At 34.1% G+C, this 144,179-nt stretch overlaps 4 protein-coding genes and 1 pseudogene across 8 annotated transcripts; 2 read left to right on the top strand and 3 right to left on the bottom strand.

The window, feature by feature from the left end:
• Window positions 1-4,897: 4,897 nt before the first annotated feature.
• LOC114399085 (LOB domain-containing protein 41-like) lies at window positions 4,898-6,880 on the top strand. The gene is made up of 2 exons (XM_028361189.1): window positions 4,898-5,271; window positions 5,943-6,880. Exons 1-2 carry the CDS (start codon window positions 5,082-5,084, stop codon window positions 6,632-6,634), a joined length of 882 nt encoding a protein of 293 aa, XP_028216990.1. The 5' UTR covers window positions 4,898-5,081; the 3' UTR covers window positions 6,635-6,880.
• Window positions 6,881-33,672: 26,792 nt separating this feature from the next.
• LOC114398545 lies at window positions 33,673-34,926 on the top strand. Its single transcript, XM_028360728.1, has one exon. It carries the CDS (start codon window positions 33,673-33,675, stop codon window positions 34,924-34,926), a length of 1,254 nt encoding a protein of 417 aa, XP_028216529.1.
• Window positions 34,927-38,597: 3,671 nt separating this feature from the next.
• Window positions 38,598-99,581, bottom strand: LOC114398544 (annotated as a pseudogene).
• Window positions 39,711-42,213, bottom strand: LOC114400271 (structural maintenance of chromosomes protein 2-1-like). 4 transcript variants are annotated; one of them, XR_003663927.1, is made up of 3 exons: window positions 41,101-42,213; window positions 40,240-40,818; window positions 39,711-40,105 (listed from the first exon to the last, which is right to left on the bottom strand). XR_003663927.1 is itself a non-coding variant. In XM_028362636.1 (3 exons), exons 1-3 carry the CDS (start codon window positions 42,152-42,154, stop codon window positions 39,950-39,952), a joined length of 294 nt encoding a protein of 97 aa, XP_028218437.1. In that variant the 5' UTR covers window positions 42,155-42,208; the 3' UTR covers window positions 39,711-39,949. The 4 variants fall into 4 exon arrangements, 1 of the variants encoding a protein (XP_028218437.1); XR_003663926.1 differs by having other exon boundaries at window positions 40,240-41,195; window positions 42,112-42,210; XM_028362636.1 differs by lacking the exon at window positions 40,240-40,818 and having other exon boundaries at window positions 41,101-41,195; window positions 42,112-42,208.
• Window positions 99,582-114,084: 14,503 nt separating the features above from the next.
• Window positions 114,085-118,108, bottom strand: LOC114399401 (uncharacterized protein DDB_G0275933). Of its 2 annotated transcripts, XM_028361584.1 has the most exons (4): window positions 117,955-118,108; window positions 117,564-117,711; window positions 114,576-114,651; window positions 114,085-114,360 (listed from the first exon to the last, which is right to left on the bottom strand). In XM_028361584.1, the coding sequence occupies exons 1-4, from the start codon at window positions 118,007-118,009 to the stop codon at window positions 114,352-114,354; spliced, it is 288 nt and encodes a 95-aa protein (XP_028217385.1). In that variant the 5' UTR covers window positions 118,010-118,108; the 3' UTR covers window positions 114,085-114,351. The 2 variants fall into 2 exon arrangements, with proteins under 2 accessions (XP_028217385.1, XP_028217384.1); XM_028361583.1 differs by lacking the exon at window positions 114,576-114,651.
• Between the last annotated feature and the right edge of the window lie 26,071 nt (window positions 118,109-144,179).

Raw genomic sequence — 144,179 nt, 5'->3', positions numbered from 1 at the left:
TACCATTTTGCTCGGGCTTTGTTGGGTTTTGATGTTGCATGTGCATTATTTACTACCTTTGTGTGTACCCCTTCACTTACCTCCCTCATTTTTTCGTTTCCACCAACGCTACACTTATTGTTTTGTCTTTTCGAGTTGGGCTTGGCTCTGCAGTGTTGATGCCTTTGCATTTTTCTGATTTTCATTTTCATTGTGACCTCTGAATTCTCTCCCGTTTGGATTTCCTCTCCATGGTTTCCATTTTTCATTGTCTTTCTTCCTAATTTAATTGCAGGAGATGAAGTCATGTTCTTCTTTAGGTTTGACAAACATGTATGGGAGGTCATATTTAGGAAACAAGTTATGTGGGATGAAGACCTCCCGGTTTGAATCACCATGCCTAAAGTTCATGACTTTTTTTGTTTTAATATTATTTTATTATATTTTCATTAATGTTGTTAATCCAATACCTTAGGGTATTAAACAATTTCTTTAATTTTCTGCGGCACAATTAATTTCTATCAATTTATTATGTTGAATGTATATATCATTATCTTTGTTTTTTCTTCATTAATTATCTTTGTTTTTTCTTCAGCAATTATCTTTGTTTTTTCATTTACGTTGTGAATAGAATTATCATTATGTTTGTTGCTCATTCTGACTGCAACTGCCACGTTTTTTTATTTTTATTTTTATCATGGACCAATGCAGCTTAATCATGTCAGTTGTATCATGAGGTTTCAATATTGGTGTATGTGTTTTTGTTATGATATCTATGTTTTCGCAGTCCAACAAGACAAAAGGTTGGACCTTTCTTCATTTTATCATTAGTTTATCTTTTTCTATACCTTACTTTTCGATGGTTGGTGGGTTCATTTTGTCTGTTACCCATTTTTGCCGTTGTATGTGCATCCTTTATAAATTCCATTTTCCAGTTTGAATAAAAAATTTAGTTTTATGAATCAAAAATTTAGTAATGATCGCCAAAATTAGAGTATGAACTCGTGCATCGGCACGGACTTCTCGCTAGTGTAGTTAAAAATTAAGTCTCTTCCATTTTACTCCAACATATATAGGTGCTTAGTTACGAATTTTGCTATGTATGCAAAATCTTTTGTTTTCACCATATATTTTCAAATTATTAAATAACTTTTACTCAATTTTTCACAATATAAATATTTGGGAAAAATGTGATTTCGATATCTAAACTTTTAATTCAGTCAAACTTGATTTTGATCTCATTTTTTAAATTGATAAATTTAGTCCTCTAACTTTTAAAAATATATAAATTTAGTCTTATTACATTTAAACTTAATATTAACGGGTGCCAATTTTTTATCATCCCACATTTGGATGAGATTAAATTTGCATATTTTAAAAAGTTTGAGTACTAAATTTATTAATCCAAAAATATAGAAACTAAAATCTAAGTTTGATTGAAAGTTTAGGATAAAAACACATTTTCCTTATATATTTAATATTTTATTTATTCAATCATAGTTTAAATATTTTTTTTATTTAAAATGTAGTTTTTTTATTTTATCCCTTATTTAATTTTTTATACATTTATCTGTGAATTTAAATTGTTATGGATTGAGTGAAATATAGAAAAAAAATAGGAAGAATAAAAATAGCAAAAGAAAGTGAAAAACATGTGTTATTCGAATGAATAAAAATAGTAAGAAAAACGTGTTAAAGGAGTGCTTCGGTTCAGGTCATTGGATACCCAGCCAAAAAATAAAATAAAAAATCAATTTTTAAAGTTTTAAAAAATAACAATTTTATTCTAAATTTGACAAATAATGTTTTCATAAAATAATTAAGCAACACGTAATTAACTTATACCAATTAAATAATAACATAAATTAAAAAAAATAACACATAATTAATTGATTAATCATAAAACTTCATCTGTGTATAATAATATAAACAAAATGAATCAAAATATCCAACACAAACCTGGATTTTAAATACAAACTAAAGTGAAAACCAAAACATAATAAAAAGATTCAAAAGACACACAATATGTAAGTTAAACATTAGAAAAATAATAAATATTTAATTGATTTGGTCCGAGCTGATTTAAGTTTGAAAAAATGTGAATTTGATACCCAAATTAATCAACATCAGTTTTTAACTTTTAACTGTTTGGTTAGGATCAACTCAAATAAAAAAAAAATCCAAACCAATTAGATTAGTTCAATTTAAATTATCATGTTCATTGAATTGATATGAAATGATGAACGTTCCTTTAACTTTTTTGATATAGTTGTTATGTTAATGTATTTCAATAAAATTTAAGAATTAACATAAAGAATTAATTTAATATTTAAAATATTATTTAAAATGATTTTAATACTTTTAAGATTATAAGTTTGAACATAGATTAGATTAGTAACTTTATTTTTACTTTCATAAACATTTAAATGTTACTACTTTAGTTATGGGATGAAATAATATCATTTTATCTTTTTCCTATTTATAAGATACAAGTTTGTGATAATATTTATTTTTTTATAAGACTCAATCTATAATGTTGTCTGTGTTAAAGTTTAATTGCAAATTTTATCATTAATTTTTTATTATTTTGTAAATTTTATCACTCAAGTTTTATTTTCTTAAATCTTACCACCCATTTTTCATAATTTTATAGAATTTATCACTTAAGTTTTTTTTTTTTACAATTTTTATCATCTAACTTTCATCATTTTGCAAATTTTATCATCCAAAATTTTGATTTTTTTTCATTTTATTATCCGTTGGTAACAAAATAAAGTGAAAAACCATTTTTCATATTTCTTTACATTAGTTGTAAATATAATTGATGTAGAAAAATAGCTTTTTACATCAATTGTGATTATAACTAATGTAAAAAATTACTTTTATATATTTGTTATAATTACACCATGTCAAAATTCAAAATTATTTATATTTTTTTACATGATGGTGAAATGCACAAAAATGAAGACTTAGGAGGTAAAAATTTGTGAAAATAAAAATTAAATGATAAAATTTACAGAAAATAAAAATTAAGTAATAAAATTTATAATAAAACATTTTATAAATACTCTTTATTAAAAGAAAATAAAATATATTAAAAAATCATTAAAAGATATTAATAATAAGAATAATTTTAAAAAATAATAATAAATTTAAGATAAATTTATTATTATCAACTAAATTGATATTTTTTTTATTGTTAAAGAATGAAAGAATTGAGTCTTATATATAATAAAAAGAGAGGGAATAATAAATTTGAAAACAATAAAATAAGAGTAATTAATTTAAAGTTATCATACTTATTTTTTTAATCATTGTTGTAACTATTACTCCTACTACTTGATTAGATCAAGTTTTAAACCCAAAAAAGTGAAAAACCATTGGCTTTATCGCATTGGTCACTCTTCTTCGGTTCTTCTAGTTTCTTCAGCTGCGCCCACAGTCCCAACCCCAAACCCGGAAACCGGTCTTCGGTTTTTCTCCAAACCGCTTTTCATTCCAGAAAACCAGGAGCTTTTTTTTTTTTAACGTTCAAAAACCACCCTTATTACTCCCCAATATGTGGCGATTCGACCGCACTGTGACACCTGAGCGTGCGTGCCACGCGCCATGTTCTTCGCTCCTCAAAATTTGTGCCCTTTTGCATGCATCTGACACCATTTTTTTTCCACTTTTACCCTTCCGTGTTTTCTTTTTCTGCGGCATTTATGTGTCTGTCACTGCGCGTTTCGCACACAGAAAACAGAAAACAGTCACTTTGGCCCGAGAGTTCCGTATGTCTTCCAGTACTAGTCAATTTTTAGTACTGCTAAACTACATTTAAGTAACACACACCCTTCAATATTTTTTATTTTTTAATAGATTTTTATTAATAATTAGAATTTATAAAAGTGTGAATATAAGAAAGATAAATGACTGCTTTAAAAAATAAATAAATAATTATTTTAGTACCTAAATATGAATAGTAATTTAATGATAATTTATTTTTTGTTAAAATAAAAATTTTAATTTATTTACACAATTACATCCTTATATAAGTTGTTGAATTTTATAGAATTTTTATTCTTATTTATTTATTGTTTGTAAATTTTAACATCATATTAACTACACTTTTATCAATTATATTTTTATATATTTTATTATTTTTAATTAATTTAAATATGTATTTATCATGAAATAGAAAAAGGAAAGAGTGAAATAGAAAAATTCATAATTATTTTATTAAATAAAAAATATTTTATTTCTTGATTCTTGCAAAATAACTTTAAACGATAAATAAAATAATAAAGATATTAAAAAATTAATCTTTAAATTGTATAATAAATTAGATTTTAAATACCACAATTTAATAAATAAAATAATTTCACAAAACTTAATCACATAATATAATTATAAGATAATTATTATACTTTTTACATGTATCTAAATCCGAAAATATTTTTGTTCTTTTATAACTAAATTATCGTATGCATATATATTTAACAATTAAAATGGTCATTTTACAACAATCATAAAAAATTATAAATTTCAATATATTTAAATTAATACTAAAAAATTTGTATTTAAATATATATTTATTTATTTATTTTAAAAAAACACGAATATGTACATGAATTTTACATGTGTGCCGTCGATCGTCATAGTTGGAGTGTGGCATGTGCGGGTTGTTCGACGCCGGTGACGTGAGCTGCACCGATAGGGAGTGGAACACACGCGCGTGAGCCGAGAGTGGGCGTCGTCATCCCAACACAAATGGAATCATTATATTTCGCTTCAAACTAGAAAGTGGTTCGAAGTTCCAACCCCCTTGAACGTGGAAAAACCTCAAAACCATTGTTTCATGTTATAATAATAATAATACTAAAAAATAAATAAAAACAATTATTCTTAAGAAACCCACAACATGTGAAAAACCCAGCAGCGCCGGAACCCCCAACAACTATATAGCTCTCCCTCTTTCTCACACTTCCACAATTCTAATCACAATCTTCTTTCTCCAATTTCCTCTCTCACATCACGTCACATCACATATAACCATCTTCTTCTTTGAAACCTTAAATTGTGCTCAAAAATACTATATAGTTAATTAAGGTTGTGTGAAAATGCGAATGAGTTGTAACGGATGTCGTGTTCTGCGCAAAGGGTGTAGCGAAGATTGTAGTATAAGACCGTGTTTGCAATGGATCAAGAACCCGGAGTCACAAGCTAATGCAACTGTTTTTCTTGCCAAGTTCTATGGTCGTGCTGGCCTCATGAACCTCATCAACGCTGGTCCTGAAAACCTTCGTCCTGGTTCGTGTTTTTTTTTTCCTTCAATTTTTTTTATTTTATTTTCTCGGTTGCATGTTTAAGTTTTTGCGAACAAAACTTGAGTCTAATTCTTTAGGAATTTTTGGTTTTTTTTTTCTTCTTCTGAGAATTCGAGTTTTACTTTTCTGATTTGCATGACAATTTTTTAAATTTAATTTGTTGAAGTGAATTAAAATTCGATTTTAATTGAAAAACGAGCATGCAATTTGTCTTGGACTATAGCACTATCTCTTAGAATAAAAGAGTAAAAGAATTTTTTTATCAAGCTAAAATTCACTTGTTTTTTTTTATATTTTAATTTGGTTTTATAATTAAAAAAATGATCTTTTAAAGTGTTACTAATACAATGTAATATCTCTCATTAATATTGTCGTGTTTTGATATACAGTAATAAACTGATAAAGACCATTTATTTTAACAAAAATAATTTAAGAGATTAAGCTTTAAAATAATTAAGAAAAAAGCTGAAATTAACAAAAAAAGGAAGATAATTTTTCTAATTTTTAAAAAAAGTGCTAAATAAACAATATCTTGACTCAAAATTAACTTACATGCAGTTCTTGGACTATATATAGCATGATCTTTTAGAAAATTAGCAAATTTTCACTAAAGAAACGTTTAATTGATTATGCTTTGGACATTTTATTTTGCAGCCATTTTTCGATCCTTGTTATACGAAGCATGTGGTCGAATTGTGAACCCAATTTATGGTTCGGTGGGTTTGCTATGGTCCGGGAGCTGGCAGCTATGTCAAGCCGCCGTGGAAGCCATTTTGAAAGGCGAGCCGATCACGCCGATAACATCCGAAGCCGCGGCTAATGGGCGGGCCCCACCACTCAAGGCCTACGACATACGCCATGTGTCAAAAGACGAGAACTCGGCAAACGAAACTCCAAAGGCCAAGACCCGGTCCCGGTTCAACCGAACCGGTAGCACACTCATTAAACCAAAGGCTAGCAAGGGAACCCCAACTGGGTTCGTTCCGATTGAACCGGTTGAACCGGAGACGGCAAACCGGACCACAAGCCACGAGTCGGGGCTGAGCCACTTGTCGGAAGCCGCCGTGATGGTGGAGGGAGAAAGCAAAGAAAGCGAAAGCGATGTGTCAGTGGAAACTTCGAATCTATTTCACGAAGAACCGGAGTCGGTTGCGAAGACGAGTGATCGAACCGGTGAAAGTGGTAATGAAATCGGCTTGGAATTGACGCTCGGGTTTGAACCGGTCTCACGTGTGCATCACGTGGTTCCAATGAAGAAGAGAAAGATAATTGCGTCGAAGAGTTATGGTGACTCGGCTGAGAAAGACTCGTGTAAGATGGAGCTGGGGCTTGAGTACCCGGCTTGAATAATGGCTCGCTTGGATTTGGCTTAACCGGCTTTATTCTCTAGAAACTTGTAGGTGAGATGAGAAATTTAGAAGCAGTTGTTGTTATTATGCTTCTTTTTTTTTTTTTTAAATTTTTTTTTACAACTTGGGTTAATCTTTGTGAATGCGGTGTTGTACAAACATGGTTGATATCAAAATATGTAGAGATAAAAAGAAATTAGAGAATTACAAGTATTTATTGCAAATGAAATGATTCTGGCTGAATGTGCATGAAGTTTTACTATTCAATATTTCAATAGAAAAAAATGATATAATTATTTTCTTTTTTCAAATAAATAAAGAAACTATTAATTTTCTTGTGTCTTAGCTTGTGATATTAGTTCTTTATTTGGTTAGTAAAACGAATGAAATGAAGGAAAATTAGTTAGAAAGTGAGATGAATTTTAAGTATAGTAGGAAAAAATGAAAGGAAAAAAATTGACAAGATTTTGCATAATTTTAATTTTGGATATGTGAATTTGTAGAGTTTCAAGTTAAAAGATATGGTGCATATATATAGGGAATTGAATTTTTATCACTAAGATTTATGTGACTTAAATGCATAGTGGAAGATTATATTTTAGTAGATGAACTTCTAAGAGAGTTTATTTATTATAGTTGGTGACAATCTTCACTATAAATAGAGAATATAATTAGTGGAGAAACACAACACATGAAGAGAGAGTATGTGAGAAGAGAAATTGTGAAACAAAATCACTTTGTTGAGGGAAAAATGTCTTTATGTGAGTGTTATCATTTCTTGTAATCATTGAGTATGGTACTTAGGTTAGTAAAGTGATACACTATTTGGAATGAGTTACAATCTTGTAATCATTTTTGTGATAATGAAATACTTTTTGAGTCGGTTCTGTGGATGTAGCCAAGAGGTGTCAAATCACGTTAAATTCTTGTGTTTGTTATTATTTTCTCTACGGTACAATCTTTGTTGTGTTCTCACGATCATTTATGGGTGTGGATAATTTTATTTGTAGGAGCGTTGATTACCCAACAAAATTTGATCTCTTTATTTTTATTTTATTTTGATATAATATTTAAGAAGAAAAGTAAATTATAAAGACTTATTTTAACGTTGTCAATCTACCTTTATTTAATTTGATAAATCAACAAAGAAATGAATTTGAAAATCTAATTTTGCCCCTTTAAGTTAATTGTTTATTTTTTTCTTGATTGGTCCTTATTTTTTTCATTGAAGCATCAAGAGTTTTTTGTCAAAGCCAATCGTTTCGTGGACATATTTGTTATGACGACCACAAAGACTAACCCCAATGTCATCACATTGGCACCACCAACCTTCACTACCTCTACTATACCCAACAACAAAATCGCCCTGCAATGTTTTTAGATCCTTCTCCTATATTCATTTGAAACCTACAACCAAAAAACAATCAAACTAGTGCATTGCTTTTCTAGATCCTTTTATATGGATCAGACTAGTAGTAAACAGACTGAGTAAGTCCATTAAGCTATTAAGGAGAGGCCCAAGCGAGTCAGCATGAAGCCAAAGAATTGGACTAATTATATTCATTACAAATGATTATTATAGTGAAGTTTATTAGTGGATCATTCTAGAAGATAGTAGTAGAATTCTGTTAAGGGGAATTGGAGAAAATATGAGTTTGTTAGGATTGTTGTCCATTATATAATCTTTACTGTATTGGTGAAAAGTTGTCAATGAGAATATTGTCTATTTCTTCTCTCTAATATCTTCTTGGAGGTTCCTTTGTCCTCTAACTCAGAGAATCCCTTCTACATCATCGGTGCTTTCGTTGAGAGTTTCTCTCCTTTCCAATGGTTGACACTACTCGTTCTAAACACTCCACTTCCAATTCCAACAAGCTTCATGATGTTATGCAACGTTTGTCAAGCATCCAAACGACCTTTACCCTCGAAAGTCTCTCCCCCACCAATTCTACGACGCCAGTAAACTCCTACCATCCACCACATTACAACAACCCAAAACACTTCTTGAAATTGGATGTCCCACATTTTTCTGGTGATGACCTTCAGGGATGGGTTTTCAAGATTTCTCAGTTCTTTGAGTATCACACTACACCTGATGAAGAACGAATTACCACGGTGTCATTCTACCTCGATGAACCTACATTGTCTTGGTATCAATGGATGTACAAAAACACTCATATTTAGACCTGGTTCCAATTCCTTCAGGCACTTGAGACGCATTTCACCCCAACTACTTACAACGACCCCCATGGTAAGCTCTTCAAGCTAACCCAGACCTCCTCTGTTTCTGATTACCTTAGTGAGTTCGAGGCACTTGCTAATCACATTATTGGGTTACCCTCACTAGTTTTGTTGAGCTGTTTTGTTTTCGATCTTAAAACTGATATCAAATGAGAGGTTCTGGCACATCAATCCACTTCTCTCTCCCATGCATTGGGACTTGCTCGTCTACATGAGGACAAATTACTGGACTAATCTTGGTCCTTTTGGTCTTGACTGCCATTGTGGACTTCTACATAGTGACACAAATTTTCATTGTTCCTCCTCGACCTCAGTTAGACTCATCACTTCTGAAGTCCTTGCCACCTTTGTTGTCGACACTAGAACCAACCTTGCGTTACTGGAATCTCTCTGATGTTGAAATCATGAACGTCATGAGATGTGACAATGTTTTTACTGCGACTAGAAGTTCTCTCATAGTCATCATTGTCGGGGCAACTTTCTTGTTCTGGTTGTTGAGGAAGATGATGATCCACCCTTTTCTATTGTAAGTCCGTATGACATATTGATCTCTTACGAGGAAGAACCCCAATGTAAGGTGTGTAAGAATGTTTCTCTTTCTCTATAGGGTCACTTCTTTTCTATGAACCTTTTGTCCTTGAGATGAGTGGGTTTGATGTAGTCTAAGAAGCCCAATAGTTAAAACAACTTAGGACAATTTTGATGGACTATTAACTCTCAGAATGAAATTATTACATGGGCCCAATTTTATGGAATTGAAAGGAGAAACCACTATCAACCTTGCTCCTATTAGCTTCCATCAACTGTGCAAAATTGTTAAGGCGACCATGCAACCCAATTTTTTTTCCTTTGTGTTCTTTATCCTGAATTCGCCCAACCTTCTTCTCCTGCATTGCCTCCTCTTCACCTAGAGATGTAGCAACTCCTTTCTCTATACTCCTCCCTATTCGAGGAACCCACACAATCACCACTGCCCCGTACTTTCGACCATGCCATTCCCTTTTTTCCTGGCTTAGCTCCGATAAATATACAACCCTATTGGTACCTGCATGCTCAAAAGTTGGAGATTGAACATCAAGTTGCCAAGTGTTGGACAAGTGGCCTCAATAACTTAAGAGGGGGGTGAATTAAGTTTCAAAATTTTCCCACTAACAAACTTTAACCCCATTTTAAAAGATAGGCTCAGAAGAAGAAGAAGAAGAAGAAGAAGAAGAAGAAAAAGAAAAAGAAGAAGAAGCAATTAATTTACTAATGTTCTTTTAACTGTGCAAGATAAAATAATCTGCAATAAAATAAATAAGATAAGGGAAGAGAGAATTACAAACTTGATTTATACTGGTTCGGCCACTTCTTGTGCCTACGTCCAGTCTTTAAGCAACCCACTTGAGATTTTCCACTATATCTGTAAATCCTTTACAGACTTTGAACACACCTTGGGATCCCTCACCCTTGTGTTCAAGATTCTCCAAGAGAGAACCAATCTCTTGATTACAACCATTATCTCTTTATTACAATTCTCTCAATCCAAGAGACAACCAATCTCTTGATGACAACTAAGTTTCTGAGATGAAAAGAAAGACTTATCTCCTTTAGAGTAGAAGATACGAATTGAAGATCCTAAAGGAATTTCTCTCTTTTAGAGATGATAATACAAATTCAAGTTCCTAAATGAATTCACAATAGATTTGCAAGTGTTTGCCCAATAGTTATTGAGAGAGCATTTGACAATTAAGTTCTCTTAGAACATCTCTCTCTTTCTCTTTGAAGTCAGACACACACACATATATATAGGCCCATCGTGCCTTTTCAAAATGGTTTGAAGAGATGTGTCTTTTCAAAAGGCTTTTATGAAATTTTCAAATTTCAGATTTCAAATTTTCAAATTTCAAATTTCAAATTTCAAATTTTCTGAATTTTTTTTTAAAAATAATTTTACTTCTGATAATCGATTACAATGTCTGGTAATCGATTGCTAGTGGAAAAATGTCTTTTTCATAAAATGTTAAAAATATTTTAAAAATTTTTTATAATCAATTTAAAAATTATGTTGTGAGGCAAAACCTTTGCAATCACTAAGAGACTCTTTTAACAAAAATAGACTAAGACTTAGCTTTCTTCTTGATCTTTGTTTTCTTGGTCTTGATTTAATCTTGAAGCAATCTCTGTTTCCTTAACTTTGAATGTTTCTTGAAGCAATCTTGTTTGATTATACTTTGGCATCATCAAAAACCTGTATTCATACATTCACATTCTTCCCCTTTTTTTGATGATGACAACCATTATCTGGTAAATTCTTTTTGGCATCATCAAAACCTGCATGATTCACACTTTCCCCTTTTTTGATGATGACAACCATTATCAAGTAAATTCTTTTGGCATCATCAAAACCTGCATGATTCACATTCTCCCCCTTTTTGATGATGACAACTATCTGTAGGTTAGGAGTAAAAAGAATATCTATTTGTGTAGTTCACTCCCCCTTGATTTTGCAATGATTGCTTATATGAAACAGTTGAAGATTGCATAGATTTCATATATAAAAGACAACTGTCTCGATAAAAATAGACAATTCTCCTTACTATCTTATCTTTTATCTATCTCTCCCCTTTTGTCAACATAAAAAACAAATCATGAGCAGAGAGAAGAAAAACATTTAGGAAGTTATAATGAATTAAGAGAGTAGAGCATGCCATACCGTTCAAAGTATGATTTCTTGGCCTAATAGATTTAGTCTCATCAAAAGTAAGTATGAGAATCAAATGATACCAAAAGGCCTTTATCACATAATTGATAAATACTTAATAAATTATGCTTAAGACCATCAATAAGTAAAACATTTTTTATGGAGGTAGAGGGATTCATACCTATTTTTTCAACTCCAACAATTTTACCTTTGTTGTTGTCTTCATAGGTCACATGTTCACTATTTTTGGGAGAAATATGAATAAACTTTGATGCATTTCCCGCCATGTGTTTGGAGCAACCATTATCAATGTATCAACTTTGCTTCAAGGAGTCCACAATTCATATAATCATATTTTGATTTCAGTACCCAATTTTTCTTGGGTCCTTGAATGTTGGTTTTGACTAAAGATCCTTTTGGAACCCATACCATTTTTCCTATGCTACTATCATTCTTTCTAATATAACATGTTGATACACTATGACCTTTCTTACCACAGTAAAAGCATGTCAAGAAGGGAGAACTAGTCTTTTGAGTGGAGGCAAAATTTTTTTTATACATCTTTTGTTGATTTTTAAGATTACATCCTAATCCAGCCTTATCAAAAACACATCTTTGTTTACCTAATATAATATCTAAATTATTTTTACCAAGAGTAAATTTGGCAAGATCAATTTTTAAATCTACAATTTCTTCTTTGAATTTATCACAACATTCACATGAATAAGATGCTTTATTGGTTTCTTGTATTAAGCATTTTGTAGAAGATTGATTTTTATCTACTAATTTTAAAATTTTAACTTCATATTTAAGATTTTCTAACTCTACATTTAATTTCAAAATTTCCTTTTCTAAACTTGAAATAGTTTTCTTAGAATATGAAACTAATTTGGCAAGTTTGATAGATTCTTTATGCCAGTCATTGAATGCATCTTGAAGTTCATCAAAAGAAATAGATAAGTCATAGCTAGAAGACATTACCTCTTCTCCGCTTTCATAGTCTTTGGCCTGGAGGCCCAAATTTATGATTTCATTTTCTGAATCACTTGATGAATCCATGTCATTATCTTCCCAAGTGATGTATTTCTTTCTTTTCTTTGAAATTTCTCTTGTCGGATTTTTCATTCTTCTTTTAAAGATAGGACAATCAGATCTCAAGTGTCCTGGTTGATTACATTCATAGCACTTTGGAACAAAAGAGGAATATTCTCCTTTCTTCTTTGAATTGAAGTTTGTTCTTCTTTGATTTCCTTTGTTCCTTAGAAAATTATTGAATCTTTTTACAAAGAGCCTAAAATCATCATCTTCTTCTATTTCATTCAAGTCCTCTTTGTCACTTTCTTCTTGAATAAAAGATGAAGCTTTAAGTGCAATTTCTTTCTTTTTCTTGTCATTTTCTTCACGTTGGTTTAGTATCATAAGTTCCATTTCTTGTTTCTGAAGCTTCCCAAAAAGAGTTGCAAGAGACATGTTGGTGAGATCTCTTAATTCTGTAATTGCAGTTACTTTTGGTTGTCATTGCTTGCTTAAACATCTCAACACTTTGTTAATGAGATCTTCATTAGGAAATATTTTTCCTAATGATGCAAGATGATTAACTATATGTGTAAATCTCTTTTGTATATATTGTATGGTCTCATATTGATTCATTATAAACAGTTCATATTCATGTGTGAGAGTGTTTATTCTAGATCTCTTAACATCAGTTGTACCTTCATGTGTAACTAGTAATGTATCCCACATTTCTATTGCATTTTTACAATTTGAAACTCTGAAATACTCATCCATGTCTAATGTAGAAGTAATTATATTCTTGGCTTTTAAATTATATTGAACCCTTCTTCTTTTATCTTTATCTCATTGTTCTCTAGGTTTTTCTATAGTTTCATTTCCCACTATCATTGTAGGAATGAAGGGACCAATTTCAATGGCTTCCCATATGTTTAAATCTATGGCTTCTATAAAGATTTGCATACGGGTTTTTCAATAGTGATAACCCTCACCATTGAAAATAAGAGGTCTATTAATAGAATTTCCCTCAGGAAATGGAAAGTTAGATGAGGCCATAATTATTCTTGAAGTTTTTAAACTTTAAACAAGAATCCTTCTCTGATACCACTTGTTGGACAAGTGACCTCAATAACTTAAGAGGAGGGGTGGATTAAGTTTCAAAATTTTCCCACTAACAAACTTTAACCCTCTTTTAAATGATAGGCTTAGAATGCAGAAGAAGAAGAAGAAGAAGAAGAAGAAGAAGAAGAATAAATTAATTTAATAATGTTCTTTTCACTGCGCAAGACAAAATAATCTGCAATAAGATAAATAAGATAAGGGAATAGAGAATTGCAAACTCGATTTATACTGATTCGGCCACTTCCCGTGCCTACGTCCAGTCCTCAAGAAATCCACTTGAGATTTTCCACTATCTCTTTAAATCCTTTAAAGACTTTCAACACACCTTGGGATCCCTCACCCTTGTGTTCAAGATTCTCCAAGAGACAACCAGTCTCTTGATTACAACCATTATCTCTTGATTACAATTCTCTCAATCCAAGAGACAATCAATCTCTTGATTACAACTGAGTTTTTAAAAAGAAAGACTTCTTTCCTTTAGAGTAGATTATACAAATTGAAGATCCTAGAGGAATTTCTCTCTTTTAGAGATGATAATACAAATTGAAGTTCCTAGATGAATTCTCAATAGATTTGCAAGTGTTTGCCCTATAGTTGTTGAGAGAGCATTTAACAATTAAGTTCTCTTAGAACATCTCTCTCTTCTTTTTTTAAGTCAGACACACATATATATAGGCCCATTGTGCATTTTCAAAATGGTTTGAAGAAATGTCTTTTCAAAAAGCTTTTCTGAAATTTTCAAATTTAAAATTTCAATTTTCAATTTCCAAATTTCAAATTTAAAATTTCAATTTAAAATTTCAAACTTTTTGAAAAAGCTTTTAAAAATAATTTTGCTTCTGGTAATCGATTACAATGTCTGGTAATCGATTTCTAGTGGAAAAATGCCTTTTTCAGAAAATGTTAAAAATATTTTAAAAACTTTTATAATCGATTTAAAAACTATGTTGTGAGGCCAAACCTTTGCAATCCCTAAGAGACTCTTTTAACAAAGATAGACTAAGACTTAACTTTCTTCTTGATCTTTGTTTTCTTGGTCTTGATTTAATCTTGAAGCAATCTCTATTTCCTTAACCTTGAATGTTTCTTGAAGCAATCTTGTTTGATTATACTTTGGCATCATCAAAACCCTGTATTCATACATTCACATTCTTTCCCTTTTTTTATGATGACAACCATTATCAAGTCAATTCTTTTTGGCATCATCAAAACCTGCATGATTCACACCAAGCTCCTCTGCAATGGGTGGATTCAGCCCATCACTAGCCTTTTCGTGCTTCTCCTAAAAAAGAAAGACGATACATGGTGCATGTGTGTAAACTATCATGCCTTAAACGCTTTAATTACGTGGGATTGTTTCCCCCTTCCAATGGTTGACAAATTGCTGGATGAATTAGGTCATAAGTGTGTTTTCGCCAAGCTTGACCTTACCTTTGGCTTTCATCAAATTTGCCTTCAACCTCAAGATAATCCCAAACAACTTTTCACACTCATGGTGGACATTACAAGTATCATGTGATGTCGTTTGACCTCTGTAATGCTCCGACAACATTTCGAGCCACTATGAATGACATTTTTTGCCCTCTGTTGTGCAAAACGGTGATTGCATTTTCTGATGATATTTTGGTCTATAGTGCTGACCATGATCTTCACATATCCCATCTCTCTTAAGTTTTTGAAAGTTTGGCTCATCATTAGTTTTTTTTTATTAAACTTGAGAAATGTGTGTTCTATCAGCCTTAGTTGTCTACTTAGGCCATGTCATTTTTTGCGGGTTTAGTGGCCCTTATTCCTTCCAAGGTCCAGGCGATTCTTAAGTGGCCAATTCCTAAGAATATTAAAGGCTTGCACATCCTCTTATGTTTGTTGGGCTTTTATTGCAATTTTTTTTGCAATTATGCCGTAATTGCACTCCTTCTGACTACCTTGTTTAAGAAGGACAATTTTGGTTGGTCCTTAGAGGCTCAAACTTCCTTTGAGGCTTTAAAGTTTGCCTTGCCCAATGCTCTTATTTTAGCATCAGAGTTGTTCCATTTTTTGCCATGGGCCGAATACCATTACAATACATATGTACATTTTGTTATTGGCTTTTCTCCCTTTCAGGTCATATATGGAAAGCCACCTCCTTCCATTCTTGCCTACATTGCTGGTTCATCCTTTGTCGCAGCTTGTGATTCAACCCTTACCTCTCGCAATGAAAAAGTTTACACTCATTTGCATCAATTTTCTTAAAGCTCAAAATCACATGAAAAAAATAGGCTAATCGACATCGTCATGAGATTGACCTTCCAAAGGGATCATGAGCTTATGTCAAGTTACAACCTCATTGTCAAACTTCCTTTTCTATAGCAAAGTATCACAAACTAGCTAAGCGTTTTTATGATCCTTATTTGATCCTGGTCAATTTCGGGCCTTTAGCCTACAAAGTTAGATCTTCCTTCCACTTCAAAGATCCACAATGTTTTTATTTGTTCCCTTCTGAAACCTCATATAGGTCCACCCTCATTTGTCATTGATCACATCCCCCCCCCCCACTCATGCAAAAATTCTCCTATCATCACTCCTCTTACCGTGCTTTACTTTTTCACTATTGCAATGGATGGTATTCCCACTAGCTAGGCTTTAGTCCAATGGCTTGGATTATCTTCAGATGACACTTCTTGGGAGAACTAGTATAAATTGTGTGTTATCCATAACCTTGAGGACAAGCTTGTTTTCGATGGGGTGGGTATTGATATGGATAAGACTAGTATTCAATAGACTAAGGAAGCCCAACAAGCTATTAAGGAGAGGCCCAAGTGAGTTAGCATGAAGCCAAAGAATTGAATTGTTTATATTCATTACAGAGGATTATTATAGTGGGGTTTATTAACGGACCATTCTAAAAGTTAGTAGTGGAATTCTGTTAGAGGGGAATTGGGGAAAATATTTGAGTGTTAGGATTGTTGTCCTTTATATAATCCTTACTATATTGGTGAAAAGTTATCAATGAGAATATTGTCTATTTCTTCTCTCTAGTATCTTCTTAAAGGTTTCTCTATCCTTTAATTTAGAGAATTCCTTCTACATCATCATCCATTTGAAACCTACAACCAAACAACAATCAAACCAGTGTGACTCCTCAAAAATTCAAATTCAAAACTCAATCACTCCTAATAAAAAGAAAGACAAAACAAAATAAGAGCAGAAGTAATTTCATCACCCGCTCACATAGAACTTGAATTTCATCTACCCTTTCTTTAGCAACAAGGGCATGTCATCACCGATATCCAAGAGGCTGAACTATGCCACCCACGAAAGCTTCCACAAATGATCTCAACGGTGAAGGAGCACGAATGGTTTGGGGGTTTGAGTTGTGTTGGCATTTTTAGGGGGTTTGGGATCAAAGGCTCTAGGTGGGGTTCAAATTCTTTGTCATCCCAAAATTCAAATGTGGTGGTTGATGTGGCGGGAGGGAACTTGGGAAGATACAAAGTTGGAGGGTCAAAATTAGTAGAGGAAAAGGAAAAAAAATAAGATGAGGGTTAGTATAGTGTAAAAGGAAGGGGGTGAGGGCAATTTGGGAAAAAACATTAAAAGTCATGCGAGTTTCAACTTAATGGTTTTTTTTATGTTAAATAACATGAAGGGGCTCAGTGTAACAGGCTTGCTAAAATTAAGGGATTTTTTGTAAGGATAAAAAAGGTAGGGGTGTTGGGTGTAATTAAGACAAACCTCCTCAGGTGGTCATTGTAATTTAATTTTTTAGAAAATTTATAATTTTGGTCTAATATTTAATTTTGCATATGTTCATTTCTTTTACTTTTTATATTTTACTACATATGGTCCTTATTATTAGGTTAAATTGGGAATTATAATGTTGACTTGATGGTTGAAGGGAAAAGGGAGAGGAAGAACTCATGAGTTTAAATTTCTACCACTAACAAAAACTAACAAACTAACAACTAACAAATGTTGATAAAAAATTATAAGGTCCAATTAACTAATTCATCAAGATTAAGAAAGTATGTTAAGTTAGTTAAGTGTATTAATTTGTCCTAAACTAATATATATATATATATATATATATATATATATATATATATATATATATATATATATATATATATATTCAAACAAAACCAACAAGGTTATGTTTCTCACTTTATCATGTCATTATAGAACCAGCTTTAATTAAGAATATTTTTTCTGGAAAAATAGTTAATAAATGAGATATTTAGATTGAATCTTATAAAAAGGATCAAATCACATTTTCAATTTAGATTTTATAATAAGGATCAAAAGTAGTAATTAATTAAACTATTTTTTATGATATTTTAAGTTAATATGTTATAGATCTAGGGTTTGATTGGACCAAAATAAAAGAAATAAAGTATATACAAAATTGATGATTGAATTAAATTTGTGATTTTTCTAAAGGAATTAAAAGGGATAGAAATTATAATTTAGCAAAAATATATACACCTCCCTCGTGTCTTTCTCCTTCCCGTTCGCTCAACTCATTGCTAAGTCTATGAAATTGTGTGTTTTAGCATTCCTCTTTAAAGTATGTTGAAAAATGGATTTCCCTTAACGCAATGCAATAGAATTAAAAAAAACTGTGAGACCACTACTACAATAATTGTAATTTACGACACAATAACTACGATGATTAAAAAGAAAACATCGTTGAAGGATACGCGATGGCACTGTTGTAATTTTAATGAATGCATACGACGATGGTTATTGAATAACCGTCTTTAATAGTGACTTTAATGATTAAAATGATGGGTTGACAAAGACCTTCATAGTTGTATGATTGTACAAAGACATTTTTTTTTCTTTTGACCGTCTTTGAATAATATACTTATTATTAATCCCGAAATCACTAATTAACCTAGCTTTGTCCTCAATCGATATCAGTCACGCGTAACCTTTTTCTCTGCTTTCGTTCATCGTTGTCGAAGTTGTGGATCATTCCCTCGAAGGTTTGAATACATGCAATAACTCCCTCAAAGCCCCCTTAGTTCTATGTTTCTCTTCCACTTTGTGTGACCCTCATTTCTGCTTATGTTCACAGTTATGACCCTCGAAGTCACCCTTACTCTGTAACTCAAGCTTTGACTAGGCCGTCTCTCTCTTGAAGGTCTGCGAAGCAATGCCAAAGTAGTTCATCTATCAACTCTCCGTCAAAGGTGTCTGTGTAGGTAAGAACCCCTGTCCTTCAACTGTTGACACACCTTGATCTCAGTTGAAAGGGTGTCTGTATGTTGTTTTCTAATCGAGTGAGGAGACCGAGTTAAGCTTAATGAGAATGTGAGGTATCTTCCTTTCGTTAGGGCAACACCTGGTAAAGTTGATTATTCAATATGTTGAGGTATCTTTCTTAATTGGGTACACATACCTTTGGAGAATTCCTCACTATGATTTCATTTGGCTTTACATCCTTGAAAATGCTAGCCATGTTGTGAGATTTGTTTCATAATGTCTTTAATGGCTTAAAATCTTTAATGGAGTGAGTTGTGCTTGACTAACTAGGGAATATGGGAATGAGTTATTAATAAACTTTTTATACCAAGTCTGATGGTTGGTTATGCTTAAAATATATGAATTGTTATCATTGAGACTTGTGGGCGTAATTGTTTTAATTTATGCAATTTGTCCTTTTATTATTTAAATTTATGTAATTATTTCCAATTAAGAGAAATATGCTCAATGTAGTGCTGATTATATTGGTTGTGAGAGAACTCAATTGTATATTTAAATTATGAGTGGTGAGTTGTGAATGGTGTTTGAGAGATGATTACCTTGTGTATATGACTGCTCTAAGTGAATTGAATTGTGGTGCAAAACAGGATGTGTATCGAAGTGCGGTTAATTGGTGTGTGAGTGCTAGATTGAAATATGCTCAATCTAGTGATGATTATATTGGTTGTCAGAGAATTCAATTGTATAGTTAAATTGTGAGTGGTGAGTTGTGAATGGTGTTTGAGAGATGCTTACCTTGTGTATATGACTGCTCTAAGTGAATTGAATTGTGGTGCAAAACAAGATGTGTATCGAAGTGCGATTAATTGGTGTGTGAATGCTCCATTGAAATCTGCTCAATCTAGTGCTAATTATATTGGTTGTGAGAGAATTCAATTGTATGGTTAAATTGTAAGTGGTGAGTTGTGAATGGTGTTTGAGAGATGCTTACCTTGTGTATATGAATTCTCTAAGTGAATTGAATTGTGGTGCAAAACAGGATGTGTATCGAAGTGCAATTAATTGGTGTGTGAGTGCTAGATTGAAATATGCTTTAAGTGTATTTATTAAGTGACTTGTAGATTATGAGTTTCTGATTTTAAACAAGTAACTTGCTGGGTATTTGAACTAATAATTGTTTAATGAATTGGCCAAGCTATATGCTAATTACTGGTGTAAAATCTGAAAATTTAAATTTCTAGGCATAGACATGTGAGTTGTCTTGTGAGTACGTTGGCATGTGGAGGGTGTAGGAGATGTAACGATTGAATCTATGATTGTATTTTTGCCTTAGGTGTTATGGAAATCAAATAAACTACACTCTTGATCTATAAGTAGTTGGAAAGAATTTAGAAGTAAATGAATGACTTGAAACATTTAATGTTATATGTTGGAATTGTGAGATAGCATCACCCCGTGTTATGGTTTAAACAATATTTGCTACAAGTGTTTGTTTTTATACCCTTTGATAGTGTTGTACATTTGTTTGCCTTCTTTATATTGCTTTTGAATTTTGTATAATTTTTAGCGATTATTTTACACTGCATACTCCATGTTGATTTTGATTTTGTTTACCTATGAGATAAAAATAATAAACTTCATTTTTTGGCATGGATTGATGCTTGTTATGTATTTTTAGTGAAAAATAGTCTTTATAAGGATCTTGTAGCATTTGGAATAAGTGGATTTTCATTTTTAGAGAATTGATTATGAATTTTATAAAATGAGTGTGGGATGGAATAAAATTCTACAGTTTTTTCTTCTTGGAGATGTAATGAGACTTGATTTGAGGAAGTTGTGGTAGTTGAAAAATTATAGGAAATATTCTAGTTCTTTCTTAATACCTTGGGAGGTTCTCTGTAAATTCTTAGCCCTAATAATTTTTTGTTTTTGAGATTTTTCTCACCCGAGTGTCTTTTATTGGTCTAAATTGTTTTCAAGCTAATGTATGGTTCTTATGTGCAACTTTTGGTTTTAGAAAATCTTATACTTAGTTTCTTCAATAGTACCTATGAACATCTATATCTAGATTTATATAAACTTATAACCATATTATTTATTATAATTCAAATTCAAAATCATTTACTTTTAAGATTCATATATGATGTTTTGACTAGTCCTAAACACTTTTTCTTTTGAAGGCTTATGATTTTGTTTTATGGGTGAGAAAAAGGCTTGTCAAATGAAAAGCGGGCGAGTGTTTTTTGAAAAATTTATTCCATCCGTTTCATCTCTAATGTCAAGAGAAAGAAATTGAAATAAGCCCCCAGGACTTGGTTTCCACCGCTAGGCTTAGTGCCACCCAAATTTGGTGATATCTCTGGCTTAGTGTCATTCCAAGTTTTTGGGTTATTCCATGGCTTAGTGCCAAGGGTTCCTTATAAATACTATTTGGTACTCCATGCATGACATCATAAATGGAAGAGTAGTAATAACTAACATAGGAACATGCATCACACTCATATAGGATGATTAACTTTGTGGGTTAGGTGATTGTTTGGTATATGTGGATTGTAATGATTTCAAATTGTGTGATGACTAGTGTAATTACAAATACTTTGATTGAGATATGTGTTTATGCTTGATATTGACTGTTAGCATACTTGCCTGTTATATATAAAGTGTATTTTATTAGTCATAAAGTATGGTGTGCATGAATAAGAATTGGAATTTTTTGTGCTCTGTGCAAGTCATGAGCAGCTAAAGGCATCATTGATGATATCTTATAATGTTTTGAAAAACTAATGCTCAATGATCAAGACCTGCATAAGTAACATGATATAATGTTCCAAACTGTTTGGGGATGCAACAGTATTTTTATAGATGAATTATTTCATTGATTAATTACCTTTTCATAATCTGTAAAAAAAACAAGTTAAAATAAAACATGACAATGAGAAATTAATTATGTGATATTTACTTAATTATAAACAAAGATAAAAAAAAGCCCAATAAAAAGTGTACATCAAAATGAGATATCTTCACTCTAATACATAAACTTAACCGCCCCTTTAAATTTTTATCTCCAGCTTCGACACATACAACTAATACCATTGTCGTTTTCTTAGGTGAAGAAACCCTTCCTTAATGAGAGAAAAAAGTGTCTAAAATGCTATGTTTCCATCTCTGTTGTGCTCTCTTGATGCTCAACACTAGAGTTCATCCATAGGGTTGGTTCTAAATTGAAGCAATATATTTAATTAGCTCAAACAGTCAAGTAGATTTGGTCAAACCTAATAAAAATCGTCACCTTCACTGGGACTTTACTGTCCTTACTAGGTTTTTTCCACTTGTTTAAGTCACTAAGCTACACATTTTGAGTTTTTGAGATAACACCTTTTAGTAAGCCCTTATAAACTTTAGGACATCCTTTTGGTTATTCCTTCTTGATACCAAGTACCTAAGGCTCCCTAAATTTTCCCCACTTTCTTGTTTTGTTTTTTCTTTTTCTTTTATTGGCAAATGTTTCTTATGCCTTAACACCTAGCTTAATAATGAAAGTCCAAATTAATTGACTTCCTAAAAGGACGTTATTTTGTGCATGCAAGTAAAAAGACTCGAATTTGAGATAATTAATTCAAGTAAGAGGTCATTATGTTCTAAATCATGAAACAAATGTGCGAAACAATTTGGATTTAAACTCATAAACCAAAATGAGCAAACTCAACTTGATTTTGATTTTTCAGAGTTTACCAAACTAACCAATGAACACCTATGCCCCCTAACCAATGATTTCTTTTGCTACACTATCGTCAACATCAAAACAAATCACCTATATCATTATATCACCCTAAAAACAATTTAAAAGGTCTCAAATGACGCTCTACTTTTTATGCAGTGGTTGCACTTGCACCCTCAATGTAAGTTTTGGTTAGTATAAGCATTGTGTTTCTTCAAGTATTCTGTTCACTTCCTGTAATAGCTAATAGAACTCCCATATGAACAATCATTTCATTCAAGTTGTTGGCTGCCCACTTGCCATTCTTTCGCCTTGCCATCTTTAAAGTTTGCAGGTATTTTCTGAAAGACAAATTCAGCTAGGTAGGTTAGAAAACCTATTCATGCCAAAATGAAAGTAGAGAAGACATGAAAAATATATCTCATACTTTCAAAAGGCACTATAATTATAAGCTACACCATTTTCTACCAACTTAGATTTTTTTCTTTCTTTCTGGAATACAATTTCCTACTAAAGACTGTAGATAATATCTTACTCTCGCACTTCATTAGCCAACACCTATGACACATGCTAGCTCTTGTTCTTAAGAGTAACAGTTTAGAAAATTGTTCATACACATAAAGGAGACAACAAAATTAACATGCTAATTTGTTAATCAGCTTCATCTTTCTTTCCCAAGGAGGGGGTTTCAGTATTAAAACTCATTCAAGGCCACTGACAAGTGACTATTTCCAAATAAATTCAATTTATACATTCCACAATATAAGCAATTAGATCATATTCTTATTCCCAACTCATCATTTAACAATTATGTTAAACTAAACTCCAGCACAAACTCTATTTCACTTGGAAGCTAAATTCACTTCCAAGATTTCCATAATAATCCAGAAGTAGGAAACACATTCACATCCAGCTTAAGTGTTATCAATTGCGGATAGTGGACAATGGTGGAAAGCCAATACTCTGCTATATCATAATATAACAGATAATGACTTGGACAAATAGCAGAAGTCCCATAGCAAGTGTAATAGTGATTTTTCAAACCTTGTTTAGTATGCTTGTTGTGTAATTTGATTTTCATGTTCTTTGTTTTCTCAGGCCTCAAAGATCTAGCCAATTTTTCAAACCTTGTTTAGTATGCTTATTATGCCTTTCATAGCCTTATAATGTGTTTTATATGAGGAATACTTATTGTGCCTTTCATGGCCTTATATGTTGGTGTGGTAAATGATTTTCTGCTATTGAAAATGGAGAATTTAGCATCTTATTGGTGTGGTAAATGTTTCTTACGCCTGTTGTCAATCTACAAAGATATTGGACATGTGTCACTACAATGGAAATATATGGACTGTTTTCTTTTTTGTGGACATCTTGTCTTTCAATGCATGCATGTGTTTGTTTTGTTGTTTTCTTATGTTTTTTTGGGTTAATGATCAAATTATTGAGGGGATGCTTTGGTTCAAATGCATTGAGAAGGTCATGGCTAGTGTCAAAATCTACTGAATGCAACGAATTTCTAAGATGGTTGTTGCATAAGAATCATCTTAGAATGTACACTTTCTAAGACGTTTCTTACGCAAGACCCGTCTTTGAAAGCATACATTCTAAGACGGTTCTTACCTAACAACCGTCTTAGAAAATGTACATTCTAAGATGGTTCTTAGGCAACAACCGTCTTAAGATGGTTCTTACCTAAGAAGAGTCTTAGAATGTGTATTTTCTAAGATGTTTCTTTTGTAAGACCCATATTAGAAAGCATACATTCTAAGGCGCTTCTTAGGTAAGAACCATATTAGAATGTACACTTTCTAAGACGGTTGCTGCCTAAGAATCGTCTTAAAATGTACACTTTCTAAGACGTTTCTTATGTAAGACCCATATTAGAAAACATACATTCTAAGAACCGTCTTAGTATTCATGGTTGTTAGCATTGCTATCCATCAAATCTTAGCATTTGCTGTATATTACTATATTCATTGATATCCTGATTATTTTGGAAATAAGGTGGAGGTTTACATATAAATTTTGAATTTTCTTTATGTGAAAATTCTTTGTCATGATACAGATAACGCCACTGAACGAGACTATCTGCGGACTAAGGGAGATCCTAGTGCTGCTGGTTATACAATTAAAGAGGCAATGACAATCACTAGAAGTGTGGTATGTTATGTGTTGTAATTGATGTATATTTTTGTTGGATGCAACATTAGTCAGGCTTCACAATATATACTACAACGGAAATAACCCTTTGTTGTCATCTTTCTTTTAAACATTTTTATCATCAACTATTATATATAAATCATTACAATATCAATTACATCTTTCAAAAACAAGTCAGACCCCCAATTATATATATATATATATATATATATATATATATATATATATATATATATATATATATATAAATTCCAAGTGGTAAAGAGTGTCTTGTTTGTACCAGTTTAAAATAAAGAAAATTTATTATATTTCCTCTTTAGTAACACATCATCTACCAAATGTTTTGTTTTTTGAGATTCCAAGACAAAAAAGGGCCCTTGCATTGCATTATATTTGGAAAGACAGAACAAGGCATATGACAAAGAATGAAAAAGAAGTTAGCAAATCAATTGACTGGGAGGCTAATTGGTCAAAAACCTGAGCTTGTGTTGTCACTTAGGTAAATTTTATTTTAGGTCCAAGCTATTGGTACTTGGTATTATAAACTACCTGCTATGTCCACTATTAGAAAATACACTTTCAACATCGGTTATTTAGAACATTCTATATCGGTTCTAAAACCGATGTTGAAAGTGCCGATGTTGAATATATGAATGTTAACATCGATTTTGGAGAACTGATGTTAACATGTATATGACAACATCAGTTCTCTAAATACCCGATGTTAAACACAATGAACAACAGCAAAAAAAGTGTACGCATGATGAACGTTGACATCGGTTTTCCAGTAAAACCGATGTTAATGGAATATATTAACATCGGTTTTTTTAGAAAAATCGATGTTAATATATTCCATTAACATCGGTTTTGCTAGAAAACCGATGTCAACGTTGATGATGCATACACTTATTTAGTGTAGTTCTTTGTGTATAACATCGGTTATGTGTACATAACTGATGTTAATATTCAAATGTTCACATCGGTTATTTATAACTAACCGATGTTAATATACAAGAGTTGACATCGATTATCTACAAATAACCGATGTTAAAATACAAACGCTGACATCGGTTTTCTATTACAACTGATGTTAAGGTTCATATCGACATCGGATTTTGTAAATAACCGATGTTGTTTATGATATTAACATCGGTTTTTGTTAATAACCGATGTTGTTTTCAAGTATTTTTTTATATATACTTTCTGTTTTTACAGTAAACCCAAAATTGTACCTGTCAAATGCAATTTCAGGAGGCCCAATTCACAGCAAATAAACATTTTATTCTGCTTTCAAGCAGTTTTAATGATAATAAACATCAAATAATTGATTTATCATAAAGAACAATCATCAAATGAATTCAATGTTCATGTTACATAGAAGATGTAAAAAATGTTAAACCAAAGTAAACTAAAGCTAAAGATAATGTCCCTAAATCCTAGGCCTGATCTCTAACTTAGAGAAAAAACTGTGCCCACTGGATCCGCAATGCTTTTAATCTCTCTGGCTTCAATGGTCTAGGATCGTTAAAATACTGCATGATGAAATAAATCATAATAAGTTAATAACGTAATACAAATTATAAATAAATCGATTTTGTTTGAAATAAACTTACCGCTTCCCAATTATTTCTAAAAGTTCCTAAAATGATGGTGGACATCCAGTGCATCACATAGTAGCCGCACTCAGTACTTCCTTTTTGTCTATTACACTAAATACATAATGAAATTTGGATATTAATTAAACAACTAGTGTACAGACACATAAAGAAATATATATAAGTGGAAGTTTTATGTAAATGACGTACCTTGACGACAATCCACCTAGCAGAAGCCTTTGATTTAGGCTGTGGAGCATCATCAAGACCCTTGATAGCACTGTTCCATATGAGTAACAATTAAAAACTGGTGTTGTACGTTGAGGTATTACAATGCAAATGTATTGAAAAGAACACTAACCTATTAATAATCCCCTTAAGGTAGTTGTCTGGCCTGTTATGCAATGAACAAAACCAGACAACTAGGTGTTCTTTGGGTAGGATGACCACCATCTGCCAGTGTCCACTGCAGTGGAACCTAAAATGGGTTAGTACATTAGTAAACATTAATTAAATTTAGTTATTTTGTGACTTACCCATTTAGGTAGGCTCCAAGATAGACATCGTGTTGTGAACTCTGCATCCAACTCTTTATGTAACTTTCAGACTCAAACTGCGATTGCCCAGACCTTTGAATGGACTATGGCTCGAGGAATCAATAGATATCAGAATTCCCCACTCGCATACATGTTTCAGTGAGATGCCTGTTTATGTTAAGTCAAAGTTAAATATTTATGAATTGAAAGCCATAACTTAGGTAATTAAAAGCCTTTTATATAAAGACTTACAGAATCCACAACTGTAACACTGATATGCTGAGACATTGACCACCATGTGTGATTTCGGAGAGGTCTTCGTGCTTTATGTAGAGGGGGAAATCTGGATTAACGACCCCGAACACGGTGGCATCCCATCTAACCTAATAAGGCCTCAAGAAAAGCTCTGGGATGGTCAATGTCATCAGATAAAGCGGATCATCGACCTCCGGATCGGGCTTTGGAGGTGGTTTTGGCAAAGACACAGCTACCTGTTCATGAAACAAAGTTAAATAGTCTAATTTGAGGCACGCTTAATGAATTAATTTAAAAAGAAGAAACATATAGTAAGGACAATAAGTACCTGCTGTGATAAAGACTTGACCAGATGTGTCGGCCAAGCAAGGAAGGTGTGAAGTGCCTGCCCCACTAAGGAAACCTCATCAGTGGGTACAGGAACAGGAGCATCTACATCTGTAACCTCCTTTACACTCACCTTTACTTGGCCAGGCAACAAAGGAGTGTTATGAACAATAGTGAATCCCTCATAAACTCTCCCCATGGCAACCAGGCGGGCAAGATCTGCTTCTATGTACAAGCCGCACCTGTCAGAGTCACCTATCTCAGGATCATTTCCTGAGGGATCAACACAACTCCCCTTTGTGCTCACTCGAGGACCGGAGGGACCAACCAGAGGCTCAAGAGGCACTGCAAGTCCCTGAGATTGCATCTGCGACTGAAGTTGGCTGAAGGATGCCACGACCTGCCTCGTCACTTTCTCTGTGATGGACTCCTCTAGCTGGTCCCTGATCTGCTGGGTCAGTTGTTGTAATTCGTCAGGAGGCAGGGAGGAAGCGCTGCGGAACGTCGGTGGAGCCGATCCAAAGTATTGCTTGATGGTGACACCGGCTCCAACAGCATGGACACGTCCAGGGTGCTCTGGACGTCCAATAGCAGCGACGAGAACATCCTGATGTCCATGGGGGACGAATGATCCCTGTGTGGCCTGCTTCTCAAACGAATCCTACACAGAAAACACACAGTGGTACATGGCATTCTCAAAATATTGAAACATAATTGTAATGGTTAGTTGAAAATGACTTACAATCTTCTCAGCGATTTCCTTTGCGGCCTCAGTCGACATCTCCCATGTCTTCTTCGTGCGGGCCATCTTCCACTTCACGTGGCGTCTGACCGGGTATGGAGGGTCGATGACGCCATCAACGCTTCCTGACTGTGCAGCTTCATGCAGCTTCTTCTTCGTCTTCTCAGCCAGGAGCTTCTGCTCCAAATAATCATAACCCCCACGAGACAAAACGTGGGGGACAATATTCTGCTTCTGGATGGCCTGTTCCTTCATGCGCACATCCTGAAAAAATTAAACAATAATATTTGAAATGGGTAGAATGAAGTATAACAACATCGTGTTTAATATGAAAAACAACTTAAATGACATGGAACATACCTCCCAAGAAGGGTCTCTGCGAGTCTGGCAAAATTGGGCCCACTTTTCCTTGTTGATGCCGTATTTCTCACAGACAGTGTCCTCGACACCGTCCTGGTCAGCTGCAAGGGCCCATTTCCTTGTGAGGTCTGATTTAAACTGCCTCCATCTCTCCCCCACGGTCTGTAGTAACTTCCTTTTCGTCCTACTATCAGAAGCCTCTGGGATATCAAATTCTGCCTGACAACATCAAATAAAGTTTATTTGTTACAATAATGTATTTTTTGGCTATTAATTAAACAAAATCAAATAAGAAAAGAGGAATACTTGAATATCCTCCCAAATCAGGTCCTTCTGAGCAGTGTGGGTCTCTATGTGTGTTTGTGGCTACAGTGTGTTTGTGTGTTTGTCTGTCTCTTTATGTGTGTGTGTGTGTGTGTATCTTTATGTGTGTGTATGTGTTTGTGTCTGTGTGTGTTTGTCTGTATGCGTGTGTGTTTGTGTATCTATGTGTGTCTCATTGTAGGGTAGCAAAGGATCATTAAATTGTAAACATCATCAACCACATGATGAGGGAAGCAGTATCGAATCAATGCTTTACAAGCTTTTTGGTGGGGAGCAATAAGGTGCCTGTGGATGTTCTTCAATATGCTGACGATACGATATTCTTTGGAGAAGCATCTATGGCAAATGTCAAAACTGTGAAGGTTACTCTCAGGAGTTTTGAGCTGGTTTCTGGATTGAGAATTAATTTTGCTAAGAGCAAATTTGGAGCTGTTGGTCAATCTGAGGAGTGGTGTCTTCATGCTGCAAACTACCTCAATTGTGCTTTGCTCCAATTTCCTTTCTTTATTTAGGTATTCCGATTGGAGTCAATCCCAAAAGAAAGGTGGTGTGGGATCCTATAATTAGGAAAATTGAGGATAGGCTAAACAGGTGGAAGATGGGTAGGGCTGACCAAATCCTGTTCTCGGAAGATGCTTGGGCTGAGGATGGGATTCCCCTGAAAGACCAATTTCCAGAAAGGCAGAAATTGATGGTTTCTGGGTGGAAAATTCTAATTTGGTTAAGGCAGAAATTCTGCAGCATTTGCAGAGCAGATTCAAATTAATTGAAGTTATGTACAAGCACTGCAGCGTTTACAAAAATAAGCATTGCAGCTTATTTAAGGCAGAAATTCTGCTGCATCTGCAGTATGTGGGTGGAAAAATAAGCACTGCAACTTTTAAAATTAAATTAATTGAACTTATGTACAAGCACAAGTTCAAATTAATAAGGTTTGACAGAAGGTGTTTTCAACTGCAAATTTTTTTTGTGTATTTTCAACTTTTTGCTGTGTGTGTGTGTGTGTGTCACAGTCTGTGTGTGTGTGTGTCTGTTGTTATGTATGTGTATGTGTGTGTCGCTGTGTGTGTGTCGCAGTCTATGTGTGTGTGTGTGGCTGTGGTTATGTATGTGTATGTGTGTGTCGCCGTGCGTGTGTGTGTCGCTGTGTGTGTGTGTGTGTGGTTATGTATGTGTATGTGTGTGTGTGTGTAGCTGTGTGTGTGTGGTTATGTATGTGTATGTGTGTGTGGCTGTGTGTGTGTGGGGGGGGGGTCTGTGGGTGTGTGTGTGTGTGGGTCTGTGGGTGTGTGTGTGGCTGTGTATGCGTGTGTGGCTGTGTGTGTGTGTGTGTGTGTGGTTATGTATGTGTATGTGTGTGTGGCTGTGTGTGTGTGGGGGGGGGGGGCTGTGGGTGTGTGTGTGTGTGGGTCTGTGCGTCTGTGTGTGTGTATCTGTGGTTGTGTGTGTGTATGTGATGTTAGATAAGTTAGTCAAACAAATACAACAATTTATCCACCAAACAATGGTATTGGGCTTGCAAATTCATTATTTGTTATTTACTTTCCAAATTTTTAAATAAATACTACTTTCATGGCATTGCAATTTATGCTGTACAAGACTAACAACTGGTGATCCTATATCAAACAGTTCTAAAAGTATACTAGTAATGCATACAAACAATTTGACAATAGTTTTCGAATAAAACATATAAATACCTGAGTTCGAGGCTTCAGCACAATTCACTTTCCAGCAATGACCGCAAGACCAATTTTAATTAATTTCGAAACAACAATGACCTCTGCCTTCTCAACAATGCCTATCACCACAGGATAATTTCAAAGTCAACAGAAGCACAATAAATCTTATCATAATAATAATAGGAAGAATTTTATAGCGTTATATCAACTTAAGTGAACTCAAAAACATCAATGACTGTTCACCAATCAGACCAAAAAACAATAAGCGAAACCATTAAGAAGATTTAGAGGTCAATTATTTTTTCTATAAACAGTATTCATAATAAAATATTATGGTGCTATTTGATCTATGTAATTGACCCTCGTAGTGGGAAAAGGCTTGGATATGGCTTGTGTGATGCACTTGTAATAAAATGAATACATGTTAAATCAGGAAATTGGAATATTTATGTTGGTGGACACTTTTTCTTCTGTGAATCTTAATCAGACTAGATGTTGTTAGTGGTAACTGTGGAAGCTGCCTTTTTCTGTTTTTAACTTGCATGTTGAATCACGCATGAATAATTGTCAAGGGGTTGCCTCATTGAGCTTTGAAAACCCCTTATGTTTTGATGAAATAGAAACTATACTGGACAGTCCTTTGAATGGCAGAAAAAACAAGGAGATAGTATAAACACAAAAGAAATTAGCTCAAGAGAGCACCCAATGACTCAATACTTCCCATTCCTAATAACAAGTATAACATTTGCTCTGCAGGTATGAAGACATTCTTCTACCCTTGTGGAACATTTTCAAAGATTGCTTCTGTTGCAAGAAATAGGCCCATATGTAAGTTAGCTATAATGCACTGTGTTAGTATTAAAGTGATGAATTTCTGATTGCTGTTTGATTTTAAATGTTTCCTGCCAACAAAGCTTGAATTTAAGATCAAGTTGACATCAATCTTAAGTTCTTAACACTATATGGGTTCAAATTAGATTGTGCAGCTTATTCAAATCCGTTCCTTGTTTACTATGACATTTTTGGGAAGCTAGAATGATGAAATCTGGAATCTTTACTTCATCAGCTTAGCTGAAGATTAGATTAGGGTTTCCTACAGCCACCACACTACATTACAGAACAAGATCACTCGTTGATGCTTCTTCCAGAGAACCCTAATATCGTGTTCAGACTAAAATAAACTTTCTTATGCTGTGAAAACTGAAGATATCATGATAAGGACTCAGACCACCCACACCCATAGAGACCCACTATTTGGAAAGTATATTCTAGGAAAAATAGGACTTAAATTTTAATAAATGTAATGTTAGAACTCGATTTTTGAGAGAAAACCTGTGAGTTTTTGAACTTTAGGACAGCCAAGAAATTGCTGTAATTTTTGTGATCTGGTGTCATTTAATCCTATTTTTGATCTATTACAATTGGTGTTCTATCAGAAGCAGAGTGTTACATCTTGAATATTTTTACCTGCAATATTTATCCATAACTTACAAGTTAATGGTAAGGGTTCTCTTTGTTGCAAAAAGAAATTCATTACTTATAATGCTTACCTTCAATCTGGTTGGTTTGAAACATTTTAAGCATTATTGAGGTTCTGTAACTATGATTTCAGTTTTGTGTTTTCTCAGCCTCTGGAGAAGCATGTAATGACTTCATGGCATATTCTTTAATTTTGTCTTGTTGTTGCTATACTTTGCTGCAGGCCACTACTCAACAAAAAGTGGATATGAATTGTTATGGGGGGAATTGATGGAAGAAAGACAGGAACTTGAATTCGGGGAAATATGGAAACTCAAAATTCCCCTAAAGACAACAATGTTCAATTGGAGGCTAATTCGGGATAGATTACCAACAAAGACAAACCTTCGAAAGAGACAAATAGAAGTAGATGATATGCCATGTCCTTTTTGTAGAAATAAGGAGGAGGGGGCTGATCACTTGTTCTTCAATTGTAGCAAAACCCTCCCGTTATGGTGGGAATCAATGTCTTGGGTCAATCTCACCACTGCTTTACCACAAAATCCTAGGGACCATTTCTTACAACATGGAACTGAGCTAGCAGAGGGAGTCAAGTCTAAAAGATGGAAGTGTTGGTGGACTGCCTTAACCTGGACTATATGGCAACATAGAAATAAGGTGGTGTTCCAAAATGCAACTTTTCACGGTTCTAAGCTGCTGGACGATGCTTTACTCCTACTATGGTCATGGACCAAAGCAATGGACAAGGATTTCACTCTACACTTCAATCAATGGTCCTCCAATCTGAAGGAAGGATTCTGTAATTAGAGGGGCAGGTGTGGGTGGATTCTTGTAACTCATTTTTGTGTCTCCAACTCTTTCCCAATATTTTGGAATAGCTGGATTCACATTTATTCCTATGTATTTTCAGTACCACTGGTACTAGTCTATAAATATATTATATTTTTGCTGAGCAAAAAAAAAAAAAACGACCACTAATCACTCTCCACCACAGTTAAATTTTCAAACCCCCCAACCCCGATTTGGATTTGGCATACACTCCTATAGTCCTATCATACTTGACTCGAACTCTAGGTTTTTGGTTCAATTTAGTCCTGGACAAGCATTTTGTCATTTCCCCAAATGCTTCTGTTTTTATTGAATTCATTCAAGGACAAGCATTTCGTTAGAAGACAATCCCCAAACAAAAAATGGGTTCTTGTCCTTTTGTTTACTGCAATTACTAATTGGATTCTATATTGAGATTTATTCAACAACCATCCACTAACTGGGGGGAGGAGGGCATAACAAAAGGTACCACATAATCTAATTGTAGGTAAACAAGGGGTGCAGTGGGAGCTATGTAGACATGCAAATGGAAAAAGCTAGTCTGAGCCCAAGGGGTGCAGCGGAGGAGCAGAAAGAAGAAGTTATCGAGGTGGCAGAAATGGATCAGAAGCAAAAAGGCTTGGTGGTCTTGTCTGGTGCCAAAGCTGGTATTATGGAGGGAGAAAAGCAAATAACAGGTCCTTTTATCTTTTAATTCTAGAGGGCTGGGTGGTGGTGTCAAAAGGTCAGCCATTAGAAAGTTGACCTTGACCAACAATCTTGATGTTCTTTGCATCCAAGAAACAAAAATGGAGTCTATTAATAGAAGACTATGTCAGTATTTATGGGCTGACTGTAATGCTTCTTTGGAGTATGCACCTGCAAGTAATGCTGCTGGTGGCCTCCTATGTATATGGAATAATGATTCTTTTTTAGTTGACAGAAAGGTAGTGGGGAGAGGTTTTATTCTGTTGGAAGGGCTGTGGATTAAAGACAATAAGAGGGTTTCCATAATCAATGTTTATGCCCCCTGCGATTTACAAAGAAAGAGACAGCAATGGGATGAGATCCTTCAGTTGAAGACAGCTTCTCAAGCATGCCTCTGGTGTGTATTAGGTGACTTCAACTCTATAAGGCACCAAGATGAGAGAGTGAGCTCAGCTCAGTCAGTGGGTGTTGACCCTAGTATTTCTGAATTCAATTCTTGGATTTTAGACATGGCTTTAGAGGATGTTAGGTCTGTTGGGAGAAGATTCACTTGGTGTAGACCTAATGGCAGTGCTATGAGTAGATTGGATAGGTTCCTCTTATCAGATGATTGGCTGGTGCATTGGCCTGATTCTACTCAGTTCGTGCTTGACAGGGACTACTCTGATCACTGCCCCATCCTATTGAAGTTAAAGAACATAGATTGGGGGCCAAAACCTTTCAAGGTTATGGATTGGTGGTTGAAGGATAAGGGCTTTCAGCAACTAGTGCAGCAGCAATGGGGCAATTATCACCCTCCAGGATGGGGAGGATATGTTCTGAATCACAAAATAAAACTCCTTAAACAGTGTTTAAAGCAGTGGAGCTTATCAAATGGTGAAGCTAATGCTAGAAAAGTTAATAATATTAAAAACGAGTTGAATGCTTTGGAGAATGGATTAAATGACAGACCTCTATCCCAAGTGGAAGTGAATCTTAAGAAATCCCTTCAAGTCCAATTGTGGGAGGCAACTTATGCATATGAATCTATGTTGAGACAAAAGGCTAGAGTTAAGTGGTTAAAAGAAGGGGACAACAACTTTACCTATTTCCATCGATTGATCAATCATAGAAGAAGAAAAAATGCTATTCAAGGTATCTTCATGGATGGTGTGTGGGAGTTGGCTAATAATCACAATCAACCTATTATAAGGAAGTTTGAAGCCAAACTTGCAAAATGGAAGCCAAGAAGCCTATCTATGGGGGGCAGAATCACTCTCATTAATTCAGTTTTATCAGCCTTACCTATCTATTTACTATCTATGGGGGGCAAAATGGAAAGAAAGAAGCTTATCTATTGTGTGGCTGGGGGATAATTTAACTCTACAAGCAAAATATCCTACTTTGTATTTAATAAGCAATCAGCAGACCTTTCTATTTCTATTTTTTACACATTTAAAACTCAAACATATAAAATATATAACAAACTAACAAAGATAAAGACAAAAAAAAGGAAATATAAACTCACCTCACTTGCTGCTGCTGCCCATCATTTCACTCTCACAACAAATAGGAATCATGTACCTTCATGGACGGATCCACATAAAGCTCTAAGGAGATGATTGCTCCCATTAAGATATTTTTTGTACTTAAATATATTTAATAAAAAATTTACTTTCCAAATTGGGCCATATGTCTAATTCAATCACCCGCACACCTTTCTTCAGTGCATTTATGATGGGGACGTCACTGCAGTCGCTGCTCAGCTGATTCCCAGTTAAATAGGAATTATGGTCAGTATATATGAAATAATGTGACAAGGGTAAAGTCATATCATGGTGCACCTGAGATGGAAGAAATAATCACACAACAAACAATGATCAGAATAAGCAAATGCATATAATTAAGCACGATACAATATCAATATTGATGGAAGTAACAATGACTTGTCAAAAATTTGGATGAAATTCAATATGTAAATCAAAGCTTTGCCCCTGAAACCCTCTGTGTAATATCTCGGGGCCTGATTTTTACCAAATTAAGGCACTAGAGAAGAAGATCCTAATCTAAATGACTGATTCCCAAAAACACAATCAAAACCAATGTAAAAACTAAAAAGAAATGTCATATCCCAAAGACACCGTGACACTATATAGTGTATCCAACAATAAAGGGTATTTCCATGAGTGGAATATAAATCAAAAGGCTTCATATGCCTTGCAATGCCCTGTCCTTCCCAAAAGAAGAAACTTATAAGAGAAAGGCTTAACTGCATAAATGATGAATCCATTCTGAAAATTGAGGGGAGAAAAATGATAATCCTCAATCGTGTTATCATTTTGTATTAGGAACCTGAGTCACAAATCTTCATGGTCAACCAAAATGCAATAAAACTCAGACTTTTCTTTGGGGGGTGAGTCCAAAAGTACAAACTAGAAAACCAAGAAGAAGCTAAATCACTACAGATTCAGTTACGATTAACCCTTTGTGCATAACAATAAACGAGAACTAGCATGAGTAGACCAAGCTCTTGCAAAAATTGAAGTAAAATAAAACCAAACACCCCAATTGAAAAAGTACAACAAACAAATACAGTAAAAAAAATAGAATAAGGGAATGAATCGAGTAAAATCCAATCTAGGGAGAAAAGAAGAACACCCAATTGGAAAGTAAACAATGCCAAATCCAGATCTCGTAGATCATAGCACTTGTAAGCAACTATAATGACTTAGTATCGTCTTAGTCTAATTTAAATCTCCAAATTCACAGAAACATGAACGGGTAACAAAACATATTGTTTGGAAAAATAATCATATTGCCTAGTCTTAGCTTACTCAAATATCAATCATATTAGTTAGTCTAACTAGGGTTTCGAAACATCACAACAGAGACAGACCATTGAACAATGGATTTTCATCATTAACATACAACAGAGACATACCTTCGATGACTTCCCTGGGAGTCTTAAAGCCAAGCACAATGGACTTCCAAAATTGAGTCCCACCCTTTCCGGGACTCGATTTTTTGCTAGCTTTCTTCGACCTGCGAAAGTGACCAAATGTTCAAACGAGGAACACCTAATGTTAAAACCAAAGGACGTACCTCAAAAGATAAGTGCCAGACACGAACTCCACAAACACGAACTCGACAATGTGGTTGCAGTCACGGAAGCGCAGCCCAGTTTGTGACAAACACGAACTCAGGCAGAAGGAGAAATAACAAGAACGCCCTAAGAGTACCCTTTCCGAGACTCTTTCCTTTCCTAGTTTTCTTCGACCTGCGAAAGTGAGCAAATGTTAAAACGACGAACGCCTAATGTTAAAACGAAAGGACGTACCTTAATCGATAAGTGGCAGAGACGATATCCACAAACACGATCTCCACAATGTGGTTGCAGCCACAGAAGCGCAGGCCAGTTTGAGACAAAGACGAACTCAGGCAGAAGGAGAAAGAAGAAGAACGATAGGGTTCAAGTGCGCGGGTTGTGTAATTTCAGAAGTTTAATATATAATGATAACAACATCGGTTTTTTAAAAATAACCGATGTTAACATCAACTATGTAACATCGGTTTTCTTAAAACCGATGTTAACATCGGTTTTTACAAAACCGATGTTAACAACGGCATACTAACATCGGTTTTTCCAAAGATGTTAACTACTCCATAGTAACATCGGTTATTTTAATAACCGATGTTAATATCGACTAGTTAACATCGGTTTCGGAAAAACCGATGTTAACTAAGTCTACTTATTTACAAAAATGCCACCGCGCTTTTGTTAACATCGGTTTTGTGAATAACCGATGTTAACCGTCCGATGTTATATGTAAAAATTGTAGTAGTGGTCTAAGTGAAGATGCATGCTTTTCTTTTTCCTATTTTCAGAAAATGAATATTTTTTACATTGCAGTTAATCATTATGCACACAAGTTGATTGGTTTAGGTGTAACTAAAGTTCCATCCTGGTTATTTGTATAACTGTAATATCACTTCCATCTGGCATGTGACATGGACTAAATGAAGCAAGAGAAGGCATAACATATGTTGCATTGTTGCATCTTTGTTTACAGTTTTACATACATTATGGTGGTGTAGCCACACATTACTAATGGAGCTTCTGTTACAGGGAATGAATGCTATTGATCAAAAGCCACCACTATCTGAAAAGAGTTGGTTAGAGTCCAGATTAAAAGTATTAGTTGAGGCTTGTGAAGGAAATTCCTCTCTTTTGACAGTAGTAGAGAAGTTAAAGGCATATTTGTAGGAAAGAGTTAATGGTAAGGTAACCAATATATATAGAATGCATGTAAATATATTCAAGATATACAAAAAGTACAACAAAGGCTTATATGTAGATTTTTGCACTAGGGTCTAGAGTTAAATGTACTGATTGGAGCATATATGGCAACTGATATTGGTATTTTGTTTAGAATGGAGTCTGCTGGTTTTTTTTTTTTTTTATCAAGATTCTGGGAACCAAGTCCTAGTGCATGCAATATGTACATAATGGAATGATAGAAGTATTTAATGTAGTTGGGTTATTAACTTATACTTTCTTTTCCATCTTATTTTTACTCTATTTGTTTTCTCCATCTCTTTTCCTTTCTTATTATTATCTCACTTATTATATTTGTCACTTTTTCCCTTTTATTTTTCTTTCTATTGTCTTTTCACCACCTAAAATGAAATTTGGGTTGTTTAAATTTTGCCTTAAAAAAATTATCTAAATTATTGCATCACCTATAAGTTTATACTGAAATATTATCGAATTAATTAAAAACATCTAACATCAAATATCTTTTAACTTGCCAGTATCTTAATTTAATTTTTATCATCTATTCCATGTTGTATTATAAACTTTATAATAAAAAATAAAAGAATTTAATTAAAATCTATATACAATGTAATATATATATATATATATATATATATATATATATATATATATATATATATATATATATATAATTTTATGATGATACTATATTGAACTGATTTAACTAATAGTCTAAATTTTTATACTAAGATACATCAAAATTAAATTCAAACAAGGCCCTCTATTTTCTTTACTGATTCAGAATAAACTTTTAATGTGCATATCCTAATCCTTGCCATGCATCATTACTTGAGCTCTTTCTACACTGTAAAATTTGAAAAATAAAAGTCACCAAGATACTCAGCAAGATTATTACAACGTCCTAATTAGAACATGAAGGAACATGTCTCATGGATCTAAAGGCTTCAAGCAAACTTGAACACCATATTTGTGCTTAATTGTAAGGACAACCACTGGTGCATGCCTATAATTCTCAGAAATGGTGAAGCTAAACCTTGAGATCAACATGGCCAATATAATCTTTGCTTCCATAATAGTAAATGTTGGCCAGCACAGTTTCTAGGGCCAGAAGCAAATGGTATGAAACGGCCAGGCATTAATGATCTTGAAGCAAACCTCTCAGGGTTGAACTCATTTGCATCTTTACCCCATAGTTCTTCACTATGATGAATGGCCAACACTGGAATCCAAATTCAATGTCCTTAAAAGCCATTCTAGGAAGCAAGGTTGCCGTAGGATAGAGCCTCATTGACTCGTTAATTACCATTTGTACACTACTAGAAAAATTGGATTTTAAGTCGGTTCTTATGGCCATGTCACGACGGTTTTCAACCGTCGTTAATGCCAACGTCGTAAAATGTATAAGCTATTTTACGACGGTTATGGGAACCGTCTTAGTATGTGCTAAATATTACAACGTTTCTTCCATAACCGTCTTAAAGTCTACAGATAAATTTGCGATATGAAGACGGTTACCATGACCGTCTTAATAGGTGCCAATTTAAGACGGTTTTTATGACCGTCTTAGATAGCATGTCAAGACTGCATACTAAGACGTTTTATGGGAAACGTCTTTGTATGTTATGCAAATTTACGACGGTTATGGGAAGCGTCTTTGTAGGTCTATATTATGTTGTCATTTTATGACGTTTTCGGAAACCGTCTTTGTATGTCTAAGTTTTTTTTTTATTTTCTTCGTTTTATTGATGCATTTTTTTTACATTGATCTCTGGTACCTATAAATTAAATCAGACCATGCAAATTAAATAATAACATCAAATGAAATCTGAACAATAGCATCAAATGACATGCATCCTACATATGTAAGTCCATGCAAATTGAATATCCTTTTTTGAATTAATGATCCTCTAATGTATCCAACATACAAAGTTGTAGCCATAATTGTTCTAATTCTTTGATGAAACCACAGGAAAAATGCAACTGTACATAATACAAATCAAATTTAGCAACTGCTTTTCCTAAAAGATAAAAAGTAAGTTGCCAAAAACACCTCAATAGGCATAACAGAAATCCCACTGATAGGCATCACAAAGCCAGACAACTTAAGCCTTTACCTGGTATTCTTTATCATGCTCCTCTAGACTCTTTGTGAGCTCATCAACTTTCTTTTTCAGATCTGCTGCCCCCTCTTCAGCCTTTTTAACAGCAGAGGACTTCTCTTTTCCAGAATGCTTCAATTCTTCAATATTTTTAACAAGCTAAAAACACAAAGGTTCAAAACCCAAATATCAGCTTCACAAACTAGAAATATTTCAAAATATTAGAAGCATAAGGATTTGGTACATAATCTTAAAATTGAGCAAACAACAAATCTAGAACATCATTGACATACATTTGCTTTGTTGGCTTCTTCACTCCTCAAAGTGTCTTCTTTATTATTTAGTACAGACGTTTCCCTCACAAGATTCTGGGAAAGTGCATCTACCTTCTCTGACAGAGATTTCATTCCTCCATAATATTGATCTTCTATACTATAACTCTCATTCTTCCATATTAGTATGAACTAAAATGTAGTTCATACTATTATTTAAAGTTTTTTTATAATAATTTTCTAGAAGCACTTAGAATTAAAATTTACTAAAATCAAATAAAATTTATATTTCCTTCAAAAGGCCATAAAAAAAATTACTGTATATGTTACCAATAGTACAAAAAAATAATAGTTAAAAAAGAAGCACATTTTGAAGCATACGCAGAAATCATAGGCAAAAGATGGCAAACAAATAAGTAGTTTAGTGCTTTTTTATTTCTCATCCTTGTAAATTGTTTTTTTATTAATTAGGCATAACATTTTTTTTTACTGTCCAAAGTAATATATGAAACTCATACTTATCTGTAAATCAAATCTCTTGCTGCTGCCCGTATCTGTGACTTGACTGACTTCTATGCAGATCAGGACATCCTCCCAATCCTGAATAGAGTATAAAATCTTTGCTATACCAAAATATTTGTCTTGTAATAAAAAAACGTATACATTCAAACTTTTTTACTATTACATTCGAAGAAATTTTACTATTACATTCAAAAGTTGCAACTGCAAGGAAGAATGCTTAACAGCTTAAGTATCAAAAAAATTTTAAAGAGGTTTTGACTAAGGTATAACGATTGGAGATGCATCACCACTTAAGCAAAGCAAATTTAATTAAAAGCAACTTCTAATATATTGTTGGATATAAAAAAGAAAAGACTTCACCTTTGGATAGTACATGAGTACGGTTCGAGGTAGGTTGTCCCATCCCCATATGCAGTAATCGATGAAAGATTTTGACAGTGTCATCCAAGCCGAACCTAACAAGAGAAAATTTTTAGATAATCATTGATGATAATATTCACTTTTCATAGGCACACATAACCCAAACTTCAAGATATTTTCATTCTATGAACTGTATTATTTACTAATTACAATTTATTTTTAATAAATAAAAATCAGTTAAGCAATCACAATCCACATTTTGAAAACAAGTGCAGTTATTTCCAAATAAGAAGACCAATTAAACACATCTCGATAACAAAAGTCAAGCAGCACACAGTCCACTTGTCAAGTTCAAGAAAGAAGGCTGAGTCATGATGCATAACAGAATTACCATACAAGATCAGTTAAAATACAATCCACACATCAAGTTCATTATGGGAAGACGAGACACAACACATAGCAACATTATCACACAAAAGCAGTTCAAAGATAATCAACAAAAGAATCTCAAAGCACCACAATTGGATCTATGATGCAATGGACAACCAAAATGGATCAGTTGGATTAGGCTGCCGCTAGAGGATTTCAATCAACGTGGCTAAGAAAAGTGGAAAGGAGAGAAATTTATTCCAGAAGCTCAAACCAAGAATTCTAATTAAGAAATGCTAAACTCACAATTCAGAGCAATTGTTATCACACTAGCTTGAACAAATTTCAACACCATAAGAGTTTATCACAGACCAGTGGAAGTAATCATATCCCATACAAAATTGCTAAAGATTATACTATTTGGTACTTTTTTGTTTTGTCTCCTAAGTCCTACCAGCAATATGTTACCAAAAGAAGTAAGAAAATGTGCATAGTTTGAAGTATACTCACAACAGGAAGCAGATAGGATATTATTGATCCCAAGAAGTCTTGAGCCGTGTGGTAGCACAATTAATTTGTCTAAGGAAAAAATAAATAGAAATATGACCTGAATCTCCGGGAGCAAGCCACTGGTGTTGGTACCTTGATATTTGATGCATGCCGACATAAAGGAGTGATAGGACATGATTTAGGACATCTATAGACGCCACTGGTGTTGGTACCTTGATTAAGTAAAATCATATGATCAAAACTCTTAACAAATCACAAACCAAAAACACTTCTCATTCCAGGCAAGGATAAATAATTAATAAACACCAAAATTATATATATATATATATATATATATATATATATATATATATATATATATATATTAGACAAAGGCAAGGTTTTTTGTTAGTAAATTTTTTGTATTCTTTATATAAATTTTTTCTTAATTTAAATTTTTAATCATATGGTGTACATTTAAATTTTTAATTTAAATTTAAATTAAAAATCCCATGTCTGTGTTGTTAATTTAATTTTTTCTATTTATTAATTTCTCAACCAATATCTTAACAAAGCCTAAGCCTTAATTTGTTATATACTTTTCAAACGTACAAAACAAAAAAAAATCACTAATAATAAGTGTGCCAAATTAAAAATAACATGCATGGTGATATAAAAACTAGCACCTGTTTGTGTGATTTTGGAAAAAACTGTTGCATAACATTTTTTTTTCTAATATTAATAATCCCTGTCTAAGAAATATATATATATATATATATATATATATATATATATATATGTATATATATGTATATATATGTAGTATACAGGAAATGACGTGCAACAATCATTAGTTAGAATTAAACTTAAAGAATGATGCAAAATAACTCCCATTTATTTAGTGATCCAATATAAAAATCTTCCCATTATTATCGAGAAAAAAACTTCCCATTAATAATTAATAATATATAAAAATTAAACTAAAAATACAATCTAGTTAAGAAGAATTTCTCAGTAAAGGGAAAAATTCAAAAAGCTAGAGTATATCTAGAGATATTCCTACACATGGCAAACAACTAGAGTATATCTAGAGTCCTAAAGGGAAATTCAAAAACTACAGCAAGTGATTTCACGTTTTGTTGCAATATTTTATTTAGTGATTTCACGTTTTATTGTAATATTTTTTTATAAATTATATATATATATATATATATATATATATATATATATATATATATATATATCAATTGAAAGAAGACTTTGTTTAGATAGAAATTGACAAAAACCAGCATTGTACAATCACTTAAGGCTAAGAGTGTCACTTGGAAAAAAACATACTAACATACTGCAGCAAAGTTTCTACAATCAGAAATTATAATGAAAGCTTTGTATGTGTATATATATATGAGCACAAGGATAATAAATAGATTGCAAAATGAGGATGAGAAAGCATATATGGCAGAACTTTGAGAGATCCAAGCAAGTATAATATGAACAAAGACCAAATAAAATAATAAATATAAAGAGTTGCAGTATATGCTTGGCAACATTGTGTCATTATGACAATTGGCAATTAAATTAATTGATTATGTAAGACAAAAAAATAAGAAAAAGCAATTGATTCTTGGCTTTACTAATGTGCCATGTGCAGGGGTATTCATATGTAAAGGCAGATCTTGATTCTTCATGTAAGAAAGCCAAACCTCTAGCAATACTAAGGCAGATCTTGTGTCTTTTTGGCCAATCCAATTTTAATCGAAATTCTCCACTACCTTCGTAAAGTAAACAAAAATTAGCTAGATAACAATATCATTTAGTCATATATATGTTAAGATTGAAAACTAAGTCATATCAAAAGCAATCAAATTAATTGATTATGTAAGACAATTATTTACCAAATAAAGCTTGTGCAAGGCTATTGTTTTCCATATATTCGTATACTAACAACAATTGATCTCCTTCAACGCAACAACCATAGAGTTTAATAAGACAAGGGTGCTCCAACGCTGAAATCAAGCCTATCTCATTTATAAACTCACGATTTCCTTGCTTTGACCTAGATGAAAGCATCTTGACAGCTATTATCGTGCCATTTGATAAAATGCCCTGCATTTGCAAAATGTTATATAATTTTTATGAATTTCTAAATTATTTAATGATTCATCTACACAATTACCATAGATCATTCACAATAATTATAAGGTGTTATATGTAATATCTTGTAGGATACCTTATAAACAGGACCAAAGCCTCCTTCTCCAATCTTGTTGGAAATATCAAAGTTGTTAGTAAATAAACTCGTTTGCATATTTAAATCCTTTAACTCTGACAATAGAATAAAACCGAATGAGATGTCTTATGTATCTTGAGAAAATCTTTTGTCATTGATAGTCTTGAAAAAATATACATTATTTTAGTTACCAAAAAATATACTAAGTTGGAATAAAAAAATTATCCATATTTTTATAGTTGGTTACTTTATTCTAGATAATCATCACCTTTTGCTAATGAATTTCTTTTCCTAATATAAATTCTCCGACTACAACCCCTGCAGACGTGCTGCCACCTGTAGAGTCTGTTTCAGCATTGCACAAGAGCAATTAGTGTCATTTGATACTTCAAATGTAAAATTAGAAGAATAAACTCAAAGAGACAAATCAACTAACCACGAGTGACAGATATAGCTGATATAAGAGGACCATATATTGATTTATATGGGATAGCATTTGTCCCTTTCCCAGCCCAATAAAAGCGAATCTCTAAAGAGTTATTATTCACATAAGCAGGAAATGGTATTTTAATTTCCTTTCCAACTCCTCCTGCTTCATATGCAATATTGAAATCCTTCCATACCAGTTTTCTCTGCAATATTTCAAATCCAAACCCAAATGGCTTTTCACTTTTATAAATGGTAAAGAAAAGAAGACAAGCAAATATATTTCAAATCCAGTTTTCTCATTAATCAGCACGCACAAGCATAAGAAATCCAGATAATTAAGTTAATAAAAAAATGGTAAAGAAAAGAAGACAAGCAAATATATATATCTCAGCAAGAATAGTCTGGAAAGCATATATATTATTATATTGGTATGCTTACAAATACCACGAGAACCATACTTATGACTAGGCATAGGCAGAGGATAAGTAATTGCTATTGTTGTTGTGCACTGATGCATGTAATGCCATTGGTTACAATAATATGGCACCATTTGAAGAGGGTGTTTTCGAGAGGGACGAGGTTTCTGTTCTGCATGAAGACGTAGTAAGGGTAGAGGTTGAGCATTAAGGGGGAATTTGTTTGAGAGAGGAAATGGAGAAGAGGGAGAATGAAGGTTTCTAGGGTTTGGTTGAAGAAGCCTTGGGAGGGAGGGAAGGGGTTGAGGATGACGGAGGCGGAGTGAGGGGTGGAAACGAAGACGTCGTTATGGAGATTGGAATAGACGAGGGCGGCGTGGAGGGAGCAGAGGGCGAGGAGGAGGAGGGGGGCGACGGAGGGGAGGGTGGAGAGGACCTCGTCGCCGAGGGAGACGGCGGCGATGCGGGTGGAGGGGTGGTAGGCGGCGACGTTTCTGCGGATCCAAGAGGTGGCGGTGGTGTTGGAGGAGGCGATGGCGAGGAGCTGGTTGTTGGGGACGCTGATGGTGACGTGGATGTGGGTACCCGACAGGGCGCGGAGGATGTCGGGGTTGGGGTCGTAGAGGCCGATGTGGGTGATCTTCTGGTGCATGAGGAAGTTGACCAGGTGCGACATCGAAGCCATTGACCGCCATTGGCATGCTGTGGAGTTCTCTCGAAGCCAAGAGACTTTTGGTTTTTCCCTAAAACGAGAAACGCAATAGACGGAGCTTAGAAGCAAGGACGAAACAGTGTAGACCCGAAAAATAAAAATTTTATTTTATTATTTAATTTGAAATCAAAGACGGTCATGAGTAAAAAACGCCCTCGTAACTGTAAATACATTTATATCAACGACGTTTTTTATATAACCGTTTTTAAAAAATTTCATTTAATTTCAATAATGCCACTGCTTATTTTTCTACCTCGGTTTTTAAAAACCGCCTTAAATTTAATGACGTTGAAAGGTGTTTTTTTAGTAGTGGTAACTGCAACATCAAATAACACCTTAGGTTAGTTTTGTTGTTAGAATAATATTTCTTCATGCACAATTTCTTTTGGAATTTTAGTAGAATGTATTAACATACAATGTAAAGATTTTGTTTATCTTATACTATTTATATTAGTAATAAGTAGTATAAATAGTTTTTACACTATTATCTATACTTGTATATTTTTTTATCAGCCAAAGAAACACAATTCATTAATAGTGGAACAAGTAATACCAACGCCAGAGGCAGAAAATAAAAAAGTACAGATCATGGTTTTTATCTAGTACTGGTTACTTATATTTATGTGAAGGAATCTCACGTAAATATACCATAATCCAAGAGGGCTAACCGACTTAAGGCAAAGTAATTAAAACTCAAACTTTAGGTTAATTAATAAAAAATTAATTTTTATTCATTTTTATAAAATAAAAAAAGCTTCATATAAGCAGCAAAAATAATTGGATTTATGATAATTTCCTAAAAAAATGTCTAATATATTAACACAAAAACCTCAAATATATCTCTCACATTTAAATTTAAAAAAAATTAAAATTTATTTTAAGTCTTATTTATTATTCTACCGTACGTCCTAACTAAAATGGTAAAATATAAAAGGTACAACTGATCAAATAAAGCTATCCTAAGCATCGATCATATACAAAATAATATCCTAAGCATCAGAGTCACCCCTTTACATCCCAACTCACATACCTTCCTCCTATGTTGATTGGTTGCACCAACTTCAGCCACATATTTAACAATGAATATTCCATTCATAAAACGAGAAGTTGCAGGACTTTAACTTAGCACAACACCACTGCCATGACCGGATTCTAATGAGATCTAGCACCCTTTCAAGATAGGTTTGTCCATTATTAAAAACTAATTCGTTTGTATTCCTCACCCGCCACCAATGTTAACATTTTGGTTATGTTCGGCGACTCATTTTAGTTATAATTTTTAGTTTTTTATTTGCTGAAAAACTTATTTGATTGTTTAGTCATTAATTTTTTAAAGTAATTTTTAGTGTTTTTTTTAAAATGTTATCTTCTTATTTTTTAATTATTTTTATCTTTAAATATTTATTCAATTTCCTTATTACTTGTTTAAAATATGTTATTTTATATTTTAAAGCTATTTCAATAGTTAGTTTTATTGAACATTTATAATTTAATAAATAAAGTTAAAAGCTTTTAGCTTTCGATTAGTTTTTCAGTTTTCATCCAACTTTCAACTAACTTCTCAACTAATTTTATCAAACATAAATTTTATCTAACAAAGGTGTGAATCATGCAGGTTTTGATGATGTCAAAAAGAATATATTTGATAATGGTTGTCATCATAAAAAAGGGGGAGAATGTGAATAATGCAGGTTTTCATGATGCTGAAAAAGAATTCACTTGATAATAATTGTTATCATCAAAAAGGAGGGGAATGTGAATGTATGAATACATGATTTTGATGATGCCAAAGAATAATCAAACAAGGTTGCTTTCAAGATTACTTCAACAAACATTCAAAGGTTAAACATTGCTTTAAGATTAATACAAGGTTGCTTCAACAAACAAGCATTGCTTCAAGATTAATTCAAGATCAAGCTTTTGTCTCAAAGCACATTGTTTCCATCATCCAAGACTCTGGTAATCGATTATCAGGTAGTGTAATCGATTAACAGATAGAAGACAAGTTTGAAGCAAAGGGTTTAAAAAGGGTTTTGAATTTGAATTTTGAATCATGTAATCGATTACCAGCAACGACACTTCAGAAAACACTTTGAAAAGACATGACCTTTTAAAATATAACTATGTAATCGATTACCAGAAACCTGTAATCGATTACCAGTGAAGAATTTCAGAAAAAGTTTTTTGAAAAGACACATCTCTTCAAACCATTTTGAAAAGGCACGAAGGGTCTATATATATGTGTGTCTGACTTCGAAAAGCAAGAGAAAGATATTCTAAGAGAACTTAATTGTTAAATGCTCTCTCAACAACTCTTGGGCAAACACTTGCAAATCTATTGAGAATTCATCCAGGAACTTCAAATTGTATTATCATCTCTAAAAGAGAAAACTTCCTCTAGGAACTTTAATTTGTATCATCCACTCTAAAGGAGAAAAATCTTTTTGTTCATCTCATAAAGTCAGTTGTAATCAAGAGACTGGTTGTCTCTTGGATTGTGAGAATTGTAATCAAGAGACGGGTTGTCTCTTGGAGAATCTTTGAACACAAGGGTGAGGGATCCCAAGGTGTGTTCAAAGTCTGTAAAGGATTTAAAGAGATAATGGAAAATCTCAAGTGGGTTGCTTGAGGACTGGACGTAGGCACGGGAAGTGGCCAAACCAGTATAAATCGAGTTTGCATTTCTCTCTTCCCTTATCTCATTTATGTTATTGCAATCAATTTTATCTTGCATGTTTAAAGAACATTATTAAATTGATTGTTGTTTCTTCTTCTGCATTCTGAGTCTATCATTTAGAAGGGGGTTAAAAGTTTGCTAGTGAGAAATTTTGAAACTTAATTCACCCCCCTCTTAAGTTATTGAGGTCACTTGTCCAACAAGAGGTCATGTGCTTTTTATTCTCTCCTGCTTGTGCTATGCACAAGTACTTTCTAGTTTAATTATAAATTATTATATAATTAAATATTTGTATTTTTTATAATAATTATTTTAAAAATTATATCCAACATTGTTTTTAATTAATTGATTATACTAATATTATATCAAAATTAAATTCTTTATTTAAGATATAACTTAATATTTTAAAAGAAAAATCAAACACATAGGAGGAGAAAATCATTGTAGTTTGAGATATACTAACCAAAGTGAGCTTGGAGTGTTGATCAACTGATGGAGTTTCCCCCTTGAAGACCTCTTTGACTTCAGCTCTAACTTTGTCTTGCCAATGTGGATTGCTTGCTAGCAACATAGCTATCCAAGTGAGCAAGAGTGCAGTGGTTTCATGTCAAGCAAAGAAAAATGTTTTGCATTCATCCATATAACTAGTTGTAGATTCAAGGTACCACCCTCCTTCTTGATCTCATCCAAGAGTATACCCAACAAATCATTCCCATAAAAATTGCTTCTCCCCATTTCAACACAATATTTTCTACTCTCTATGATCTCCATCAAGAGTATCTCCACCTCCATCTTCACATACTTTATTTCTCTGTTATACTTGCTTGGAAAAACCTACAACATATAAATTTAAGATTAAATTTTGACTAATCACCTGAATAGAATTAAAATTGATCAAAATTAATTTTGAAAATTTTATTTATGGTTGTAAACGATTTGTAATGTGGAAGGACTAGGAATTCAAGAAAATAAACAAAATTTGTTTGGCTAGTTTTTGTAGAATTCAGGACAGGGAAGTAAAGGAATTTCTATATATGATGAATAGTTAATGGTAAAATTGTTGATCTAAATGGTATTTCTATAAAAGTTTGGAGGTGTGTGGAAGAATAAGTTATCATCCGGTTCACTAAGTCAATGAGATTTTAAAGTCTAGGAAATGGAAGAGGAACAGTTTGGTTCCTCTATTTAAGAACAAAATAGATATTCAAAATTGAGTGAACTATATATATAAAAGTGATTATACATAGATTAAAAAATGGTTAATCATAGATTAAAAGAAATGACTAAGGTTGCAAAGAATTAATTTGGTTTTGTGCCACAAAGGTTTACAAAAGAAGTCATTTATTTTTTATGGGAGTTGACGGAAAGGTACCAAAGAAGAAAAGCCATGGATGTGATTTTTATGAATGTTGAAAAAATATATGATCAAGTGTCAAGTAAAGTTTTGTAAAAGAGTTAAAAAAAGAAAGGTGTTTGTGTGACTTATATTCATGTTATACATGTCACATGTATGATGGAGCAACTATTAGTGTGAGAAAATATGAGAGTAAAGAATTTTTTTTATAAGGACAATATTACTATCCTTAATTTCATGTTTTTGAAGGATAATATAGTTTTGATCGAGAAATGAAAGGAAAGAAAGAGGTTAACTTTAAACTTGAGCTTTGGAGATAGATTTCGAAACCAAAGGATTTTTTTAACTTGAGTGTGAGTAACACAGAGTATATGCATTGTTATTTTGGTAGGAAATAAGAAAAAAAAATGACCTTTAAATAAAAGTGAGAACATACCACATGCTTTTAAATTTAAATATTTGATATCCATATTACAAAATGATGTAGGAAATTTATGAAGATGGATAACAAGAGAGAAGGATGAAGTAAAAAACTGAGAATGTTAAACTAGATGTGACAACACAAAAAATGATAATATACAAAATGATTATACGAAGAAATGAGATGTTGGTTATGGAAAAACTAATACAAAATCAATCAATGTTGTTTAGGCACGGGGCAAAGAAAATGACTAAAAATATTAGTGAATGAGAGTAAATTACATGATTTTTACTTATTTTAAAAAGGGAGAAAGAGACTAAGAAAAACATTATAGTAAATTGTTAAGAGAGATATCACATTACATTAAATAATATTCACGAGAATTTGATTATAATATCCTATGATTTATGTAATTGATTTCATCTTGGATAGGATTTTTGTTGTAATTTTCACTAGTTATTATTAGATTAATTAACAAATTTTAAACAAACAACTGTACATATAAGATTAAAATTTGACTGTAAAAAAACATGATTACAATTTTCTTTATTCACCTTTATTACTTGACATATTCATATCTATATCAAAATCACCAATTTCATCCCCTGTTCCATCCAATAAAAATTAGCCACGTCCATTGATCACAAATGTTTAACAATGTTATCCCTCTCTGTTCATGCTTCTCAGTTTTCCTTCTATGTTCTTTCTTCCTCTCCGTTAAAACACGTGAAAACCTCTGTAACCACTATGGCACATTTAGTTGACAGTGAAAAATCGCACCATTATTCAACGGCAAAGATATGCCACTCTGTGAGCTGCCTATGTCTCATCTAAATGCTCAATTCAATTTTCCTTTGCGGGATTCATGCTATAGTGCGGCGGTGCTGATTGTGCAGAAGTTTTAGATTACTACATTGTTAGATTTGATCAAGAAGTACAATGTGACAATTGCTTCGTTAGTTTCACCATCATTTTGGCGTTGGTTAACAAACAACAATGACGTTTCTCATGGAGACTGTTACGCTGTTAAAATTTATTATTTTTTACTGACTATGGTATTGCTACGAAATAGTTCACATTAGAAGGGATAACTAATCTTTGTCGAGGACTGTGAGCATGTGTATATTTCCCTTTCGGTCAGATTTATTTCATACTCAAGGATCTACCAAGATTCAAGCTGTGAACTATTTTAATTAAGGGACACAAGTGGTTACAACTTGTGTCAACCTTGTTGATGTTAGACTAAACTTTTTAATCTGTGATGTTACAAACTACAAAAGGAAACACATGTCATTAATAAAATAAGAAAACACAAAAATCAAATTATACCTCCAGCCATTGTCATGAAAGAGTTGCCTTGTTTTGGTTCTTTCAAGTTCTCTCTCTTTCTCTCTCTAGATGGTGTATCGGATGAATTGGAAGAGATAAGCTCAAGGATCAAATACATGTGCTATATATATGCATTTTACCATCAAAAATGCATTTAGTAGTCATTACCACTCATTATTGGTCATTACAACCCATTAGAAGTCATTCAATTTGGCTTCTCAATTCCAAAATTTATGAACCTTTCATTTTCCAAAATGTTAAGATCAAAATTATTACATTCTCCCACTTGGTCCAAACATTTTGACTCAATGCTCAATCTTCTTAAGAAATGAATATACGAATCATAGTGATAGTTCCTCTTATAACGAGTAATATCATCCATGTATTACAATATGCTCAATTTCTCAAGCAGTATACTCAAAGTGGTAATGAAACTTAATAAATAAACCCAATGTTTATTCTTGGTCCAAAACATAATTTTTCTCAAATAAATCAATGTGCACCTAAATATGAGAAAATAACACAACATAAAAGTTTCAATTTTAACATGTAAGTATACAATCATAAAGTGGAACCAAGTCCCATTCTTTCTACATGATCCTTAAATTTAAACGGTGGCACACCCTTAATTAAAGGATCAACGATCATCAACTTAGTGCTTATATGTTCAATGACCACTTTCTTGTCTTTTACTCTTTCTCTAATGGCTAAGTACTTAATGTCGATGTGCTTACTTCGACTTCCACTTGTATTATTCTTAGCCATAAAGACAGCAGCCAAGTTATCGCAAAAAATTCTCAAAGGCCTTGAAATAGTATCAATTATCTTCAGCCCAGAAATAAAACTCTTAAGCCATACACCATGTGATGTAGCTTCAAAACAAGAGACAAACTCAGCTTCCATGGTAGAAGTAGCAGTCCGAGTTTGCTTAACATTCCTCTATGAAATAGCTCCACCAGCCATCATGAAAATGTACCTAGATGTTGATTTATGAGAGTCAACACAACCAGCAAAGTCTGAGTCTGAATAACTAATCACATATAGATTGTCTGTCTGTTTATACATAAGCATGTAATCTTTGATCCCCTAAAGGTACCTCATCACTTTCTTAGCAGCTCTCCAGTGGTCAATACCTGGATTACTCTAATATCTTCCTAACATTCCAACAACAAAAGCAATGTCAGGTCTTGTGCATACTTGAGCATACATAAGGCTTCCAACAACTAAAGCATAAGGAATGTTTTTCATCTGTTCCCTCTCAAAGTCATTCTTTGGACATTAGTTCAAATTAAACCTATCACCCTTCACAATGGGAGCAACACTTGGTGAACAATCTTTCATCTGAAATCTCTCTAGAATTTTGTTAATATAGGTTTCATGTGATAGACCCAAAATACCTTGAGGTCTATCTTTATGAATCTTAATGCCGATGACATAAGATGCATCACCCATATCTTTCATGTCAAAATTCTTAGAGAGAAATTGTTTCATCTCATGTAGCAAACCCCGATCATTGGCTGCAAGTAACATATCATCTACATATAAAACAAGAAAACATATTTACTCCCACTGACCTTGTGGCATATGAATTGGTCCATGGGGTTTTCATCAAAATCAAATGAAGAAATTATCCCATGAAACTTAAGGTACCACTGATGGGAGGCTTGTTTTAAACCATATATAGATTTATTAAGCTTGCAAACCAAATGCTCACCACTACTAGAGGAGAAGCCTTCAGGTTGTTTCATATAAACCTTCTCCTCTAAATCACCATTAAGAAAAGTTGTTTTCACATCCATTTGTTGCAACTTAAGGTCAAAATAAGCAACTAATGCCAAGATAATACGAAGAGAATCTTTCTTAGATATTGGAGAAAAAGTCTTTGTGTAGTTGATTCCTTCTTTTTGAGTAAATCCCTTAGCAACAAGCCTTGCCTTGTATCTCTCAATGTTGCCTAATGAATCCCTTTTGGTCTTAAAGACCCATTTACATCCAATGGCCTTTGTCCCATTAGGCAACTCTACAAGATTCCAAACTGTGTTACTCTGCATGGAATTCATCTCATCCTTCATGGCATCATACCATAAATTTGACTCTTTACAACTCATGGCTTGATCAAAAGTTCCTGGATCATTTTCAGCTCAAATATTATAGTCAGATTCTTGCCAATATACAATATAATCACTAGGAATAGTTGATTTTCTTACTCTAGTAGACCTCCTTAATGTTTCATCAACATTTTCTTGGGGATCATGTTGTTCAACTGGTTGTTCATCATTTTCACGAATTTGATGATCAACTCGATCTACTGGATTATCAACAACAGTTTGTGGAATGTCAATCATGTGTTGTTCATCATCCCTTTGAACTTGAGGGGTATGAATTACAACCAATCTTTCACTTGATGTGGAAGGTTGAGACTCTATATAATCAATTTCAGAACCTAAGTCCCTCAATTGATCACTCCCACTGATCAAGTTATTTTCAAGAAAGTTGGCATTTCTTGATTTCACAATCCTAGTAATATGATATGGACAATAAAACCTATAACCTTTAGACCTTTCGGCATATCCAATGAAATACCCATTAATAGTCCTCGGGTCAAGTTTCTTCTCTTGTGGGTTATATATTCTCACCTTAGACGGACAACCTCAAACGCACATATGTTTCAAAATCGGTTTCCAACCTTTAAACAACTCAAAAGGTGTCTTTGGGACAACCTTGGTTGGAACACGATTTAATTTATACACTATCATCTTTAGTGCTTTAGCCCACAAGGATTTAGGAAGATTGGAGTTGCTAAGCATACTCTGCACCATGTCCAATAATATTTGGTTCCTTCTTTCTGCCACACCATTCTGATTTGGAGAACCAGGCATAGTGTATTGGGCAACAATCCCATGTTCTTGAAGAAACTAAGGGACCAGGTGCTTGTCCATTCTCGGTATATCTGCCATAGTATTCTCCACCTCTATCAGATCTCACTATTTTTATTTGCTTGCCATATTGGTTCTCAACTTCAGCCTTAAAGACTTTGAAGGCATCCAATGCTTCGTATTTGTTATGAAGCAAATAAACATTTATATATTGTGAATAATCATCTATAAAGGTGATAAAATATTTTTGACCACGTGCATCCATATCTAGACAACAAATATTAGTATGAATTATTTCTAATATGCTTGAACTCCTGTTAGCACCTTTCTTAGATATGTTGGTCTGCTTACCCTTAACGCAGTCCACACAAGTCTTAAAGTCAGCAAAATCTAGAGTATTAAGTACCTCATCTTTCACTAACCTTTTAATCCTCCCAATGGAGATATGTCCTAATCTCCGGTGCCATAACATAGAGGAATTCTCATTAATATTACACCTTTTAATATCAGTTTGAACATGCATTGAACTATAAGTGGCATAATTTTGTAAACCAAGAAGCTAAAGACCATTAAACAAGATACCATTCCCAACACATTCAGAATTATAAAATAACTCAAATGATGTGTCTTTAAAATTAAAGGAATATCCAAAAGGTACAAGTATAGAAATAGAAATCAAGTTTCGAAAAAAACTTGATACATAAAAGGTCCTTTCTAATTTTAAATTAAAGCCATTACTTAAAGATAAAATGCAAGTTCCAATGGCCTCCACATGTGAGCCTAGCTTATTGCCTGATAAAATGCTTGTTTCCTTAGGTTTTGCATACCCTGTAAAGAATTTGCAATATGAATAATAGATCCAAAATCAATCCACCAGGTGTTAATATTAACACTAACCATATTAGATTCATAGCATAGTAATGATATTGATTTACCTTTCTTCTCTAGCCATTTCTGGAATTCGAGGCAATTCTTCTTCATGTGTCCCTTCTTCTTGCAAAAGAAACACTTTGTCATTTTCTTAATATCAGATTGAGGTGGTATTTTACCATTCCCCTTCTGATTAGCTTGAGACTTAGTTGCTTTGTTCTTCCATAAGCAGTTGTCAGCAATGCACTCTCATCCATCTCCATTACAAGCCTTTCTTCTTCCTTAACACATATGGTCATTAATTCATTGATAGACCATTTATCCTTATGTGTGTTGTAGGAAATCTTAAACAGCCCATATTCATGTGGAAGGGTGTTCAAAATGAAGTGTACTAGAAAGGACTCAGACATATCAACCTCTAGTTTCTTAAGTTGAGCTGAAATATCTCGCATTTTCATTATGTACTCACGCACACCTTTAACACTAGTGAGTCGAAGAGAGGAGAACTTCATGATCAAGGTGCTTGCTAAAGTCTTATATGAAGTGATGAACTGATCATCAATGGCCTTAAGCAAGTCTCAGACCTTTTCATGCTGGTCAACAGAACCACGTATTCCAGCCGAGATTTTGATCTTAATGAACATCACGCTAAGCCGGATGGATCGCTCCCGCCGCTCATATAGCGCAACATCAGTTGGGCTACTTTCATCAGTGATTGCAGGTGGTTCATCTTTCCTTATAGCATAGTTTATGTCCATCCACCCCAATTGCAGAAGAATTCTCTCCTTCCATATCTTATAGTTATCTCCTTTGAGTTCGGAGACATCACATTGAATATTAGAAAAACTAATTAGTTTGAGAAACTGCAAAATTCAAAGGCTTATGTCAAAATTTGAGGCATACTAATCTTAATTGTATCTTTTACCAATGTAAACATACCATAAAATTGAATCTTGTGACATAAAAATTGTATGTGGGCTAAATTTTTAATTCAATAAGAAACAATTAAACCTTATGATAGAATAATCAAATTACATGCTCAAATTCATGCTCTACGGGTACAACATGAAAATAATTTAATTTCTATCGTAAATATTTACTTTATGATAAAATGGACAAATTATACATACCTTATGATGCCTGTGGGTAAACCATGAAAAATAATATGTCATTTTATCCCAATTAATTATACAAATATAATAAAAATTCCTGTGGGATAAAATTCATTATATAAGTACAATTAGAATTTCATAAATTGTAAAGCAGAACCAGTCATGGGTTCGACACCCAACTAGTGCAAAACGTATGATTTTTCGTGAAATTAAATCGGAAAAATACCGAAAACTGAAAATGGACAAGGCAGAGGCAACTGAGGCTCTGATACCAAATGTTAAACTAAACTTTTTAACTTGTGATGTTACAAACTACAAAAAGAAACACAGGTCATTAACAAAATACGGAAAAACAAAAATCAAATTATACCTCCAGCCATTGTCATGAAAGAGTTGCCTTGTTTTGGTTCTTTCAAGCTCTCTCTCTCTTTCTCTCTCTAGATGGTGTATCAGATGAATTGGAAGAGATAAGCTCAAGGTTCAAATACATGTGCTATATATAAGCATTTTACCATCAAGAATGCATTTAGTAGCCATTACCACTCATTATTGGTCATTCCAAGCCATTAGTAGCCATTCAATTTGGCTTCTCAATTCCAAAACTGATGAGCCTTTCATTTTCCAAAATGTTAAGACCAAAATTATTACAGTTGATTGTTAAAATCCATTATGAATGACTTGGTATCATTAACTGGCGTACTTAATTTTTATTGGATGAGACTCATGATTTTGATCCATTCATATCTATGGTAAAAAAATATTTCTCATTCTCCCTCAATATAATTTCTATATACAAAATCCTAATTAAAGTCACATACCAGCTTCCAGGAAAGAAAAGATGGCGAGTTGCTTGAGCAACTCTACTCTGTAGCTGTGTGAGGAGATGAAATATTTGCTTTCCCTTCTGATAGCTTGTGTGTAACACCCTGATATATATATCTATATATTATTAGTAATTATGTTTGATGTTTGATTATTTGTTGCGTTATTTTCATCCGTAATTATTTTTAAGGAAGTTAATTTAGTTAATAGAGGGGTGTGGATAGATAAGGATCTAGCTTCTCAAAGAAGCTTGTTGAGAAAGCTTCTCAAAGAAGCCACGAGGAAGCTTCTGGAGGAAGCCTCTTAATGAAGCTTCTAGAGAAAGCTACATGGAGTTGCCTCGGTAAAAACGATGCCCAGCGTTTGTTAACCGTTGGATCTTCTCGAAATTTGGTTTGCAACTTCACAAGAAACTTTACCATGATTTAACCGTTGGGATATTTGATAAAATATCTGGAGTGTGCTAGAAGCTTCCGTTTCCGAGAGCATCTCTTATTTAAGCATTTCAGCCTTTGCTTTCTTGTAGCTTAGGAAAAATGCCATTTATTCTTCTTTCTTTCTTCCAAATCCATTTCTAAAGTTCCAAGTACTTTCTCCATCACCCACATCCACCATTAGCCACCACAAACCATCATTGTTCTCCATTGAAAACCCACACCGAGAGGAACCCTTCAACCGAAGCAGAATTTCCAACTTGGCTTGCAGTTTCGGTAGAGAACGAAAACCCTAATCTGATCTTTCGTTTTCTTTCGAGGTAACCATGATTCTATGCTTGTTTCTTGTTAGTTCCATCTTGTCTTTGCATCTTTTCTAACTTTGCAACCGCCATTGCATGTCTTATGCTTCCTTTGAAAAACCTTAGAGAAAGAGACTTTGTAAACGTTATCCTTTCATGAAATGCATGTTATTTTCGTAACCTACACTGAACCCCGGTCACATTGGCGTGGTCGGAATTTCCAAATGATGTTCCTTTGTAAAACCCGAAATGCTCTCAGCTCTTTCAAGTAGTGATGTGGGTGTTTGACCCAGAGCACTGTTACTAGCTTTGTTTTCTGAAATCCATACTAAGTCTCCTTCGTTTTGGCATAGTAGAGGCTTACATGGAATCGACGAGCAAGGACGAAAAGGAATCTTCAAGTGACGCGACGAGGAATCCACGGGGTAGCTCACGATAGGTAATGGGAGTTTATTATAAAATTTACCGTTTTAACACCATAGTTAGGGTCAGGGAACCTAGCTATGAGGATATCTGCCTGTCCTTGTCGCATGCTGATTTTTCTTCAAAGAAAATTATGTTTTAACTAATGGGATGCGATATATATATGTATTGTGATGAATGATATTGTTTTGGTTGTTTGAAATGTGTTGTTTGAAGACCGTGCGTGTGGAAATGATATTGTTGTGTTTGTTTGAATTGTTGTTGATGTTGCTATTGAGGATTTTAATTGATATGTGATGATAATGATAATTATGATGATATTGATTTGAGATGACGTTGTTAATAAAAACCATGTCAACATGAATTGTTATTATTGATGAATATGTGAATATGAAATGAGGTTGTTGTTGTTGTTGTTGATAACGTCATTGAGATGAGATGATATTTATGTTGTGAATGACATGGAAATACGATTTGTTGATTGATGTTGGAAATGCATTGGCATGTGCATGTTGTGTATGTTCGTGGGGGGCACTGTGCACTGACCTTTCAGGGTCTTTGGCACTAGCTTTTGGCCACGTTCATACGTTGGATGTTGTGTATGATCGTGGGGGGCACTGTGCACTGACCTTCCAGGGTCTTTGGCACTAGCTTTTGGCCACGATCATACGTCGTATGAAGTGTATGTCATAGGGGGGTAGAGTGCACTGACCTTGTCGGATGGCCCAGACGTGGGTAACTAGCGTGGTTAGAGAATCTAAGCATTCTTGAGGGGATGCTTAGGTGCTTTAATTGGTCCATGGTCTTGGGCACTTACTTTTGGTCGTGATCATAGCTCATACGACACAGAAAATAGAGTAACTGTGGCCAAGTGTACTTTGTACTAGGGGGCTGTCACCTGGTAGGGAACACCTTTGGGCTCCCAGGCTGATCACCTATGGGAGGGGGGCTGTTACGTGCACAACCGGGTGGTCTCGACAAACTTAGCACAGTTCACTAAGTGAGAGTGTCGTGTGGACACGCTTAGGCTATTTCCTGAGATTTGGTTGTTGTTGGTACGTACCACATTGCATCTGAGTGTTGAGTTAGGTGCATGGATCATTCTGTGCAGTCTTGATTGGGTCCATGGATGGATGATGAGTAATCTTTGGATGTGAATGATGAATATTTGTTGGATATGAGTGTTGAATAATGATTGTTGTCTATGCTTATCATGTTTGCCTATGTCCCTTGCTAATTGTGGTTATTTGGAATTGGTATTGGTTCTTTTATAATAAACTCACCCTTGCAATTTTGTATCGTGTGGTTGATACCTGTGATCATCACGAACCTTGTTCGTGGGAGCAGAATAACAGTGGCAGGGTGTAGGGAGTAAGATTCTGGTGAGGAGCCGCCGAGCCGACGTGATGACGTTGGCGTTATTTTGGGAGAGAGTTGTGTTTTGTAATCAACTCCTCCGTAGTTGGCTTTTAAGTTTTATTTTGTTGAGTTAAAGATGTAAAACTGAAATTTTAATTTTATATATATATATATATATATATATATATATATATATATATATATATATATATATATATATATATATATATATATATATATGAACATATTTAATTTTCGTTATGTGTATGACATGTACCGAATTATTGTTTCTATGTAATTATGCATAATCACTTAAGTAATGGCGTGTTGTTGGATGAATTTATGTTGTGACAAAATCACTTCTATTTTCATAATAAAAAAATTAAGGGAGTTCTTTTTATAAAAATTGAAATTATCGAATATTAGAGTGTGGATACCGTAGCGACGAGGCGGGTCGTTACATTGTGCCAAACTCAAACTCACTCTTGAGATTCAATGAAGCACTCTCCAATCTCTACCTCAGTTTGGCCACCCTCTAATGCATCTTGTAGTGATTGAAACATATCTTTTGTGCATTCCACCATGTGCCCAACATAGTTCTATACATAAAACATTCATCAACATTTTAAGTCAAACCATTTATAATCAAGATGATGAGTGTTAGAAAAAAACCTTGCACACATAAGGATCATACAAGGATCAAATGCTAGAGCACTTGCAAGCAGCAACATCAATACAAAAGTGAAAGATATGAATTTAACATAGTTTGACACATCTTATTTATGTCTAGAAAAGTCTCTCAACAAATGTTTACTATCTCAAATAAGATCACTAAATTTTCTAGACAAACTTAAAAAAACTTATATACATTACAAATTTTTTGACACGCTTGAAAAAACTCAAGTTTTTTTAGACAAACTTGATAAAACTTTATCTTACAAGTTTTTGCAAAAAAATTAGAAGAAAAAAAGTCCTCCGCATATATTGTACTATCGTACAAACTGAAGTCTTGTACTACTTTTTATTTTTTGAAGGAACTTAAGTTTTCTACTTAAAAATTAAAAAATTACCGACATTCTCAATCACAAGAGACTCGCATGTTTTTAGACTCACATCTCTTCTGTTTAGACACATTCTTCTCATATCAAAAACCTCTTTACAATGATGGTGAGACAAGTTATAAAAATATCCTAAATAATCACAAATTGATTGTTTCTTAAAATTCTAAGGGATATTTCTCTTAAAAATTATCACCACTTCCAAACTAATAGTCACAATATTCCACTTAATCTCAAAAACACTCAATTGAACTAATTGTTGAAATTTTAGAATGGATATTCCCAATAACTTCAGCTAATAAAAAAAATTATTTAAAATAGTATGTTAAAAGTGTACTGCTAAAATTTCTCTCAACCAATCAGCAATTCAAAATAAAAGTGGGTCTAAGAAAAAACACAACCCAAAAATATTCATGTGTTACTAATTAAATAAGCATCAACACCTATATATGTACAAATACCTTAAGTCTGTCTCCCATGAATGCAGGGGCAACCATGTGACGTTGGTGGCGCCAATCTTCACCATTTGCCATCAACAAGCCTCTCCCAATGAAATGTTTGGTCCCTTGTTGTTGCTGCCACAATTTCCCAGATGTGGTACTGTACTTTGACAGAAACTCCTTGATCATTTCAGTGTCAGGCACAACCTTGGTTCTATACCATTCCACTATAGGAACCTCTTTCCTACATAATCCCATTAACGCCCATAAGAAAATAAGATTAATACACGTATACATATACATATATAATAAGGACGTATTTGATGAAACATGCACTACAGTTAGTTTTTATCATAAAAACATACATGAATCATAAACAATTAACTGCTAAAACTTAATACTAAATTAATTGTTCTCATTTCTCATGTAATATGTTCCATTAGATATTCTATTAATGTGAATATGAAAACACACACACACACACATATATATATATATATATATATATATATATATATATATATATATATATATATATATATATATATATATATTCTGATACAAAAAATATACTATATACATAAAGGGACATATATGATGATATACAAGAATAACTAATTTGAGAGAAATTTTATGGTATATTCTGAAATTTAAGAGTTTTAGTTTTGAGAAACTTTTTGTTTTCTCTTTCTCTTTCTTTTCTCTTTTCTTTGATGTGTTCAAACTCATTCAACAGTTTGCCCAAATAATAATTATACCAAAACTCTTAGATTTCTCGGGATATCATAATAGTCTCTAAATTTTTATCATACATTTAAACATGAATGATAGATACGATAAGAATTGATTTTGTGGAATTTTAATCTTAATTAATAATTTTATTTTTCATATTTTCGTATGATATGTGCTGTATATTATGCGTAACTTCATAGAGGCACACACATACATATGTAAATTTATCCAATAATTTAAAATTTAATTAAAAATAAAATCTATAATATGATTATTATCACAAATTTATATATAAACACTATTCTTCACAACTTAAAATTTTCAGATCCGTCACGCCATAAAATTAGATGTGGCAAAAGGCGACCAATAATGTCATGGTTGATGGTTTTCATTTCTCGTGAAACAAAGGAGGTCATGTCTATGATGTTGCCTGTAAGAAAGCGAGGTTTGGGACCATGCACTCCTTGTCTCTCCATGATTGTTCTTATGCGCATTGGATTGAGCCAGTAACATGTGACGGTGTCATATGAAACCTTCAATAGCAGTCGCAAAAATCACCAAAAGGGTTGTGAGAATCACCATCGCCATGGGAGAATGAGACCAACAAAGATGATTACAAAGAGAGAATATAATAATAATAATAATCTACAAGAGGATTGTGTATGAGACTTGAATTTGTTTCATGAATGAGTCACTTATATATGGTTCAATTTGACAGGGATCCCTTCATGACTTCATTTAATTATGTAAAACATATAATTAATATTGTGTATTTGATAATAATCCTGGGGTTGGTGGGGACGTAAAAAAAGTTACCAAGTGATGAAAAAATAATAATTAAAGGACATCCTCTATCTGCCGGACTGAAGAAATACACGTGTTTAAAAATTTAAATTTTAAAAAATAAAATTTCGTTAGTTAATAAAAAATACTTTTAATGGTGACTTATAAGTATGTATACCTTGTATCTTGTGTTGATGAAAGAAATTTTAGTATCGATTGAAGAAAATTAAAGGATAAAACTTAATTATTAAATTATTAATTTAATGATAAAAAGTAGGAATGTTTATGGGTCTGGTGACCTGCGAATTCAACCCAATGCAAATATATGTTGAGTTTTTGAAGTGTTTGAGTCAAATTTGACCCCATCCAATTAAATCCAATACTGGTTGGGTAACATATTTTATATTTTAGACCCGTGAACTAATTTGACCTAAACATATATATTATTTTAATAATAATATACACAAAATCAAAACTCAATTTTATTTTGTGGTCCAACAAAATGCATTATTACTTTCAATTTTATTTTGTACCAATTTTATTTTGTATCACTATTGTTGGGCGTGTGAAGTATTTCATATGAGAAACACTCTCAAAGTGTTGAGATATATTATGTTCTGGACAAATCGACTATGGACATGAAGGATATTGGTTATAAGTCACAAAACAATTCAAATTTTAAAAAAGTCCATTTGAGACTAGTACATACTTATTATTCAAATTTAAATTTTGTAAAATAAAATTATTTTTAAAATATTGTGACCCAATTGACCTAACTCATTCATGACTGTTGGGTTACAAGTGTGAGGTGAAATCCCACATCGGGTAGAAGTGGAAAGGTTGAGCACCATATAAGTGAGGAGAAGACCCATAAACCTGAGCTTTAAGGTTTTGGATTAGAGTGTGGTGTCAGACTTCCTTATGTGGTGGCTCGTGGTCCACAGGTGTACCCCTCGAATCTCCCCAACAATTGGTATCAGCAGGTGACCATACTCGTGGATGATAAAGACTTCCGCTCGAGGGGGAGACTACCATGTGGAAGAGACTCACACTTGAGGGGGAGATGTGTTGGGTGTCAGGCTTCCTTATGTGGCAAGTGTACCCCTCGAATCTTCCCAACAATGACCAGATTGGTTTGGGTTGAGTTTGGTAAAAAAATTTCAAAAACTAAATCCAATCCAATCCAAAAAAAATTTATTGGTTGGGTGACAGGTTTAGCCAAATCCAACCAACCCAACCCATATACACCTCTAATAAAAAGTGTGTTTGACATGTCAAATAATTGGGTGCGACTTGTATTGATAATAACATGATGAATGTCTCTATTTTCATACAAAAGTAAGGAATGTCTCATAATTAAGAAAAAATCATAATAAATTAAGAATATAAAAAAATTAATATATTTAAAAGTGAGTGTGTATTTTTTATAATTGGACCAAAACAATGTTCTTGTTTGTATAAAAGACTAGAGGTAGTATAATATAATATTTAATTGTGATTTTTTTTATCAATCATATACTATTTTAATAAATTTGATATTTAATAAAAAAAGTTATAAATATTCAAAGAAATGAATTTTATACATTTATTATATTTAATGAAAATTTAATGAATACATATGACTTAATGAATAAAACATTTAATCATATTTATTATTTTACTATATATTATATTTAATAAATATAGGCTTAAATATCAAATTGATCCCCGTAAATGATTTTTTTTTTTATTTTTATTGCTGTAACAACTTACCTTTGTTACATAACCAATTAATCTAAGGATTTGATTTTGTTTAATTGAAAAAAAAATTAATTAGTTTATTTAATAAAATACAATATAAACTTTCCACAAAATCCAAAAACAGCAATTAAAACTTAGAACTTAAGATATGTTGTTGCAAAACATAACTGAATGAAACTAGATGTCTCATGCACTTGGATCTTTTAAAAGAAGATAAATCTTTGATTACATAAAACTCTTGGAAAATGCAACTCCAATCATGTGCTTGCTCCATCTACCATGCCTCTGAGAGGAAGATTCCCCTTAAAAGTCAAATGCTCTCTTGAGCGTGCAATTCAAGGTCATCACAATGACAACTAACAACCACGTGTGTCAAACAAAGAGTAAGCTTACCAAAATTAAAACTCTATATATATACATATAAATGAATTCCTAATATAAGGGGGAAAAAAGGGAGAAAACTACACTTTGTATACTTCAAAAATACTATACATAATAGGTTTAAATATGTTTGTCATCCCTAATAAATACTCTCCTTTTGTGTTTGCTCCCTAATAAAAAAAAAAATTGTAATTGATCCTTGATATTTGAAAAAATTTGTGTTTACTCCCTGCTGTTAGTAATAGTCTGTTAAGTTTTGACATGTTCGTTAACATGACACGTCAACTAGACACATGTGATGCCATATCATAAAAAATGTTGAGTAGACAGTCCAACTAAGAAAAAAGGAAATTATTAATAAAAAATAATGTATAATTACAATTTAGCTTTAAAATAGAAACTATGTTAGAGAAATCAAGTAAAATGTCATCGTTTCGCTTCATTACAAAGCCCAACTAAGAACAGTCTGAGAACTGAAAAAAGAATATGGAACTCACAAACCAAGAGAGGGGTGAATTGGTTTCTAAATCAAATCAAACTTTAAAAAAACCATGAGTTAAAAAAACTTCTTTTCCAAGGATCATATCACTAATTTTTTATAAACCTTTAATCAATCACCCTTAACATAAAATCTTTTGTTAAAGTTCTTTCTCAAAAAGATATTTTCTTTGACTTTCAGTAAATTGATCGAGACTAGAATAAGAAAGAAAGATAAGATCAAGAGAAGATGTACACCAATTTTCATATCGGTTCACTCTCTATCTCTAGAGAAGCTAATCCAGTTATCTAATTTAACCCGAATTAAATTTTCATTATGCATATAAAATTCTTACAAGCAATCACAATCAATCTCAGTTTCTACCCCAGAAAAAGAGACTAAGGCACCCAACCCTAAGGTCCTTTGTGATTAAAAGCCTGAGAGAAACCTATCCTTAGCCCAAGCTAGAAAAACATATTCTAGCATGCCTTCAGAAATTCATGCATATGCTAACAACATGCAAAACACACGAAAAACAGAGTCAAGAAAAGACACAACCTGATCAATCAACCGCAAGAATCTTGCTTGAGTGAATGAGTGTCTTCTTGAACTCGAGAGAAATTCACAACTCACTTTTTACCATGAGATCTTCAAAAAAAAAAGTTTAAAAGTTGTGAGTCGCACACTTTTTCTAAGCACTTAATCTTCTCTTTTTCTTCTTCATAAAAGTTGTAAAAGTGAGAACCCAAGTTGGTTATTTATAGAGAAAACAGTTATAACCACCTATAGTCAATTAAATAGTTAATGTAATCGATTATATTATCATTTCAATCGATTAAAGTGTTCTTTCCAAATTCTAGAAAACTTCAAGAACAATGTAATAGATTAGATTCTTGATGTGATCGATTAAAGTATTCTTGATCCCTTCTAGGAACACTTTTACGAGCAAAGTAATCGATTACGATTATCTAGTAATCGCTTAAAGCAGAGACTCATGAAAAATCAATCATTGTCTCAACTGAATTATGTAATCGATTACAGTTAAATTGTAATCGATTAAACCGATACGAGAATCCCTCTTCAAGCTACAAACACTTGTGTAATCGATTACGATCAGCCTTATAATCGATTAAAATAGAGTTTTATGCACTAAAGAAGTTTCTAACTTTAGAAACAATATTCTTTCCTCTATATGATGATGCATGATGTACATATGAAAATATAAATGCAATAATAACAATCAATACAAATGTCACTCAAAGAAGTTGGGTATGTAAAAGACAAAACTTCTTCAAGCTTCTTTATGTTGCTCCCCCTATCTCTAACAAGAACCACTTCTGTCTAGTTCTCTCCAATCACGTTCAACAAAACAAATCAGCATTAACAAAAGAAACAATTTGATTCAAAAAACATTTTATCAAACACCTTCTAAGCAATGAACAAATCTACATTGGAATTTCCTTTACATGTTCAACAATGAATAGATCAGCATCAGAATTTTAGAATTTAAAAAAATCATAAGAATTAAAGCATTTCTATCACCAATAACAGATTGGGCGAGGTTCATGTTGATCATGCATGTGTAGACCTCAATTAGCTTGATGCACGTGCAAACTGAGTTAATGGCAAGGTTCACATTCTTCAAACGTCTGTATTGAGTCTAGCTATGCCCAAGTCACATTGGACTGTACCAAATAATTAAATCTCTAAGGTTTTGATGTTAAAAAAGTATAAATTTTATGTACTAACCTTTCATGCATAAGATATAGATTCATTTATCTCTATGAGATACAGGTAGAAAAGCACAAACAAAAAGGCTTTGGATGATAGACAAAGTATCAATCATTGGACGATATTGCATCTACATCTAATGCTAAGAAGACAAGTGCTTTAGCACTTGGCTCACAATACAAAAGCAATGGAATAGTTACTCAATCCTCAAGAATTGAAATCAATCACAAGAAAGTAACATCCATAAGATCAATAAGACACTTGTGCCATAGTGCACAAAAGGAAATATTCAAATTGTCTTGTCTTGACATTCTTAATTTTTTTTGTCTTTTGTTGTTAACGTTTCTTTCAATTATGAGATCCATTCCGCAGAAGACAACTCAGTCTTGGATTATGAGATCCATTCTCAATCAAAGAGTTCATATTAATAATATGCAGAGTGATTTGGGCCAGAAGGATAGGGGAAAATTCAGTATGAAGACACTGTATCTGAAGATGCGATGTGAAGGCTCGAATGAGGTTGTGTGGAATAGACTTTTTTGTGGTAACCCTGCTAGACCTCGCGCTTTGATGACTCTATGGCAAGCCTGCCACGGTAGGCTACCCACAAAAGATCGTTTGCTAAGATTTGGAATGCTAGGTGATAAGATTTGTTGCTTCTGTGAGGGACCAAAATCCCATGATCACCTTTTCTTTGGATGTAGTGTCTTTGGTGATGTGTGGAAACAAGTCCTTGAGTGGATTCAGGTAAAGCATCATCCTCAGGAATGGAATGAAGAGCTAAAATGGATTATTAGGCACGATAAAGGAAAGGGACATAAGGCCTCTATTCTGAAGTTGGCGGTGACTGAAACTGTCTAAGGCATCTAGAAATACCGCAATGCTAAGATTTTTGAAGAAACTGTAGATAATACGAACATAGTTGATTATATTATAGATAATATAGTTTATAGAGGGTGGTATAACAATAAACTGAAATCCCACTCTCTCTCCCTCCCTCTCTCTCTTTCTCTTCATAGTAGCAACCTCGTGTCAAGTGCCAAGCTATTAGACAACAACTAGTTGAGATTTCTCAACGAATCGAAGCTCTGAAGTCTATATAAAGCTTGAAGATGTTCATGTTAAGGTTGTCGAATCACAAGAGAATATTCTGAGACAAAACGAACAAGTGTCGTAACGCTGTTAGTCCATTGGACAAAGGAAACTTGAGCAAATTGAGGGAATCTTAGCTTTGCTAAGTTAACGATTTTAATTGTATTCAAGCCTACCGTGTAAACACTTTTGAGTGATTAGAATACATTTTCTATCCAACATATATTATTTATGAAAGCCAAGAGTGACTTAGTGACAAAGAATACTTGGTTATTAATCTCAGGGGGAGATTAATTGCAATGTCAGGAGTGGCCTAGAGAGTACTCGTTATAGCCAAAAGTGGCATAAAGAATACTTGATTGTAATAAAATATTTGATTAGTGAAACCCTTCAAGGTTTGAAGGAGAACTAGACGTAGCCCAAGAGTTGGGGTGAACTAGTATAAAACCTTTGTGTTTTCATTATTGCTTCTATATAACTAGTTCTTTTCTAAGTCACTTTTACACTATCATATCCAAGTTTTGTGAACTAATTTTCTAAGCACAACGTAATTTCAAACCCCTTGGATGAAACCTTTCGTCCATTGATATCTTTTTGAGAAAAAATTTTAATATTTTTCGAAATACTAATTTTTATCCTTAACGCTATTCAACCTCATTGCTAGTGTGTTTCATGTACTTCATTTTGAATCTCAATAAGTCAAGTGACAAGAGGAATAGGTGCACAATGTGCTGCAAACCCATCAAACCATATCTACCATCATTGGATGCCGCCACCCATAACTTCCTCGTTCTTGACCCTCCCTTGCTTTTGGCTTCTATACTCAGTTGTCACAGCATCAAAAACCTAAGGGGAGAAAATTGCTCTTGTTGCTGATGTGGAGTATAAGATGGTGAAGGTGAAGGCAAACATGGTTTCAAGTTTTGAAGAGCATAAGTCCTGCTGTCGTCGAAGCACAATGTCGTTTGACACGACTTCTAGATCTAAAATTCAAAGGAAAAAGGAGAAAGAAAGGAACAAGTGTCAGCCCTAAGCCCTTAACTAGCTTCTCAAAATGATAATGTTTTTTAACTTTCCTGGTATTATTTTTTCATATTTTTTGGTATTAAAATTGTGAAGATAGGTCACATGACAAGTCAGTTGTTGATGTGTCATATTAACAGAACGTCAGCACTTAACAGATTGCTACTAACGGTAAGGAGTAAACATAAAAGTTTTCAAATATCAGGGATCAAATACAAAGAAAATTTTTATCAAGGAGTAAGCACAAAAGATGAGTATTTATTAGGGGGTCACAAACATATTTAATAATAAGAAATTTTAACAAAACTTAGTTCATATAAAATTCTTCTTTTTGCTCATCCATCTCACATGATATATGCAACATAATTGTATCATAAATCCTCGACAACATAGTTCCATCACCACTCATCATTATGAGCCATGCACATCATAAATCACATTTAACATCAACTATCATATTCCTCAACATAATACAATCACCAACATCCATCATCATAATCAATGTACGTCATAAACCATTAGACAACCTTAATCATCAAACTGGCTCTATTCCATGGAGTTTTCAACATTATATGAGGTCCCCCATAAGTCACATCTCCTAACATAGTCTCACTCTTTGATCATTCAAGGAGTGTCTTGGGATAATCCTCTACAGGAGAAGTGTGGTTTTATCGGAAATAGATAAGTATGGGTAATGACTTACCTCTATAGTTTTTAAGACCTTACATCTATAGGTATACACCTATTTGCCTATTCTTTAAAGTCATGCTCATCAGCCAACAGAAAAACCCCCAGCACTAGGTTGAGCGCCAATCGAGCACCTTCATCTTACATGCTTACTCATATGGTTGTGAACCAATTGTGCATACACAACATATTAATCACATATTTCATTTAGAATCTCCTATGATCCTAGATGTAGTACCTCCGTACCCACCATGTCCAATGGTCTTACTTAAGGATCCAAATAAATCTCACCACACTTGGAATCCCCTGCAATCTAAGATACGATATCTCCGTACCTATCATCTCCAACAACCTAACTTAAGGGTTCGAGTCTCAACAATTAACAATCCATAACCACAACAATAATCATCTCCTATACGCTAAAATAGTCAATTGAACCTCTTAAGAAGTAGTTTTCATCACTCTGACATGTCATTTGAAATTAAAACATAGGGTAATGAACTCAAAGATTTCACAAGAAGAAAAAGCATGAGATCTTAAGCTCAAACAAAGGGCTTCCTAAAATCAATAACACTACTTCATCATACCGAGTTTTCACATCATTTACTCATTATGGGCTATCTCAAGGAAGAAGAAAGAGAAAAAGGAAAAACAAAGAGACCAAAAGGGAAAATAAATGTGTTTACCATCTAATATAAACCAAAGAGGCTATAGGAATAAGGAAAACAAGGTCTTTTATGTTGTAAAGCTCACCCTCTCAATCTCAAGGAAAAAGAAAAGTTGGGGAAGACGGAGGGAAGGAAGAAAATGAGAAGGTGGAGGCTTGGTTTTAGATCTTTAAGCTTTGGGGAAGGATTATGAGGTGTGTTGGTCTTGTCCCAAGTTACTACTTCTTTCTTCTAATCATACCCCCATCTGACATGTTCCTAACCCACTTTCATGGCCCATCATCATATAAACTCACTAAAGCACTTAAGGCTTATAGAAATTCATATTTTTTATTATAACTCATTAAATAACAAAAATATAAATTTAGTTCCTCTCGTATCTTAAATCAAACACTTAATTATACATTATGAAAAATCACAGTGCTACAATCACTGAAAGTTTATTTTTCTAATTATACGCCTTGTAAGTTGACATCTTTTCAATTTGTCCCTATCATCTACTTTCGTTAAAAACTAGTTTATTGGCATAACAATTAGAGGTTGATGTGGGGCTGCAACACTGGCCAACCATTGTCATGTAAGTAATGGCATTAAAGGGACTAAAAATGACCCCAAAAAAAAAGAAGCTATTTACAAGGACTAAAAATAAAAAATAAAACTCACAGGGGCTAAAAATGAAAAAAAATTACAGGGACTAAAAATAAAATAAAAATAGAACTTAAAGGGACAAAAACAAAAACAAAAATTATAGGACAAAAAATGAAAAAAAAATGCATGGACTAAACACATATTTAAGTCTTAAATATCATGTACAAATTTAATTTAAAACTAATATAAAATAAAATAAGAATGAATGAATTAATTAATTAAAAGATTTACATATGGCAGAATATCCTTAAAGTCGTACATGTTCTCCATAGTGGGTGTGAATGCTTGTAAAACTAAGACAGATAGTCAGAGGTGCAAGCCCAAAGGACCCCCAAGTGGCATAGCATTACCCAGAAGAATTATATGTTGTTGATACATACGACGGAGAGGGGGCTAGCAAGGAATCGTTTGTACATGGCAAAATTGCCTACGTACCCTCTTCAGGAGGTACGACCTCATGTCAATCCTGCATTTGAAGTAGCCAAACTAAAGGGTCTGCTCTACGAAAGGCCTCACAAGCTTGTTCTACTCATATGGACACTAGATGAAAACATTCATATGTATATTATTCATTCTCTCCTTGACTAAAAGGGCATGCCTGGTACCTCCCAATGGATTCCATCTAGTGTTTAGTGGGTCCCCATCACTATAATCCTCTGGATTCGAGTAGCCAACACTGGGAAGATGCTCAAATACCTATGCCTATAAAAATCAAAATTCATTTAATTACAATAATAAAGAAAATATTAATAAAAAAAATTACAATACTAAAATAACTTAATTACCATGAGTAATGTCATATAATCTCCACATTGCTTGTTGTCATCCAAACTCACATAGGATAGATGGTCGTAGAGGTACACCAATGCTGCTACTCCCTATACTTACTTATGGCAAGCAGTCAAGTTGCTAAGGTACTAGAGGTAGGCGACATGAACATGAGCCAAGCTCTTGTCTGCAAATATCATGCTGCTGATCAAGTGCAAGAGATAAGTCGTGGCAGCCCAAACATAGGAACCTGAATCAACATATTTCTCATATAGATCTGTCAGTCATGTCAACCTTACCCTGGCACCTACATTTGTTGTTGTCTTAGCCTCTATCTATGTCGGAATGTCGAGATGAATCATCAGCAAGAGATAGATGTTTACAATGGAGCACTCAATTCCTTATTGAATCTCACAAGTGTTTAGCCAAGGAAATTTTGAAGATAAGATGATTTGTATTTGAGAGGATAATAACTTTGAACTCAGTGAAAAACACCCCTATTAAAATTCGAGCTCAAGCCATTAATTTATAGTCATTTGATGGTCCTTCAAAGTTCAAATGAAAAGTTGTGACTGTTGACAGATTTTCTCGAAACTACTCCCTGGTAATCGATTACAATCTTGGTGTAATCGATTACACAGTTATTTTTCTTGAACAATTATGACTCTTAATTTAAAATTTGAATTTCCAACGTTTAGAGTATCTGGTAATCGATTACAAGATTTGTGTAATCGATTACATATTTTAAAAATTCTTTTAAAATCAACTGAAGGCAATCTGTAACAGTTTTAAACCTCTGATAATCGATTACAATGATTTGGTAATCGATTACATGTTTTAAAAACCTTTGAAAAATACTTAAAATGTTTTTCAGAAAGCTTTTGTACCACTGGTAATCGATTACAGCCTATGGTAATCGATTACCAGAGAGAAATCTTTAAAATAAAGTTTTGAAAGAAAATCCTCTTGGCCAAACCTTTGTGCTTTCAAATCTAACTTGTAAATCTAACTTGTAGATGTAACTTGTATTTCTTGAATTGCTTGAAGGTCAGTTGAATTATCCATGAAGAACACTTGATTGTTGGCATCATCAAAATCTCTTGTAGTCTTGCTTCTACAATCTCTCCCTTTTTGACGATGGCAACTCCTGAAATCAAGATAGTATATACAAGACTCCCATACTCCCCCTTTCTTTTGGAAATTATGCCTGATTTTATAAGAGTGAAAAAAAACTTAATGAAATTGATTTCTTGATTTCTAACCCTGTTCTCTCCCCCTTTGGCAACATCAAAAAGCCAAAAGGACGTGTGCAAAATCATCCAGAAACAACACAATTCAATCAGATGCAGAGACAAATCATAGAAAGATCATAAAAAGCATTCAAACACAATGTTTTAAAAGCAAACAAGAGCAGCGTCAAGCACAAAAAAAAAAACAAAGTACTGAGTTAGAATAGCCAAAAGACAAGGCTAAAAAATAACTACTGAGACTAAAGGAATAAAGTATAAAGGGAAATCTAGGAGTTTGTCGAAGGATCAAAGCATCGTCTGATGAAACTCATGTCATCCTCAAGACTAGCAATTCGGGTGTCCATGGTGTCGAGGCGATCAGTCACAAAGGCTCAAAAATCTCGGAGCTCGGTCTATTTTAAACTCAATGAATTTAAACTCACACAATAAGACAAATTGACCTAATGAGGTTAGTTTTACAAACTAATTCCCAAACTAAGTCTGTTTTAAAACATATTACCACGGGGGTCTCTTTTTTACGTAGAACCCAGCCATGCATGAAGTATATCGACACTAGAGCTGGTGATTTAGGGGCAATGTTTTTCGCCAGTTTGACTGGCGAATTACTTGTAATGGAGCGTAGGTGTAGAGGAGCAGGCTTGCAGAGCAGCGCGCAGAGGTGCAGATGCTTTTTCAAAGGCACATGCTTTTCAGGTGTCACCATTGGTAGTGGCGAAACATCTTTTGAGAAGGTATCGCCATTCGTGGTGGCGAAATAACATTGTTTCCCTTATAAAACCAGTCTTCCATTGGAATGGATGTTCACCTCTCTACTTCACTTGCGATATTATAATCTTGTGAGTGTTTCGCTTGTGCTGGTGGCGAAAAGCTTTGTTCCCTCGTGGTGCTTCCTCCTGGTACGTGGTTTTTTAGCTAGTACCTGTTAGGAATTTTATAATTCCTAATTAATTAAAATGGGCTACATATTATATTATAACATTTATATTAGTTATTTACATTTAAATGGATTTAATATAAAGTGAGTCCATTAGACTACCAACAGATAATTGATATGGGCTTAATGAGGGGAAACCAGTTTGGCCCATTAGGGGATAATGGGAACCCTAATAGGTTTAAAACATAAGGCATGGTTATGGTCCCCAAGAGACCAAATCAACAAACAGTTTCTCCTCTCCCCATCTGAAGAGAAAACGAAGGTCCCATAAGGAAGAAGGTGATTTGGTTGAGGAAGGTCATTAAACCAATTGTTTGTGACCACTGTCAGATTTGTTGCGTGTTAATCAAGCTCTATGGATCCAGGTATTCCTTAAAACCTCTTGATAATCTGACGTAATGTGTTTTGGTGCTCATTTGGTATTGTATATGGTTTATTGAAAATTCCCAACAAGTGGTATCAGAGCCACCATTACTGTTAGATTATTGGGATTTAAAGCTCTATTTGATATGTATTATATCTGGATCATTTTAATTATATGAACCCTAATTTTATTTTGGGGAGAAACTATTTTGATCAATAAAATTGTAAAACCCCTAAATTTATGTGTTATGACCATAAAGTTTTTCTCCTCTTTTAGAATTAATAAAAGGCCTCTGCATTTTATTTATGGGGTTATACAATATTTTTTTTGTGTCGCATTAGCTGACATATTATTCTATTTGGGATAAAGGTTCTACATATCTAGTGTTGGCATTTAGTACGTGGCACAATGTCATAAATATATATTTTTGTTTATATGAATCAGTAATAAGACAATGGTCTTTTGTCTTATATGAATATTTTTTTTTTGGGCCAACTGTTTTTTTTTTCATGAAACGGTGATAAGCTGATAATTTATGTTATTCATGTGGTTAGTATAAATTTGTGATGGTACCGTGGTATATTTGTTTCGGGTGCGTAATTAGTTTACCATGATGTTGTTTTTTAAACATGTACTGCTATCACAATTGGGTGCAAATTTAACCATTACGAATCCTTTTCATTTATTTGCATGTCCTCTAATTTTAATTAAATTGATTGAACCATTATGTTGCCAAAGTAGCCTCTATTGTGTAAATTAATTTAATTAAATTGCATGGACGTTAGTATGGAATTATTTATGCGAATTGTGTTCGGCCCAAAGGAAGACACAATTTGGCCAAATAATAACATACCTGCGATGATAAATATGTGACCATTGTTAAGTTTTTTTTTCATGAGAATAATAGTCGGTCCAAAGAAAGACTATTATTTGTCAGAACTAATTGTCAATCTTTGATCATTGCGTTGAGAGTACCAATTACAAATTAATTTCTCTATCCAAAGACTAGAATTAATGTTGTGCTAGGTATCTTGTGATGGATCTGTTATGGGAAATATTTGCATGTCTTGTTATATATACTTTATATGACTTGCTTGATTATCTATGAACATGTTATTTTTGTTCTCTGGTTAGTTAATATTACCAGTGTTGCAAATGCTACCCAAGTGAATTCTATCCCAATGTTGAATGGGACAAATTTTAAGGTCTGGAAGGAAGCCGTAGAAATTATTCTTGAATGTAAGGATTTGAACTTGGCAATGAGGACGGAACGACCCATTTCCACTCTGAAAACCTCTAATGAGGTAAAAAAAAATTGAGAAGTGGGATCGGTCAAACCGAATGTGCCTTATGATCATGAAGCGCTCTATTCCAGAGGCGTTTCGAGGCTCTATTTCTGAGGGTCAAAGTGCAAAGAAATTCCTTGAGGAAATTGAGCAATACTTTGCAAAAAATGAAAAGGCGGAGACGAGTAACCTTTTGGCTAAACTCATCTCCATGAAGTATAAAGGCAAAGGGAACATAAGGGAGTACATTATGGAGATGTCCAATCTCGCATCAAAACTCAAGTCACTTAAGTTAGAGCTTGGTGAAGACCTGCTCGTGCACTTGGTTTTAATCTCGCTTCCTGCACACTTTGGGCAATTCAAAGTGAGCTATAACACTCAGAAGGACAAATGGTCCCTCAATGAGCTTATATCTCATTGTGTGCAAGAGGAGGAGAGACTGTAAAGAGATAGGACTAAAAGTGCTCACTTGACTTCGACCTCTCAGAATAAGAGAAGGAAGAAGACTAAGGGTGCTGCAGAAGGGACTTCTCAGCAAAAGAAACAGAATAAAGATGAGGAATTTACCTGTTACTTTTGCAAGAAGTCGGGACACATGAAGAAAGAGTGTCTCAAGTATGCCGCATGGCGTGTGAAGAAATTCAAATTTCTTACTCTAGTTTGTTCAGAATTTAATTTGACTTTTGTATCTAAAGATACTTGGAGGGTAGATTCTAGTGCTACTACTCACATAAGTATGACTATGCAGGGTTGCCTGTGGAGCCGACCCCCAAGTGATGATGAAAGATTCATCTTTGTGGGTGATGGCAAGAAGGTTGTAGTGGAACCTATTGGAACTTTTAGATTACATTTAAAAACTGGATTTTATTTGGATTTGTTTGAGACTTTTGTTGTACCGTCTTTTAGATGGAATTTGATTTCTATTTCTAGTTTGGACAAATTTGGATTTTCTTGTTCATTTGAAAATAATATAGTTAGTCTCTACCAAAATTCAAATATGGTTGGTTCTGGTTCTTTAATTGATAATCTTTACATGTTCAGAATTTAATTTGACTTTTGTACCTAAAGATACTTGGTGGGTAGATTCTAGTGCTACTACTCACATAAGTATGACTATGCAGGGTTGCCTGTGGAGCCGACCACCAAGTGATGATGAAAGATTCATCTTTGTGGGTGATGGCAAGAAGGTTGCAGTGGAGCCTATTGGAACTTTTAGATTACATTTAAAAATTGAATTTTATTTGGATTTGTTTGAAACTTTTGTTGTACCGTCTTTTAGATGGAATTTGATTTCTATTTCTAGTTTGGACAAATTTGGATTTTCTTGTTCATTTGGAAATAATAAAGTTAGTCTCTACCAAAATTCAAATATGGTTGGTTCTGGTTCTTTAATTGATAATCTTTACATGTTTGATGTTGTTAGTTCCTATAATGAAATACTGCAAATAAGTTCACATTGTACAAAATGAAAAAATTGAATGAGAATTCAGCCACCTTATGGCATAAGCGTTTGGGCCATATCTCTAAACAAAGAATTCAGAGACTTGTGTTGGATGAAATTCTTGACCCTTTGTATTTATCAGACTTTGAGGTCTGTATTGAATGCATAAAGGGAAAACGAACAAACATAAGGAAATTAGGTGCCAAAAGAGCTAAAGACATCTTAAAACTAGTGCATACAGACATTTGTGGTCATTTTCCTCCAACTTCTTGGAAAGGTCAAACATTAAACATTTGCACATTTGGGGTTGTCCAGCTGAGGTATGGCCTTATAGGCCATATGAAAGAAAGTTGGACTCAAGAATAATTAGCTGTTATTTTGTTGGCTATGCTAAACGCTCTCAAGGCTATAAATTTTACAATCCCACCTTAAGATCTTTTTTCGAAATGGGAAATGCGATATTTCTTGAGGAAGTTGAGTTTGGGAAGGAAGAGAACATAAAGAATGTTGTCTTTGAGGAAGAACCTATTATTTACAGTAATCAAGTTCTCATACCTATTACTATTCAAGACACGACTCCAGTAATAGAAGACAATGTTCAAACTATTGACATTGTTCCAGAACAAGACAACAACGAGGTTCTCCCTCAAATACCTTTAGAGCAACCTCAACAACCTCAAGAAGTGTCATTAAGGAGATCCATTAGAGAAAGGAGTAATGAAATCTCAAATGATTATATTATATTTCTCCAAGAACATAAGGATGGTGTTGGTTTAACAGAGGATGATCCAATCAACTTCTGTCAAGCTATGCACAGTTCTAACTCTCAAAATTAGGTTGATGCCATGAAGGATGAGATGAAGTTTATGAATGACAATGAATTTTGAAATCTATTCGAATTGCCTGAAGGTGTGAAACCTATTGGTTGTAAATGGATATTTAAAATCAAGAAGGATCCAAAGGGTAATATCGAGAGATATAAGGCTCGTTTAGTTGCTAAAGGCTTTTCTCATAAGGAAGACATTGACTATAAAGAAACATTTTCTCTAGTATCTTTAAAGGATTCTTTTGGTTAAATTGTGTAATTTTAAGAAAATTTATGTAATTTTAAGACCTCCCATTTATTGTATTAAATTGTCTTATATTTTTGGTTAAATTGATTGAAACAACATGTTGCCAAAGTAACCTTTGTTGCATAAATTTATTTGATTGAATTTACATGGATGTTGCATGAAATTATTCATGTGAATTGTGCTTGGTCCAAAGAAAGACACAATTTGACAGAATAATTACATGCTTGCAATGGTAAACATGTGGTGATTATAAATAGTGTAATTTTCCATGTGAATAATGAAATGTTCATAGACAATCATTATTTGACCGGAATAATCATCATATAAGTTTTCCATGTGAGCAATGAAGTGTCCAAAGACAACCTTTGTTTGACAGGACTTATCACCAATGTTTGATCGATGCATTGAGAGTACCGCTTGCAGTTAGTCTTTTTCAATCCAAAGATTGAGGATTAATGGTGCACTAGGTATCTTGTTTGGGTCTTGAAATTTACCATAAAGATTATTTATGCATTGCATGTTTGTTGTTCTCTTCTTTAATTGTTGTTGTTGTTGTTACTACTATGGTTTAAATTACGCATATTATGTGAATCCCAAATCTTCATGTGTAAAATTTAGAGTTTGAAATTATTTTGTGGGAATCCTAGGGTGTGATATATGAGTAATCTTGGCATGTAACACTAGAAGTAGTAAAGCGCATTATGCGTTAATTAAAGAGAACAAGAAACTATGTGTTTTCATATCGAAAGTCTAGAAGTTTAAATATCATTGGGTATTCTGACTTTGATTATTTCAGAATGTTTTAATAGCAATCACTTCACATAAGGATTCACATTTGACCATGTTGGTGGAGTTAATATTTTGCTATGAGACATTATACTAGAATTTATGATTGCTAAATTATTGTAACTGGCTTGCTTGTTGTCGCCAACATTAAGTAGCCATCGGGTGTTTATTAAAACAATATCTTAGCAGTCTTATTAAGGATTCAACCAAATAAAAGTTTGTTGACATAAGATATTTGGTTGTTAAATAAAGAATCCAGAAAATATAAATTTGTATAGAACATATAGGAACTCATTCCATGCTAGTTGATCCACTTACTAAAGGTATGACACTAAAGGTTTTTTTTCACGAGCACACTACTCATATGGGTATAATTCCTGACAGTGCCTTAGTTTAGTAGGAGTCTTACTTATGTTCTATATCTTATGGTTTACAAACATATATGTTATTTGGATTTTCTGCAAAAATAAAGTTGAAGTTTATTATTTCATTATAAGTTTGTTTGTGTGCAATATTTGTATTGCATTTTGGATTGATCTCTATAAAGAATAAAGTTTGGACTAGTTGGAAATAGACATGATTAAGATCACATTATATGTAATTTCCATGTCGCTTATCCATATTTGATATATGTCATCGAGTATGAGTAATAGTGTTGATCATTGTGGCTTAGTCAAGCTAAATTATGATGAAAACTGCAATGGTTTCCTGTTGCTATATGAGATAGACCAGATTGTATAAAAGGAGTCTAAAAGTAAATAACATACGGTTGCGCGCCTAAAGAATTTTGTGATATAAATGTCTAAGGTTAATATGAAGCCCAAGTGGGAGATTGTTAGGAATTTTATAATTCCTAATTAATTAAAATGGGCTACGTATTATATTATAATATTTATATTAGTTATTTACATTTAAATGAGTTCAATATAAAGTGATCTATTTAAGTGAACCCATTAGACTGCCAACAGATAATTGATATGGGCTTAATAAGCGAAAACCAGTTTGGCCCATTAGGGGATAATGGGAACCCTAATAGGTTTAAAACATAAGGCATGGCTATGGTCCCCAAGATACCAAATCAACAAACAGTTTCTCCTCTCCCCATCTGAAGAGAAAACGAAGGTCCCATAAGGAAGAAGGTGATTTGGTTGAGGAAGGTCATTAAACCAATTGTTCGTGACCACTGTCAGATTCCGCTGCGTGTTAATCAAGTTCTATGGACCCAGGTATTCCTTAAAACCTCTTGATAATCTGACGTAATGTGTTTTGGTGCTCATTTGGTATTGTATATGGTTTATTGAAAATTCCCAACAAGTGGTATCAGAGCCACCATTACTGTTAGATTATTGGGATTTAAAGCTCTATTTGATATGTATTATATCTGGATCATTTTAATTATATGAACCCTAATTTTATTTTGGGGAGAAACTATTTTGATCATTTGGTATTGTATATGATTTATTGAAAATTCCCAACAGTACCTTGAAATATTATTGTTAATATTATTTGGTTTAGGTATTATTTGTGTTATATATATAATACGTTTGTTTGGTAATATTTTTTGTTTAGGTTTTTTAAGTTTGTATACTATTATTTGTGATATATATATGTTACGTTAGTTTTAATTGGTATGTTAATATTATTTAGTTTAAGTTTTTTAAGTTTGTATGTTATTATTTGTGTTATATATATAGTACGTTGGTTTTAGTTTGTTTGTTAATATTATTTGATTTAGATTTTCTAAATTTGTATGCTATTATCTGGGTTATATATATGGTACGTTAGTTTTAGTTGGTATGTTATTATTATTTGGTTTAGATTTTATAAGTTTGTATGTTATTATTTGTGTTATATATATGGTACATTAGTTTTAGTTGGTATGTTAATATTATTTGGTTTAGGTATTCTAAGTTATTATTTAAATATATGATACGTTATTAATTTTGTATATATATTGTTTAAATTTTTATTTGCATATTAATTTTTCTTTGTATTTTAATTTATTTATATAATATATTTTATTTAATTTAATTTTTGTTAATTGAAAAATATATTCTGTTATTTATTTAAATTTCTTTGTATGTATTTTATATTATTTGTAAAATATATTTAAATTTTGTTATTTGTATAATATATTTTATTATTTAAATATATATATATATATATATATTTTATTATTTATTTAAATTTGTGTTTGCATGTATTTTAATTTATTTGTAGAATATATTTAAATTTTATTATTAGTATAATATAGTTTGTTATTCAAATATATATATTTTGTTATTTATTCAAATTTTATATATTTTATATATATATTTAATTAAGTTTTTTTAAATGTACTTAATTTTTTTTATGTACAAATAATGTATAAATTTTTTTGCCAATTTATTGTATTATATTTTATTTTGCAGTATCAATGGCATCTTCCTCGTCATGCTCATCAAATATACAAATTAAGTCTGACCAATTGATGGTGACATTTTATGGATGCAAGATAAGCATGTTTCAGAACATATTTGAAATGGGAAAGAAGACAGAAAATTACACATTAGACGAGTTATCCCCACGTATCAAGATCAAGAAGAAATACCAGAGGAAATTTCTCTACTTCGATAACCTGGTTTTCACTGGATTATGAAGATGGGATACTTAAACATAAATGCAGTATTAATTAGTGCCTTGATTGAAAGATGGAGACCCGAAACACATACTTTTCACATGAGATGCGGAGAGTGTACTGTTACTCTTCAAGATGTATATGTTTTATTAGGTTTCCGTGTGGATGGGTCACCATTAATTGGTCCAACAAATCTTGATTGGACTGATTTATGTGAAGAATTGTTAGGAGTCAGACCACAAGGTGAACTTCAAGGTAGTACAATTAAATTAAGTTGGTTGACTCACCATTTTCCACAATTAAATAACCATGACATAATCTACAACAAGTAGAAAGGTTTACCCGTGCATGAATCCTTAGATTCATAGGAGGTGTCCTATTTGTTGACAAAAGTAATAGCAAAGTTTCCCTAAGGTACCTGCAATTTTTACGTGACTTTAGAGAATGCAGCACATATGCATGGGGACCTGCCATACTTGCTTACTTATATAGAGAGATATGCAACGCCACCGATTATAAAACTAAATCAATTGAAGATATTTGCATCTTAATACAAATGTGAGCATGGGAACGATGCACAAGTTTGGCTCCAAAGAGGACTCCTCCCCTAATAGAAAATAAATCACTCGGAGACAGGTTAGTCGTTTAAAAAATTAGATTTCATTTCAAAATAATTAATAATGTAATGTATCAACAATGATGATTTGATAATTTTTTTTAGGTGACTGCGACGTGGAAATCAACATATCGACAATGATGATTTGACAGTTTTTCGTCGCAAATTAGATATTATGAAATGACATGAGGTAAGAACATGTTAATGTATTAGTTAAATAATAAATATGTTATATTTCACTGAAAATAAACAATTGTGTTGTTATATGCAGTTTCTGTGGGAGCCTTACACAGCGAATGTTATGTCAGTGTTGCCTCCAATTTGTTTGGTTGAAAGTGTAGCGTGGTGCGTGGTGGTGTCACTAATTTATTTCCAAATTATTGAGTGGCACCAACACGATAGAGTATTGAGACAATTTGGAATGCAACAACCAATTCCAAGTGTCTTTCGCAATCCTTGAATATTCTTGGCATAACACTGAAAGACAAACATGATGAAAATTGGAGGCAAGTGTTCGCCCCAATGATCAGTCAATGGAACAATCGAGTTGATTTTAGGATCGACGTTTATCCTCGACAAGAGGGGTCTATTGAGCTTTAACTCCGACTACATGGTCTGGTATAGGCAAAAAATGAAGATGTTTGTTGACCCTAACTATCAAATACAGCTACAGTGTTTTTTTTTTTTTTTTTGAATATTTAACTTCAAATTATTTTTTAAATCATCAACATTAATTTGCTCACCCTAATAATTGCAGACTGAAGTTGCAGAGACATTACAATACATGGTGTCTCCAAAAGGGAGGAATACATGGACAGTTGATGATCTCGTGCCATATATGGATAAAATAACCATTTTATCCGAAGAACAAGAGAGAATCACTGAGCCTGTGTCACATGGTCCAGCAACAACATCAATTTGCGGCACAAGAGTTTCATATTCTCCCGTCAAGTGTTGAAACTCAAGGCATAGGTAGATGAAGGGGGGCTATTGAAGTGAACCTTATTTCTACCCACAGATTAAAAAGCGTGGTCATGGAATGTATTACACACCACCAACATTTTCTGAGTATCTGACACTGATGTATCAGTATCCTTTTGAAGGTTATCAAACTAATACTTCTGCAAGCGAACATTCTTTGGGTGGTGTTGTGGAAACACATCCTAATTTTTCATGTCCTACTATGATCCCTTCACAGTAACATGATGCCCCAATTCCAACACCTAATGTTCCATTAGGTACTCAATGGAATGTACCCGGAGCAATACCTAATATGGATGACTTATTAGGTGTTGATTTACATCACCAATTTTCTGCTGAGGCTGACCAAGTTGAAGCAGTGAGAAATCGGGGTAGAAAAAATCCTAATAGAGCAGCACAAAGAACAACTATGTGACACATCCTAACGTCATCACAGACATCATAACAAATGTTTTTCATGTCTCTGAAGAACACAAACCAAAATAACTAATGTTACTAACGATTTCATTGAAGAACACAAATTAAATACATTCAAGAGAACTTCAAGTAATACAAGTTACTTGTCTCAGATATCTGAGGTCACTTGTCTAACATACATAAATCAATTAAATGAACAACTCTCACGTTCAAATTGCATTGGACATCGACGTCTGTTGTGTCATTCTGCTCCACATCTACTACATTTTTGTCGGTGATCAAGATGGTTTGAGCCAATCCATCTCATTCCTTAAACTTGTTGATTTTGGTTGATCTTTCGCACGAATTGTAGTTGAATCAAGAATAAGTGTCCATGCGTCATCAAAATGAGGAATTGCCGCTTTATTCCCAAGAGGTCATCATTATGCGGAGTAAGCTTTCAAGATGTGCTCATTTGTGTAAACAACATCTACATATTGCAAGTAATTCAGGCTCACGTAACCACAAGCAGTGATAATGTGTGAACATAGATAGTGAAGTGCAGAATACTTTCCGCATTGACAATAATGGTCATTTAAGTTAACTGTCCACTTTTGTCCGCCACGTTGTGTCATAAGGATTGAAGGTCTCCTCTACTTCAAACTTTGTTGAGTGGATATCATAGACACAGATGATATGCGAACAAGCTTGTTCTTGATTTTTTCGAAGTTTTTTAACAACCTTAGAACAATATACGTGTCCTTCATTTAATTGTCTTTGGGCTTGTCGACCACGATCAACAAAGTACTTTCGACATGTCACTTTAGTAGGATTCTCAGATTCTGATTTTGTCGGTCGATTCTAAAACATATAGAAAGAGCACAAGTGGGACATGTCAATTTATTGGATCTGCTCTTGTATCATGGCATAGTAAGAAACAAAATAGTGTTGTTTTATCTACTGCTGAAGCAGAATATATTTCTGCTGGCATTTGTTGTGCCCAAATTTTATGGATGAAGCAACAACTATTAGGTGAAACAAAATAGTGTTTTACCATGGACCTAAGAGAAGATCCATCAATAAAAATTTCTATGATTCAAGAAAGGATAAACTCTGAATTTGCCTATAAGGTTTCGTACAAAAAAACATGGATAGCGAAACAAAAAACGATTGCAATTGAATATGGCAATTGGGAAGAGTCATATGCGAAACTTTCGTCGTGGCTAAAGCACATGCAAAATCATTCTCCTCGATCCTATTTCCAAATACTGCATAACGATTTTGTTGTTGGGAATAGGGTGAGTCACGAACACCGTCAGTTTCATAGAGTATTTTGGACTTTCGGTCAATGTAAAAAGGCTTTTAATTATTGTAAGTCAATCATACAAGTTGACGACACACATTTATACGGGAAATACCGTGGGACCCTGTTAATGACCACATCACAAGATGGAAATAATTGTGTTCTTCTTCTAGCATTCGCCGTGATCATGATTTTTGGCACACTTGCGTGAACACGTCACAGATAAAAATGGTATTTGTTTCATATCTGATCATCACGCGAGTATAAAGTCTGATGTTGCTAACGAAACACTTGGCTGGCAACCTCCCCACGGTTATCATGTTTACTGCGTCCGACACATAGCAAGCAATTTCAATCGTAAATTCAACAATGTCAAACAAAAAGAAATGTTGAAGAAATTGGGTAAGATTTAATTTATAATATGAAGTTAATTTAAGTTTCGTATATACTTAAAATTGATGTTACTAACTAATTTTATACAGGCTACACTCCTTGCAAGCATATATTTGATCAAAATTTGGAAAAATTTCGTCAATTGAGTTCATCCATAGCAACATGGATATATCGCATTTCAAAGGAAAAATGGACTATGGCTTATGACAAAGAAGGACGTAGATATGGTTAAATGACAACCAACCTGTTTAAATGTGTAAATAAGATATTGAAGGATTATCGCAACATATCAATAACAACATTGGTGAAATCAACATATAGTAGGTGTCAAAAGTACTTTGTTGATCGTGGTCGACAAGCCCAAAGACAATTAAAGGAAAGACAAGTATATTGTTCTAAGGTTGCTAAAGAACTTTGGAAAAATCAAGAACAAACTTGTTCGCAGATCGTCCGCGTCTATGATATTCACTCGACAAGGTTTGAAGTAAAGGAAACCTTCAATCCTATAACTCAACGTGACGGACAAAAGTAGAAAGTTAACTTGAATGATCATTATTGTCAATGCAGAAAATATTCTACATTTTACTATCCATGTTCATACATTATTGTTGTTTGTGATTACGTGAGCATGAACTACGTGCAATATGTAGATGTTTACACAAATGAGCACATCTTAAAAGCTTACTCCGCATAATGGTGGCCTCTTGGGAATGAAGTGACAATTCCTCCTTCTGATGACGCATGAACACTTATTCCTGATCCAACTACAATTCGCACGAAAGATCGGCCAAAATCAATAAGTTTAAGGAATGAGATTGATTAGCTCAAACCATCTGAGCACCGACAAAAATATAATAGATGTGAAGCAGAAGAGCACAACCGGCGTCAATGTCCAATGAAATCTGAACGTGGAAGTTATTCATTTAATTGATTTATGAATGTTAGACAAGTGACCTCAGATATATAAGACAAGTAACTTGTATTGCTTGAAGCTCTCTTAAATGTAGTTAGTTTGTGTTCTTCAATGAAATCGTTAGTAACATTAGTTATTTTGGTTTGTGTCCTTCAATTTGTTTTTAACATTATTTATTATTATATTTTGATGCGCAACATAAATTGTATCTATTAGTAAGCTTTCATAAAATAAATGATAGATTAAGTCTCAAATTAAAATGACAAACATACAACAACATATTTAAACAGACACGAAAATTATTCGTTATGATGTCCGTGATGACGTGAGGATGTCACATGGTCGTTCCCATCTTCGTGCTGCTCTATCAGGATTTCTTCTGCCCCGATGTCTCTCTGCTTCAACTTGGTCAGCCTCAACAGAAAATTGGTGACGTAAATCAACACCTAATAAGTCATTCATATCATATATTGCTAAGGGTACATTCCATTGAGTACCTAATGGAGCACTAGGTGTTGGAATTGGAATATCATGTTGTTGTGAAGGAGTCATAGTAGGCCATGAAAAATTAGGATGTGTTTCCGCAACACCACCAAACGAATGTTCGCTTGCAGAAGTATTAGTTTGATGACCTTCAAAAGGATACTGATACATTTGTGTCAGATACTGAGAAAATGTTGATGGTGTATAATACATTCCATGGCCACGCTTTTTAATCTGTGGGTAGAAATATGATTTCACTTCAACAGCCTCCCTTCATCTACCTATGCCTTGAGTTTCAACACTTGACGGGAGAATATGAAACTCTTGTGCCGCAAATTGATGCTTTGTTGCTAGACCATGTGACACAAGGTCAGTGATTCTCTCTTGCTCTTCGGATAAAATGATTATTTTATCCACATACGGCACATGATCATCAACTGTCCATTTATTCTTCCCTTGTGGAGACACCATGTACTGTAATGTCTCTGCAACTTCAGCCTGTAATTATTAGGGTGAGCAAATTAATGACGATGATTTAAAAAATAATTTGAAGTTAAATATTTAAAAACAAAAAAAAAATATCACTATAGTTGTGTTTGCATTTTTAGGATCAACAAACATCTTCGTTTTTCGCCTATACCAGACCATGTAGTCGGAGTTAAAGCTCAATAGGCCTTCTTGTCGAGGATAAACGTCGACCCTAAAATCAGTTCGATTGTTCCATTGACTGATTATTGAGGCAAACAATTACCCCCTTTCAGTGTTATGTCATGAATATTCAAAGGTTGCAAAGGACATGCTAGAATTAGTTGTTGCATTTCAAATTGTCTCAATACTCTATCGGATTGGTGTCACTCAATAATTTGAAAACAAATTAGTGATACCACCGAACACCACGCTACACTTCCAACTAAACAAATTGGAGGCAACATTGACATAACATTTGTTTTGTAAAGCTCCCACAGAAACTGCATATAACAATTCAGTTGTTTATTTTCAGTGAAATATGACATATTATTTATTATTTAACCAATACATTAACATGTTATTACCTCATGTCGTTTCATAATATCTAATTTGCGACGAAAAATTATCAAATCATCATTATGTTGATTTCCACGTCGTAGACACCTGAAAAAATTATCAAATCATCATTGTCAATACATTACATTATTAATTAATTTGAAATGAAATCTAATTTTTTAAATGACTAACCTGTGTCCGAGTGGTTTATTCTCTATTAAGGGGAGAGTCCTCTTTGGAGCCAAACTTGTACATCCTTCTCATATCTACATTTGTATTAAAATGCACATATCTCCAATTGATTTAGTTTTATAATCAATGACGCTGCACATCTCTCTATATAAATAAGCAAGTACAACAGGTCCACATGCATACGTGTTGCACTCTCTAAAGTCACGTAAAAAAAAAATTACAGGTACCTTAGAGAAACTTTGCTACTGCTTTTGTCAACAAATAAGACACCTCCTATGAATCTCAGGATGCATACATGGGTAAACCTTTCTACTTGTTGTAGGTTACCGCCATGGTTATTTAATTGTGGAAAATGATAAGTAAACCAACTTAATTTAATCGTAATACCTTGAAGTTCATCTTCTTGTGGTCTGAGTCCTAACAATTCTTCACATAAATCAGTTCAATCAAGGTTTGTTAGACCAATTAATGGTGACTCATCCACACAAATACCTAATAAAATAGAGACATCTTGAAGAGTAATAGTACACTCCGCATCTCTTGTGAAAAGTATATGTTTCGGGCCTCCATCTTTCAATCAAGGCACTAATTAATGCCGCATTTATTTTTAAGTATCTCATCTTCATAATCCATCCAGTAAAAACCAGATTGCCGAAGTAGAGAAATAATTTCCTCTGGTATTTCTTCTTAACCTTAATACGTGGGGACAGCTCGTCTAATGTGTAATTTTCTGTCTTCTTCCTCATTTCAAATATGTTCTGAAACATGTTTATCTTACATCCACAAAACGTCACCATCAATTAGATCAGACTTAATTTATATATTTGATCAACATGACAAGAAAGATATCATTGATACTACAAAATAAAATATAATACAATAAGTTGACAAAAAAATTTATACATTATTTGTACATAAAAAAAATTAAGTACGTTTAGAAAAACTTAATTAAATATATATACCAAATATATAAAATTTGAATAAATAACAAAATATATATATTTGAATTTATATATTTGAATAACAAAATATATTATACAAATAATAAAATTTAAATATATTCTACAAATAAATTAAAATACATGCAAACACAAATTTAAATAAATAACAAAATATATATTTGAATAACAAAATATATTATACAAATAACAAAACTTAAATATATTTTACAAATAATTTAAAATACATACAAAGATAAATTCAAATAAATAATCAAATATATTTTTCAATTAACAAAAATTAAATTAAATTAAATATATTATACAAATAAATTAAAATGCAAAGAAAAATTAATATACAAAGAAAAATTTAAACAATATATATACAAAATTAATAACATACCATATATTTGAATAATAACATAAAATACCTAAACCGAATAATATTAACATACCGACTAAAACTAACGTACCATATATATAACACAAATAATAACATATAAATTTAGAAAATCTAAACCAAATAATAATAACATACCAACTAAAACTAACGTACCATATATATAACACAAATAATAGCATACAAATTTAGAAAACATAAACCAAATAATATTAACAAATCAACTAAAACTAACGTACCATATATATAACACAAATAATAACATACAAACTTAAAAAACTTAAACTAAATAATATTAACATATCAATTAAAACTAATGTAACATATATATATATATCTATATATATATATATATATATATATATATATATATATATATATATATATATATATATATATCATAAATAATAGTATAAAAACTTAAAAAACCTAAACCAAAAAATATTATCATACAAACGTACTATATATATAACACAAATAATACCTAAACCAAATAATATTAACACCAATATTTTAAGGTACCAGCTAAAAAACCACGTAGCAGGAGGAAGCACCACGAGGGAACAAAGCTTTTCTCCACCAGCACAAGCGAAACACTTACAAGATTATAATATCGCAAGTGAAGTAGAGAGGTGAACATGCATTCCAATGGAAGACTAGTTTTATAAGGGAAACAACCTTATTTCGCCACCACGAATGGTGATACCTTCTCAAAAGGTGTTTCGCCACTACCAATGGCGACACCTGAAAAGTCTGTGCCTCTGAAAAAGCGTCTGCACCTTTGCGCGCTGCTCTGCAAGCCTCCCCTTCTGCACCTATGTCCCACTGCAAGTAATTCGCCAATCAAACTGACGAAAAGCATTGCCCCTAAGTCGCCAGCTCCAGTGGCAAAAACCACTGGCTATTTTGCGAGTGGCAGTTGCAGAAAAGCCACGTGTCCGTCCTAGGGTGGTATCGCCAGCTCTAGTGGTGATATACTTCATGCATGACTGGGTTCTACGTAAAAAAGAAACTCCCTTGGTAATATGTTTTAAAACGGACCTAGTTTGAGAATTAGTTTGTAAAACTAACCCCATTAGGTCAATTTGCCTTATTGTGTGAGTTTAAATTGGTTGTGTTTTTTATCAACTGTGTTATTGTGCTTGATTACTATTAAATACTTGTTAGTATGATTGATTGATAAAGTTTGATGATGTTTTTAGACATAGACTTAGGAAATTTTAAAAGAAAAGGCTCATAGAGTGATCTGGCAATCGATTACCAACCTGTGTAATCGATTACAGTAAAACATCAGCCTTGTAATTGATTACAATAGCTTGTAATCGATTACCAGTGGACTGACTCAATGTGTAATCGATTACAATCTCCTGTAATCGATCACAGACTGACCCTCTCTTTAAAAACAACGCGAACCAACAGCACTATGCAGCCACGCCTTTCCTCGTCGCGCCTCTACTTCCCCAAACTTTCAAACACCATATCTCACTCGTTTCTTCACCAAATCGACTCACACAACTTCCAATCTTCTTCTTTTTCGATTCTCTATTTGATTCCACCGATCAAAATTTTCAAAAACACAACAGAATGGTCGAATCGTCCAAGAAACGAAAGGGATCTTCCTCCTCCGCTGCGGCAACTAGAACACCATGTCCCGGAGCCACCGAAGCATCCCCGACACCAATTCTACCCTCCTTGTCATCTTTAACACTGTTCTCATCAGATGAACAGCGTGTCCGGTACTCCTCTCTCTTTTCATCTCGACAAATTCTTGATCCTAAATATCTCGACCTAGAATTTTTTAATGAAGAAACATTTGATTGCTATAAGTGTTTTAAAACTCTGGTCTGATTGAATTTATGTCTTTAAAATTACCTTACTATCCTGAGCTTGTCTGAGTCTTTTACTCAAATTTGAAAATTCAGGATAGTACATTAGTTTCTGAGGTGCATGGCATTCCTATGGTTATTGATTAGTCTGTTTTCTTTTCATTAACACATCTACCCAGTCAAGGTGCACCTTTTGAGGGCACCATTGTTGACGACTGGAAGTTTGATTTCTCAAGTCATGATGTCTGTCGTATGGTCTGCAATGATCAGGCGGATATGATCGACAAATTGCTTGACGGATCATTGATGTTTGACTGTCGCATCATGCACTACATAATTGTTCGCATTTTGCTTCCAAGGTCATCCAACTTAGCTCAGGCCTCTGAGGAGGATTTAATCATTATGTGGACTTTTCTCACCGGTCGTCAGATCGACTGGGCCAATCTAGTTCGTCATCGCATGCATAAGGCATTGTGATCCAGTGCATCTCTGCGGCTCTGCCTTATCCTCAGCTTGTCACTTTGTTTCTTCGCCATTTTCAAATTCCCTTGGATAATGAGCCCTTTGTACAAGTCAAACGTTCTTTTGCCATTGGTGTCGGTGCGGTCACCTCCATCAGCTACCGTAAGGACATGGACGAATAGTGGGTAAAGATAGATGCACAACAACAAGCCCCGGATGAACGCACTCTTTCTCCTCCACCATAGCGGGTTGATACGGCATCTCTCCTGCAAGAAGTCCTCACCGAGCTCCGAGATTTTTGAGCCTTTGTGACTGATCACCTCGACACCATGGACACCTAAATCACTGGTCTTGAGGATGACATGAGTTTCATCAGACAATGCTTTGATCCTCCGATAGACTCCTAGATTTCCCTTTATGCTTTATTTCCTTAGTTTCAGTAGTTATTTTTCAGCCTTGCCTTTTGGCTATTCTAACTCAGTACTTTGGTTTTTTTTATGCTTGACTCTGCTCTTGTTTGCTTTTAAAACATTGTGTTTGAATGCTTTTTATTATTTTCCTATAATTTGTCTATGCATCTGATTGAATTGTGTTGTTTCTGGATGATTTTGCACACGTCCTTTTGGCTTTTTGATGTTGCCAAAGGGGGAGAGAACAGGGTTAGAAATCAAGAAATCAATTTTATTAAGTTTTTTTCATACTTATAAAATCAAGCATAATTTCCAAAAGAAAAGGAGAGTATGGGATGAGTGAACATTCTATCAAACTTGTATATACTATCTTGATTTCAGAGTTGTCATCATCAAAAAAGGAGAGATTGTAGAAGCAAGACTCCAAGAGATTTTGATGATGCCAACAGTCAAGTGTTCTTCATGGATAATTCAAGACCTTCAAGCAATCCAAGAAATACAAGTTAGATTTGAAAGCACAAAGGTTTGGCTAAGAGGATTTTCTTTCAAAACTTTTTATTTTAAAGATTTCACTCTGGTAATCGATTACCATAGACTGTAATCGATTACCAGTGGTACAAAAGCTTTCTGAAAAACATTTTAAGTATTTTTCAAAGATTTTTAAAACATGTAATCGATTACCAAATCATTATAATCAATTACCAGAGGTTTAAAACAGTTACAAATTGCCTTCAGTTGATTTTAAAAGAATTTTTAAAATATGTAATCGATTACACAAATTTTGTAATCGATTACCAAATACTCTAAACGTTGGAAATTCAAATTTTAAATTAAGAGTCACAATTGTTCAAGTAAAATAACTGTGTAATCGATTACCAGTGAGTAGTTTCGAGAAAATCTGTCAACAGTCACAACTTTTCATTTTAACTTTGAAGGGTCATCAAATGGCTATAAATTAATGACTTGGGCACAAATTTTAATAGGAGAGTTTTTCACTGAGTTCAAAGTTTTTATCCTCTCAAATACAAATCATCTTATCTTCAAAATTTCCTTGGTCAAACACTTGTGAGGTTCAATAAGAAATTGAGTGCTCCATTGTAAACATCTATCTCTTTCACGAGAGATCATTTTCTTCTTCCTCTCTTTCTAATCAAAGGGCTAAGAGACTGTGAGTCTTTTGTTGTAAAGCATCTGAACACAAAGGGTTGTCCTTGTGTGTTTCAGAAATTGTAAAGGATTTGCGAGATAGTGAAACTCCCAAGAGGATTTCTTGAGGACTGGACGTAGGCAATGGACTTTGTCGAACCAATATAAAACTGTGTTTGCATTTTCTCTTTCCTCAAACTCTTTTATTTTTTTGTTGCTTATTATTTCTATTTAGTAAGTTTAATTCGAATTATTATTTAAAAATTTATTTTAAAAGAAATGTTGGGACTTGGGTTAAAATCTGTATAGAAATTTTAATTGGGAAATAGTTTGTAAAATCTAAATTCAACCTCTCCCCCTTCTTAAGATTTCTGAGGTCACTTATTCAACAAGTGGTATCAGAGCTTCATTCTTGTACAAAGTTTAAAAGCTTCAAGAATTATGGTCTCATCAAACTACTTGTTCCCCGAAGACAATTCAATTAATAAGTCTCTCATTTTTAATGGAGTGGATTACCACTATTAGAAAACCCGCATGCAAATCTTTATAGAGACTATAGATTTAAACATTTGGAAAGCCATTGAAATATGGCATTATGTTCCCACCATGGTGACTGGAAATACAACAATAGAAAAGCCTAGGGAAAATTGGAGTGAAGAAGAAAGAAGACAAGTACAATATAACTTAAAAGTCAAAAACATAATTACATCTGCCTTAGGAATGGATGAATATTTTAGGGTATCAAATTGTAAAAATGCAAAATATATGTGGAATACCCTACAAGTAACACATGAGGGCACAACAGATGTAAAAAGATCTAGCATAAATACATTAATTCATGAATATAAACTGTTTAGAATGAATACAAATGAAAGTATACAAGACATGCAAAAGAGGTTTACTCATATAATAAATCACCTTGCATCTTTAGGAAAAACTTTTCCAAATGAAGATCTCATAAATAAAGTATTGAGATGTTTAAGCAGGGAATGACAACCTAAGATAACAGCCATTACTGAATCACGAGATTTAACTAACATGTCTCTTGCTACATTATTTGGAAAGTTACAAGAACATGAAATGGAACTGTTGAGATTAAATCAACACGAAGAAAATGATAAGAAGAATTATCTCTTTAAGAGAATGATATTACAATTGAAATTTCATGAACTCTTAATAGATTTGCAAGTGTTTGCCTAAGAGTTGTTGAGAGAGCATTTGACAATGAAGTTCTCTTGGAATATTTCTTCCTTGCTTTTTGAAATCAGACACATATATATAGGTCATTCGTGCCTTTTCAAAATGATTTAAAGAGATGTGTCTTTTCAAAAAGTCTTTTCTGAATTTTTTTTCACTGGTAATCGATTACAAGTTTCTGGTAATCAATTATACAGTTATATTTTAAAGGGTCATAACTTTTGAATTTGAATTTCAAAAGTTTCATTGCTGGTAATCGATTACAAACATCTAGTAATCAATTACATGTTCAAAATTCAAATTTAAAACCCTTTTTAACAATTATTTTTCAAACTTGTCTTCTGATAATCGATTACACTGCCTGGTAATCGATTACCAGAGTCTTGCATGTCTTGGAAACACTTTGTTTTGAGGCAAGACTTGATTTTAAAGAAATCTTGAACCAAGACTTTGTTTGTTGAAACAATCTTGTATTAATCTTGAAGCAATGTTTATCCTTTGAAGCAGCCTTATTTGATTCTTCTTTAACATCATCAAAATCATGTATACATATATTCACAATTGGCCCTCCCATTTGTCTCATCTTGTTGAGGTATTATCCCTTCTGTCCCTGCATCAGTTCGTGGCCAACCAGAACAAGTGCACTTTCGGCTTGCCATCCATTAACTATTCGAGGCATGTAATATCTACCCAGGGAGTGACGATGGATCCGGATAAGGTGAAGACAATGTTGGACTAGCCGATTCCAATAAATGCCAAGGAGGTTCGTGGTTTTCTTGGCCTAACTGGTTACTATCGTCGATTTATCAAAGACTATAGTAAGTTGGCCCAACCCTTTACTATGCTTACAAAAAAAAGGGTTTCATTTGGGGATAAGATCAAGAAAAGGCTTTTGAATGTCTCAACAATGTTTTTCCTCCTTTCTTGTTCTCACTCTTCTTGATTTCAATAAAGATTTTTTCATAGTGTGATGCTTCTGGTCGGGGAATTGGAGCGGTATTGATGGAGGACCGCCAACCTATTGCCTATTTCAACAAGGCCCTATCTGCAAGAACTTTGTCCAAATTTGTGTATGAGAAGGAGATCATGGCCTTGGCTTTGTCCATTCAACACTGGCAACACTACCTTTTGGGTAGAAGTTTCAAGGTATATACAGATCATAGGAGTTCGAAGCATCTCCTTCAACAACGTCTCACCACCACAGATCAGCAATGCTGGTTGGCAAAACTCATGGGGTTCCAATATGAGGTTGTCTACAAGCCTGGTACAGAGAATAAGGTTGTTGATGCCCTATCCCGTCAGCTTCCTTCCACTGAGTTCAACACCATCTCCATTAGTCCTTATTGGGTGGATTTCCCTGCTATCAAGAACGAAGTGCAAAATGACCTTGAGTTGGTCAAGTTGAGCTCCCAATTGCAATCTGATTCTGATTCTCTGCCACACTATACTCTGCACGATGGTTTCCTATTCTTCAAAGGCTGTTTGATGTTGCCTAACCTACTTTGATGGCCGAATTTCACGACACGGTTACAGGTGGCCATTCGGGATTCACGAAGACGTATAAGCGGTTGTCTTCCAGCTTCTTTTGGAAGAGAATGAAAGCTATTATAATGGAGTACATCCGCCAATGTGACGTTTATCAACATAACAAGTACCAGGTGTTGTCTCCAGCGGGGTTGCTGCAACCTATTCCGATCCTAGAAGTCGTATAGGATGATATCTCTCTAGATTTTATCACAAGCTTGCCACGTTCTTAGGGATATAACATAATTCTGGTGGTGGTCGACCACTTGTCCAAGTACGCACATTTTTATCCCTCAAGCACCCTTACACAGCGCATACAGTAGCAGAGGTATTCATCAATGAGGTCGCCAAGTTACACGATTTTCCCAAGTCTATTATCAGTGACCGTGAACCCTTGTTCCTTAGCAAATTTTGGAGCGAACTATTTCGCCTTCAAGGAACTGTGCTACGGATGAGTACTAATTACCATCCCCAAACCAACGACCAAACGGAGGTGGTAAATCGTTGCTTAGAAGCTTTCCTTTGCTGCTTCGCTTTTGAGCAACCTACCAAATGGCATCTATGGTTGTCTAGAGCAGAGTTTTGATACAATACTTCATCCCATTCTGCAACAGGTAAGTCCCCCTTTGAGATTGTCTACGGTCAGAATCTACCTTTTGTGCTTCGTTATCTGATTGGGGGAACCCAAGTTGATTCAGTCGCATCAGTGTTGATTGATCGCGACGAAGCCTTACGTCAATTGAAGTACCACCTGCACTGTGCTCAGTAAACGATGAAGTAAGGGATGCTCATTGTCGTCATGTCACTTATGAAGTTGGCGATTGGGTATATGTTAAGCTACGTCTGTATAGACAACAATCTGTGGCTCATAAGATTAATCCCAAGCTATCTCCAAGATATTTTGGGCCGTTTCAGGTGCTTTTCCATGTCAGTGAGGTGGCGTACATGTTGCAGTTACCAGACGCTGCTAGTATTCATCCAATCTTTCATGTTTCTCAACTCAAACGCTCTGCAAAGAGTGGTTCTTTTTTTACCATTTTGCCTCCCTAATTGGCAGTGGACACCTGGGAAATTCTATCGAAGAGTGGCTTATCCTCGGGAAATCTGAACCTGTGGAAGAAGCAACATGGGAGAAGGCAGCATCAATCAAGGACAGATTTTCCAATTTCTGCCTTGAGGACAAGGCAGCTGTTTTAGAGGGTTGTATTGATAGGAAATTAGCTTCTCAATGGGATAAGCCCTTTAAGGTATACTCTAGAAGGCCCAAACATAGTAAGGCCTGAGAGTTGTAGTGAGCACTGTGGGTTAGTGGGAGTTAGTAAGAGAAGGTGAGGAATATCTCTGTTATAATTGGGATTGTGGTTTTGGTTGTGGGGTATGATGGATTTGGAATAGAAAGTGGAGCTCAGAGAACCTTTCTCTGACTTGGGGGAGCATTGCTCTCATTTCATTCGTGCCTTTCTCTTTTCTAAATACTCATTCTGATATTTTTTTGTTTCCATTGATAACTAAAACATATCAGAAGCACAACAGTAAAGGTAATATAAACAGCTTCCACATAAGAATAATACTATAAAACAAATGAGAAGTTAAGAATAAAAATGCACTATGTAGCAGGCAATGACAACATTGTACCTCCAAAATGGATTGTGTTGAATAAAGATAAGGCCACCACACAGCTGCAAATGTTCCTAAAACCAACAACCCCAGTCTTGACACCTCAAGGATTGGATATTTATGTCTCAGGCATTGCCAAGAAGATGGCTGAAAAAAGCAGGTGCAAAATATGCACTCATCTGGAAAAATATTCATATAGCTACCATTCCCTGAAGGAGAGTAAAGCAAAAAATAAAAAAAAAAATGAGAGTGCATGTAATTATGACTTCAGATATAGTACATTATGTTCTTAGCTTATCAACTGGCACAACTACCTAATCCATTACTTTCATTTATTATTTCCTTGGCAACTATATGGTTCTATCAACTAAAGATCATATTCAACTACACAACCAAAAAATATTGTCACTTATTCACTCTAATCTACACAACATAATAGCAAAGTCATTAAATTGTCCCTGTAAAATATTTGGAAATTTCATTTGATTCAACTAGTGTGTATATAGGCCAATAAGTAAATTCAGGATAAAATTTAGGATATACAAATTAATAAATAAGTTACAAGAATCAACCAAGACAAGGGAAAAATAATGTACAAGATCCAACCAATTGACATCCCAATTTAACACCAACACCAACAATAATACAAGTAAATGAATGATGCACCTACCAGATAAAATTGTCTATAAGAGGGAAAACCTTGCTATAACAAATTTAACAATATAACCAAGTATGCAAAATTTGAATGATGTCTCCTCTTGGGTAAGGTTGAGTAATCATATATGTATGACTACATAGACCATGTAAAAATAGCTCGAAGTAATAAAACAAATGAAAAATAGACCTATGCAGTGATGAAGGAGACTAACCTGTTTATGATTTAGAGCTAGACAATAAAGAACAGAAGCCATAAAGATCATTCCCGGAGAGGATAGCAGCAACAGCGCCAATGGTAAAGCCCAAGCTGATGCAGTTGTACTGAAATAAAACAAAATGCAATATTCAAAATTAAGGCACTACCGAACCTGTGACTGAAAAATATGTAAAGAATCAAAGGCATTGAACAAAAACAACAAAATTTTCTAGTGAAACCTGAAAATGACCATGATCAATTAAGACCAAACAAGGGCTTAACAATAGCACAGCAGTATGCCATGCTAATTCACTTTTACGGCTCCTTGAAGATTGATTGTAATAAAGGATAATAAAGTACAGGGAAGCTGGAAAGAATATCAGGGAATCAGATGATAATACTGTCCACCTCATGAGTAGTTTTCTACAGAAGTAAGCAACAGTTTAAAATAATAATAACAAAGTTAAAATACTCACTACTCAGCAACTAAATTGGAAGTAAGAGAATTGTATCCATCAATAGGATTCTAAAATCTAAATGGATAAACTGTCGTTTTGGTCTCTAAAAATGTGCCCAATGGTAATTCACTTGTTGATTTAAATTACAGAGCGAGAGAACTTAAATTATTCAAACTTGTTTGGCATTATTCCTTACGCTACCTCTACCAAGGACTAACACAAATGAGTATGAATATGCCTTTCAAAAAAAGAAAAAACAAATGAGTATGAATAAGTACAAAACTTAGATGCAGTTCCTTAGATACTTATAGTGTTGTTCTCCGGATAGAATTTGTGTTTCACCTAGGTAACCTACGCTGACCTTTAACGCAAACCCTTATTATGCAGAATACTGAAGTGACCCTCCAATTCTGATAGGAAAATAGCACCAAAGGAACTAAATCATAAGCAAGTAATTAAAACAGAGTTGTAAACATGATTTAAATTGAGACCACATTGCAAGTGAGGTAGTACATTCCCAAATTCCAAAGACCTAAATACCATTTTACAGTATCTGTTAAATTAGGAATGAAAAAAATGAGAAAAAATGCCCATCCAAGATAGGACTCATGACCTCTGGAAGCGAAAAGAACGACGGAGTCCAGGTGGAAGATCTAAGAATGAGTGGCGGAGAGAGAATTACCTGCGGCGGAGATCGGGAAAGTTAGAAAGAGCAGCGTGCGTCTCTGTCGCAGCCTCACACTTCAGAGTTCACCCTTAATAAGTAAATAGTAAAAAAAGATTAATTAAATTTTGGAAGTTAAAATACGAGTAAATAAGGATATTGTCAAAATAAAATAATTAAGGATTTTTAGAAGTGGCAAAAAAATGAATCGGAGAGAATTTTCAATCAAAATTATAATTACAATTTTATCTCATTATTAATATTTTAGTACGTGTATTCGTGTAATGCATAAAATAAATATCTATTTTATAGTATAATTAAAATTAATAATAAATATTAGATTTTTCAAAAAATAATTATAGTTAAATTCAATTTTCACAATATTTATATTCTTTTTTTTTACTCAAACATCAGGTTGGTCTTATAGTTTTTAGGCTTTACTATTTTTTTTATTCTTCAATTTTTTATAATTTATGGTTTTTGTATGTTTTAGTTTTTTAACTATTTTTTATTATTTTTAGTCTTTCAACTTTTCTTTTATCCTTACTTTTATTCCTTAAAAATGACTAAAAGTAAAGATAAAAAAATTAAGGGATTAAAAAAATTTTAAAAAAGAAATAGGGACTAAAAAGATAATTTACCCTATGTACATGAATATAATGAAACATGAATATAATGAAACAAATTTTATGCCTTCTATAGTTACAATAGGATTCAACATCATGACTCAAAATTGAAAATGATCATTTTGACTCACTTTATAAACACATAGAAGGCTAAATTAAATTTTAAAACATAAAAAATCAAACTGAATATAATCTAAAACATAAAGGACTAAAAATTTTATTTTAGTAAATTTTTCATGGATACACAAATATGACTCTGACGTATGAAAGTTTATAGTTTAATGTTCAACCACTATTGCTTCAGAAAATGGCTTTGACATGTGAAAGTTTATAGTTTAGTGTTGAAATTATCTGACTCGTTGTGCTTAATATTTAGCTACATTTTATCAGTTTAATTGTAGTCTCTTTGCATGATGTGTGAAATATCTTAATTCAATATCATATTCTTTTTAAGTAGTTTCGTGCACTATCATGGAATATTTTAACTAAAATTATTTAGCTTAAAGCAAGGTTGGGTGTTGCTAGGTGCACCCAGCATTATTGTTGGTGCACCTAGCGATTTAAGTGAAGTGGCAAAAATGTTCTTCGCTTAAATTTTAAAAGCCCTCCCTCTCCTCGCATTATTGTTCCTCCATTTGTCTGTACGTTGTGTTGTCTCCTCTTCCCTTCACGTTGTGCCTTCTTCTTGTTGCTTTCTTCCTTGGTTTCCTTCGCGCTGTCGTTGTTGAGTGTTGTCGTTGTCAGCATTGAGGACGTCTCCACCGATTTGTGCCGCTTCCGCCGTCGAGGTAAGCTTCGTGCTCTTCGTTAATGGCTTCTAATGGTTGGTTTGTTTTTGGCTTTGTATAGATCATATGATTCGTATGTTAATTTTTTAATTATTAAAAAAATGAAAATTTAGTTTTCTAATAGGAAAATTTTTTTATATAAAAAATATTATTTTGTTTTTAAATAGGTTTTTTTATGAAATATAATTTTTTTTGTTTGTAAATAGTTATTGTTAATTTTTGAAATAAAAAATAGTTTATTTTGAATTATGTTTTTAAATAGTTAGTTTATTTGTAATTGTAAATATATAAATTTTAATTTTGTTTTAAAAATAGGTATTGTTTTAAAAATTATGTTTTGAATTATGTTTTTAAATAGTTAGTTTATTTGTTAATTTTTTAAAAAAAATAGGTATTGTTTGTGTTTTAAATAAAAATAGTTTATTTTGAATTATGTTTCAAAATAGTTATTAATTTTAATTGTAAATATATTAATTTTGTATTTGCTTATAAATATTTTTTTGTATGAAATATAAATATATTATTTTATTATTTATTTGTAAATAGTTATTGTTTATTAGATAAATAAAAAATAGTTTATTTTGAATTTTTTTCAATAGTTATTTCTTTTAATTCTAAATGTATTGATTTTGTACTTCTTTTAACTATAAAATAATTTTTTTATATAGGAATGATTGTATTGTAATTGATTTTAGTATTGTTTGAATTTTGACAAAAAATTTAATGTATGTGGAAATTTGCATATTATGGTTAGAACTAGAGATTTAGGTCGTGTCTTAGGCAGAGTTATAGGAAGAGCCCTGGAGAGAGGATAATCGTGATTCAGATGATGTTCCTCAGCTGCGAAGGCCCACAGCATCCACACGTAGGCAATAGGAAACTGTCGTTGTTGCTGAGGATGCTCCTTACATGGATGACGCAGCTGAAGAGGTATTCCAACATGCTGAAGAAGTATTTGATGATGCCAAGGGTTTTCCAAGTGGGTCGTGTGACCCATCAATGCTGACTGTCTATGCTGATCATGTTGCAGTCATTGTTTGTAATAGAGAGGTGTTTATAGTTTTTAATAAATTATATTTCAATCAGTATTTGTTATTATTGTTAAAATTGTTAAAATTATTTTAATTTTTTTAGGAACGTCCTAAATTGAAGTTATTTTCCCATGGAAGGAAGGTTCATAAATTTGGGAGGTTTGCTACTGAAATTGAAGGACTAGTCGTTGGCACATGATTAAATCATTTGATCGCATGTTCATTGGACACTGACGATCAGGGACTTATATTGGCTTTTGTCGAGAGGTGGTATAAGGAAACGAGCAATTTCCATCTTCCAGTAGAAGAGGTCACCATCACCCTCGATAATGTGGCCTCTTTGCTTCATCTTCCCATCATAGGTGCATTCCACAACTTCGAGACTCTTCATGTCGACGAAGCGGTGTTGATGTTAGTCGAGTTACTTGAAGTCGATAGAGATGAAGCTAGAGCTGAGACAGTACAATGTCATAGGGCATATGTACGCCTATCGTGGCTACGAGAGATTTATCATAGTAAATGTGAGACCGAACATTGGACTGTAGCAGCTTAAGCTTATTTGTTGCATTTGTTAGGTTGCACTCTTTTTTCTAACAAGAGTGCAACACATGTGCATGTCGTGTTCTTGGATGCCTTTTGAGACCACAGTTAGAGTGGAACCTGCGCATGGGGAGCTGCCAGCCTAGTTCATATGTACGATAATTTGAATGATGCTTGTAAGAGCGGCGGCAGACAACTTGTTGGATATATCACACTATTACAGGTAATTGTCAATGATTGTTATTTAATTGTTTTTTATATATTTTTAGTATGTTCATTTGAAATTTGTTTTGTTCTGATCAAATATGTGTAGTGTTGGATTTATGAGCATTTTCCATCTATTGTTGGGCTGCTCTCATCCTTTCTTGGATCAACTTGACCTTTTCAGTGGTCTGCGGAACTACCTCAGGTCCTAAGGCAATGCTCTCACTGGAATCTACCCAACATAAAGGTGTCCTACATCTTCTACCATACAATGCCTCGTAAGGCGCCATACCTATATTGGAGTGAAAACTATTGTTGTATGTAATCTCTATCAAGGGTAAGAAACTATCCCAACTACCCCTCTGCTCTAACACACAGGCTCTCAAGAGGTCTTCTAAGGATTGGATGGTGCGCTCGGTTTGACCGTCAGTCTGTGGGTGGTAAGCAGAACTCAACCTAAGCTTGGTTCCCAAGGCTTTATGAAGACTCTCCCAAAATCTAGAGGTAAATTTGGGATCTCTAGCCAAAAATCACACTTGGACAACTTAGCATACAGTCTATTGTCTTTGAGGGTTTGCAACACAACTCTCAGATGCTACTCATGTTCCTCTCTAGTCTTAGAATACACCAAGATATCATCTATGAAGACCACTACAAAACTATCTAGGTAGGGGTGAAAGATCCTATTCATATAATCCATGAACACACCAGGGGCGTTGGTCACACCAAAAGGCATAACCAAGTACTCATAATGACCGTAACGGGTCCTAAAGGCAGTCTTCGGAACATCTTCAGGCTTCACTCTAATCTAGTGGTAACCTGACCTAAGATCTATCTTACTGAACACACAAGCCCCTACTAACTGGTCCATTAGGTCATCTATCCTAGGCAAAGGGTACCTATTCTTAATTGTTACCTTATTCAACTGACGATAATCTACACATAGCCTCATAGTACCATCCTTTTTCTTAACTAACAACACCAGTGCTCCCAAGGGTGACACACTAGGCCTCACAAACTGTTTCTCTAAAAGTTTCCTCGAACTGTTTCTTAAGCTCACTCAACTCTACAGGGGACATCTTATAAGGTGCTATGGATATGGGTCCAGTACCGGGCACTAGGTCTATAGAGAACTCGACCTCTCTCTCTGGTGGTAATCCTGACACCTCCTCAAACACCTCTGGAAACTCTCTCACCAATGGTATATCACTCACAGGGTTTGTAGTCTCGACACTCATACTAGCTAAGATCATGTATACTCGTGCATCCTCCCTCAAAGATGCCTCAACTTGGTTAGCAGACAAAAACATATCACCTTCACTCACACCAGACTCAGGAAAGACAACAGATTTATCAAAACAATTTAATAAGACATGATTGGAAGATAACCAGTCCATACCAAGAATAACATCAATCTGACTCAAAGGTAAAACAACTAAATCAATTTGAAACTATCTATCAAAAATTAAGACAGGACATTGCAAGCACACATCATAAGTTAAAACAGACCCACTAGCAGGTGTATTCACAATCAAGTCAAATTTCAAGGAAGACACAGGCAAGGCAAGTTTTTCAACACAGACACGAGAAATAAATGAATGGGTCGAACCTGAATCATACAATACAACCTAGGGAACTTGACTTATGAGACACATACCTTGGATGAGTTCATCAGACTGTGCGGCATCAGCACCACTAAGAGCAAACACTCTCCCTGTAGTCCTTGGTCGTCCACTCTGATTATTCAGACTTCCACTCCTTTTCTCCCTCCTCGGATATGGGCAACTGGTACTGAGGTGGCCCTTACCTTGGCAGTTAAAGCAAGTCACCTCTCTATCTGTGCACTCACGAGCAATATGCCCAAGCCGACCACACTTCCCACACCTGAGTGGTGTAGTAACAATAGCAGGAGCACCACTACCACCACTACCTCTACCCGCAGACTGAGACACCCTGTTAATTGGCTGAGAACTCCCACCAACTGGTTGAAGTCCTCCACTGGTCCTCTGTCCTCCAGAATGGTTTCCATATTTCCCGGGAGGGGTAGAATATGGCTTAGCACGACTGTGAGTCACAGGCTTCTTCTCTTTCCCATGACTAGCATTGGCATTCCTGTAAAAAGCAGCCTTCTCCCGCTGATCTTCATCAAAGATTCTACACATATTGGTCAACTGTGCAAAGTTGTGAATACCGTGATAATTTACCATCATTTTTACTTCTGGTCGAAGGCCATTGACAAATTTCAAGCATTTGAACCTCTCCCCAGCTTCCCCCTGATAATGAGGAAAATACCTTACAAGGTTCTCAAACCTCGCCGCATACTCTGCCACCGTCATACTTTCCTGTTTCAGCTCGAGAAACTCCATCTCCTTCCTATTCTTCACATCTTCTGGAAAATACTTCTCCAGAAAAGTTTGTCTGAAAGTCTCCCATTGGACAACAACACCACCTGCTCCCTCTAGATGTGGGCGAGTGTTCTCCCACCAGTACTCCGCCTCATCTGCTAGCATGTGAGTAGCAAACAACACCTTCTGATGGTCCTGACACTCCATCACCCGAAAGATCTTCTCAATCTCCCTCAGCCAAGCCTCAGCACCCTCAGGATCATAACCCCCTTTGAAAGTAGGTGGGTTGTTCCTCTGAAAGCGATCTAACCCATGGTACATAGTTGCTCCTCCACCGCCTCCCTGATTGGCCATAACTTGCGCCAAGTTGTTCAAGGCCTCGGTAAGAAGTCGTTCTTTCGCAGCCATTACTTCCTATGTCACGCAAGAAACAAAAACTTTGAAAAAAAATATACCAACACAATAGAGTACACCTCTAATCAAGCAAAACAAACACAACACATCAGAGTACACAAGGAAACACAGAAAGCTCATAACACACATAGCCGAAAGGTCCGACCTGCTCTGATACCACTAAATGTGACACCCTCTACCCTTACAACTATAACTAACTAACTAAATAAATCATACAAAATTTATTTAAAAGATTATAAAAACATAATAATAAAAGAAGGAAAAAAACATGCAAAATTAATTAACAATTTTTCTTTTTAAACACATGTAATTTAAATCAATTCAAAAGGATAAAGGTTCACATCCACTTAGTGAAAACATAATAGAATTTTTCTTTTTAATAAAAGATAAGATTATCCCGGCTCAAAACAAGGCCGTCCACTCTAAATAAATAATAAAAAGAAACTAAAGTAGAAAAGTATAACGCAATTATATCATTCAGTAAATCATAACATGCGAAAATCATAATATGCGAAGTAAAATCCTATGTCCCAATGTCACACTTAGCAGAGCATATCCCTATCACAGACTAAGTCTCTCCATCTCTAGCATGTGACTCATCCTATGAAGGCTCATCTGAAACAAAGTGGCAATCAGCCCAAACACAAACACACACCGGGAGTGAGTTATCACATTCGTATATAATAAAACATTAGAACATGTGAAACATATAATACTTAAAGCTGAATTTATATAAATAACATTACTGCACAAAATCGCACACATTATTCACACCCATTCAAGTTTACACACTCCATAAAATAACATCAACCACAATTGTTAACTCAATGAAATTCAAACACAAGCGTTATGCAACAATTATACTAAGACTCAGGCCTATATGCAATGTGGTACCATGTTAGTGAAAAACAACACTGGGGCGCTTAGGAGTACATGACAAAGCACACCACACAATGGGTATACTCGGTCATTCTCACTAAGTAACATCATAAGGTGACCAGTCAGGGTTACTCTGTTTTGCGAGAATGCCCCAACCACATGGGATCAACATGGGCTTAAAGGAGCACTCAAACCGAGTATCTTTACCCCCAAGGCCTAGACTCCGAAGAATCCGTTTGGGCCTCACCTTCCTGATTCAGGTCCAACCCCTAAAATATTTTTTTTTGCACGTAGACACTGTTTATGAGTTATATAATACCCACGACCTCACTCTTATATTTCAAACATATTTAACAAATTGTGCTATAGTTTAACCCTTCAGGATCCTAACTAGGAATCCTACAATTTCCTTTAACACTGCGCATAAAAGTTCTCTCAAGGTAAACACTGGTCGGGTTACTGTATAACTCATAACTCACATGACAAGTAATATCACTACAAATATCAATCACACACTCATTCACAACCATATTTCATGTCTACAGTTTAACATTTCACACTTTAACTAATTACAAAATATACTCAACAATTAAATAACAATGTATCATAATAATAATAACATACAATATTTAACTTCAAGGCTTATAAACAAATAACTATAAAATACACGTAAAATATATATATATATATATATATATATATATATATATATATATAACAAAATATATATTAACGTAAACGTAAACGTACATATTATATATATATATATATATATATATATATATATATATATATATATAGTATTAAATATATATTAATATAAAATAATCACAATAATATCAAATATATCATTAAGTAAATACAAATTATATATAACAATAAAATATATATTCATATTGATTTATATGAACAACATGTATACCTATATTCTAAATATATTTCAACTAAGTTACCAACATCAAGAAAATGCCTAATTATAATGTGAATACAACTTTAGTTAATTTCTTTAAATGATTTTAGCCAATTCAATTATCCAACAATCCTCGCACATATGAATTTCATGACGAGAAATCACCCACGTGAAATAAAATATAAAGTTTGTAAAAAAACAGTATCAATATATATGTACACGTATACACTGCGGTGTGAAAAAAAAATAAAAAGAACAAGATTGAAAGGCCAACATATCTGGTATAAACAAAATCACCACCACACAATTTTTATGCTAATTATAAAGAATTCTAATTCCTAAGGTACACACCTAATACAGGAACACATCAATTCTACAACAAACTCGCAACAGAACACCAATTGGTTCATCAAACACACTCAATCCGCGATTAAACATGAAAACATAATTAAACTTCATAAACACCCCAAAATAACCCAAAAATTGATCCTCTAGGGGTCCATACACATGTTCATTCTGATCCCCAAGCGTGAGTAACTCATCCCTTACCTCGATATAGTCGCTTAAATGTTCTCTGTTAGCAATTGTGGCGTCTCTGGTGCTCTCTAGAGCTCCTCCTCTGGTTGCTCTGTTAGGGTTCTTGTGCATCAGAAAAGAAGAAAGGAACATAATGTGTTTTCTAAAAATATGCTCTAGGTTAACATTTGGCTTATATAGTGGGAATATATGACCTAATAATTTTTTTTATTTTTTTTAAATTATTTATTTATTTATTTATTAATTTATTAATTTCTTAATTACTTATTAAAAGTTACAGAAAGTTACGGTTGTTACATGCATCGGACTACATCCACTGGTTCTACATGATTTTGCATCCATTCATGACGCAAACACAGCCTAGGGATCCGCCTAGACATCCACCTATCGTGCAAGATGAGACATGTGGAACCAGATATTCCTGAGTTCCCGATGGTAGCAACAACTATGGAGGAAGCACCTGCACATGCACCTTCTGATGTGGAGCAGCCTAGACATGCAGTGGTAACATATATATTCATGTTATTTTTAATTTCATTTAATTTAATTATGCAATATGGTAATACCTTATCCGTTGTTGTCAATGTCATAAGAGGCTTGCCAAGCAATTGCAAAAAGGTTGAAGCAATTTCTCAACCTCAGGATAGTGACTGAAGGCACATAAACACATGATGTCATGCAAGACTGCTTAAGGGTCGCTAGGGGTGTCACTGTAGAGCGCAATATTTATGTCAGGTCGCGATGAAGGCGGCGCATGGATAATGCTTGAAGACATTTTCAATTCATTAGGAAAATTTTTAGACTATGTTTATAATTTTATTGTATTTGACAATATTTTCGTTTTACCGGGCTTATTTGAATTTTCTTAATGTTACTATTAATGTTATTATTAAGAAAGAAAGAAAAATTATTTAACCCTAAAGCGTAACATTAAACCCTGGTATTGACGTCACAGTTAACTGTAACAACCACGTAAGACTAAACCCTAAGTTAAGGAGTATCCCTAAACAGTTAACTTTAACGTAACGTATAATACGTAATTACGTGAATATGCAATGAAACAATTATATATTAATGTAGTACATTACAATGTCATCGGTATGTAAATGTTCACTGTTTGCTTAAATCAACATAGTCTCTTTTGAACATCATCAAATTTCTGTACCGTTGTATTCTACTAATATATGGAGTTGGCCACTACTTTGCCCGAGGATGACAATTCCTAGAGCATAACAAAGCTGGAGGTAGTAGGGGACAATAATCTCTTAAATAAACCTATTGCACATGCACAAAAAATTTTAAGTTATGATAGCACAATTAATTTCATTAATTAAAAAATATGAACACGATGAACATACCTGAACAAAATGATTGCCAAATATGTGACCAATACATATTACGCAATGCACATAAGAATCTGTTGGTGGTTGACTTCTAAGCGGAAAAAAATGTCATGCTTTGTTGTAGCGACAACGATATAAGGATAACATTATACCTTGATGCAATGACATATCTAATGTCGATTATATCCATCCACTTATCCGTAGTAACATGCATGAACCAGCTATATGGATTACATTTATGTAAACTTAACTTTAAAAAAACGTAAATTACATACCATGGATAATCCATCAACAAGTAGGGACCTCTTTAATTCCTCAAATTTGTCTATGCCACCAAAGAGGTTGATGTACTCATCAAACAATTTGGCAAGTTTTTTAAGCAAATTATTACGCACCAACGACCATGAATCTTCACTCATACCTAATAACGTAACAATTGCACGATATCCACAGTTACTGTCAGCTTTCACATCCACAATGTTTTCAATGGAATCGTGAATGAATGAATCAAATTGATCCAACATCGGCATGGTCCTTCTTGGAATGGCCTGGTTAGAAGATGATGCACTATGTTTGACTAAAGAATTACTATTTTGTAAAGAATGTAAAACATCAACATACTCCAAGAAAGACGAATCATGTTTTGTTGATCTTTGGTGTTTGGCCATCGGTTTCTTTTGTGCACCTTTGGTGTTGACCTTTTTCTGGAGGAGGACACATAGCGTTTAGATCAGGGTAAGCAATTTTCCGGAGTTTACTCTTTGGAGTTACTTTGCCACAAACATCAAGCTCCTCAAATCGCTTGGATATGGTTTTCATCTCTTCGGTTATGGTCACTTGGGATTCAGATAACCCTTGATTAGAAAAACTTAGCCTCCGCCAAAACATATGGATTGTCTTAAGTGGGATGGTACCAAGAACATATTTGGATAACTCACATGCACATGGAAAACCGTGAGTAGTTCTCATCACACATCCACAACGAGAAGGGTTTTTGCCATCATAATGTACACGCTCATACTCAGCAGCAATCTGATTTAAAGTATACCTTGAAATCATGCCAAGTAGCCTCTTGTATAAGGTAACTTTAAAAACATGTCCAACCACATGTGTACTTGTCTCAAAGGATGCCTTGATTTTAGTGTGTTGTAGCTTGATCATGTTGTTCATGGCATCCCAAACACTACATAGGTCTCCAAGGCTATTCTGTAATAGTCTTTTTAAAGCCCAACGAACAGATTCAACCCTACATTTCAAATACACAAATCCCAATAAAGAAATACAATAATTAAAATCTATGAATTCATCAACCCTAATAACAAAAAAAAGAACATTTTCATACCTGCTTGTTGTTGTGTTTCCTAAGTGCATCACCTTATTCGTCTAGGTTTTAACAAATTTTTCCTTGTGGGGAATTATCCATGTTTCATTAACATAGTCAACAAACATTGGTCATGGTGAACAAGCAATTTCAAACTTCTTAAGGCAATCATCGAACTAATGCTTAGAACAACAATCAACCAAACTCCCTCAGGCATCCATGACATACTCCCATGCATTTTTTTATACCAATTAGGCATTTACATTTTGCCTTGACATTCTTGTCGATGTGAAACCTACACAACAAGTTAGTACACTCAGGGAATGTAGTTTTCACTTCATCAATGTTAGGTCTCTGTCGGTCACAATAACTCCAGGGAGGGCATCACGTCTTAGAAAAAGACCTTGAAACTGTTCTAGAGCCCAGACCACATTATTTACATGTTCTCCCTCCAAATATGCAAAACCGCAGAGAATGTCATCCCTGTTGGTATTACACCAACAAAGTCAAGTAACGAAAGTGTATACCTGTTTGTTTTGTAGGTACTATCTATCAAAAATACCAAATTACATGTGTTGCATAACTTCACTACATCAGGATGACACCATAAGATATCACGTACAACATCTTCGTCCTTTAATCTATGTCAATGAATATACTGATCTCTTTCAAGAAGTTTCATTAGATGTTGCATTTCAGTATCACTGCCTCTTATGGAAGAATGATATGCACTTCTTGCATTGTATATTTGTTTGATTGTTGTACAACTATTGACATTCTGCTCCTTCAACGTTAGGAGAATATTTCTTGGTTTCACCATTGACTTTGTCATATCAACAACAATTGTTTTCTCATCCTTAGTCAATCGACCAGCGTATGGATGTCCAACTAATGACTTAGCCAATTCATGATTGTGACTCCCACACATTAACTTCACCATCCAACCTTGCCCTCCAACCACTGGTTTCCCACGAAGCTTAAAGGGACACCCACATTTCCTACTGCCAGTATCTCTTCTAAAAAAATCTTTCTTCCTAGACCTATAATGACCACTCCTTTCACAACCAATTAACACAAATGAAGTCATTCCTCTCATACTAGTGTTAGTGTCTGACCTCATAATCATCGTCACAAATCCAATTTCACAAGCGACTGATCAAGCTCACTGCAAAACATCATCTCGGGTAGCAAACACCTACAATGCAATGCAAGCCACACAATTTTAGTCTTCAAAGGAACATTCATTTTATTAATTTTATAACAATAAATCACATTATTACGTGAGAAACATTGAACGCATCAGAACAATCAACATGTTCTTCATCATTCACACTAGTTTCGTCTTCATTTTGATCATTCATATCAATTTCTTCAGACATTATATTGTCATACATCCATTGATCTTCTTCCATCTTAATAACACATTCAAAATTTTCAACATTACAAACAAACAACCCCTAACCGCACCATACATACTATCACATAAAACCCTACGTAATTTTTTTACTGCATACCATTTTATAAACATTAAAATTGATAATCCTATATATTAAAAACCAATAACATCAACTTTTTATACTTACAATTCATAACCATATAATATATAAAAAATTATAACCGCAACATATGTAGTCAAATAAAAAAAAGTAATTACAAATTAATTATCAATCTACACTTCTTTAAAAACATTTAAAACAATAATACGAATTATATTTCAAATAAACATATAAACAAATAATTTTTATTTTAAACAATAAATACTAACATATTTATAATTTAAAAATATTTAAAATTTTAATATTTCTTTTTATTTAAAAAATAAAATAAAATTCGTATAAAACATACAAATTACTTAATCCGTGTGACTTATATGGATTATCTAATCTGTATAAATTATATGGATTAAGTAATTCGTATGTTTTAATTTAGCTTACGGATTACATAATCTGTATAAATCATACGAATTACCTAATCCGTATGATTTATACAGATTATCTAATATGTATAAACCATATGGATTAAGTAATCTGTATGTTTTAATTTAACTTACGGATTACATAATCCATATAGAACATACGGATTATGTAATCTGTAAGCTATATCAAAACTTACGGATTACTTAATCCGTATGTTATGCAAACACAAAAATTTTATGGCATACCTCCAACCAACTTTCGTTAACAACCAAACTAACCACCGTAACAATCACCACTGACGAACCTCAGTAACTCTTTCACCTCGACCGAAGCGGGACCTCTCTCAACAATGAAAAAGCAACACGAAAGGGAGAAAGCGAAGAAGAAAGCGTAGCAATGTAAATGAAAAAAGCAAAGAAACCAACTTAAAAAGGAAGAAAAAAGCACAGGGGCATTTACGGAATTAATTAAAATTGTTAGGTGCACAAACAATAATGCCAATGCACCTAGCAACACCCAGCAAGGTTTTGTAAAGTTTGAGGTGCTGGTTCAATTTGACCAAAATGTATCCCAATTTGGCCACAGTTTTCATTCTAGACCATGTACAATGATGATGGGCTTCAACCCTCTTTCGGTGACATCCAAGAGCATAGGAAAGGAACTAAACTTTCTCCATTTTTGTTTAGCTGGTGGACAAGGAACGATGGAAAACAATAAGGTAACACATCTTCATTTGAGTTGCACAAAATAACATTTTGCCTTTATCAGACATCAATTATGTTAAAAGTGCTTAATTTTCCTTTAGATGCTCAGTGAGAAAATATTTTATGCTTCTTCCGTATTGGTTTACTTTTAGCCATATTTGTGTTCTTTGTTTCCTACATATTACCATTGGCAGTGTTGGGCAATGTTTCCCTCTACATTGTTAACAAAGTCTTATCCCACAATAAGAACAACAAAGTCTTATCCCACTAGATGAAATCAGCAACATAGATTACACATCATTTAACACAATTAAAAATCAATTTCAAAAATATTATTAAGTCCGAGATCTCTCCTAATAATTTTCTCCACCGTTCTTTTTAATGTCCCTTTTCTCCTTTTTCCCGGGCTTGTGGTTTTAACGAAATCTTTAAAATAAGAAATAAAGTAAAAATAAGACAGCATTAAACTGCATAGCTAGTTGAAAATTAGTAGTTAGTTGAAAATGAAAAAACAACACTCATCTACTGATTTGAGGCTTGCAGCAGAATTTGACAGTTTGTTGGTCAATCCCCTAGGCCTTGAAGTATACCCTAATGTGAATTTTTGGCATAACTAGAAACATTGGCCTTTCTAACAGGCTATATATCTAATTCTTCCAGCACATTGTAGGAACCTTGATAACAGTAAAATGAGATGGCATCATCAAAGGGTCTCTCCAAAACATGGTACATCAAGTTGTCATCTGCCAAGTCAATTTGACAATGTCATGGACTTCAGTTTAATGAAATAGTAAATCAACTGCATAGCATATGTTCAAACTCCGATAACACCATCATAGTTAATCTCTTCACACACATCACCTTTAGAGTGTGTTGTTTTGCAGCATTCTCAGTTTACAAAGCTCGTTCAACTGCCAATCCTTTTCTCATGGTGGATTGGCATCCGAGTAACTCACTTTCTCAAACACAGCCTTAAGTCAAAATGGCTTCAATCTGACACTACTTTAAGATCATGTAACAAACAACATACAAACAAAGAAGATCTTTTCATTAATGTTCTATTGTCCATACAAAACTCCCAAACAAAGTTTAAGTTATAATGAAGCTCCATGACATCACAATAATGAAGAGATCATTGTAAATATCTAGAGAACTTGAATGCAAGATGCATCAGATTATATTGATAAACTGTTCCTTGCGTACACATTGTCATTGAAATCAAGCAGTCTGGATTCTAGTAGAGCCCTCTCCTTGTTTTAACATGTATTCTTTCTTCATTTCCTCCAAAACAGAATCATTGGTGCTGTAAAAGAATTAACGAGAGATATCAACCCCACATTCATAGCCACACAATTATACTAAACTACTTCTCCAATATTCCACAACATAAATCTTTGGTTGTATTGATAATTAAGATGATGGTAATGGCAGCAAGAGAGACAATGGGAAATCAAATTCACATGAAGAACAAGAATGATAAACAATAATTAATGCTAATATTGACTGATGTTTCTCCACCTTGGTCAGAGACATATGACACAAAAAGGATATGGAGTTCTCAGTTCCTCCGCTCTCTACCCCAAAACATGAGGGCCTACAATCAATTTAATCATCAGGCTAATATGCTATAAATGTATTATATGTCAACTTTTGTGTTTCCCATGATTCCAAGATGAAAAACTGAAAAGAAATAAAGTACTATTTAGGCCATCTAGCACATTGGCTTGCACAAATTAAGCCTTGTAAAACCAAATCAAGCTTAGATTATCAATATAACAATATTTGCACAGTCTAAAATTTCACAATATAATTGGAAATTTAGTAATCCACTGTGGCACAAACCCTAGACATTGACCATTATGAGGTAATATATGCACCTAAAATCCTTTGTAAAGGACTATGAGACTCATTTGCAAAGCAAAGTGAGCAAAACAGGCAGTTAGGATGTTTCTATTTCGCATTTTTGTGAAATTACTTGACCACACAAGCATCTTCTAAAACTGTGAATGAGAAGTAACTAAGAAGTAGATTAGATGTTTGGTTAGATTGAAAAAAAAGGATGTTAATTATTGTAAATGTCATTATTCTGTACCACTATGAGATGGTCCAAAATGCAGTATTTTAGCTCTTTTTTCAAACACCTAGTGGATAGAAAGATTTAACATGCAGATACAACATGATGCATCAGAGTATGTACACATGTTTAATACTGTTTTTCAAATTTGCAGTGAATAAATCACCTTTATCGTATCACTCTTCCAATTGGCATGATGTCTTTCCTATGTATCATTCCTCTAACTATAGAATAAAATAATCTTTACGTATCTTGTCTGAGCAAATAAGTAACTAGAAGGTTCAGAAGTATCCATGGTTTAAATCAGATAAACAGATGGCATGTACAATTGGCCACCATATCTGCATACCAGCAAATGAAACCTAAATGTCTTCTAATAATGGCTGGGCTGATGTATATCTGTGAATAGATTAAACAAGCAAATCTGGAAAACATCCAATCTCAGTCACATTAACTGGTGGATCTTATAAAGTTTACAATGTACTGCAACACCACCAAATAAAAGTTGTATTCCTCAGGGTACTTTCACTTTTCCCTCTAGGACCTCATATATGGTAATGGTAATGATATAACTGTTATTAGGAGGTTGAGCCTTTTATCATTTTGTAAACGGCTATTGATGAAAGCATTTTAGCCATAGAAGAATAATCATTTCCACAAACACTTATTAGAAAAGAGAATAAAACAAATCAAGGAGATCAAATGAATTAAATTTCTCAAATGAGTCAAAAATCAACTTATGCATCTCATTTTTTTCAAAAGTTGTTCTCTTATATAATTTCTCAAAAGCACCTATATATTTATAAGGGATTTTCTCTAAGGAATCAAATACTTATCTCAATTGAAAAGTTTCATTAAGCTAGAAGCTAATCCTAATTAGGCATAGCTTTAGGGGTTAAATAAAAGGGAAGGGAAAATAGTTGCAAACAGTTAGAGTAGTTAATTAGTTAGTTATACAAGTTTATTAGATATAAACAGGTGGAATTAAGGGGAAAGGATTCACTCTATTTGGTCTTAATTTGTAAATTGTGCTTTTACTCTTTGTGAAAGGAGAAATCCTTGGTGAAGGGGAAACCCTGGAGGAGAGATCCCTCTCTAAGTTTCTTTTTTTTTCCATTCAATTCAATAAAATATTCTTTTCTTTCTCATTTCTATTCTTGGTTCCTAACACATAGTATACAAGTATATCTGTACATTGGTAACAAAAGAATACATCAAAGACTAATGTAAAACAATATTAATTACACGCATACATGTATAAATTTCTCCTTTTCTGGATTCAATGCTGCCGAATTTTACAGCAAGTACAAAAGAACAAACCAATAGAATTTATTCAGGAAAGATAGTTTTCTAGTGACTAACATGCACAAGAGACAAGACTAAGAATATATGTCATCAAGTTTTCAGCATCTATGTAAAGTATTAGTAAACTTGATAAGAAAGCAAAACAATACAGTAAGACCTGTCCTTACCTATGCCCATGGACAGTAAACAAACCCAGAGTAAACCCCTAAATCGATCCTACAAATATTATAGTATCACTATATTAGTGCTCCAAAGAATTTTGTTACCAAATTAGTCTATCAAAGATGTAAATAGTTACTAAATTCAATATTTTATGCCCCTGCTTTAGTCCTCCATAAGAATGAAACTGATGACATTTTATATCTTTGAGGGAGTAGTTTGGTGAAAATAAATCTTAAAAGACCAATTTGGGGGATTACTCTGAAGAATTGAGTGAGCACAATTTCAACAGAAACTTCCCCCGAGATATGGGCAACATGTACAACTTTAGGGCCTATTTGGTTTAAAAAATATTTCCTATTTTCATCTTCTATTTTCACTTAGTTACAAAAGTGCTACATTATTTTCATTTTGTTTCATATTTTTAAAGATTCATATAACACAAGGTGAAAAAAGTACCCAAAACAGGCTAAGACTCACTTTGTCAATTCCCCTTGGAATTCACCTGTACCTATCCCTTATCCTTAGAGAGGTATCTTGATATATTTTGATATTTTTACTGAATATAAACTAAGACTGAAACACGCTAAGAACTTAAATCTTCAATTCAACTATTATACAAAGAATCCTGATCAATACAATGAGATGCACAGGGACTAAGAGAGAATCCAGGATGAAGCAAACAGCCAACAGTTACAAATAGAGGAAAATGATGATTATTATGTAAAGTTTAATTTTCACACTGCATCAGTATAAAGATTTTTACACAGTCAAACAATCAGAAATTACTTTATACATTACTTTTAAAATAGTTATTGGCATGCATGACTGTCTATGATTGGATACACTTGAACAAATGCATTCAAGTTGTCCAGAAATCAAATTCGACATTTATTATTTTCCGTGAAACAATCCAAGAATTGAACCATAGGAATCAAATCAATGACTCATCTCACAACAGAGCTTACAATTGGTGAAGACAATCATTCAACTCTTGTGCTTGTTGGCGACAGCGCCACACAACTGAAAGTGTTCTCCCTAAAGCACATTCAGCATACTTTGCCGTGTAATGATCACACTCTTTCAGCGCCTTCTGCTTCATTTTGCTGCGCAAAGCTGCAAATTTGATGATACACAAGCACATTAATTTCACTAATAAAAAAAAATGCTTGATTTAATCATAACGCCATTTTGGATTCATAGGAGAACTACCCATTTGAATTAAACCCAAGTTTAAGGCAAAGGGTTGGCATTTCTTCTTCCAAAATCATAACTTCATTCTTTTTTTTTTTTTTTTGTAAGTAATCAAACGGTGCATTTAGGGTTTAGGGTTCATAGATGAAGAAAAATAGAGAATACCTTCTTCAACTTTCTTCTTAACGTGATTCTGGCGTGCGTCTTGAATGTAACCCATGGAGGTTCGAGAATGAGATTGAGATTATTTCTGAATAAAACTCGGTTGCAGACTTGCAGGGTCGAAAACACTGATTTTTCAGTATAAAATGAAAAAAGAAAAAAATAATAATAATTTGTCCTAAATTTGGGATCTGTAATTTCTTTTTTCCTGAAATTTAAAAATAATTTGTTGTTACCTGAATTTTGTTAAATTATTTTTTTTCCTGAAATTAGTATTTTGTACTAATTTTTAATCGTTAAAATTTACATTTTAAAACCACAAAATAATAATAAAAAATTATAAAGTATCAATTGATCACGTAAGAATTTACAAAAATATTATTAAAATTTAGGTTCAGAAACTAAAGAAATTCACTCCTCAAATTTAAGAACTAAAGAAACAAGTAAGCTAAAGAAATATGGAGAGGGATTTGGTTAGGTATTAGAAAGGCAACCGATATGCTAGTGTCTAAGGGAGTGTTTGATTTGATTGTTTTTTGTTTTCATTTTTACTGAAAATAGAAAATAGTGATGAAAATACGTTTGGTTGGATTTTTGAAAACATTTTCAGTGAAAATATTTTCTCAAACGAACCAAAAACTGAAAACAATAAAATCTCATTTTTAATGTTTTCAGTTGAAACCAGGAACCTCATTTTGGGTAAAATGAAAACACGGTGGCAAGGAATATAATTTTAAGCAAATATAAAAATAAATTTTCTTTTGAAAACGCATTTTCAGTGTTTTTATTTCTTGAAAGCAAAAAACAAGAAGTCAAACTAAATATATTTTCAGAATTCTAATCTTTTGAAAATGAAAGCAGTTTTCAAAAAATGAAAATAAGAAATGAAAACAGAAAATGAAAATGCAAATCAAAGACACCCTAATTGTCACTCGTCTTGTGTGCTAAAATATCCGCTCGTGTTAGTCCCATACACCCGTGCCTACATATGTAACTATTTGTAGATATTTATAAACCCGCGAATACCCATGAATATTAAAAAAACTAAAAAATAAAATAGCAAAACAAAGAAAAATATATAATGCCTTAGCAACTCTATGATAATTAAACTTTTTAAAACATGTTTATTGCATAACTCCAAAGCATAAATTCAAATAACATTACTCTTTTTAAAACATAAGTTAAAATAAATTTAGTCTATCTAAAACATTAGTTCAATTCCTTAAGTCTAAATAATAAAACATTCTTGAATTGATATTTTACCCTTCAACAACTTTACTCTTAAATTAATATATATATATATATGTATTATCTTGGTAACTTTATGGGTAGCGGGTACCCATAGGTGTAGATACTACGATATCTGCCTTTGTCCCATTAACTAACAAATAGTTTAAATATATGTATATGTGGGTTGTGAATATTTGTTTACATTACCTGTTTCATTTCTATTGTGGATATCCATAGGCGTGGATTTTTTTGTCATCCCTAGTTAGGAAGAAACTAAAAGACGACGCAAAAAAAATGTGAAAGATAAATCACTAATAAGTAATCAGTAAATAAAAATAAATAAGAAATCTCTTAAATTTTGTTTTGAGAGATGAAAAAGTATAGCATTTATGATTCACAATTAGTAGCATATATTTTCTTACAACTTCTAGGGTGGATAAAGACTCTAAGTGATTTATGGTGGACCACTCTAAATAGCCTTTAGATTAATCAATAGACCACTCTCTTATCATGGATCGTCAACACCTAACCCTTGCTTATTCCTCGTCGATGTTTCTTATCCAACATGCACTATTGCCGAAGGCTATTTTTGACGGCGATGCCACCGATTTTTTTTTCTTCTCCACTCCTTATTCTCATTCACTCAACGCTGCCATTACCGAAAACCTGTTCCACTCCCTCTTTCATGCACATGACACCACCACCACCAATGTCTCTATCATCTCGTACCTGTAAGTCACCTTAAATCCTAACTGCAAGCGCACAAGAACAATCGCTGGAGGTGGTGAACCTACAATGATGAGAAGAAACAATTTTTTGCCAATTCAGTTCTCGTTATCTAGTTAGGTTATTAATGTAGGTTCAGGAAGAACACACTAGATCTGGTTCATTCCCTTAAAAAATGCACGCAATTTACCAAATATGGTTTAGTGGTTTTCATGTTTTACTACTTTTTCTTGAAATTGGATGTTAATTTGGTTTGTAATTATTATTTTTTCAAATATGATGGTAGGTTGTGTATACAGGCAAGGGAGACGAGTAAGGTGTCAGTTTCGGAGCAGTCATTAGCGAGCTGATGTGGAGGATGACGATCTACCCAACACCATTGACGGACTCGTTGGCAGCGGTGGGAGGGAGGTCGATGGGGTACTAGTCATCGGTGACAATGACATGGAGTAGCCAGGCAGACACGTTGTTGATGGAGTTCTCAATTGCGTGTAGGGGTTGAGGGAAAAAGAAGAGAAAAAATAACAAAGAAAATAAAAATATTTGGTACAAAAGGTCTATCAAATTGTTGTGTGGATAAAATGAATCTAAGGATGGACAAAGTGGTCCACCATAAATCATTTAGAGTCCTTGTCCACCCTAGTCGCTGTCATTTTTTTATGGCCAAACAAGTTGAATCGAGTTCATGAAATGTAAGTCCAAAAAGGGCAATAATATTGGCACTACCAAATTTATTATTAACACTACCAAACCATATGAAATCCCTCTTTTGCCCACTTACCAAATTGTTTTCGCCCCCTCTCCTTCCCCATACCCAAACCGCACCAACTTGTATCACCAAATTGCCCAGATAGGGTCGTGCTAGCTATAAGACCTGGGTGGTAGGTTGAGGTCGCACATAGATCAAGCTTGGGTGATGGTGTTTGGTTCATGGCTGTTGTGTTTGCTTCCATTGGTGACAAGATTGGGGTGAATTTCGTTAGATATAAATGTTATAGGTCGGTGGTGATGGAGGACGTTGATGTTGGTGGTATGATTGTGGTCGTAGTGGGATGGCATGCACACAATGATGTGGTGTTGGCGATGACCCGACAACGACAAGGTGACATGAAGGTGTTGCGCGCTCAAATTTGTTGGGATAGGGTGTGAGAGAGATATACTAGTGGTGTAATGATATTGTTGGTATGGTGGTGATAGTGGCGCAGCGCGACATTGGCATGGTGATGGTAGGCTTGGTGGCGCATGGTGCAACAGTGGATTGGGTGATTCGCCACAAGAAATACGATTTTGTCATACAAAGGAATTGTGTTTCTATTATTTAATTTTTTTTCACTCCTTCAATAAACAATAAAAACACAATTTCATTGAATAGCGTATAATGAAATCGTGTTTCCAGTGTTTATTTTTCTTCACTACTTTAGTAAACAAGGGAAACATGATTTTGTTGTATAGTTGTACAATGGAATTGTGTTTATATGAAAAGTGTAATTTTGAGTTACATAAAAAAACACATATATGGATAGTGTGAATAACAAAAGTGATAAAGTTAACAATAGTTCCCTCCAAAAATCATAACACCTATTTGATGAAATATTACTATTTTATTTAATTTCCTTGTCAAAAAAATTATATAATATTAGGCAAATGGTCAATTTGGCCTAACACAATGGGTTAGATGAGTCAGACGAGCAAATAAATTTATGGCCTATAAGAAAACTTGCTTTCCACATCTAGCAAGAGGCCTATTTTGTTATATCCTTTTTATTTAAGTCACATAAAAGTGATTTAAGTTTGACTAAGATCTTCAATTTACACTTACACAAAGTTTGGTTAGTGATAACTGCTATTTATAGGTAAATTTTGGGAATAAATTATGTAGGAATTGTTAATTTTTCTCTCTTAATTCTTCCTTTTTATGTGAATAATTGGAATTTTAACATCATTTAAATTTTTGTGTAGAAAGTGTTAAAAGCTTGTGAATTTATAGTGCTTGATGACTAATTGGCGAAGAAAAATAAAGTAAAGCCCAAAGAAGCAAAAATTGAAGAAGTACGGAGAAGTCTAGAATGTTAGACAAGTGGCCTCAGATATCTTAAGAAGGGGGGGTTGAATTAAGATATTCCAAACTATTTCCCCTAATTAAGAATCTATTTCACTTTTTACTCAAGTTATGAATTCCCTTAATGACAATCTTCTTAAATATTAATTCAAATGAAACAATTTGAATATAAATATAAAGCAATAATAAATAAAGGAGATTAAGGGAAGAGAAAATGCAAACTCAGTTTTATACTGGTTCGGCCACACCCTTGTGCCTACGTCCAGTCCCCAAGCAACCCGCTTGAGAGTTCCACTATCTTGTAAATTCCTTTTACAAGTTCTAAACACACAAGGACAATCCTTCCTTTGTGTTTAGAATTCCTTTACAACAAGAGACTCACAGTCTCTTAATCCCTTAGAGAATGAGAAGAAGAAGAAGAACAAATCTCTCTAGAAAGAGATAGATTTTACAGATTGAGCACTCAAATAATTCCTTAATGAATTGCAATTGAATTGACCAAGGAATTCTTAAGAGGATAAAATGAATTTGCTCTTTGAGAGGATAAACACTTGTTGTTCTGAAAATCTCAGAGCAATTTCGTGTTTAAGTCACATATATATAGACCATTGGTGGTCATGAATAAAGACTTTGAAAAGTTGTGACTCTTGAAATTATTTTTCTGAAAATCCTGTCTGGTAATCGATTACAGTAATTGTGTAATCGATTATAGCTTTTAAAATTTGAATTAAAACGTTTACTAACTGCTGGTAATCGATTACCAAAATTGTGTAATCGATTACACTGTCTAAAATTTCGAATTCAAATTTTTGTAGCTGTTATAAAACGTATTTGGCCACTGGTAATCGATTACATCCTCTGGTAATCGATTACCAGAGAGTAAAACCTTTGAGAAACACTTTTTTTAATTTAAATCACTTGGCCAAACCTTTGCTAATTCAATTAGGAATTCCCTTCCTAATATTCTAGTGATCATCTTGATGTTGTGACTTGTAATCTTGAAGTATTGTTTTGAATTTAATCTTGAAAAGCCCATTTGCATCAATTGCAACACATCATCATGATCATCATCAAAACATCAAAGGCAATTGCATCTACAATCTCCCCCTTTTTGATGATGACAATACAATACCTGAAATCAAGATTCAAGCAACACACAATTGTATATAGATAAAGCGTTTACTCCCCCTATATTTCGGAATTCATGATCACTTGATTTCTAAGTTTGTTAAGCTTTTTCTTAAGCTTTTTCTACAACCTTTTCTCCCCCTTTGGCAACATCAAAAAGCCAAAGAACTCGGAAATCAACACAGATATAACAATGGAGTAGAAAGATATAAATATTAGAGTATAAAACACAATAAGCCAAACTCACAAAGAAGAAATAATCAAACCAGAATCCAAATAACTTAAAATGTCAACAACCACAAAACATCCAAGGCTGAAATTTAAAAACCACAAGATAAATAAGCAAAGTACTTAGCATAATAATGTAAATTCTAAGAAACTAAAAGCCAAAATACACGACTTATAAAAGACATATAATCAGAAACTAAAATCTAAGAAGACGAAGGTGGTGGTGGAAGATCGAAACTCTGACGAATGTATCCGACATCCTCTTCAAGCTGTGTAAGGCGAATGTCCATACCGGTAAAGCGTGAATCTAACGAGTCGAAGCGGTCACCAACATAAGAACGAAGACCCCGTAATTCGGAAAGGACTTCATTCATGAGTGCAGAATCTTCACGTTGAGGGGGAGGTGAAGGAGTACGTTCATCTTGAGGAGGGAGTGCATCCTTCTTTAGCCATTTTCCATTCCGATCTTTACGATACCCAAAGGAGATCACTGCACCAGCACCAATTGCAAAAGAACACTTGACTTGAACAAAGGGTTCATCATCAAGCGGAATTTGAAAATGACGCAAAAACAGAGTAATCAATTGTGGATAAGGAAGAGGTGCATTGGCCCGTAATGCCTTATGCATTCGGTACCAAACCAAATGGGCCCAGTCGATCTGACGACCAGTAAGAAAAGCCCACATAAGAATCAAATCCTCCTCAGAGGCTTGTGCTAAATTTGAAGACTGAGGAAGCAAAATTCTAACAATGATATAATGCATGATGCGATTATCAAATGTTAATGACCCGGCCAACAATCTACCGGTCATTTCAGCTTGATCATTGCAGACCATGCGACGAGCATCATGACTCGAATAATCGAATTTCCAGTCATCAACAATGGTGCCCTCAAAAGGTGCACCTTGACTGGGTAAATGAGTCAAAGAAAAGAATAGTGACTGATCAATGACCATAGAAGTACCATGCACCTCAGACATAATGATACCATCCTGAATTTTTAAATTGCAGTAGAAGACTTTTACAAGTTCAGGATAATATGGCAATTTTAATGACATGAAATCAACAAGACCAGAATTTTGAAACACTTGATAGCAATCAAACGTTTCATCATTAAAGAACTCTACGTCTAGGTACTTAGGGTCTAAGATTATTCTTGAAGAAAACTGAGAAAGGTACCGTAGACGTTGATCATCAGATGAAAACAATGTTGATGATCTTGGAGATGACAAAGAAGGAGGAATAGGTGCTGTGGGTGCTCCGGATGGACCGTGGCGGCGATGGGCAGCGGCGGTAGCGGTGGAGGATGATCCCTTTCTCTTCTTTGATGGCTCTGCCATTTGATGAAGTTTTTATAGATTTTGATCGGTGGAAGTGAAAGAGAAGTGAAAAAGAGGAAGATCGGGCTTTACGGGACGTGATTTGGTGAAGAATTGAGTGAGAATCGAAGGTTTGAAGTTCTAGGTATGGAGGAAAACATGGAGGAGGCTTTGGCTGCGCAGCAGCTCTGATTTCGTGAGTATTTATAGAAGATGACGCATTGTAATCGATTACAGGTATTGGTAATCGATTACAGGCCCAATAAGCCTTCTGGTAATCGATTACAGGATGTTGTAATCGATTACAGGCTGCCTGTTCATGTGTAATCGATTACACTGGATGGTAATCGATTACCAGAGCCTATCCTAGGCTAGTTTCTTAAGAGAATATCCATGTTTATGCTCAAATACATCCTATATGACTAATTTTCACTACTAATACACTAAATTCAATCATTCAATTATTATATACACAAGAAATCATAAATTCTATCATAAAAACAAGAATTCAAACATAATCAAACAAACAAAATAATCTACAATCAATAAGTAAGAGTAAATCAACCAATCAATCAACCAATCAATCCCTATTTTTCTAAATCTCTTACATCTAAGAGACCTAGTTCTCTTCTAATAGAGAAGAGCACTTCCTTGGGGAGAGGTTTAGTGAAAATATCAGCAAGTTGATTCTTAGTATCAACAAATTCTAATACACAATCTCCCTTTAGGACATGATCTCTAAGAAAGTGGTGTCTAATCTCTATATGTTTAGTTCTAGAGTGTTGAACTAGGTTTTTGGATAGATTTATGGCACTACTATTATCACACTTAATAGGTATGCGATCAAGAATGATGCCATAGTCAGATAATTGTTGCTTCATCCATAAAATCTGTGCACAACAACTACCGGCAGAGATATACTCCGCTTCAGCAGTAGATAAAGCAACACTGTTTTGTTTCTTACTATGCCATGAGACAAGAGCCGATCCAATAAATTGACAAGTTCCACTTGTACTTTTTCTATCAGTTTTAGATCCGGCAAAATCAGAATCAGAATATCCTATTAAGTTGCATGTTGAATTCTTAGGATACCATAATCCTAAATTGATTGTTCCTAATAGATATCTCATGATTCTCTTTACTGCACTTAAATGTGATTGTTTGGGGTTGGATTGAAACCTAGCACACATGCATACACTAAACATAATATCAGGTCTACTAGCAGATAAATAAAGAAGAGATCCAATCATACCTCGATATTGTTTTATGTCTATAGACTGACCAGATTCATCTTTATCTAAGTAACAATTAGTGCTCATCGGTGTAGACATGTGTTTTGCACTATCCATCCCAAATCTTTTGATCAATTCCTTGCAGTACTTGGATTGATTGATGAATATACCTTCTTGAGTTTGCTTGATTTGTAATCCCAGAAAGTACTTTAGTTCTCCCATCATTGACATTTCAAATTCACTTTGCATATCAAGGGAAAACTCCTTGCACAATGAATCATTAGTGGATCCAAAAATTATATCATCAACATATATTTGAACCAACAAAATATCATTATGCTTTCTCTTTATGAACAATGTGGTATCCACTTTACCTCTGGAGAAATCTTTTTCTAGAAGAAAATTGCTTAAGCGTTCATACCACGCCCTAGGGGCTTGTTTCAAACCATAAAGAGCCTTTTGTAATTTATAAACATGGTTTGGTTTATCAGGAATTTCAAAACCAGGGGGTTGTTCAACATATACCTCTTCTTGAATTAAACCATTTAGAAAGGCACTCTTAACATCCATTTGATAAAGTTTAAAGTCCATTATGGATGCATATGCCAAAAGCATTCTAATGGCTTCTAATCTTGCAACAGGAGCATATGTTTCTTCATAGTCTATTCCCTCTTCTTGATTATACCCTTTTGCTACTAACCTTGCTTTATTTCTAATAATTATACCATGTTCATCTAATTTATTTCTAAAAACCCATTTTGTTCCTATGACAGGATAATTTTCAGGTTTTTCTACTAATTTCCACACATTGTTTCTTTCAAATTGGTTTAGTTCTTCTTGCATGGCAATGATCCAATTATCATCTATTATGGCTTCTTTTATATTTTTAGGTTCAATCATGGATACAAAAGCCATATTATTGCATAGGTCTTTAAGAGAGTGTCTAGTTGTTACCCCTTTTGAGATATCACCAATAATGTTGTCGAGGGGATGATCTCTTGAAGCTTTCCATTCTCTTGGAAGTTCATCATTGGATTTGACTTCTTCTGGAAGATCTTCATTGTTTCCTTTATCATTTCCTTTGGAATTTTGTTCATGAATGTTCATATGTTCTAAAGAATCTGCAATGTCATCTAGCATATTCTTTCTTGACAATATAGCATTAGATTCATCAAAGGTAACATGAATGGATTCCTCGATATTCATAGTTCTCTTAGTATATATCCTATATGCTTTGCTTTGTAATGAATATCCAAGAAAAATGCCTTCATCAGATTTTGCATCGAATTTTCCTAGATTATCTTTACCATTATTAAGTACAAAGCACTTGCAACCAAAAACATGTAGATGAGAGATATTAGGTTTTCTACCATTAAATAACTCATATGGGGTTTTCTTTAAAATAGGTCTTATCAAGGCCCTATTCATGATGTAACATGCAGTATTGACAGCTTCAGCCCAAAAATACTTTGGAAGAGAAGTATCATTTAATAAAGTTCTTGCAATTTCTTCCAATGACCTATTTTTCCTCTCAACAACTCCATTTTGTTGAAGGGTTCTTGGTGCAGAAAAATTATGTTCAATACCATGTTCATCACAAAATAATTCAAAATCTTTATTTTCAAATTCACCCCCATGATCACTTCTAATGGATGCAATCTTGAGATTTTTCTTGTTTTGTATGACTTTAGCAAGTTTCCTAAATGCTTGGAATGAATCACTTTTATGTGTAATAAATAATGTCCAAGTATATCTAGAAAAATCATCAACTATAACTAGAGCATAGTAATTTCCTCCAAAAACTCATGGTTCTAGATGGACCAAATAGATCCATATGCAATAACTGTAATGGTCGAGTGGTTGAAACAACATTTTTAGGTTTGAATGAGACTCTTGTTTGTTTGCCCTTTTGACATGCATCGCATAGTTTATCTTTTTCAAATTTCAATTTAGGCAAACCAACTACTAAATCTTTTGAAATTAATTTATTTAAGTGATCCATGTTTATGTGAGCAATTCTTTTATGCCATAACCATGGATCATCATCTTTACTAAGAAAGCAATGATTGTTTTCTTGTTTTATGCTTAAGTCTATCATGTAAACATTATTGACTCTATGTCCTACATGCTTTATATTAATGTCATGCTTATGTTCTATAAGACATTTCTGAGAATCAAATGATACTAGATAGCCTTTGTCACATAGTTGACTAACTCTAAGCAGGCTGTGCTTAAGGCCTTCAACAAGTAGAACATTTTCAATGGAGTTTGAAGAATTTGTACCTATTTTACCCACTCCAAGAATTCTACCTTTGTTGTTGTCACCATATGTTACATGCCCGCTTTTCTTTGGAGATATATGTGTAAAATTTGATGCATCTCCAGTCATATGTTTTGAGCATCCGCTATCTATGTACCACTTCTTTCTCAAAGATACCTGCATAATCAAGTTTTTGACTTAGGTACCCAAATTTTATTAGGTCCTTGCATGTTAGTATAAACTGAGGATCCTTTTGGGACCCATATCATTTTAATGTTACTGTAATTTTTCTTGAAGTAGCAAGTTGATATGCCATGTCCTCTTCTTCCACAGTAAAAACAAGTGATAGAATTAGAATTACATTTTTGTGTGGAAGTGAAAAAGTTTTTATGAACCTTTTGTTGTTTTTCAGATTTATACCCTAGTCCATTTTTATTAGACACATATCTTTGTTTACTTAATATAAAATCTAAATTATTTCTACTATATGAAAATTTTGCAAGTGAATTTTTCAACTCTTTAATTTCTTTTACATATTTATCACAACAACTACAAGAATCTGTTATTTTCTTGTCATTAATAGTGGAGATATTAACTTTTTCATTTGTTTTAGAGATTGAGACTTCATTTCTAAGAAGATCTAATTCTTTGTTTAATTTCGAAATTTCATTTTCTAAATTTGAAATTGTTTTCTTTGATGATGAAACTAATTTTGCAAGTTTAATTGATTCTTTATGCAAATCAGCAAATGCATCTTGCAATTCATCAAAAGAAATAGATAAGTTGTTTGAAGATGTTACCTCTTCATCACTTTCGTAACTTTTGGCCATAAGGCAGAGATTTATCTCTTCATTTTCAGAATCTTCAGAGGATTCCAAATCATTTTCATCCCATGTGATGTATGCTTTCTTCAGTTTCTTTTCACTATGATTTTTCTTTTCAGATTTTTCCATCTTTTTCTTGAAGATGGGACAATCAACCCTCAGATGTCCAGGTTGATTGCATTCAAAGCATTTTAGAGTAGAGGATGAATTTTCTGTCCTTCTTTTTTATTTAAAATTTGGTCGCCTCTGATTTCCTCTTACTTTAAGAAACTTGTTGAATCTTTTTACAAAAAGACTTAGATCATCATCATCATCTGGATCATTATCCTGATCACTTTCTTCTTGAATTGAGGATGATGCTTTAAGAGCAATTCCTTTCTTTTTCTTGTCATTTTCTTCATTTTGGTGTAATCTCAATAGTTCCATCTCGTGTTCTTGCAACTTTCCAAATAAAGTGGCAAGAGACATGTTAGACAAATCTCTTGATTCAGAAAAGGCCATTACTTTGGGTTGCCATTCTCTACTTAAACATCTTAACACCTTGTTTATAAGATCCTCATTTTGAAATTCTTTGCCTAAGGCTGCTAGATGATTTACTATATGTGTAAATCTCTTTTGCATACTCTGAATATTTTCATTTGCATTCATTCTAAATAATTCATACTCATGAGTTAGTGCATTTATCCTAGATCTTTTAACATTTGTAGTTCCTTCATGTGTTAATCGAAGAGTGTCCCACATTTCCTTAGCACTCTTACAATTTGAAACCCTGAAATATTCATCCATTCCTAGAGCAGATGTTATTATGTTTTTGGCTTTTAAGTTGTATTGTACTCGTTTTCTATCCTCTTCAGACCATCTATCTCTAGGTTTTTCTATGGTTATGCTTTCACTTGATGAACTACCATCTATTGAAACTCTTTCTACTGTGGTGGATATATAAGGTCCTATTTCTATGGCTTCCCATATATTTAGATCTATTGCCTCGATAAAAATTTGCATTCGGGTTTTCCAGTAGTGGTAACCCTCTCCATTAAAGATTGGAGGTCTATTGATAGAATTCCCTTCTGGAAATAAGGAATTTGCTGAGGCCATCTTTTTCTTGAAGCTTCTAAACTTTATACAAGAATGAAGCTCTGATACCACTTGTTAGACAAGTGGCCTCATATATCTTAAGAATGGGGGGGGGGGGGGGGTTGAATTAAGATATTCCAAACTATTTCCCCTAATTAAGAATCTATTTCACTTTTTACTCAAGTTATGAATTCCCTTAATGACAATCTTCTTAAATATTAATTCAAATGAAACAATTTGAATATGAATATAAAGCAATAATAAATAAAGGAGATTAAGGGAAGAGAAAATGCAAACTCAGTTTTATACTGGTTCGGCCACACCCTTGTGCCTACGTCCAGTCCCCAAGCAACCCGCTTGAGAGTTCCACTATCTTGTAAATTCCTTTTACAAGTTCTAAACACACAAGGACAATCCTTCCTTTGTGTTTAGAATTCCTTTACAACAAGAGACTCACAGTCTCTTAATCCCTTAGAGAATGAGAAGAAGAAGAAGAACAAATTTCTCTAGAAAGAGATAGATTTTACAGATTGAGCACTCAAATAATTCCTTAATGAATTGCAATTGAATTGACCAAGGAATTCTTAAGAGGATAAAATGAATTTGCTCTTTGAGAGGATAAACACTTGTTGTTCTGAAAATCTCAGAGCAATTTCGTGTTTAAGTCACATATATATAGACCATTGGTGGTCATGAATAAAGACTTTGAAAAGTTGTGACTCTTGAAATTATTTTTCTGAAAATCCTGTCTGGTAATCGATTACAGTAATTGTGTAATCGATTACAGCTTTTAAAATTTGAATTAAAACGTTTACTAATTGCTGGTAATCGATTACCAAAATTGTGTAATCGATTACACTGTCTAAAATTTCGAATTCAAATTTTTGTAGCTGTTATAAAACGTATTTGGCCAATGGTAATCGATTACATCCTCTGGTAATCGATTACCAGAGAGTAAAACCATTGAGAAACACTTTTTTAATTTAAATCACTTGGCCAAACCTTTGCTAATTCAATTAGGAATTCCCTTCCTAATATTCTAGTGATCATCTTGATGCTATGACTTGTAATCTTGAAGTATTGTTTTGAATTTAATCTTGAAAAGCCCATTTGCATCAATTGCAACACATCATCATGATCATCATCAAAACATCAAAGGCAATTGCATCTACATAGAATGTGAAGACGCTCTTAGCGCGAGTCACGCGCTAAACGTGAGTTTACCGCCATACTCGCTAAGCGCAAAGGTTGCGTGAAAACCAAGCCGATTTGCACCCATAAAAGAAGGAGAGAGAAGAAGAAAAACACACAGAAATTCCAAGAGAATACAATTCCTTACAGAAGGCAAAGGCTAGAAGAAGGAGAAGCAATCAATAAGAGTCATTCCTTTCCTCCATTCCCTTTCTTATCTATACCCTTTTATATTCATAATCCTTTTTGCAATTATAAGGCTTCCTATAATAATGAGAGGCTAAACCCCAGTTGTTAGAAACTCGGCAACCAACTGCTCTTGATGTAATTTCTCTTCCTATATATTATGAATATTACTTTTGTATTATCCTTTCGTGTGCTTAATTTTATTGTTTATGGTTTGATCACCCATTTGCATGGTAAGTTTTAGGGGTAACGTTGGGAAGCATTATTCTCTAAGAGAAATGGGAAAATGTATCTAAATAACCTCATCACTAGGGATAGGTTTGTTTCATTTAGCCTGTTATACATCTTTATTCTTAATGCAATCTAACTATTTTATCTCTTCAAGGGATTTGGGAGAGAAGATAGATAAGTTAGGCTCTTTCACTTGAGGGATCTTGGTTAGAGTATATGAGTAGATACACATGTAAATTGGAATAATCATTAATAGAGAAAAATCATCAATATTATATCAAGTGTAGCTCTGGTAAGCTAAGTTCAAAACATTCTCGTCTTCTGAATTACTTCTGCAATACTATTGGCTTGTTTTCTAATTTATGTTTTAATTAATTAATTTACTTTTATATTTGTTTTTCTTCTCTTGTTTATTTTATTTTTATGCCAATTTAATTTATTGTTTTCTTTACAACCTTTTAAATCAATTTATTTATTGCTTGAAAATTATATATTCATTTATTTAAGTACAAACAAAGTCCATGTAGATTCGTCACTCAGACTTCCATTTTAACTTTACTACTTGTGACAATTTGGTGCACTTGCCAATTATCCAAAAGTTTTTGGCACCATTGCCGAAGACTTTGTTCTTTGTACTTGGTAATTTGGATATTCCAATTTTTAAGGAATAAGTTTTTATTAATTTCTTAATTTTTATTGAACAAAATTATTTATTCACTCTTTAATTTTAATTTCTATTCTTTGATAGCCTACACGGTAGTTGTTTTCTTTCTTGTTTGTGAGGTAGAATTTCAGGAAATGACCTTGCTCCTTTGGATATAGAGATTGAAGGAACTTGTAGAAGAAACAACGTCGCAAGAAGAATGAGAGAACAACAAGAGGTGCAGGCCAATCAAGGGCCATCATCCTCTATATCATCTTCCTTTTTCCCTGTGATCAACCCACATCAAAATTTTGAAGAACACATTATGGAAGAGGGCCAACCACAAAGGATCACTCTAGAAGACTACTCTAGTTCCTCTACACCTTAGTACTTCACAAGCATAATCCGGCCTAAATTTCAAGCTGCCAACATTACTTACCCATATTCCCTCATCCAATTGATTCAAGAAAATATCTTTCATGGGCTACCCAATGAAAATCCATATGCCCACCTTGCTACATACATAGAGATTTGCAACACGATGAAGATAACAGGAGTTCCAAAAGATGCCATCTGCCTTAACTTATTTTCTTTTTCTTTGGCTGGTGAAGCAAAAAAAATGGTTGCACTCGTTCAAAGGAAATAGCTTGCGGACATAGGAAGAAGTGGTGGAGAAGTTCTTGAAGAAGTATTTTCCAAAGTCCAAGACCCTTGAGGGGGGAAGGTGAAGATCTCTTCATTCCACCAATTTCCCGATGAATCATTGAGTGAAGCTCTTGACCGCTTTCATGGTTTACTCTGAAAGACTCCTACACATGGGTTCATTGAGCCTGTTCAACTAAATATCTTCATTGATGGCTTGCGACCCCATTCCAAGTAGCTTCTTGATGTCTTTGCTAGTGGAAAGATCTAATTGAATACACCTAATGAAGCTATGGAGTTGATTGAAAACATAACAGCCAGTGACATGCCATCCTTCATGATCGAGCTTACACACCCACAAAAAATATTCTTCTTGAGCTCACATCACAAGACACACTACTAGCCCAAAATATGCTCATAGCCAAGCAAATAGAGACCCTCACAGAGACGTTGAACAAGCTTCCTTAACAGTTACATGTAGTGCAACTTGCTCATCCTTCAGTCATGCATATTGGGGGATGCAACATTTGTGGTGGGCCCATGAGTTAGGCATTTGCATGGCTTAAGATAATGCATCCAAAGAAGTCAACTACATGGCCAATCCCAATCGTCAAGGGTTCCATCAAGGAAGACCTCTCGATACAATTAAAGGGGCAATTTTTCTCAAGGCTAAGGCTGTAGATCCCATCTTGGGAATAACTTCAAGATCAAGGTGGTCCATCCATCCGGCCTCCCAACCAAGGGCCTAATCTCTATGAGAGGACCACCAAGCTAGAAGATACTCTGACTCAATTTATGCAAGTTTCTGGTCAAATCACAAGAGCACGAAGTTAGCAATCAAGAATTTGGAGGTACAGGTGGGCTAGCTAGCTAAGCAACTGGCTGAAAGGTCCACAAGGAGTTTTATGACCAACACTGAGAAAAAATCCCAAGGAAGAATGCAAGGAGGTTTTTACTAGAAGCTAGAAGAGGGAGAATGTTAAAAGATAAAATAGAGCTGAGGGAGTATTGTAGGATGTGAGTAATGAGGAAGGAGAGAATAAAGTGAAAAAGAGAAAAATGAGAGTAAACAGAGTGGTAATGAGGTCTTAACCATTAAGACCATGAGTCAGTTAGCTAGGGAGGCTAGGAAGGAGATACCCACACTCCCAATGAAGGACATCTCATATCCCTTGGTTTCGTCAAAGAAAGAGAGGGAGTGCTACTTTTCTCATTTCCTCGAAATATTAAGAAGCTCGAGATCACCATTCCATTTGGAGAGGCCTTACAATAGATGCCTCTATATACTAAGTTTCTGAAGGACCTGCTCATAAAGAAAGGTAAATACATCAACAATGAGAACATCGTGGTGAAAGAAAACTGTAGTGCTATAATCCAAAGGATTGCACCATAGAAGTTTCAAGACCTAGGAAGACTACCATCCCATGCTCTATTAAGGATGTGTCACTGGGTAAAACTCGTATTGATCTGGGGGCAAGCATCAATCCGATGCCCCTATCTATGTGCCAGAGAATCAGGAATCTGAGAATTGCGCCTACTAGGATGACGCTTCAGCTACCAGACCGCTCTATCACAAGACCATATAATGTAGTTGAAGATGTCCTTGTTAAGGTTCGCTAGTTTACTTTTCCGGTGGACTTTGTGATCATGGATATAGAATAAGACTCTATTATTCCCCTGATATTGGGTTGACAATTCATACTTACTGCAAAATATGTTGTGGACATAGGGAATGAAAACTTGGAGATGAGCGTGGAGAATCAAAAAGTCACCTTCAACCTGTTTGAAGCAATAAAGCATCCTAGTGATAGTAAAACATGCTTCAAGGTGGAGTCAATAGAGCAAGAAGTCGATCTCACTATGCAACACCTGGCCATTCACTCCCCATTAGAGAAGGCCTTAATAAATGTTGTTGATTGCTTGACTAATGAGGAAGAAAATGATCTCAGAGAATGTCTAGAAGACTTAGACTGATTAAAGGAAATTCCCTCAAGGGAGCATACCTTTGAAGATTTGAAGAAAGACAACCTAGTTGAGAAGCCCAAGGTAGAGTTGAAAGCTTTACCTACTCATCTGAAGTATGTGTTTCTGGAAGAAAATGAAGCCAAGCCAGTCGTGATAAGCAATGACCTATCATCAAATGAAGAAACATGGTTGATAGAGGTTCTCAGAAAGCACAAAGAAGCTACTAGGTGACATATCTCTGATCTCAAAGGAATCAGTTCTTCCTACTACATGCACAAGATTATGATGGAAGAAGAGTACAAACCAATGAGACTACCACAAAGGAGGCTCAATCCATCCATGAAAGAAGAGGTGCGAAAAGAAGTTCTCAAGTTACTTGAGGATGGACTTATCTACCCTATTTCAGACAGTGCTTGGGTGAGTCTAGTTCAAGTAGTGCCCAAGAAAAGGGGAATGATTGTGATCTGCAATGAAAAGAATAATCTCATTCTGACTCAAACTATTATTGGATGGAGGATGTACATAGACTACCGCAAGCTGAACAATGTCACAAGACAGGATCACTTTCCTTTGCCATTCATGGATCAAATGTTGGAGCGGTTAGCAAGCCAGTCCTTCTATTGTTTCTTAGACGGCTATTCAAGGTACAATCAGATTGTCGTAGACCCCAAAGACCAAGAGAAGACAACATTTTTATGCCCTTTTGGAGTCTTTTCTTACAGGAGAATGTCATTTGGCTTATGCTATGCACCAACCACTTTTCAGAGGTGCATGCTAGCTATCTTTGCCGACACGGTGGGGAAGTACATCGAAGTTTTTATGGATGACTTCTCTGACTTTGGTCCTTCATTTGATTGTTGCCTGACCAATCTAGAGCATGTGCTAAGACACTGTGTTGAAGCAAATCTGGTGTTGAATTGGGAGAAGTGTCATTTTATGGTCCATGAAGGAATAATGTTGGGACACAAGATCTCAGCTCGGGGGATAGAGGTGGACAAAGCAAAAATTGATGTCATCGAAAAGCTACATCCACAAGTCAATGTGAAAGGAATCCAGAGTTTCCTTGGACATACAGGATTTTATCGGTGATTTCATAAAGGACTTCTCCAAAATTGTCAAACCCTTGAGTAACTTGCTAAATAAAGATGCAGTGTTTAAGCTTGATGAAGAATGCTTAACACCCTTTCAGACCTTGAAGAACAGTCTATTGTCTGCTCCAATAATAGTGGCACTTGACTGGAGTAAAGAATTTGAGCTCATGTGTGACGTCAGTGGTTATGCAGTTGGTGCAGTTCTCGGATTACAGCGAAACAAGGTATTCCATGCCATTTATTATGCCAGCAAGGTCCTGAATGATGCACAACTAAATTATGCAACTACTGAGAAGGAGATGCTGACCATTGTCTATGCATTAGAGAAGTTCAAATCATATTTGGTGGGCTCTAGGGTCTTTATCTTTACTGATCATGCAGCAATCAAATATCTCTTCACAAAGGCAAATTCAAAGCCAAGGCCGATTAGATGGGTCTTTCTGATTCAAGAGTTTGATATAGTTATTAAAGACAATAAAGGCTCCAAGAATGTAGTGACTGACCACTTCTCCAAGTTAGTCAACGAAGAAGTAACTCAAGAGGATCAAGAAATCCGGGATGAATTTCCCGATGAATCCCTTCTACATGTGAATGACCTTGGTTTGCAGACATTGCCAACTACAAAGCTACAAGTATTACTCCAAAGGACTTCGATTGGAATCAACAGAAGAAGTTCCTCCATGATGCTCATTTCTATGTCTAGGATGATCCCCATTTATTCAAGATTGGAGCAGATAATTTATTGAGAAGATGTGTCACCATGGAAGAAGCCATGAGTATATTATGGAACTGTCACAACTCTCCTTGAGGCAGACATTACAGTGGAGATATAACAGCTGCTAAGGTGCTACAAGCTAGATTTTTCTGGCCTTCTATCTTCAAGGATGCCCATGATCATATGCTTCATTATGATCAATGCCAGAGAACAGGGGGCATTTCTCGGAGAAATGAGATGCCACTGTAAAACATTATAGAAGTAGAAGTCTTTAACTGCTAGGGCATTGATTTTGTGGGTCCTCTACCATCTTATGGGAATCAATACATTTTGGTTGTTGTTGATTATGCGTCTAAATGGGTAGAATCTGTGGCTACTCCAAAGAATGATGCTAAGAATATTATTAAGTTCCTTAAGAAAAATATTTTCTCCCATTTTGGTATTTGACACATAACTATGTTTCAACATCCTAAACACTAATTTATCCTTTGCTACCCCCTTCGAGCCAAAGCATATTTTTTTTCTAAAAACAACACAAAAAACAACAAAAACAAAATAGAAACCCTGAGTAGGAACCACTGCTAAACCGGCGGGAAGAGCAATGCAAACAACACATGCATGAAGTTGGGCAACAATGAAAAAAAAAGAAGAAAATAAAATCCGCCAAAGGCGAGTGAAGAAAAAAAAAGGAGACAAAAGATCTCTAGATTTTGCAAGGAATGCACAAAAGTGAAATAAGGATTAATGTATAAGACAAAAGGAGTAGAGCCCAACCTAAGAGTTGAAATGAACAAAAGTACAAGTAACGCTCTCGAGGTTCTTATTCAATATAACCCTTAAACACTCTTTGAGCTGCTCTGATCCTTTCTTTCATGACCCTCTTACTCCTGACCATGTTACAAGCCCAATAAAGCCCATGTGGATCAATGAATGACTAATTTTTCTTTTAGGTTTAGATTCTGGAATAAGAGAATCCTCGAGGTTTCGCCCTTGCACATTTGAGAAGAAAACTCATCCGACCAGGAGCTCGTGGAAAATGCCCAAAGACAACTGTGATAGTAGGGTACATCTAATGTTAGTCGCTCATGCAGACTCCTTAGGATTCTTGTTAAATCCAAGGGTGGCCTTTGTTGTATAAATTCTTTCGGGATCAGCCCATGTCATCAAGTTTCAGCGGGATCGATAGACCCATGGCATGACTCTATGATATTAAATCAGGAAAGTTTCACTTGGTCACATACCAAAGTGTGACAATCCATTGCCATCCTTCAATGGGGCGCACGATCGATCCCAAAGCCATATATTTTCTTGTTGTGCAGAATAATCGAGGTTTTTTAAAACGAAAAGGGACGAACCTTAGAATCAAAATTTCAGTTGATTAATTAAATGTCAAATGGCTCCACTGCCATCATCCAAAATTGTCAAGTGATTAAATCAAATCATGTATTCTGAGCGAGTCCCCGAAGGGATTTGCAAAAGATAGAATGAGGTTGCATGAGTTATCACATCTTTTAAAAAAAAGATGGTCAATTTGTGTTTTTCACAAAAAAAAACAAGCACACAAAGAAAAATCACAAAAAAAGGAAAGAATGTCATGAATATTGCACAATTTTGCATTGCATTTACTTCATTTTAGGGCGAAGTTTGCGTGTCCATGCATTTCAAAACTCATGTTTCGCATCAGACTATGAGTCCATAGATTTCTCGTTACATGCAATTGTCAAAATCCAATTGCATGATTCATAGGACTCAATGTCCTTTGTTTTTTTCATAGGACTCAACGTCCTTTGCTTTATGATTGCAAAGACTACAATGTCTTTTGCTTCCACGCTTGCAAAGACTACAATGTCTTTTGCTTCCACGCTTTCAAAGACTACAATGTCTTTAGTCTTTTACATTTACAAGAATTTAATGTCTTTCGTCTTTTACATTTTCAAAGATTTCAATGTCTTTTGTCTTTTACGCTTTCAAAGACTACAATGTCTTCTGTTTTATGATTCCAAGACTACAATGTCTTTTGCTTTATGATTTCAAAGACTTCAATGTCTTAATCATTTATGCTTTCAAGGACTACAATGTCTTCAGTCATTTACGCTTTCAAAGACTACAATGTCTTTAGTCATTTACGCTTTCAAAAACTACAATGCCTTTTGTCTTTTACGCTTTCAAAGACTACAATGTCTTCTGTTTTATGATTCCAAGACTACAATGTCTTTTGCTTTATGATTTCAAAGACTTCAATGTGTTCAGTCATTTACACTTTCAAAGACTACAATGTCTTCAATTATTTATGCTTTCAAAGACTACAATGTCTTCAGTCTTTACATTTATAAGACTTCAATGTCTTATGTCTTTTACATTTTAAAGACTTCAATGTCTTCTATCTTTTACATTTCAAAGACTTCAATGTCTTCTGTCTTTTACATTTACAAGACTTCAATGTCTTCTGTCTTTTACATTTCAAAGACTTCAATGTCTTTTGTCTTTTACATTTCAAAGACTTCAATGTCTTCAGTCTTTTACATTTACAAGACTTCAATGTCTTTTGCTTTATGATTTCAAAGACTTCAATGTCTTCTGTTTGATGCTTTCAAGACTTCATTGTCCTTTACTTTTATGCTCTACAGGACTTCAATGTCCTCCATTTTACGTTTTGTAAGACTTCAAGGTTCTCTATTTGGTGTTCTAGGACTTCAATGTCCTTTTGTTTTTCGGTTTCACTTCTTTTGTTGCCTCTGGCATCCGATTTTGAATAGCAAGATCGCTCGTATGAAATTAGGGTCCTTGTCTTTACCTACCTTTTATTTTCAACAAAAGATAAGTAAAAAGAGGCAATTGTCAGACCCTAATTCCGTACAGGGACTATCATTCACTGATGTTTTGATTATTATTAACCAAATTATGATATTAAGCGCCAATTATAGTGCAAAGCAAGGAATCACTCAGTATTTTGATCAAGAATACAAAAGGATACCAAGGAAGGGGGCAAAAGGGTCTTTTTTTGGGTTTTTCTGGACCCTAGCTCGCCCAGGCTAGCATCTGGCTCACTTGGGCCATCAAATAACTTCATGGTTAAGAAATTAGCTCGCTTGGGTGAGCTGCAACAGCCCTAAGGTAGCCTTTTGCTTATAAATAGGCATCCTAGGGGTGTTTTAAAGGGTTCTAAGGGTCAAAACTTTAGGGAATTGAGAAAGAAGAAGAAGAAAAAGAAAGAAGAGGAAACGAAGCCGAGGCACTACCAAATCACGACTGTGATCATTCCCTACATCGTTTCTTATTTCGTGTTCTTCGTGCGACATGTACCATGATCAGAAATTGATAAAGAAGACACTTCAACCCAGACAATAAGTACTACTATTCAATTCAAGACTGAGGCTCTTCCCAGGTAAACTTAAGCCCAAATGGTTTGGTCCTTTCATAATCAAAGAAGTGAAGCCTTATGGAGCAGTGGAGCTGGTAGATCCTGCCTCAAGTGAGCCTGAGCGAAGCTGGATTGTCAATGGTCAGCGACTGAAAATCTACAATGATGACTACATTGAAAGACTGACCACCGTCATCCACCTTCAAGACCCGTAAAAGGGTCTCAAGTTAAGCTAGTGACGTTAAAGAAGTACTTACTAGGAGGCAACCTAGGATTTCTTCTACTTTCATCTTTTTATTTATTTATTTTTGTTCATTTTTATATCTTAAAAATCCAAAAATAATGTCCATTATGATTTTACAGGTATGTAAGGTGAGGATTAATGATTATTTTTTGTCTTTCAAGAAGAAATTGCATGCGCTAAGCGCGCCATCCCGCACTAAGTGCAGCCATGAAGCAGACGTGCTAAGCCACATCATCTCGCTAAGCGCGAGTATAAAATTATGAGAGGGAAGACCAAAGGACTTCGTCCTTTGGGTGCTAAGTGTGTCATGTTTGCTAAGCGCGTGCATCATAAATGCAACTGTAACTGTCAGACTGTGCGCTAAGCGCATGAATTGTAACTGCAGGCAATTCAAAAACTACCTAAAACTACAAACCTTTTTCCCTCTTCCCCTACTCTCTGTCATTTTCTCTTCTTGCTTTTTCAATAAATCTCTCTTTCAGTCTTCATTAGTGTATTCCTTTCTTTCGATTTCATACTACCATTTTTACCGTTTTCTGTCATTGATTGAGGTACTAATATTTTGCTTTAACTGTTATTCTGTAATCATTCATGGGTGTCATTTATGTTTACTCTGTATGCATTCATATGTTTTTAAAATTCGACATTGTTCAAATATGCCCATTGTTGTTCTTGACAATATTGTGTACACTCGCTAAGCTCGTATCTATGGCTTAGCGAGTTCTTACATTTTGGGCAACATTGATGTTTTCTGGGTTTTGATGAACGCGCTAAGCTGCCATTATGAGCTTAGTGTGTTCTTGCATTTCTGGGTTTTAAGGATGAATACGCTAAGCTGGCATGTCGCGCTTAGCGAGTTCATGCACGAGATTAGTGTGCAGTCTCACACTAAGCCCCATTGTCTTTCAGTACTATGCATGGGCTTAACGTGTAGTCTTGAGCTAATTCCATGTACCACTTTGTCTTTTTTGAGTCTTTTCATTTTTCATGCATGGGCTTAATGCGTAGTCTCGCGCTAAGCCCCCAACGGGTCTTGCATTGGCGCTAAGCGCCCCATGGCGGCTTAGCACCACACTCAGATTTTAAATTTCTGTTTCTTTGTTTTCTTATTTTGTGCTAATCTTGTTACTATTTTTTGTTTCTTTTGCAGATGGCCTCGAGGAAGCGCCAAGCAAGATCTAATCAGTCACAAGGGGGATTTCACTTGGGATTCCTCCTGCTTTGCTTTACAGATGGTCTCTAGAACATTCTTTTGGAGAGGAACATGGAGCTTGCGTATGATATGTAAGATGAATTCTATGACGAGCTCCAGAGGCGTTAGTGGCACAAAAGACTCACCCGCCTACCAGAAAAACAAATTGATGTGGCATTGGTGAAGGAGTTCTACTCCAACATCTATGATCCAGAGGATGGTTCTCTGAAGCAGTGTCGGGTGTGGGGGCAGACCATCAAATTCAACGCGTAGACGTTGAATGACTTTCTAAGGACCCCTGTCATCGTCCCGGAGGTGGAGCAGCTGACCTTATACTCCTAGTACCTCCATATCTATCCTAATCATCAGGCCATTGCGGCCAGGCTGTGCACGTCAGGAGGGCAATTTATTTTGAATGCTGAAAGGGCTCCATGGAAGATTTTGCGGAAGGACCTCACCACACTTACCCAGATAGAGCATGCTTTCCTATTTTAACCTCGCTCCTACCTCCCACACGTCCACCCTCAACATGGATCGGGCTCGCCTGATATATGGGCTCGTGATGAAGATAGACATGGACATGGGCATCATGATTTCTTTGCAAATTACTCAGATAGCCCAGTCCAGTACGTCCAGACTCGGCTTTCCCGCTCTGATTATGACACTTTGTGATGCCCAGGGGGTTGACTTAGATACTTTGACTTTCGAGTTCCTCAGCCCTGTGATTAACTTAGCTTACATAAGGAAGAACTACTAGAATTCAACAAATTCTTCTATAGTATTTCCAGGGCCAAGGTGGGTCCAAACCAGAGCCACTCAGGATGCTCCACCACCACCACCATGAATCATTCTTCCTCCTGCCACCTAATCTTTCGCCACCTGGCCTTCTTCTTCTCAACCAAAGCAGTTCTTCCCCATGTTGTAGAGCCTCCACCATGGCAAATATCTCTTGGCCCAGAGCCTTCACTGATTATCTTTCTAGTAGCCAGTGATGACACCAAAGGCATTCCTCTCTCAGGTTGTCTGGCCAGAAGTCCAACTTCCTTCTATAGGGGGGTGGTACCTCTGGTGTTGGTGATGATAATGTCGCAGCACAGGAGTTGATGATGATTACGTTGTGGACATCACTTCTGCACAGGGAGCCTGGGACCCTTGGCCAGCTCGAGATTGAAGCCCATTTTTTATTGATTAGGACTTTTCTTCATTTTTCTTTATTTTCTGTATTTTTCTTTATTTTTATTTTCTTTATCTTTATTTTATTTTATATTTTATTGTCATTTTATTTTCTTGAAACTATGTTAATTTAAATTTTGGTAATTTTAAATTCAATCATTTAATTTTATTTGTGATAGAGAAGTAGGCATTTATTAATTGGTTGCACCATATTTTGAGTGAATCGATTACATGAGTGAGATAAACTGCGTACTAATGAGTATTTTTGTGAAATTTCTAATTCTTGTGTAAGCAGACGTCAGTGTAAGTGTTGGAGTGTGAATTAACTGTACAAGAGTGAAGAGGTTAGTATTTCTGACAGAAAATCATGGAATGTGAACCTGAATGCTTCATAAAAACCTGTGAGTTGTGTGAACTTTAAACTGTTAGAGAACAATTGGTTCTAATTTCCTAGCTTTGCATGATTCTTGGATTGTTTGAATGCATGTATGATGTGGAGATAATCAAGGCCTTGTTTGTTATTTTATTACAACTACTTAGCGAAAAAAGTCATCTTGTGAATGAATGCATCCCTTGCACCTTTTTTTTAGCTTAATGTTAATTATTTGTCATTGGAACCCAAGCCTAATGAAATTGATATTGAATAACTACCCTTTCTTAGGCTATAGGCGAGTACTCATGAATCCAGACAGATTTGTCCCAAAATTAGGGTAGTGTTTTTGGGTGAATTTCTATTTGCAGGAAAATGAATAATCAACACAAGTTAAATTGAGTCACAATATATGATATTACTCCAGCCCAATATTAATGGCTATTTCTTTTTCATTAATATATATATATATATATATATATATATATATATATATATATATATATATATTTGTTATTTGAAGGATACAAGTTAGGGTAAACCATTATCAAAGAAAGTGGTTGTGCTGAAAAGAGTAAAACAATAAGGTTGGTGTAGTGAGAAAATTCTAAGTTGTGGTTTGTCAATAATTGGGGGAATGAATGTTCTCCTAGATCCTAAGCTTTGAAACCAAGAAAAACCATGATTTCTTTGTTAGCTCAGTCACGTTACAAGCCTAATAAAGTCCTTAGTGATCCACATTGTGCATGTATGATTGCATTGACTAAGATGATGTGCAAAGTTGAGAATTTTACTATTCAGTTGTTGTAATTGAACCACTTATAACCGAGGCACTTGTGGGATTGAGAGAAACATTAGCCTTGTGAGGAATGAAGCTTGGTGAATCATCCGTGTGACTTTTCATTCTTGCTAATTGATTCATCTCGAAGTGCATCCTTTTCATGCTCCTTTCAAGAACTTATGACAAATGTGAACTTGAGAATTGACCAATGAAGTTTTTGGAATATATGCAGTTATCTCATGTATTGTGATTGGTAAACTCTAAACTTTATATTAGTGTAATTAGTTACTTTTGCTTGAGGACAAACAAAGCTTTAAATTTGGGAGAGTTTGATAATTATTATGTATAGATATATTTTGGGAT

This window comes from Glycine soja, chromosome 19 (genome assembly GCF_004193775.1).
Source record: "Glycine soja cultivar W05 chromosome 19, ASM419377v2, whole genome shotgun sequence".
Taxonomy (NCBI): domain Eukaryota; kingdom Viridiplantae; phylum Streptophyta; class Magnoliopsida; order Fabales; family Fabaceae; genus Glycine; species Glycine soja.
This window is presented reverse-complemented; position numbering and strand designations above follow the sequence as displayed.

Coding starts and splice junctions, on each gene's coding strand:
- LOC114399085 (XM_028361189.1), top strand. CDS start 5,082: ATGCGAATGAGTTGTAACGGATGTCGTGTTCTGCGCAAAGGGTGTAGC. Junction 5,272..5,942: donor TCCTGAAAACCTTCGTCCTG/GTTCGTGTTTTT, acceptor TTTATTTTGCAG/CCATTTTTCGATCCTTGTTA.
- LOC114400271 (XM_028362636.1), bottom strand. CDS start 42,154: ATGTCCTATCACTCCTTTATGTCGGCATGCATCAAATATCAAG. Junction 41,196..42,111: donor GGCATGCATCAAATATCAAG/GTACCAACACCA, acceptor TTCTCTTGTTAG/GTTCGGCTTGGATGACACTG. Junction 40,106..41,100: donor TACTCATGTACTATCCAAAG/GTGAAGTCTTTT, acceptor TTGTGTTTTTAG/CTTGTTAAAAATATTGAAGA.
- LOC114398545 (XM_028360728.1), top strand. CDS start 33,673: ATGGAGTCTATTAATAGAAGACTATGTCAGTATTTATGGGCTGACTGT.
- LOC114399401 (XM_028361584.1), bottom strand. CDS start 118,009: ATGGGTTACATTCAAGACGCACGCCAGAATCACGTTAAGAAGAAAGTT. Junction 117,712..117,954: donor TAAGAAGAAAGTTGAAGAAG/GTATTCTCTATT, acceptor TCAAATTTGCAG/CTTTGCGCAGCAAAATGAAG. Junction 114,652..117,563: donor AATGATTGTCTTCACCAATT/GTAAGCTCTGTT, acceptor AATTGATTGTAG/GCCCTCATGTTTTGGGGTAG.